Below are 144,179 nucleotides of genomic sequence, written 5' to 3'. Positions count from 1 at the left end.
GTTTCCAGGAGGACAGCTAATGTACCCCGGCTACAAGTGGGCATTCAAGCCACAGGACAAGGCTAGGGCCAGCCAAAAGGAAAATCCTTGAAAAGCACATCATGTGGACAAGTGGTCCTTGGCATCATTTCTTACCACAGATCCACTTCCATTGTTCCTTGCTGAGTTCAACATAACCAATGAGTGCTGAGGAGGTCAGGAAAAAGTTTTGGGGTGTGTGAAGCTGCAGTTAGGTCAAGTACAATTTACCCCCATTCTGCCCATTGGTGGGGTACAATGATGGCCCATCAGGGTTTTTGGTGGTTCCAGCCAAGGAACTGAGGTAATGTCAAGTCCCAAATCTCAAGATGGAGGAGCAGAGTTTGGAAACAGAGTAAATAAGCTGTGGTCTTAATATTAGCTCAAACAACCAAAATGTCAAAGGGGAGCCAATGAGACTCCAAAAACTATACGGACAAATTGAGTATTTTTGTAGTGAAAGGGATCCTGTGTAAGTGTTGCAGCTGGCTCTCTGGCCTGAAGAGCAGAGAGAAGAGCTCTTCAGTTTGGGAAGAAGCCATAAAATACTCCTCAAGACACTGAGAACACAGATTTGTGGACTTACTGCCTCATGCAGATAGTGATGTAGTACTATGGAAAAGACGACTTTCCGTTCCCACAAACATGAGCTGCAGTAAAGGCCGGTGTCTCACCTCTGCTCAAGCCCAGGGAAGACAAATTCCCACAAATGTGTCAGACACCCCACAGTGCTCACACGGTGAGCATCCAGGCAGCGCCTGACTGCAAGACTTTGCCAACCAGCAACACCCACCAACTCTGCCTCTGGGGAGCCAGTGCAGGGTCCTTATGGAGCCAAGTGCTGGGGAAAGTAGGCTTCCCTTATTAAAACTCACATACCTTTGAGATGCATTTGACCTGTGTATCATTAATAATTGCCTTTACAGCTACATCGTTACTGCAGTAAATAATGCATGGCTTTCTGTCCCACGTAAGAGAGCTTTGATCCTAGACAAGCTTGGAAATATGCCTCTCCCAATTTGGAGACAAGGCTTTTCTTTTTTAGTGTTCCTTCTATTTTCTATTTCTGCATGTATTTAAATGGTAAATACTTCTCAGAATGATAGCTAGACGCACAGAAGAGGAAACATCCATAGATTCAGCCTTGCCAGAAAATAATTATTCAAGCTTTAAAATGAAAGGCGGGGGCTAAAATAAATAAAGGCCGGTTCAAATAAATTCTGGATCATACATGTCCAGATGTGGTGGATTAGGCTGGCCAGTAGCCAAATGCCCACCCACCAGCTCACTCACTCTCCGTCATCAACAGGACAGTGAGAAAAAATGAGATTAAAAAGCTCATGGGTCGAGATAAAGACAGGCAAATCATTTACCTGTTACTGTCATGAGCAAAACAGTCTTAGCCTGGGAAGAATTAATTTAATTTATTGCCAATTAAAGCAGATTTTGGTAATGAAAGGGTGACAAAAAATGGCCCTGAGGTGTCACCATTTTGGCTGAGGGACTCAGCTGTGCCATGCGGTGGATAAGTTGGAGCAGGCTGGAAGCAGTTTTGTCTGGCAAGGGGCAACCCTGGCCTCTCCTCACAGAGGCCGCCCTGCAACCCCACCACTGCCAGCAACTACACCCAACACACCACATAAAACATTGCAGATCATTAAGACTCCCTTCCAACTGGTAACTGGACCAGGGACCAGCACAGGGATTACCAGGCAGCAGCTACAAAAAGAAAAAAGTTAGGGCCATGGCTTTCATTCCAGATTATGCAATTACATATATCATTTCTTAATAACTGGGATCTCAGTACAAATTATCATAGACATCTCTTTTATCTATATTCCAGACTAGGTCCTTTGAACATGATGTTTCCAGATAAAGCTCCGTTTTCTGCAAGGATGTAATGTTGTTTTTGCAGATTTCATTCTTGCATATTAAATCTAAGTATCTCTATATTTTTCTCCTGGACACCAGAGCATTTCCATATTTCATAACACAAGATTTAGAAGTTTCATCAAAGCAAATGCACCTGCTCGGTGGTGGTGAGATTTTTGTTGTACATAAAGTGTTAGGATCAAAATACTTTTCAAAAAGTCAGGAGAATCCACAAGATATTTTCATTCAGTCCAGGCAGAACCGACTTTATGAATAAATATCCTTCAAATAACTCACTCACAGCAGGAGAAGCAAACCTAGGAAAAAAATAAAGGAAATCAGAAACTTAAAAAGAAACTTATTAGCATGCCTCAGAGAAAGAAAAGACCAGTGAGGTCTGGCTCAAGCAAAATCAAACTTCACATTAAACAAATTGCACCATTGATTTAGCCCAAAGTCTTGACTTCTGGTAGAAGAACATGACAATAAACCAATCTCATACATCTCTTAGATTGAGCCTTTCATGTAATGCATCAGAAAGTGTTTTTCAGTACATCCCATTCTGACCACATTAATCAGAAAAGCCCCTATCAAGCCAGAAAATTTATAGAATAGAATTGGAGGATCATTATTAAACCAGAGGCCTCGACACAGCAAGAGCCAACCTACGGGGACTAAGTACATGACAAGCTATGTAAGGTGTTTTTTGGGAGAGTCTGTGATTTTTTCCAGTACAAATGAAACAAACAAAAGATCTCTGAAGCCACAGAGGACTGAACCTCAGCTAAAATTAGGGGACTTCAAGCCAGAACTGGAGGCCCTCAAAATATTATTTTGCTAACATGGATTGTCAAGGAATCACTCCATCAATTTAAGATATATTTGCTATATTAAAATCCAATACCATTACAAATTATGTGCCAAGTAGAAACAAAATAAAGTAGGCAGAGAAATGATATAAACTTGGAGACAAGCTGAGTATACACCTCTTCACAGTTACGGGTCTCTTCAATGCTAAACCCCTTCTCTGGCTTGCAAGTGTGACTTGACAAACCCTAACCAACTGATAAACCCAAACCAGTGTGAGACATCTGTGAGGAGCCAGTCTCAATTTCCAAAGGGCTGCAGAGGTGCAAGAGCAGTGTCACCCAGTCCCAGTCAGGCCGGTGTCACCCAGGCAGTGAGGGATGGGGCCACCATGTGATTCAGGTTGCCTCATCCTGCCTGCTCCTGGGTGCGGCTGACTGGCTGGACTAGCCAAGGGGAGATTATTTATTTTGTTCAACAAAATGATCTTTGGGAGTACGAACTCTCTGTTCAAGTACGTTTAGAGGATTTCCAAGAAGTTATCATGAAACGCCTCCTTGTAGCATTCCCAGTGAGTATTACTATGACACATATGTTGTGAGAGAGACAGGAATAACCAAATTTGAAAGCTTACTTTTACGTTCCCAAGCTTTTCTAATGAGTGGAAACAGCCTCCATTTTCAAATCACTATCCCTTGAATTTTCTTTAAACATTCAGTCAGAGATAACTGTCCAGCATAAAAAATATGAGCCCACCTGGCAAAAAATGGGAAAAGTTATAAGTAATTTGACACCAGGGGATTTTCAGGGAAGGTATTCAATTTCTCAGGGCTCCTATCACCTGTTTTTTATGTGATGCAAGATGCCCAAAACACTGTTATCTTGGGTGGCCTAATATCTGTAGCATACAAATATTACATATGTAAGGTGTTCGGGCAGGTCTTTTATAAATAAGTAGGAAAAAAAGTTAAGTCTTTCCCAGTGAACTGACATACTACTTTTAGGTAAAGTCATGCAGTAATTTGGACTACCCTTTCTACCATAGGAAATTCAAGTCTTGTTTAGAGCAAGGCATCAGTCCTTGCTAGGTCAAAGATTTCAATTTACCCATAATGAAGTCAGTTCCTGCATATTGATTGATCTCCCTAGCTGTAAATTATCACTGATTACTTTGAGAGCAGAATTGTTGATAGTTTCCTGCCATTACTGACCTAACTGAAATCAAGTCTATAGTAAAATTTCGTATTTATAGCAACTAAAATATGGCTGGAGTGCCTTAGTGTTTCAAAGTTGTTTTTTTCTTTTGCTTTAAAAAAAAAAAAAAACCCTACAAAATAAAAACTAGCAATGTCAAATATTTTTTTGGTCAAAAGTAAATTCTGGAGGACTGATTATCCCTTAAAATACATATATAGAATTCATGTCAGTGACCTTCATTCTCAATGCTTAGGAGTTCTGCATTCCTCCATACATGAGGATTAAGCACCTTCATGTGTCATGGTGTGGTGAGGGGGAGGAGGAGGATGATTCTGGAAAGATTCAGTGATGGCAGCTTGGGATCAATGCTGAAGTACATGTCCCCAGCCCCTCCATATCCAGAGAAGCTCAAGACATGCAGTAACACCATGTTCTGCCTGGTCAAACTCCCTCAGATTATTTCCTTTCAGACAGATTTCTATATGTTCTCTACCACAAGATACTGGTCCCCTTGTTAGCCTGCTCCTCAGAGAAGCCAAGCACCAACCTGGCGCAAATCCTAACCTATAGGGATTTCTCTAATAAAGAACTGGGGCTTCTTCATGGGGTAAAGAGAGAGAGGACTGCACAGGTATAGCTTTTATTCAGTTGACTGAATGAGTACAAGCCTTCAGTTCCCAGAGCTGATTTTTTCACAGATCACTGTTTTCTATCTTAAGAATACGCATGTCCATGCTAGACCAAATTGTAGTGTCTCTTCTCAAGTAAAATGGGATCAAATACATACGTATAGTCAACCAGAAATAGACTTTGTTACCCTTTTCATTTGCTTTCAGATTGTGTATGGGAAAAATAATGTATCCAGAAAAACAGAAATAGAGGCAAGAACAAATAGCTGAAAACTCAAACTACCTCTTTTGGAATCTTCTGTCAGCAGCACCAATGTTCCTAAAGTAGCTCTCATAATCTCACTCCTTCTGAAAAGTAGAGATCAAAGAGCACAGTCAAAATAAGTATATTACTAAAGGATCTTCTGCATGGCTGGTGATACTAAGTAATTAAACACATAAAGTATTAATCTATATTTTCACAATTCTTTCTCCATTCTATAGGAAGAACTAATACTATGTGCAGACAGAATCAATCATCATAGGGAGAATTAGATCTCTGCATACAAATGAATAACCATTGCTGTCAAATATTGAAAAATGAACTAACATCTTAGAAGGTGACCTTTGCAGCACAATCACATAGAGAAGCCTATGCATAACAAAGTAGGATACAAAAACCACTTCATTATCACTTCTTGGGAAAATATTTTTTAAAATTTTAAATTCTGTTTTCTTAATTCTATAAACTAATAAGTAGTGCAAACATGCAAATCTGCAGTGTACCATCTGCTGTTCGCTTTCTTGAGATAGATGATTATACCATCCCCCTGAGACGTAGTGAATAATGAAGTTGCATAGGGTTGCTTTATACTGTTTGCGAGGTCATATCTGAGGCCCACTTTTCTATGTAAGAAGCAAAACTGTAGTCACAGCAGCAAATTCCCAGACAAGGTTTCGATTCAACAATACTAACTACTTTGGAGCTCGCTGTATCTATTTGCTTCTCTTACATTCTGCTGGTTGTAAAAAAGAACAAAAAATGTAACACGGGATAATCAAGGTAAGGAAAATTCACTTGCACCCTTTGAAATAAATTGAAGAAAGACATTCTTTTTCATTTGACTGCTTACTTACGGTGTGATTTTTTCAAAGAATTTAACTTCGTTGAGATCCAGGCCTCATCTAGCCTGAAGAAGGGAGATGCTGGGAGGAACATGAGAAGGCGGAGCTCCGTCACAAATACCAGAGAGCTCAATCTCAGAGCTGCTGACCATTATGAAAGTCCTTCCATGGGCTCCTGTGAGCCTGAGGTCAGGAGATTAAAGTAGAGTAACAAGGAGGGGAAAGGAGTTTTTGACAAACAGCTTAAATACTCTTGGATTTTTTGCCATCAAAAGCTTAATTCTGCAAATTAACGTGCAGTGTAAAGTAAATGGTGAAAATAGGGAATGTGGGGTTTTTGCCTCCAGTAAAGGAGAGGTATGAGTAGTTTGAGAGCTTTCATCATATCACATCTGTAGCCTTTTGAAGTGTGCTGAGCTCAAGCTGTAATCATAAGCGAGGTCAGCTAATTTAGATGAGTAGTGCTCAGTACAGTCAATACAGCCCTGTTGGTTTATACCTCTGGACCATTACTTGTTTGTCATTGAAAGAAGTTTGGGTGAGCAGATAGCAACTGCTGACTAGAGAAAGATTATTGATAATAACTACTCAGAACAACGCTCATGGCCTGAAGCAGGAAGAACAGAAAGCTGAAGCAGAAAACATTCATTTGACCAGACTAAGCATTCAGCAAGACACTCTACCACCCATATCCATTTATTCTTAATACTGTTTTAAACTGAAATAACTTTTCAAAGTATAAAACTGGAAACATGCAGTAGAAATTTCTTCATTAGGGAAGCATTTTTTTCCTCTGTTAGGTTACCTTCAAGTGGATGAATAGCTTGTGCCTGCACCTATTCCAGCCCTTAAAGGTCTAGCTAGCACTTCCCCCACGCCCGGGGGAAAAAAGCATTCTAATGCAGCACTTGCTTCTTAGGCATGAGCAATTCAGCCTAAAACTGCAGAAATGTTAGTCATAAGACACTACCAAGGAAGAGCAACCAAAAATATCTAATCTTGCCATGAAGTTTGGAGTCAAAATCATTGTGTCCCTCCTGGAACTCCCACATCTAATAGGACAGTTAGGAGAAAACAACTCCCAGGGAAAATGCTTTTATCAGTGCAGAATGAATTTACATTAACAGAAAGATAATTTTTTCTACAGACTGCCTTACCAGTCAGAATATACATATAAAATCACACCACCAGCGACTTTCCCTTATGCTCTTAACTCTGGCTGAGTTTGAACATTTCAACCTTCTCTCTCAAGTGAGAATTATAGCTGAGATTTTATCCAAGATATTTAAAGGAATTAAGCTCTGCATTCCTGTTAGACAGCAGCAGGATGTGAATGGCTACATTCTCGAGGTAACTCTGAAAGTCCCATGAGTTGCTGTTGACTGTACCATCATACTGCTGGAGCCTCAGAAGAGGGCATCTCTTGATGGTCACCCATTATTTAGCACAAAGGCTGAATATTCAGAAATGCCTCTGTGTCTGTGCTTGTCCCAATTGCCTTTATGATATTCTTTTATAGGGATGATTTTCTGCAGCAAAGGGGAAATGCCTGTAATGAGACAAAACTTTGTGAAGATGGGTAGCATCCACATTACACAGACAGGACCTTCCCTTGGAGACCTTCACATAAATTCTTGCCACAGACAGGACAGGAAACTTGTCACTTGCTCCAGGACTGCCTCACTGTACACCTGGCATTTCAAAATGAGTTCAGTGCTCAGGTTCAGAAGACTGGATCCCACACACTGTTTCTTTGGTTTAGTTGTTTTCTTTTCCTCTTATTTTAGGCAATGTTGCAGAGAACTTTCTTTGGAGATCAACTTTCCTAATTGAGGCATGATTTCAGTCATGGGACCCCCTGGACTCAATGAAATAAAACAAATTGGAAAAAATATAAAAGTGGAAATAGAGAGTGATAATGCTGACAAGATCCAGCTTAATCTAAAACTTACTAGCCAACTTTCTCTACTACAGAGTACCAGATTCCTTTTTCTCAAAGTCTAGTTGCAAATCTTATTGTTAAAATTATCTCTTTTATTTCTTAGATCCCAGAGTAATGCATGTGTGGAAGGGAGAGCCATTATCTTTAAGGCAGGACTTTATCTTTAGGGCATGTCTTTATTTATTCTTTTGCCCAAAATGGACACTTTGCCTAGCACAGTGTACATGCCAGTTTAGATTACAAGGTTTATGGGTGAGATCCTTCTTTTCAATTTTGCTCTGGTCGATGCCTAACAAAATATAGTCAATTATTTTTAAGTGTTTCCTAAGTGCAAGTAATTAGGTAAAGAAAACACGGGGCTTGAAGATACAAGCTAATCCAAACTTCATTTTGGCAGTTATTCTGGTTATATTGTTGACTTTGGTGTTTAAACATGTCTAACATAGGTAAACCTCCAAGGAGGTTTCTGTGAAGGAAGCCCTTCCTTGGAGCACACCAGTGGCTAGTGGCAGTGCTGGCAGAGTCCAAGGGCTCTGTTCTTGTCAGTCCAACCGGGTACAAGACATAATGCTAGTGGAAATCATTTGTCACGGGTTTATTATTACAAAAAGATCATCAAAGTTGGAAAATAAAATATTATATATTTGGGAAACCCACTCATTTGCATGTGTAATCAAATGTTCAGTGGGGCTTGCAAAAGTCTCCATTTTGAGTGATAGACCCTCAAAATAGCAGTAATGAAAACACTTCTGTTCTATATTTCCTGTGTGTACTTTAATTTCATTTACAAAAATGAAGGCTTGATTGTGTATTTTCCTCTGCCATTTGGTAGCCTGCCATCAAAACTCTAAGTGACATGACACACAATAGATTTATGCACCATGAAGCAGGCACAGTAGGGGTTTGGGGTATTTGTGTTTTATTTCCAGTTAAACAATACACAGGGGGCTGTCACACTAACAAGGTATATAATGATTGACTTGCTCAGCCACTCCGAGACCTTTACTCTGATACAACTGAAATCTCAGTAAAGAGGAAATTTATATTTGAACAGCTGCTTGTTTTGAAATACTGTGCTTTATCTGCTTCCTTTTCTGAACAGTACATATGGTTCATTCCTATTTAGCTGAAAAAAAATGTTCAAGTTGAGCCATACTTGTACATATGAAAACTCTTAAAGTGAGGTTTTGCTTTGTTCTTTTCACACTTCTCTTTATTTAACACATCATTTGATCTTTTGATATACACAGTGTGCAGACTATCCTTCACACTGTAACTCTGAGCTCCCTAATGCTGCAAATCTCTTCTTTTGGAGGCATCATAAAACAAAAATATTAATACATCCATCCTGTTGTGCAAAATCCATAGAATAATTTAACCATTTCGTTACTTACAGGCTCATTAAACATCAGACTCACAGCCTTGTAATGGTGTCCACGGTCCTTTATCTCATACAACAATCATAAGAGGTCAAAGTCTCTGGAAAGCAATGTCATCCCTGAAGCTTGACTGTGTGAGTTTCAGGTGCAGAGGTGCTGCCTGGGACCCTCTCCAAACCACCCTAGAACAGATTCAGGGACATATAAGCTAGGACTCTCCCACTCTTACTTGTTGAATAAACAATCATCAGTAAAAAGTTAACATTAAGCAATTATGCATCTACAGTAGGGCAACAATTTCATCTTTTAGCTGTGAGGAGGGTTCGATCCAGCTAATTCATTTTTATCCTCAAATTCTGAGGCATAAAATCCTACTTTGTAAGTATTAGATTTTGCATAGTACAATTTTAATTCCTTAGGCAGTAGGGATAGACTTCTTGCTACTGGATCACACAAGAGTTCAGCTGAGTTTGGAAGGCACCAAAGGTGCCATTTGTTCTTTATTGAGTGCTTTAATCCATCTTAAAGCTGATCCCCTGGTCTAGAAATGATGAAGAACATCAGCCGTGACAGTTACCATAATCTCTGCAACAAGCGGGTTATGCAACTTCAACACATGGAGCAGGAGCTAGTACCTCCACCACAAAAGATTTAACTCAGTCTACACATGCACTGTTTGTGGTTTCATTAAATATAAAGAGTGAGTTTTCAAACTTCAAAGTTCTCCTGTTATTTTTCCGTGCCCACACATTTGAGCCAAACAACGGGGCTCTGAGAAAAATGATCACTCCACTACAAAGCATTTGGCAAGTGAGGAGGCACAGGGCAAAATCCTCAGCCGTGATAAATCAATACTCCCTGATTTATATTAGCTGAAGTTCTGCCAGTGCCAGTCTCTGAGTAAAGCAGCCACACTAGACAAAGTGAGGAGGCGTATGCCACTCTTTCACCATAAAATGAGGCCCAGCAGTCAGCTTCTCATCTCCTAAAATCCTTTATATGAATCAAAACAGGCTCCTGCACAGAGTTCATGTTAGTTTGTCCCTGAGCAGTGATCTCTCTTGTATATTTGAATTTACATAAAAATGTGTGAGTAATAAATAATTTCTGTCATGTGAGATGTGCAACACTCATTGAAATCTACTGGCAGCAACTGAAGAAGACATACCTGCAACAGGCAACTAGGCTAAGCCATGTGGGTTAGCTCTTCTGAGCGTAGATCTGCATCACCCAACATTCAACTCTCTGGTTTTATACCAACAAAGACTGGAGAGAGGGACACATGGGAAAAATTGAAAAAGGTAGAACTGAGCACACATCATTTCCCCTTTTGAACCTGTGGAGCTTCAGCCCATTGATCTTTTCCCTAGCACTGGGTATGTCTCTTAAAGGAAGGACTCTCAGCACAGGTAGATTTCCACTAACAGGAACTTTTTGCATTGGAGGGCACTGACTGGGCCTGTGGGTTGGTTCTTTCCTTACTTAACTATTTATCTTACCATAATGTTGCTTACATTTTATTTTGATAACAACACATAAGTGGGTAGTTGAAAGGCAGTGCTTAATATCTCATTGTTTGTGTTAGCCAGATGACACATCTGGTGCAGCTTCAGACAGGCTGCAGATAAACAAAGTGCTTTTCCTTAAACACAGTTTACCTCACATGAGCAATCTACAAGCAACCTACAGCTGTTGCAAACTAGCAGCAATGTTTTGCCAGGAGGGTAACCTTCTCATCTTCTCTAACTTCTTTACAGTTGTTCTGTTTTAATGTTTCCCTGTCTTTCAAGGTGGCCAGTGGAGGGAGTTGGCAGCACATTCCCCCTTTCCGTGCTCAAGCTGCCCTTTCAATGCTCCCAGTCCATAACAGAGGTTGTAATATTCAGCAAGATTCTGCACTGGCAGCTTTGCCACCTAAGGCACCAAATTAAGTTGGTTTTGTCTTGCAGTGGAGCATATATCTGTGACCCACAATTCACCTCAAAGGCCATAACCAAACTAGCAACAGCAGATTTAGGAGCTGCTGTGATTAAATCAGCTGCAAAGACAAAACCAGGAATAAGCTTGCTGTTTGCCAGAGCAGCAACAAGGAATAATTAGCAGTAGATTGGAATGTCCCAGGGTCTCTGTGTCTATATCAATACTGGTAAATAAAACTGTGACCAAGTGTTTGTTCCTTTAGCCTACGCTTTTCTCTCAAGCAAGGCAGCCTCATACAGGTGCATCCCCCTGCCTGTGCTCCTGCTCATCCCTCCCTCAGCACCTGTGACCGCCCTGCTCCCATCTCTGCAGCCCTCCTGGTACAGGCAGACCAGCTCCTGCAGGGCCGGGAGGTGGTGGGGAGCCCTGAGACGGCGATGAGAGCTGCGGGATGGCTGAACACGGGCTCCCTGCCCCTCTGGGGCCACCACGAGGGGAAGAGCTTGCTAAGCCGCGGCCTGCAGGGATGGCCAGGGTACAGAGTGATGTTACTCAACGTTTTCAGGCTCTGCATCCATATTCACAGGGAACAGCCGTATTACAGGTATGCTGAAAGCTTTGGCCCACTGAGTGAGGCCCTTAAGGCTTCTGCGTTCCTTTTCCTGTTATCTGTTCAAAAAAGCCAAACCAGAGCTATTTTCTTTTGTTATAGCATGGATAGTAGGGGATGAAAAATAGCCTGGAAGCCTGTACTCAGGTTTGTCAGCCAAATGAAGTTATTCACTCTCTTCAAACCTCAGAAATACTCAGACTCAGCTTTGTAACCTCACCTTCCCTAAAACCATCCCTAAATGTGCTGATGTGAGCCCCTGGGTTAAAACTAGGGGAAAAAAAAAGAAAAAAAAAAAAGCCTTGCAGATTTCTTCCCAGAGTTTTGGGGAAGGAGGGGGTCTCTTCTTCTTTTTCTATACTTGTATTGCTAAAGCTAATACCAAGGAAAGTGATTTTGTGTGATTGCAATGTCTTTGGACAGATATATGAAGTCTGACTTGCCTTTCTGTTCAGAACAAGTTGTTCCTTAGGTTGCTTTCCATTATGAATATCTTGGGATGTTTGCTTGCAAATTAAAAAAAATATATACATAAAAGAAAATGTATACTTACTTGTTTAAGCCATCTTTTAATCAACACTGCACAAAAATTGCTTCCCTAGATAATTTAAATAGCAGTACTGCAATTCTTATATACCTTTAGATACTGAATTTAATCAAATGAAATCTAGTTAATGTAGAAAAATACTCCCAAAATAGGCTTTAATGACTGAGGACTTAGCAGAAAATAAACCTTTGGAAATATACAAATGCAATGAAGCACATTAGATTCCAAGAAACATAGTCTTAGGAAAGCCACCCAAACTCAGAGTTTGTTCATATACCAGTGAATTCTACGTAGTCCTGTCATCTTCAGGGAAAAATCAGCTTTCAGGTCCTACTCTGCGTAACATCCTTGTTTAAGAAGGGTGCAACCACAAACACTCAGATCCCACTGAAGTCAGCAGCACTTAAATGATATTGGCCTGTGGGTATGTGACTCAGTGCTTTCCTGAACAGGTGTGGGTTTCATCTGGGCTTAAAAGCATCACCTGACTGAGGGTTTAAATGAACACTGTCAGCTCAATCAGCAGCTGCTGAGACCCAAACTGCAGCATCAGTTTTTAAGAAGAATTCTCTGGTCCTCGTTATTCCTCACAATGGCTAAAGAAATAAAGAAGTGGTGTTTTACCCTTTGCTGATATAAAACTTTAATCTTTCTGTTATATGCTGGGAGAGCATAAAACATACCTTTCCTCCAAGGCCTCCATTGATTCACCTTCAAAAATTCTTAGTTCCGTAATTATTAATTTTCCTTGTTACTTTAATATTTGTTTCCTGTTGAACTCCAAATATCTAAATCAATATATTTTTATCTTTTAAGCAGCTGACAGAACAGGCATGTATTGGAGCAAAGGTTATGCCACTAAAACCTGTCTTTGCATGCCAAGGTAACTGCAGATTTCTTACACTACTGGTACAGTGGCTAAAACATTTCTAGCCATCAAACTGATTCAGACATCTTTGAACTGTCCCTATTCAATAATTAACTATTATTATTCTACATTACAAATGGGAAGTGAAGGCCGATGGTCCCATCCGGCAAGCTCTGAGGCTGGATGTCTCAGTGATTTACTCCAGCCTCCACAGAAAATCAGTGCAGAGCAGGGACTTACACTCTTATTGCTGGCAGGACTCTAACGCCTTCACATCAACTGCTCAGGGAAGTGAGCAGTATATTTATATTTAGTCCATGCTAATCTAAATTTACCTCACAGCCTCCTAACACTGTGAATGTACGTATAGTTTAAGAGTCTGTCACAAAGGTTATCTGAAACCTCATTCACTTTCTCATAGATAAACCTCTCCTAGCAGATGCAGCTTTGACATAAAGCAGGCAAGAATTTCAGATATGCTTTCCTAAGTGTTAGTAAAAGAGGCTTGAAACTTTGCTACCAGGAGAGAGGAAGGCTTTCAATTGTTTCAGAGTTTTGAATCAGGAGCAATCTCATTACCACTGGTGGCATTTGTCTCATCGGTATTGGTGGGGTGGCAAAAGTACAAAACCAAGGTGAGTCTGGACACAGACCCGTCCTTTTCTCTAGTAAACCTCAGAGATGGATTGCAATGCAGTTGCAGCTGAGCCCTTTTATGATGCAGCATGTACAAGAGTATAAATCCTACAAGCTTTATAGGCTGGAAAAATTACAAGAAGGCTCAGGTTCTCAAAAGAATTTGGGAGTGTTAATGTTTTGTCCAGACTGAGATGTCTCCAGAGGTCCAGAGCTCCAGAGAATGATGACCTCCTGTCTTATGAATAAAAAGTCTCTCTTTTGAAATTCACAGATGGAAGTTCCCAAAATCAAAGTCATTTGCAAATGTCTTGGTCACAATAAAATTTATTGCTTTGTTCTTTTATTAAGCTTGAGAACCATATCTATTTTCATTTGTGCACAAGTACAGATGTGTGTTTGGATGGGATACTCAATAATGTACACTCTAGTCAATGTGTTACAAGTAATAATTGTATCAGAACTGTTAGAACAACCTGTTCCTTTGTACTTTATAAATTCTTTTTTTCCTGTATCTAGACAGATATCCACTTTGCTTCAGGTCATTGCTTCAGGATCTTTCTTGTACCATGAGGCTATCAATTAATATGCAGTGATGGTATTGGCTGTGCTAAAGCACTTAGCAGGAAGGATCATGTAAAAGTTCCTTTCTTCCAACATATTCAGACAGAAGAAATATTAAATATAAACAGAACTTTTTAATGCTCCATTAAAGGTTTGTCCAAGTTTGAGGAGAAAATTCAGGTCAATTCATCTATCCCTCAACCACTCCTTAGACTTCATTAAAATGATTTTAAAAAAAAAAAAAAAAGCAGTGCAAACTTCTAACAGTTATAACCATCACTTAGGATGAAAGCGTCCTTATGAACTAATAAGTTTGTAAAATATCACATAGGGAATCACAGACCCTCTGCTTCTCTTAGCTTGTTTCCCAGAGATGGCTAGCCATAGGAAATAAATAGAAAAATGGCATTAATCTGTTGTTATATTTTACCCACAAGCCTATTTATTTAATATTTTCTTACTGCAGGAGCTGTAAAATGAAGAAGTTTATGGCTTGTATGAAGCTCAGTAAGGATGATGATTCATCTCCAGAACAAATGTTTGGACATAAAAAAAGGAAGATTCAAGAAATGACGTCTGCCCTAATACAGATTCCTTTGTGAAGAGTACTGTCCCGACCTCCACCGCTGACTGACTCAGCTCACCTTTTCACTGGTGAGCGACCAACAGACGACTTTACTCCTCTTCTAGATTTTCCTGACACATGTAACATATAGCGCTGTAAGGCTTCTTCACATTAGTTAATTAAACTTGCCTCAGTCTGCACTCTGGCACTGAGACCTACAGGCACGGACTAGCCCTGTCCATGCCATTAAACTCTCCTAGCCTCCAAGAGGCCAAACTGCCTTTGGGGAATGGCTAGCTCCTGAATCACTCCATGAGTTGACTGTGAGCTATTATTTTCTGTGGGTCACAAGTGTGCTGTTCATGGGCTGTTGCAGCAATAACAATACAGACAATCCGGTGCTTGTGCCCTGGAGCCTTCCCTGGCACCACTTAATTCCCTCGCACAGATATAGCCATTTGCTCAGCCCAGCTTTCCCCATGTTCATCAACTTGTCTGTTTTTTACACCTCTCAAAAGCAAAGAAGGTTTCCAACAGCTTCCCAAGTCTGATCACCTTCATAACAGTAAGGGCAAGCCTTTATTAAATGATAAGTAAGGCCATTATATTTAGGCAAGAAGATGACTGATTTGGGTCTTGAGATCATCACTTATTTGATCTTTTAACAGCTGCAAGAGTTTTAAAGCAAGACACAGTGAGGGGCTGCTAAAAGAAATGGGGTCTGACATTTCTGAGCTTGGTCCTGATGTATCTCCACCACCGGACAGGAGAACCAAACCCAGGAGAAGAGAGACCCAGTGGCATGCATGTGCTACAGCTGTGGCATACACATGACCACAAGAGACCAGTTTACCACCAGTTAATGGCTAGCCTTTGTCAGGTGACCTGCAAAAACCAGTTCTGGGTTTCCCCTTGCCTGTGTCAAGTGCAAAACAAAACACAACAGCTGAATGCAGACAGACGTTAATGGCTTCTAATTCAGTGGTGGGGAGGACTAAAAGCTTTCATGAGGTGTGCAAATGCAACTTAGCTGACAAGTGTTAACTCTAATCTACAGTAACTCCACCTCTTTGTGTTTCTGCTGACATTCCCTAAGATGAAAAGATATTAAGGATCTTTTGAGTAAGAACAACATTGAAAAGCAGAAAAAGAGACATCACAGCTCACGGAGTTGACACTATGCTTTGAATTCTCATCTGTAATCAAGCCGATTTACACAGTTTTCTGCCCATGAAGAAAGGGTTAGCAGTACTATACATGAGATTTATTTCTTAGTTGCAGTGATATAGCATTATCAAATAATACCTCCATAAATAAGGATCACATCCACAAGAAGTCTTAACAACTACCCATGAGAAATCTAGACTAGTAAACATCAAAGTGAGACACTTTAATTAAACCTCTAATATAGCTGAAAGCCAGTTTTGGAAAGAAATGGCTGGATTACAAGAACACATTAGATGACTAAGGGAATCCATTCCAATGAAAGTGAAATCTTGTGCTTTTAATGGGGAAAAAAAACCCCTCTTAAATGGAAAATGACAGTGACAATTGTCATACATAAAGTGTCTGGCTTAGCAAGTAATTTGTTGATCTCAGCTACATCATCAGATCAGTAAAGATTCAGAATAAGAATGTGCTTCAGAGTTTCCCAGGATCACAGCAAAAAGTCCTAACCCACTGAGAAATCATGTAGCTCCTACTTCTATCTAGGTATATTTGCTATATTTCATATATGTGTGCGTGTGTGTGTGTGTGTGTGTGTGTGAGGTGCTACACATTTGTTCTTCATCTTCTACATGCAGCTCTACAAATAAGAGATACTTATTTCAATGTTGACCTTCATCAACATTACTCTGGCATTCATAAAAATTCTATTCAGTTTCCTTCAGTACATATTTTCTTATTAATTCACAGTACCTATTGATCTAGGAAACACTTCATGGTTTCTTAGCCATTTAATGTTTTTTTAAGTTCTAAGGGGCTTCTAGATATAAATAAGCATATCACAGGCTCTGCACTAAGGAGATGGCATTCTGTGGAGAATGTTAGTGGGACCCTCCAGAAAATCATTTTAATGTATTATGTATGGACAAACTGAATTTTGGAAGGAAACACAAAAAAACTAATGAGTAACATTAGGCTTAATATTAAAAAGCAAGCTGTTGTTATCAAGCATTATAAAGGCAATAGCACTATCAGAAGTTACAACTTTATTTTGAAAATAACTCTATCCCAATTACAGGTGTTACAAACTACAAGCTTTTTCACTATTTCTAACAATTTTAGACTCCCATCTCTCCCTCTCTCCCCAGCATTCTTGGAATCATAGAGTATCTTTCCTCGCCTATGTTCTATATCTTCAAGTGCCCTGTTGATAGTACACCTAATTCCTCTTGCCATAGATCAGATTTGCTTTTCCATTTGACTTGCCGGCCTGGTTTGAAAATTCTTCTTTTTGTCTTGACGGATGAGCACCAGTCATCTGTCTCCTCAGTGTACCGTGTTTCCATGCCCAGATCACAAGTATGGATAACCCTGATTCTGCTCTTCAGTGTCTCCTGCTCCCTGCCTGCTCTTCTCTTATCACATGCTCATGAAGTTCTCCAGCCCTTGCCTGTCTCCACTCATTTCTTTTTTCCCTCTCTCCCATTTCAAGGTCTGTCCCCCTGACCCACAGCACACCCTCACCTCCTGTTTCCCCTGTTCCTCCTCTCCCCAGCCTTGGCAACACTCTCCACTCTGAATTCATTCCTTTCTCCTCCATTTCTCCTTCAGTTCTTCATTCTGTTACATGCCTAGACAAAAAAATAAATCTCTACTCCTATATTTTAACTGAATCCCACATTTCCAGAGCTGACAGCTTTTCATCACCTTTGACTGACTTCTTCAGCCATCTTTTCCTTTTCCGCTTCCTCTCCCTTTTCCTCTCCCTTTTCCTTTTCTTCAACCTTCCCAATCATACATTTCTCCTGCTGCACAGAATTTCACCAACTTATTTTGAATTAAAATTGTCAGGTTTTTCAAAACTCCTTCCCTTCCAAGACTTTTCTTCTCCTTCTGCAGGACATGTAGGACATATAATCTGCAATATTCATTCCAAGCAGACAAGCAGACATTAGTTTCTTCCAAGCTTGTCTTTTAATACAGCTGGCACTCTTTCACTTCCTCTTTATTATTTCTATTTACCATTTTCTTCAGGATTCTCCACTTCACAATATAAGCATCTTTTTAAAAATACACCATCTTTGACCCCACTCTCCTCTCTGCCAGCCACCCCATCCACCTTTTTTGTCTGCAAGTGTATTCTGCAGCTCTTCCAATCAAGTTCAGTCTTAAGCCCTCTTTTTTCTAACTTATTTCCTTTGCCCTCTAGAGAAGAAGCCACATTTTTACCAAAGTCCCTCATGAATCATTCCTCTTAAAAGCCAGAACTAACACCCTTTGCCGCCCTCTCCAACCTGCCTACAAGACTATTCCTCTTGGAAAGCAGCTTTCCATGGACTTTGACTCATCTGTGTCTTGATTCTCCTCTTTTCCCTGTAACTGCACTTTTAACGTACCTTTCAAGGGACTTTCCTCATTCTTCCCTCCAGTTTTCCACACAAGCCTTCTACACCTGGGCTCTGTCTCTGTTTCTTTTCATGTTGTCTACAGATAATTAATTTACAGATAATTATACAGATAATCAAATTCCAGATAATTTCATCTGAAAAAAAAATAAAGTACCTGCTCCATGTTTCAGCCATCTGCTTAAGAGTGGCACGGTCAGAGTAGAGCTCTTCATCTTTCATCTTTCCCACTGACATTTTTCCCTTTTTTCTGCCATTACGGAAATACCACTGTCTTTCCTCTTCTTCAGCTTCTCAGGTCCATAGCCTTGGCACAACCTTTAGCTTAATCCCAGCTGATTCTTACTCCCCCTTTTTACATTACAGTTATAAGTTATACACTTTTATTCTCATTCATAACCCAAAACACTCCTCCAGGCTCTCACTATCTCCCATCTTGACTAACATCATCTTCTACAAATTTGTCAGATATAGCATTGCTACCTATTTCCATTCATAACACTACAGCGAAGAAAACTTTCCTAGCCTTTTGCTCTGAGCATGTGATTTCACTTTTCACAGCCTTCCCCCTCTTCATTCACACCAAACATCAGCTTCTTGTCTTCATTCTTCACAGCTTGTCTCTACAGTATTTATCATCTTTCATATACTATAAGTGACAGTAACATTTAACACCCGTTCCCACAGCACACTTGGCAGGAACAAGCATTCAGGGCCAAAAACAGAAGAGAGGTGAATTAACATCCCTATCATGTAAGCCGACAGGGTGTGCCCAAGCACCAACAGAGCTGCTTATCCTATCTTTCCTGGTAAGGAAGGGAATTTACTCATCTGTAGCCTGGGGAGCGAAAGAAAGCTTAATTACTGCAAGATAAAGTAGGAAGAGGCATCCCTTCTGAATCAGCAGGTGGTAGTGTACAGTGAAGATAGAGTCCAGGAGCCAGAGGCAAAGAGCCACAGGGCTGATGTTGGCAGTATTGGTCTGTTATAAAATATCCGTCAGCCATCAGAAGTATCACTGAAATGATAAAGACGGAAATGACTGAAACTCAATGATGTGTTGATAACAGAGAGCTCAGGTACAGGACTCTGTAACAGAGTATGTCAAATGATTGCCAAATACGCAAACGTAACAGCTCAGTACAGCTGGCAGGCAAATTTTTTCCAGAGTCAGAGCTGGGTCAATGCCTACAAGCAAAAGGGCCTTACAAAAATATTCTCCAAAGCCGTTAGCATGTTGGCCTCCTAGTCTTTCTTTTGAACTGTCCTAAAATTATTCACAAAAAGCAGTCACCAGGCATGGATGCATAAAGTAGCTGAAAGAAAAGAGGCTCTGTTCATCCCACACCGTTAGAGCTGAACTGTGCAGTGCATGCAGCCTGTCCTCTCATTCATCCCTCCTTACTCAGATCAGTGCTATTCACCTGCCTGGATTTCAATATCTGCTGCACATTTGGGAAGACATTAGGGTCCAGTTTTGAGAGCACCTTCTCCTCACCCTCTAGGCTCAATCTGCAACTTTCATACCAATAGGTGACAGCATTTGAGACTTCAGCTACCTAATCTGTAGATGCATGCAGATACAAAATTATGAGAGCTGAAAACCATCACTTGGCCTTGAAAATTTTCTAGTGTCAATTCTGAATTCGTTTCCTGTCGGTTTGTCCGTTAATAGCAAACTGTCTGGACATTTGAGTTACAGAACCTCATACACAGAAATGGGCATTTTGTCCAAATAGAGACTGAACAAACCTTAAAGGTTTGCCCTCCTTCAGTTGTGATGGTAATGTTTTACATTAAGTTTCTTTCTGGTATGTATGTTTTTACCATATAACAGAATGGACAAAAACTAGGATTGTCCTTATGGTATCCAAACGGCCATGCCTTTCAAGTAGAGGAGCCCAAACTCTTTCTGTAAGCCCTGTGTTCAATCAGAAAGTCAAATCAAGTTGCTTATAAATCCATACTAGTTAAAAAGGAGAAGAAAGTTATCAAATCTCCCAGACTGTGTCTTACATAAAGCTTAGGCCCCTCTCCAGCTTCAAAAGGTGCCTTTAACAGGCTTGTATCCTATAGCGAGAGCTCCTAGAAACTCAGGTGCAGCCTGCAGCACTGGCCAGCTGTGCCCGTGAACAAAGCCAGGCTCCAGGCACTGCAGCTCACATGGAGTGGATGAGAAAAGCCCCTGCCTTCCCTTTTCTCCCGGGTGATGAGTGAAACCGCTCACAAACAGCAGGACTTCATGCCAGCTGAACCCCCATTCTGCAACTATACTACAGACACACCTGTTTTCTAAGGTCTCTAGTTTGAAACACTATGTTCTTAGTTGTCTCTTCTACTTTACAGGATGACCAGGAAGATTTATCAGCAATTTAGTGTAGAGAGAAAAGGGGCAGGGGCAGTGGGTTGTCAGCATTAGACTGTTAGACAAGAACACATCCCACACGAACGTAGTGCCTTCAGAAAAAAAAAGCGGAATGCCTCCCTGCAAAAATCCTTACAACAATTGAGTCTGAAGAAATATGCCTCCCTCAGGACTCTTCTTACAGCTGCCAGAGTTATGAGGGCCACACTCTGCCACATTATTAATATGGTGTGATTAATTAGCACATACATGTTGTGGTGTATTTGTTTTGAAATCATACATAACTACATGCATCATGCAAAGTCCCTGCATTAAACAGACAAAATAAATTGTGTCTTCATTCAGCAGCAAGTTTTGCCTGTAACACACTGCAGAAAAAAAGGTTGAAAAAAAAAGAGAGTGATTAAAAAGCCTGAACAGGAAACTAAAATAAAGATATACTGAAGGAAGGGAAGGAGTTAATCAGCTTCCTCTTAGAGCACTAAAAATTGAAGGAAGATTTCAAGGCATTAACAGAGCTAGCATTTCTGGAATGTAAAATAGCATTCGTATTACACAGCTCAATACCATGCTAGGAATCGATATTCTCTGAAATGCAGGAGAATTTAAGAAGGTCGTTGCTTTGTGTAATCATGGTCCTTTCGGTAGTGCCTCCCCATGGGATTCGCAGGGTGATAGCTTCTTGTGGAGGGTTGACAACTTTTCTTCTTAACGAATATGAAGGTTCTCTCAGGTCAATGGCAGGATAATGGGGAAAGGAATATTTCCAGATCCCAGGTTCAATAAAGCCTGAAATCTCTACCAAAGAATGTTGCATAGCTTTCCTCACATGAGGATGTTGTGCTCAACCGCATCAGTGGAGATGTTCCCACTAACCATTCACCCAGTAAATGGCAGAGGTGCTTCAGTGTGAGGCCCTTGGCTGGCCCTTCCCTTTTGGCTTGGTAGAGCCTGAATTTATTTCCTTAAGGGCATGGGTCAAGGTCTGCTGATAATGGCAGCATTTCTCCACAGAGTTTCAGCGGACAGCCAAGTTATCACTGAGGGCCTGATTGTGATTTTATTTATCTGTTTATACTGGGACTTGCTTTACATTTATTGTCTGCAGTAGCATACATGACCTCAGAGACCTTTTAAAATTAAGAACACTTTATTAATGCAAATATGAGCTCCTCATCTGTTTTTCTTGTTTGTGCAGTTCCTAGCAGAGTGGGGGTTTTGTCTGTGACCGAGCTCCTAGTTGCTATGGCAATACAAGTAATAAATAAATAGTAAAAATAATACAATGGAATAAAATATTCTGATTTTGTAAGCATGTCCTCTAGAATAGTAATAACAGCACTTCCTACAGTTTAGTGTTTCTGAGCAGTATTTCCACACTGGGGTACCCCAAAACACTTGTTAATGATGTCATGCCCTATACATGCTACAAATTGGTAATGCAGCTCTACCACATATTGCTGCAGCTTTTTGGCAGTGCTGGTCATGGCTCCGATTCTCTGTCATCAGAGGTGTGCCTGGGAGAAGACAGTGTCCTAGAGCCAGGGATGTCCAGACTGGTGAGTTTGCAGATATGAAGGGCAAACAGTAACTTCATGGGCTTCTCTCTACAATACCATAATGTGCAATGTTTCATTCAAAAAAAAAACCCTTTTACACTTCTCTGACTGTGCAAGAAGGCCAAAAAATAGGTATAATTTGCATTTATACTGACTTTAAAGAATAATTTTCTTTATCATATAATGAAGAATTAAGCTTATCCAGCCAAGATATGATTTTGCAACATAAAGCTGTAAATCAAGAGTCATACCTGAAAGTACAGCAGAACTCTTGCTTCTTGAACAACCTCATATTATGAGATTTCTCTCTGTTTTTTCTGAATGTAGTAATATGCATTTCCATTGTAAATGGACATAAGCATTCTAGAAATTCAAATCATGCAGAAAAATAGCAGGGTTTCTTCCTGTTTTGCAGGAAAAATAACAAATATTTGTGAAATCCGAAGTGTCTGCAGATCTGTTTCTTTGTTGAAACAAAATTATATTTACTCCAATAAGAATGATACATAAGTACATCAAGAGATAAATAGATATGTGCACATGTGTGTGCATTTACCTCACAGAAACTGCTGCTAGGTATATTTATAAAATAAGGAAGTATAAACTTTAATTCTTGAACAGTGACAAATATACCTAATAATAGCTGCTGGTCATTGAAATGCTTAAGTATATTTTTGCCTGTTGACACATTTCTAAAATAGGTGAAAAATTAAAGGTTAAAAATAGAAACTATAAACATTACTGGCTTGCAAACAGAAAGGAAGGTTAAATCCACAGGGCTCAGAGACGATACAAAGACCTGATGATACTGTGCAGATATAAAAGCAGCTCATATTTCTAAAGACAAACCTTGAAAAATGAAGTCAATAACTCTATGTATCTTCATTGTGATATATTTAACTACGTAGGACTAAGGACCAGCAAGAAACACAGACAATAGCATATGGGAATTGTAGTTGCTTACTGCTGCAAGTTTTAAAATAAAGTGACAACTTCTGAAACAGTTATTAGTTACAGAAGGCATTTCTGAAGAATTAAAGTACAGCAGCAGCAATATAATAATGAATAGCATTTTTTCAGCTTTCTCTCAGATTTCTTTTGTTTAGAAGACCTCAGCATGGAAAAATAGGAAATGAAAAAAAATAAAACCCCAACATATATTTTTCCTGCCTTTCTCCAAATCATCTGGTTAAAGAAGACTCTTTCCTCCAACTCACTTCTGCACACAGGTAGAGTGTAATATGACTTTACAACCTAAAAAAGCATCCTTTGAAAGAAGACATTACACGGGAGAAAAGTTAACCTGCAGTTCAACACAGCCAAAGCGACATTCTGCTTTTCTGCTCCTTTGGGGACAGCAGGTTATTAAAGATCACTCTGACCTTTTCATGGGAAAGCAAGTGGCCAAATATGCAAGGAGGGGAGCAGTAGGATGTGACCCCCATCTCCCCAGCTCAGAGCTTCATCACTGGCTGCTGCCTGATGCTGTGTCGTGCAGAGGTGACATCCCTCCTAAGCATGTCTAGCAGACATCTTGAGCAGTAAGTAGATGAGGTAACATTTGGCTGTGGATCCTGCCAAACAGCCAAACATTTGGTTATGTCAGGACATTAGGCAACCAAGTGAATTCCTGCCCACAGAAAACTTATGTACGTTACCAGGACAAAGAGAGACACTGGTGAACGTCAAACATCTGTACCGCTGGGTGGCAGGTACATGAACACAGTGCTGTCTCAGGCACCAAGCCATCTCTTTCTCACGGTGGCTCCAGCCCTCAATGTCAAACCCTAGGACACACCTACCACCAACCTAAAAAGCAAATTTATCATGACAAGCACAATGATCTGGGAGCAACAACTACCCAGCAACTTGTCCCTGCTTTCACTCAGATCAAAAAGACCAGTTGTTTGTTAACAGCAAATCTGTGCCCTTTATACTATACACTAAGCCTAAAAATCAAGATCTAACATAGGATCTGTGCAGTCTGTGCATAGTTAGAATAATCAGTACAGGTGTGTTCTGCATTAACTTTATGTCGAACGTAACCTGAATTGTAAGGCTAAGTTTGGTTACTCCTCATCTTTCCTCTTACGCAGAGCATAACTTACCAAAGAGCCACTCACCCTCCCTCTATACGTTTGACAAAGGCATTGGGTCACCCCTGCAGCACTGATCCACCAAGAATGTTTCCAGATTTCCTCCTTTCCCTGCTAAAATTTCTGAGAAAATGCTCCCCAGCTCCTTGAAAAAAAAACAGTCTGCTGGCTTTCTGCTGGCTTGGGAACATAACAAAACTCCAGCACCCAATCTAACCTCAATCTGTGTGTCACTTTTGATTCATCTGATATGAATTCAGCCTTCTTTTCCATCCAGGATTATACATTCATTACAGAAGGAAGTCGACGCTGTGGCCAGCTTGGCTTCCTCATGGTTGGTATAAAGTACTCAACAAAGTGATAGATTTGTTGGCACAAGAATTTGTGTGCATCCCTATAAGAATGGACCTCAATGCTAAAGCACAGTTCCTTGCCGGTCCAAATCATTACCTGAAGTTATCCCTGGCCATGTTGCCTGTGTGCTGACACCGACAGATTTTGCTGGCTGGGTTGACTCCTCTTTCCTGGAGATATCTTCTTGTTCTGCAGCACTATTTCTCTCTTTGAGCCACAGCACAGAGCTTCTGCTGGATTCACAGAGTCCCGCTCACTGTCGCCTGTAACCGTTAGAGGCTCTTTGCCATGGGACATGCCCTGATGGCAGTGCAGGTGGTATGTTGTGGAAGCATCACTGACACGGAATTATTTCTCATCAAAGGGCGAAGGACATAGCCTGTTATTTTTATCTTTCTCAACCCATCTGGACATCTTCAGCTCACCAGATTTTTTTTTCCGATTAAGGCAGCCAGACTCCAACAAACTCCTGCTGGCTTATGTCTTTCCCTGCGATGCGGAGCATCTTAATTCCAAGCGGTCAGAAAAAGGCAGCAGCATTTCCCTGCCCCTTTCACATTCCTACAGCAATGAGCCTGTGCTGATTGCTCTGCATGCAGAAAGCCGTTGAAAGCCAGAGGGAGTTCTGTACTTGAAAGGATTTCAGCCACGAAAAGCAGCACTACCAGGTCTCAGTGACGCAGATGCTCATTTCAGCAAAGATGGTCCTTCCACATGCCCTAATTTGTAGACTTCTTAAACTGTTGGTCACCATCAGAAACAGGCTCCTGGGCTAGCGCTGGGCCTGGTCCATATGGATGCTTTAAAGTTTTTGCCATTAAGAAACTAGGCAGTCCCTATTTCTCACAACTCAATTGTGGAGGAACCAAGTTCCCCGCCTTTGGTGCCTTCACAAGGTCTCTGCATGGTGTGTACCACATAGCCTTCGGACACCCTCTGCTCCTGCCTCACACTCCCAGGTTGTGTCCGTCTGGTCCCCACGCAGGTGCACAGGCAAGGTGCTTGTTGCTATTTAAAGGATTTATTTCCACCTGGCAGCTACCTATAGCAGGGGAAACTAACAAACTCCTGCTGGTTTGTGTCTTCACTGTGATACCAAGCGTCCTAATTCCAGGCAGAAGCATTTCACTGCAGAGTCAGAGGACACATTATACCCCTTTCATCAGTACACAGCCCCAGTCATCTGTATGCCCACAGGAAGAAACATTTTCCATGCAGAGAATGACTCAGATTAGGTCAAAGAAGAGATATGAGGAGAGTAGAGAAAAGTGAACAGTAACTGCAGTTTATAAAAGGCAGCATTTATCTTACCAGAATGACAGCTGCTCACTGTGAAGTTACAAGGAAGTGTTGTGATATTCTGACTCTGAAGCCCACCCTTTAGGAACCACTGATCTGGTATATGAGAAGACTGCACATGCTGAAAAAGTAATCTTTAATAAGACAGGGTCAGACTGTGATGAAGCTCAGTCACATTGAGTGGCATTTTCCTTCTGCTTGTGGCCCCACTGACATTAACACCATCATTATTGGTAAAATAAGGCTGAGTAAAGCATTGGCCAACAGTGACTGTTGTTGCTTTCCTGTTGGGTGCTGATAATCAATAATTAACAGATTTCAATGGATTCAATACATTTCAATATTTTTATTTTCTCTGAGTGTCCAGCTCCACTGGACAGTAACGACAGTATGGGGTTACCCTGGTAGGACTCTTGTAATGACCACATTATCTAATTGATTTTACATCCCTGTCCCATGGTACCTCCAGCTCGGGAGGGCTCAGGAGTGTGAACTGCAACAGCTATCAGGCATGAAGCTGGCTTTCTGTTTATAGGATTAAACAATGACTAAGCTTAGCAAAAAAAACGTAAACAGTGGTGTAATAAGGCTGTCATTGCAGTATAACTAGAATGAAATGAAACTGTTATAAAACATAACTACATTTTATTATTGCAAAGTCAAACACAATCAGAAAACCGCTTCCTTTAAGTATAAATGTTCCACCTGTCTGCATACAGCATGCTACACAAAGTCCCCGGTTTAATCACCTCTTAGCTGTGTCATGACTCTTTTCTGATGCAAAACACAGCAATGCACCCAACCAGCTTGGGAATCCAGAAATCATTAAACAAGCACAGTCTTAAAGAGTCTGGCCAGTCTTCCTTAGTTTTTGTGTATTTATTGGCCCAAGGGAATAAGAGATAAAATCTGTTGAAGCTGTATGAAAGCAGATTAACCTTTTGATTTTTATCAGAGATGGGTTGTGCATTGTAATACCCTTCTGTCAAACTGCAGGGGAGAGATGGCACGAGAGCGGACAGGAACACGCGAGGCTTTAACCCGTGTTGCACAAGAAGAGCATCCCGGGCCTGGTGCAGAGAAGGCAGGCTCGTAACCTGCTGGGAATGGCCTGGCCGCAGCCCGCTTACAGAGAAAGTGCACTGGTCTTCCCTTGGTGAGTTTGTTTTCAGAGGCACCTCCTGGAGGAGGAATGAGCTGGATTTCACAGAGGCTGTGATGCCCCATAACCTGCACAATTCCCTTGTTCTGGCAGGAAAGTTGTTGACCCACGGAAAGCCTTGGAAGGAAAGAGAGACGAAGAGAATGACTATGTGTAGTTTTATAGTGGACAGGTAGCAACAGAGGTTGCCTGGCTGAGCTGGGTTGGGCTGGTCTCGCCTTCACCTGGCTTGTTTCCTTGCAACTGGGGAACACACCTTTGCTCAGGTATGACTTGAACAGACCTCACATTTTTCATTTATGCTTTTTAATCTCAGCTCTCCTGAAACAGAGAAGTCACAAGGTAACATTTGCAAGGTCATCAGGTCACCTGATTTTAAAATCTCAGATCAGATCATTAAATTAAACTCGCTGATTTACCATACAAGACCAGAGAACCAAGGATACATTTAAAAATCAAGTAAGAAAGGAAAAGAAATTGTGAAGAAAGTTTCTCCATATTTTTTTTTCGAAGGACTGAGAATGTTTGAGAAAAGCAGAGATGTAAAGGGAAAAACTTGGAGCCAGAAGATCCAAACTTCCCCTTGATTCTAAACTTAGCTCAGCCACTGGCCCACCGTGCAGATGACTCACTGCACTTCCTTGAACTTAAATCATTCCTCTTACAAAACTTGTTAAAGAAAGACGTCAGTGTAAATTAGATGTTGTGTCTAAGTTTAGCTATGGCCAATACATAAATATTGGAACTTTAATGTGTTATCATTTTTGTCTGATTTAGAAAAATGTGTATATACAAGCACATATGCATATATATACATAGCAAGGGAGAGAAAGATTTCTTTGTGCTATTTTTACAATCTAATTTACATATATTGTTATTTTGCCGGTGACATAAGAGCTCACAACTGATTAAAAGTTTAACCATTTTCAGAGCAGCCTGATTCGCACACCGCCCAAGCACTCTTCATTCTCTCAAACTGTCAGGGAAGTTTCAATTCTATCCAAGCGGTGGGAGCTGAGAGAGTACACGTTCGGCATATAACATACATGATGGCTGATTTCTTGTGACACTAATCTTCACTCCTGAGGGAAAGGCAGTCATTTATTCATCACTCTACCACTCAAAAGTAACCATTCTTCTCACCATGGAGATAAATGTCAAAACAGAGATCAGCCATAGGCTGAGTCTAATCTAATCTGTCCAAAATGAATATATATTTAGATCTGTTGTCAAAATTTGAATGGTAAACTCTTTAGCCTGGGCAACTATTCTCTCAGTCTGCCCTCTCCACCTATAAATATGCATACCACATTGGATATACACTATCAGAGGATCATAATAATCCTACAAAAAAGGGGAGGATATGAGGCTGCCCAACCTTTTTAAGATGAGCAAAGAGTCAGAGGGCAAAGCCCGAGACTTTCAGAAATGCGTAACATTTTTTTTTAAATGTCTCTATCCTCTAACTCCTTTCAGAAATCAGTGGGCCCTTCACTCCTAAGTGGCTGACAGCAAATGAGAAAAACAGGCTCCATCCTGAATGCCTGTTTTGAGGGATCTGTGGAAGATGGCAAGGGAAATTCCCTTTCTTGTAAACCTGTTCATTCTCAATGCCCCTCTCCTTTCTCCAATCCCATTTCCATGTTGGGGATGTCAGCTGGGAGATATTTGTTCATGCTAGGTCCTTTCCCATCCAATTATACCTACGCAGTTCCTCATACCCTGATATTGAGGGGCTGGAGGACACCATTGAAGAATCAGAAGCGATTGCAATTTTTCTGTCCAACTTCTCCACTTCATACTGCCATAAATCTCCATGAGGTTCTTTTCAAAGTGGAACATCTGAAAGTCATCTCAGAGCCTGAAGAGAAAGAGGTCTTCTCTCTGTGATCCACATGCAGTAATTATACTGTTTTAGAGATCAATACGTACCTCTATCTTAGATATTTCATTGTTGAAGTTGTAAAACAAAAACTCTTGTATAAATGGCAAACTTAGGATGCTTGTCTCCACTGCTTGTAAATTGGCATATTTCTGGTTCTTAAATATCCTTGTTCAAAACTAAATCCCATTTTGAGGCTTGGATAAACCCTATCAACAGCCAGTTAACTAATTATTGCAAAAGATGCATTAGGTTTTGCACTTATTTTGCCTTAGCATTTCAACCCCATTAACTCTAATACATCATGTACTAATTCTCTTCTTTGTGTGTTCCAGATAAGTAACCGAGCCATGGTCAGTTTTAGCAAAAAGTATTTCCAGACATCCCATGCAGGTTTAGGGTGAACAGGATTGGATAGGATGGGATTGATTCTAGGAACCCAAACACAAAAGGAGGTTTCTCCAGCGGCCTGCTACAAGTCTCTCTGACTTGCACTGTCCCGGGATTTGCACTTAGACTGGGCCAAATCCTTCTCTGGCATTATTACACAGATCTGCACCAGAGCTGGGGTGGGCCCATGTATCACAAAGTAGAAATACACAAATGACATTGCTGCAATGGGTCTACTCTTTCTAAAGGTGGCAGGAACGGGTGCCAGGTGATAGCTGAGATGATAAAACATGGTAGTTGTGCAGGAAGAAAAGTGAGCTCAGTAAGGTAAACTCTTTTGAAAAAGTGCTTTAACACAACACAAAGCACAAAATAGGAACCAAGAACGATGACATCACTTCCAGGCCAGGGCTTCTGTGCATGTGAAGTAACCACCCGGAAAAGAAGCTAGGTGTGGGAAAGGATTATGAACAGATCGTGATCTCCCAGCATGAAGAAATGGCCAAGAGAGCAAATGGGACCCTTGTTAACAATGAGCAGCACCTGAAGAAGAAGAATGTTACCGCTTTTTACCACATCCTTGAGGCGGTCATTGCTGGGTACCGTAACCACTTCTAGTCTCAACACTTTAGCAAGGATGTTAATAAATACAACTAGTTCAGAAATAATGCCATCTGTGGAGAACCTCCCTCATGGCAAGTGCTTAAAGATCAACCATGCTATCTCAAAGATAGGGCATAGAGGAGAGTGAGACTACCTACATGGAAAGGAAAATCTACAGGTATTAGACATTGTTCAGCAGTCTACAAATCTCTTGGACTCAAAACTGAGACAAACTGAAACAAGGAACAGTGCTAAACTGCCACATTTGGAACAACTTATCCAGCAAATTTGCCGTTCCTGCAAGCCTTGCAATCAATACTACTGTCATACAGAATAGCTTACTCAGAAATTAAATGCTAAATGAAGGACTCCCTGAAATCCTATGCCCTGCATTATCTAAGATAGAGTAGATGATCATAAGAGTCCCCTCGGGTCTTAAAAATCTATGAGTGTAGTTAAGAGAACATGTACTTCCAGAGGCTAAGCATGAGGTCCTTAAAATTTTCAGGGATGTGCTTTCCCTGAAAGTTTTTCCTGAAGAAAGACTAAATGATTTAGCCTGAAACTGAAAATTAAGCTGCAAAAGTATCAAATAATAAGCCCCTTAAAAGATCAAACTCCCTTCTCATTTTTTCTATTTTTCTTAACTCTAGGTGAAAATGTATACAGCCAATGGATGAACTTTGCTTTTCGAAGAAGGCTGAAAGGCTCCAGAGGCACATGGAGAGCAGGTCAGCTCCCTCACAAGCAAATCTTGTGAAAGGCAGATGCTGGCCACAGCTCGGTTTATACCAGGGCTCTACAGAATTTGGTTCTTTCAGGTTCTTCTAGTTTTGATCATCAATGTAGCTCTGTGACAGATGTGGTGTTGTACCATGTTTCTGAGGGCTGGAATCTAGAGCGGTCTGTCCTGCTCTGTTCAGCCTCCTTTACTAACTAGCGAGTTTGTCACTTTGACTTAATGTCAGGAGGTTATTACAATGCGAGGCTCCAAAATCATGTCTTGTCTAGTCATTCTTGTTTCCGCAGCCAGCTTTCTCTATTTCTGCTGCTAGTTGTATAGCAGCATACAGAACATCAGCAATCCCCACAAAACTTATGCTTTAAGACTCAGTACTGCGCATCTTCCAAGTGAACCAATTCAAATGGCGGTTTAAATCACCGGGAATGGAGCTGAGCTATTTCATGGAATCATATTCGATTTGGTAAAGAGGAATTTCAGTTGAGTGAGGCTAGGACCATCTCTATGCCATTTATAGCAGGATTTCCCTCTTCTGCCCATCTTCAACAAGTGCCAGGACTTGGTGAAAAAGACCTTACTTTTCAGGTGGACCAATCCCAAGTTTCATCCTCTAACTACCAAAGCAAGGTCTTCAGCGTGGATGTCTCAAGCACATTTTCAGTTTAGAAGGGCAGGGAATACAGTGTGATTGTATGTGTGAGCACTGCATAATTACTGATTAATTCATCAGTTAAACAGCAGTTTTTCACTGTATCCTGCCTTTGGGGAACTTGCGTTTCACAAACCACACAAACAAGTCACAACAAGCGACTTGATTTTCTTATGCTATCAGACTGAGAAATCATTGTCCACTCCCCCTCCTCCCAATAGTTTTCTTTTTTGTATTCTTCTCTGACCCAATCTGCATTTAACCAGAACTTTTATCTCCCCTTGCACTAATTTCTAACACCTACCACTGAGACCACCAGCTTTCTAAGTTGTCTCAGCGTTTTCCAGCTAGTCAGTAAAATGCTGTTATTGAAACTAGCCTGGAAGGTGAATACATGGCAGAGATGATATGACCAGTCTGTTTCAAATCCTGGACTTAGAGTTTTGCAAAATAAATTGCTAGGAAATTGTCATTTAATTCCTGTGCTTTGTTTTTTAATTGTATGATCTTAGAAGGAAATAGAGTTTAGTTTAAACTAAATTGCTGTTACTTTCCAATGTACTTGAGTAAAGTCCCTGAGCTACAATAAAAATAATAAACATAAGCCGCTATTGCATAGCTAAAGTGAAGATTAAAGGTTGGTTATCCTGACCTCCGCTTGGTGCCGATAAATTACCCTGCCTGTGCTTTTTCGTTGTAGCCAACTATTTCCCTGTAAAACCTAAGTAACTCTTTGTTGTGTTGCAGTATCATTTTTTAGGACAGCCCAGTACATTTTTAATCCAAAGAAAGATGCTGCCGTTGCCCAAGCCCGATGATGCTGGGAAGCGCATTATCACATAGAGAATGTTCATTAAAAGCGGATTAGGTGAAGATCTCATCAAACATACCGATTCCACTTAAAATTAACGGCTTCTAAGCACAGGAATTGTTAGAGGCATGGACGATAGGCACCGACCGGTTTGGTTTGCATATTTTAGAGGGTATTGTTGAGCTGGTGTATGAGAAACTAGGCTCTTTACTTCAGCCGTTCTGTTAGTTTACTTGAACAATGGAGTAACCATCGGCAAAAATGTTAGAGGCTATTTGATGATAAAATGTGGAGACTTAATAAAAAGATATCCCAGGCGTGAAAAGTTAGAACAACGCTGCCTAAAAATGGACTAATTAAAAAAAGAAAAAGTGTAAATGAAATGCAGCTTTCACTGTTAGGTTCTAGATTTCTCTCCCCCAAACATTAGACGAAATTGCATTGTTTACAAAAATTTATTAATACAAACTTTACACACTTTATATAACAGTTATCAAAGTCCTAGTTATAGATATCATGTGTGTAATAATACTTTGTTTAAGTTCTTTTTATATTCATTTGCACACAAAATAAGTTCTCCAAGACTAACATCTACCTAAACTGTGACTGCATCTCAAATCTGCTCGAATTTTGGTAAGGCTGTTGGCGTTTCTAAAGAAAAATAAAAATCATACAAAGGATAATAACCTAGGTGATCACTTCATAATGCTTGCGACTAGCCACTGAACTCTAACGGATAAGGTCATAAATAAAACGTCAAGAGAGCCCTATGTCATTATACCACAGCCGACACAAACACAGCAAACTCTGCCCATTGCCAAAGAACAGAAGAAGTACGACTAAAACGCAAGCCGATGTGTTGCAGCATCGTAGGGCCACTAAATAGCCATCCGTGAACTCGTGGCGATTTACAAGGTGAAGAGAAGGCACGAAAGCTGCAAACTGCGCCCCGCGTCCCCCCCCCGCCCCAGGAGCCCGCGGCGGCGGGAGGGCGGCCGGGGCTGCCGGGGCCGCCCGGGCGGGCGCTGCCCACAGCGCGGGCGGGCGCTGCCGGCACTGCGGGCAGCGCGGGCGGCCGGGGCGGCGGGGGCGGCACTGCAGGCGGCCCGGGCGGGGGGGCGGCACTGCAGGCGGCCCGGGCGGGGGGGCGGCACTGCAGGCAGCCCCGGCGGCCCGGGCAAGCGGTGCCGGCAGCGCCTGCCCCCCCGCCCCCCCACCCCCGCCGGGCTCTGCCCGCGCCTCTCGCTCCTCCCCGGCGGCTCTTCCCGGCCGGAGAAGGAGGTTTTTACCCTCTTTTTTTACTCTTTTTTTGAGGGGGGTGGGGGGTTGCTTTCAGAAGTCTTGGATGCGGGGCTCGTTTTGTGTCTTTGGAAAGACTCCTCTAAGGTTTGTGTGGTGAGCTGGAAGGAAGCAGGTACCTACGTGTCCTCCTTCGCCACCTGCCCGGGCGGAGGGACGGGGCCAGCCCCCGGCCGGGTTCGCTGCTGCTTTACTGTCCCCCGGGCGGAAGGTAAGATAGGAGTCCGTACATAGAGAGATGAGGTGAAAATGGTTTATCTCGTTAGAAACCGGACCACAGGTGAACACTACACATTCTTTTATGACAAAAGTTTGTTTTATGAAATAAATTTTACTAAGCAATAAGCCAGAATGTAGAAAAATACATTTTACCTCCAAACTCAATAAACAAGGAACAAAAACTTTCGTAGTAGTGCATAATTCTTTAGTGGTAGCTACAACAGGGGTTCCTAAACTTGTACAATAAGAGCTTGCATAAAACAGAACAAAGGAGTGAGAGAGCGTTCACAATCTTTTTTTTTTTTTTTTTCCCCCAAAAAGAACATAACCCAAAAAGGTGACTCAGGTGGGTTAAACAGAGCTCGGAAAAGTGCGAAGAGAGGATGAGAGGCGGGAGGGGGTCTACAAGAAAAAACAATCAAAGAAAAGAGCAACTCCGACCGAAAAAATAAAATAACAAACAAACAAACAAAAAAGCAAAGGCGAGAACCCTGCTCGTTATACATGATGAAAAGCATGGACAGCACTGGAGAGTAACACACTGTACTTTGCATCCAGGTCCAGTACCGAGCTGCCCGGGGCAGTTGGGTAGCGGATCGGAGGTGGGATCGCCTCGTCTTCCCTCGACCTTGCGGCCCCGGCCCCGGCCCCGGCCCCGGGGGGCGCCGGGGGCCGCCCCCGCTCACTTCCCCGCTCTTCCCAAAAGGGTCCTGTCTCCGCTTTCGCTTTGTTCTGCAACTCTGCCCAGCCAGCCAGAAAAGCAGTGCACGGGGCTTCGGACTTACTATCCTTGCTGCTGGTTCGGGATTTAGGGGTTGGGGTTTGGCTTTTTTTTTTGTTCGGTTGGTTGGTTTGAATTTTTGTTGCTGTTGGTTTTTTTAAACTATTTCTCCCTCCAACAGGCAACAGAGATACACAATTTGGATCGAGCTGTTGTTTTCGCAAGAGAATTAGCCTCTAAGCTCATTGTTTGAGGAGACGCTAATACAGATACAACTGGAATCAAAGAAAGCGGGAGAAAAAAAATATCGAAATCTAGAGGAAAGGGGACGCTGCCCCTTCGGAGAGGCTAGTGGCAAAGGAGCCTGCCTTGAGACTCACCGGGGGAAGAATCTGCTTCACCAATTCTCCCAAATCTTTTTCCTCATAATCCCCTGGGAGCAGGGCATCCTTCTCTATGTACAGTAGCAAATGGTGAAAATTAATGTCTTCGACCCTGTCGCGGATAAAAATACTATCCTTTTAATTTCCGTTACAAAAATAGGAGTAATATTCAAAACAATGATTGTCTCTTTTTTTCTATTTATTTTATATAAAAACATAAACAGCTCAGGCGAATTCTTGTTCTTTTGCAGGCTTTATATGAAGAATTGTTCTTTAGTATTTGTAGTAGTATTTATATATATATATTTATATATTATATATAACTTAATGATTGGTCCACAAAGTAGATCTGTGCGTTTCTCTAGTGCTTTTGTACAAAAGAAAAACAATATTATTATCAAAATATTCATTTAATGGCTTTACTTCATACATAAATACATGTTTAGATAACACAGGAGCGGTGATTGTTCAGTCAGTTTGGAAATGACTTTTGTTTTTGTTTAGATTTTTTGTTGTTGTTGGGTTTCTCTCTCTTTCTCTCTCTCTCTCTCTCTCTCTCTCTCTCTCTTTCTTTCTCTCTCTCAGGACTTTGTATACACAGGAGTGGCTGGTTACTCATCGCTACAAATACGCTACTCGGCGTCCTTTGTTTTTAACTCTTTGTTTATACCTTTTCCCCAGGACGGCTGCTAAGTATTTCTTGACAGCCATTTGTTTCCGGTAGCGGCTGTAGCTGTCCGTGAAGATGCCGTCTATGTGCCGCTTGGTCAGCGGTTCCGCCTCGTCCCCCAGGCCGCCGCTGGCACCGCTGCAAGCACCGAGAAGCACAGCTGCATCAGGCGGGGCCGCTCCGCCCCCCTCCGCGCCCCTCTCCGCGCCGCCCCCCCCCCCCCCCCCGCCCTGCGCAGCCTCGCGGCGGCCGCTGCCCCAGGGCGCAACACGTTGCGCGGAAGATGCGCGGGGAGACAAAGGCGCCGCCGAAACCCCGCTCCCTGCGCGCAGGAGCCGCCGGCGGCAGAGACAATATCTCCCCTCCATGAATTATTCATTGCGGCAGGGCAAGCGGCTCTCCCCGGGGCTTTATTAACGTGTTACCTTCTGCCGAAGGGCGGCGGGTGGCACCGGGCTCGCCCCTGCCCTGCTGGCGGCGGGGGGCCCCGCGGAGCCCCGCCCGGCCCCTGGAGGTGAGCGGGGGCTGCAGCCGAGTCCCCCCCCCTTCAGCCTAGCCCCGCTCACCGCTCCCCTCCCCCCCAGCAGGCAGGGGATGCTGCCCAACTTCTTAATTTTAAATAAGCCGGTTGCAAACAATTATAGAGACATATATAAATACATATACACACACACGTGTGTACATGCATATATATATATATGCCCCAGCGTACTATACCGAGCCAACCCCCGCGACCGCCCGCGCTGACAGCCGGGCTCTGGCTGCGCCGGGAACGAGCTGGAGCCGCGGCCGGGGGCGGCTGAGGTTTGGGGAGCAGGGCTCCCCCAGCCCCACCGCCCGTGCAACAGATTCCCAGCCCGGGCCAGGGCAGCTTTGTTCCCTCCAGCAGCGGCCTTTTGAGCGCCTCCGCTAGAGCAGCACCAGCGCCCACCGCGGAAAATGAAAGAGTAGAAACCCTTACCCGACCCGCTTGGCCATCAGGGAGTGCAGATATTTCCTGGCGGATAACTGGCCCAGGAGTTTCCTGTATGCTTTGTTGAAGATCCCATCGGCGTGCCTGAGCGGAGGGAAGAGCCCAGGGATGAGGGATGAGCGGCGGAGGCCCGGCAGCCGGCTGCGGCGGGGTGCGGGAACCCGGGCGGTGGCGGTGACCGTCCCTCCCCGCCGACGAGAGGAGCGCGGCAGCTCCCCGCGTCCCCCGGGACCCCTCTTCCCCACCCAGACCCCTCCCCGCCGCGCTCGCTCGGCTCCGCGCTGGCTGGGCATTTCTGCTGGGTTTGCGGGAGCATCGCCAGCCCTCCCCGGCGCGGGCGGCTCCCCGCTCCCTCCCCCGCCCTGCTGGAGGTAAGGCGGCTTTTCCATTTCTTCTAGGCTTTAAACTGGGCACCGGCACCCGGGCAGCGTGGTATTTGTTTGGGTTCGTGATTTATATATATTGGGGGGGGGGGGGGGTAGGGTGCGGGGTTGCTGTTGGCTTGTTGGCTATTACTATTTCCCCCCACTCGGCTCAGCCAGACCCGTTTTGCTCCCGGCTCAAAATCCACGCCTGACACCCCGCGAGTTGCAGTCACCTCTTTTCCGGTGGGTAGTACAAGGTGTACATCTCGCCTATCATGGAGGACGGATTCGCTATACCGAGGGGATCGTGGTCATAGGCGAAATCCTGCAGGGTGTTGCCGTCCTCGTCGTAGACTTCATCCTCCAGCCTGGCAACGAGAGCAGCAAGGGGAAGGAAGGAATCAGCCGGGCTCCGCGGGGCTCTCCCCTCCCGGCTCCTGGCTGCCTTGGTGGCCGCTCCCCGGCAGAGCCGGCCCGGGCGCCCCGTCCGCCTGCCCCCATCCCCTCCGTGCGCCGCCCGCTCCCCATCCCCGCCCTCCGCCTCCTCTGCGGGGCAGGACCACGGGGGAGGGAACACACCCGCCGTCAGACGTGCTCCGAGAAAACCCCCAAACATACACACACACCCCCTCTTCCCGTTGCCCCCCCCCCCCCCGCCCCGGCCCGAGAAACAGCCCCTCTCCGCCACAGCCACGGCTGGTGCTTCCCGAGCGGAGCGCACGCAGGCACAGGCGCGCAGGCTGCCACGCACACGCACACGCACGCACACACACACACACACACGCATTCGTGTGCCAGGGGCTGGGCGGGAGCCAAGCAGCCTCCCCGGCGGGGACGGGGCGGTGAGCGGCAGCCACCAGGGCCGGGGCCAGGGCTGGGGCTGGGGGCCGCGCCCCGCTCCTCCCCGCAGCGCCCGCCGGGCCGGGGGGTGCTTCGCCTCCTCTTGGTTTTCGTTGAATGGTGCTTCTGGCCTTTGAGATCTCGTCAGTTTTGTTTCCTTCCCAAAACCCCCCCTCCGCTCTCTGCCTCCCTCTCTGCAGTACGATGTAGGTCATTGTACGTTACAGGCAGCTATTTTTGTCTGTGAGCTTTAGCGGAGGTATTAATAATAGATGCCGCTAAAGTGTTTCACTCCTGCTAATTCAGGCGCTTGAATGAAGACAGCCGGGTTGCTGCCGGCTAATGGCCCCGCAGGCCACCGAGCCCCCTGCCCTGCATCCCCGGGGAGGGGAAGGGGGGCTGCTCTCATTCAGCCCCGACGGGCTCCCGCTTCGTGCAAGGACACCACGGAGCCCCAAAAAGGACACCCTCCTTGTGCGCCCGGCATCGCCCCCCACCCACCGCACGGCGGTGTCCCCCGTAGGGCACCCCGGAAGAGAGCCAAGCGCCGGTAGGGCAGGACAACAGCACCGAGCCCGAAACTCCCCCAAGCCAAGCAACACCGGTCGCCCAAGCAGGCTACAAGCAGGGTGGGACCAGGCTGCCGGCGGCCGTCCCGGAGAGGCGACCCTGCGCCCCCAGCCACGGCCCGGTGCGGGAAACTCGCTTGTGCCGACGCTTCTGGGTGTCCCCCACTCCTGCCCCAAGCACCGCGGGGGCCAAACGCCCCCCGCTCCCAGGTGGAAAGGGACGGACAGCACAGGCATCAGCCTGCGCTGGAGCCCCGCAAGACAACTCCGAACAGACACCGACAGCCGAACAACCTTGAGCCAGCAGCTTCCCCCTCCAGAAGGGAGGTCGAGTACAGACGGGTAAAGGGGAGAAGAGACTGAGTCCCCCTCAACTCCAGCGCTGCTACCCGAACCGTGACAGCTCTCGCATGCTCGCAGCCAGCGGCGCACCTCTGTGTCCGCCCCCCCCAGGCTCCCCCCGGTGCGGGCAGGCGAAGCTCGCCGTTCACTCTGGGCGAGCTGCGGGCGACCGAAAGGGGCTGGGGCCCGTGTATGGCGGGTGGGGGAGCTGCTGGGCCCCGCCGAGATGCGGCCGGGACCTCAGCCCCCTTCCTCGACACGCAGCGGAGCAAGTGCCCCCCCTCCCCGGGGACCAGAGGCCGTGAGTTACCCGAGCCGGGATCCCGGGGAGCGGCCCTGGGGGAAGCCGGTGCTGCAGCCGGGGGGGAACCCCCTCCCTGCCTGACCCTCCCGGCGGCTCCTCTCCTGGGGCGGAGCGGGTGGCCACACAGCCGGGGTGGAATGGGGTTCCTTTGGTGACTCCCCACACACATACACACCCCGCTCCCCCGTCCCCTTCTACTTTCGTCCCCGGTAAGATTCCTCTGCCCTTAGCAAAGCCGGGGCCTGAGGGGGTCCCGGCAGAGCCCCTGGGCGGCGATCGGACCTACCTGAGCGCCGGGTACTGAAGTCCGGCCGCAGGTGAGCAGTAGACGCTGCAGTGCATTATTATGCCATAGACCAGGAGTGCTAGGATCGCTTTGCTACACATTGCCACTCTGTGCGGGAGGGAAAGGAAAACCGCCGTCAAAAAAAAAAAAAAGGGGGGGGGGAGGAAAAAAAAAACCCACCACCCCACGACCCACCGAGTAAGCGCGGCCCCTGGGGCCAAGCGCCCCGGACAGGCGGGTGCCGGCGCGGAGAGGCGCGGAGAGGCGCGGAGCGGTTCCGCCGCCCGCCCGCCCCGTCGGTGCCCGCCCGCCCGCCCGCCCCGGGAGCGCTGCGGGAAGGCCCAGCGAGCCGCCTCGTGTCCTTACCATTAAACTCTAAACACCCGGCACTAAGAGCGTTTGGCTGCGAAACTAAAAGAGGTCTTAAAAAAAAAAAAAAAAAGAAAAAAAAAAGGTAATAAAAAAGGACCCAAAATGGAGGGGGGTGGGGGGTAAAAATAGAGCTGTCTCCCAGGTTGCGGCCGAAAGGAGTTAAACCCCTTGTGGCATCGCCTTTCCGATGGGCGAAGGACCCGCGGGATGAAGAAGACGCAAAAGCAGCAGTTAGTTGTTTGCTGGTTTTAGGGGAATCCACTCCAAAAAGGAAAAGAGACAGAGAGGAGGGGGGAGAAGAAAAAAAAAAAAAGATGAGGGGAAAAAAGTTTGCAGGTAGCAGCACAGATCTGGAGTGGAGTCTGCAAGGGAAGGGAGAAAGAGGGATGGAGCGAGATGCCGCCGGAGAAGGGAGCGCAGGGGAACGGGGAAGAGAGCGAACGAGCCCGGGAGGGAGCGGAGGCGGGGAGCCGCGGGCTGGCTGCGTGCGATGTTGTCTTCCCCAGATCTCTCCCCTCACTGAGAGCCTTCAGCCTTCTCCTCTTCTTCTCTTCCTGCTCGGTGGCTCCAAACTTGACCAGCCTTCCGCAGCCTTCCGTCTGATACGCAATTAGCAACAAAATCTTTGCAAACACCCCGCTTCAGCAAGAGCCCTCTTCGTAAACATTTGCCTGCTTGTTACCTTAGAGGACGGGCAATATTGTTTGTTGCCCCCGTGGTGGTGTCCGGATTTTTATTCATGAATCAAATGCCTTTTTTTTTTTTTTTCCCCCCGGTCACGTAATAATCGGGTATCAGAAAAGACGTCACCACCCCAATTCCTCAAGGAACACAGTTCTGTGTCGTCCTCAACGATGAGCTTATCAGGAGTCATAAAGCTTCTCATAAACACCAACTCACGCTTCCCAACCCCCCCCCCATAAAAAAAATTAGGGGGGAAAAAAAACCAAACCCAACAACCGAGCAGCAACACACAGAAACCACCACAACCTACCCCACAAACCTAAAAGGATGCTGGCCACGGTCAAGTTTTACCTGCCGTGGGAAGGGAGCAGGAGGCGGCGGAGGAGGGTGGTTTGGTGTGGGATGGGGGTCCCCCGACTCGGGGGGCTCCCCCGCGGCTTTGCTCCGCGCCCCTCCAAGGGGCCCGCTCACCCCGCTGAGCCGCCCGGTCCTGAGGGCGCAGGCGGAGCCGCCCTGGCGCGGAACCCCCACTTCCACCTGTCTGGGGATAGATGTGCCCTTTCCGCCCCCCCACCCCGCCCCGAGCCCCCTCTTTTTTTCCCTTTTTCTTTTTTTTTTTTTTTAAAGTATTGTTAGCATTGTTCTCATTACGCAAGGCTCCCCCCGGGGAAGCCAGCAGCGCCGTAGCCGCTCCGCGTGTTGTTCCGCAGCCGCGGGGGCCCGGACACCGGGCCCCACGGTCTCCCCGCGGGGAGGGTCCCACGCAGCGATCCGGGGGCGGCAGAGGTGGCTTTCCCCCCCACCCACCTTGGCCCGACCCTCTCCCCCTCCCGCCTTGTGTAGGAGCAGATGTGCGACTCGCAGCGCTCAGCAGGGCGGGAGGGGAGAGGATCGCCATGAGAGGAGGAGGAAAAAAAAAGAAAGGAAAACAAGGGGGAAAAAAAAAAAAGTTGATTTGCCGGAGGGGCTGGGAGGGGAATCCCTTCTCTGAGGAGTTCCCCGCCGCCGGGATTATTTTCCCCCAAGCAATGGGGCGGGCGCGGACCACCGGCGGGCTCCCGGCCGCTGCCATCGCGCTCGTCTCGGCGCCCACCTCCTCCCTCCGCGGCCGAAAATCAGCCCTTCGTTTCCGAGAATCACCCAAAGAAGTAAAGGCTGCAGGAGCCATTACTGCACATTTTAATTATTGGGATCATAAGCAGAGAGTTCAGGAAGCAGCAATAATTTAGTTCTCCTGTTTCCTATTTGAATGGGTTTGGTGTAATACGCTTAGATGAGTTATCTGAGCCCAAATCGATTTCTCAAAAACAACAACAACAAAAAACACACCATACAATTACATTCCTATTATGGTCATTTAAGGTTTCGAGATTTTCCGGAGATAAAGGAAATTTAACGTGAATGAATTATTCCCGTAGAAATGGGCACGGACGGGACGCCGGGCGGGGCGGGGGGGGAGGGTGTGTGTGTGTGGACACGGACACGCAGGACTTGGGACACGCTGTCCCAGTTGTCATTCCGTGCCCGGAGCGGGAAGGGTCCCGGCAGGAGAAGGAACGGCGCAGGGATGGGCTTCCCCGCCGGCAGCCGCTGGCGCAGATCCCGCCGCTCCCCCGCTCCGCGGCCGCGGAGCTGCGCCAGCGCGGATCGTCCGTGAGCGGAGGGCGCCACCGCGCGGGCAGCGCCGGGGATTTGGGGACTGTTGGGTTTCAGGGTGGAGATTTTTGGCCGCCTGTTTTTTTTTTTTTCCTTTTCCAGAAGAAAGCAGGGATTTTATGTGGATAAGCGACTTTCCAGGCTTGAAGCACACGTTCAGCCTGAACGGTGGAAAAGAAATGTTCCCTCTTTCCAAAGAGACCAGAATCACGGGTGATACATTTCTAAGCTGTGGCTGCTTTTTAGAAAACATACTTTCAGCTACTTTTTATTTATACTGCCTCATTTCTTCTCCTCCCTCCCCGTTCCCCCCTATTCCTTACAGAAAGTACCAGGGTGCCTGAAACACTTGGCATCAGCAGTGCAGAGATACAGATTCCTGTAAAATAGACCTGAACCTCCAGACCCCACGCAGGGGCCTGGTGCCACCCCGGTGCTACTGCGCACGCAGAAGCCATGTCAGGACAGTTTGCAAAAAAAAACACCCCACAGCTTCTAAGCTCTCATTTAGGGTGAGTGAGTAACTCACCCGTGATTCATGCCAATAAAAGTCTCAGAGCATCTCAGTCTACTTCACGGGAGTGTGTGTGCAACGTGAGTACACATATGACATGATTGCAGTTTAGGCTGAATAAGTAAAGGTTTAAATCTGGTCTCCACGTATAAGTACATTACCAGATAATTGTCATTTCAAGGCTGAGAGAGATTTAAGATTTATAATACTTGCCTCCAAGGCAAACTCCTAAGGCAGCATCTGAAGAAAAGTAGGTTTTTTCACTGGCAGAATTTCCTTCATCTTTCTCCTACCAGCTTAATTTAGACCTTTTAATTTACCTGACCATGCTATTTTAAATATCTACTTTATTAACTAGAGCATTGTAATTCTATAGATACTTCTAGGGTAGCTTACATCCTCTGAGCCTTGTTAAGCCTGACCGGGACCAACTGCTCTAAAACTTACTGACATAGGTTTAATTCAAAGGAAGATATTTCATCATGTACCATGATGGGTATCTTTTCCATTCCTCAGAAAACCCCTTTTTTGCATATCTGTGCACATTTTATAAAAAATACCACCAATAATCTATCAAACTGTCAGGAACTGTATTGGTCCATAATGCTGGATGATATCCCATGCACACTTGTTGGATGTCCAGCCACTATATTCATATTTTCTGAGTATGTCCCACCTTAGCTGTGTATTTTACAAGGTTGACAGACCCGGAATATGTACTTTTATCATGAAAGGGCACACATTTTTCTGCCAATATAGATAAGGATGAATTCTTCTCTTTCAAAAGTAAACAAACCTGCCAACCCAACTGTCTCTTTCTCTCTCTCACACACACACACACTATGGGTGTATCATCTATCTTGTTATTATCTCTCCACAGCCTCCTTTCTTAATGGATGGCTCAGGGAACCCCTTGCAGACCAGCCTGCCGATGAGTACATGTCTGCATCAGCTTTATGAACATAACACTGACCTTCACCTTTTCTTGGCTTTCCAGCCTCCTCCTCCCCAAGACCTAGCTCCTAGGGAGGATGGGCTCGTCAGAGGGGAGATTAGCTCATCCATGAAGTCACTCAGGTGTAGCTGTCGTCATCTGATAGCACTTTATTTGGGGATCGCCTGGCAGAAGAACAGAAGTTATTAAAGCTCAAGCAGGGGAAGCCAGGGCTTGGTGGACATTTTGACACTTCCAGCTGAGACACGGCACCTGTGGCAGAGGCGGGAAAGCCCAGCTTTCCTTTTTGAGGCTAGATTGCAATTGTCTCAGGGACAGAGTAAGCTAAAGCATCTAATTTGCAAAGTTGGGTTTTTTTTTAATTAAATCTTCCCCTCTTGTGCTTTCTTCTTTAAGAAAAAGCAGCAGTATGCTTCAGTGCACTGTGGAAAGCATATATATCCGTGTGCTTCCTCATGTCTGTCACAGACCGAAGAAGCAATGCTATAACCCATCCCACACTCAGGGTTGTTCTGGGTAGGAGGTACAAATTATGGAAAAAATAGAGAGCAGCAGCAAGGGACAGTATCAGGGCTGTAACTCTCTCAAGACATGAGAGAGGCAAGCCTTGCCTGGTGGCTGGGACCCTTGCCAGCATCCTTACAGGTGACCACCAACCGTTAGCAAAGCCTTTGTGACAATCTTCCAGATAATTCCTTGCTCCCTCTTATCACTTTAATTATATATCCAAGCAAACTGTTTAAAAACAATTTTTTTGCACTCTGAGGAAAAGGGCTGGGATTTTTCTTCTTTTCTTTTCTTTTCTTTTCTTTTCTTTTCTTTTCTTTTCTTTTCTTTTCTTTTCTTTTCTTTTCTTTTCTTTTCTTTTCTTTTCTTTTCTTTTCTTTTCTTTTCTTTTCTTTTCTTTTCTTTTCTTTTCTTTTCTTTTCTTTTCTTTTCTTTTCTTTTCTTTTCTTCTTTTCTTTTTTTCTTTTCTTTTCTTTTCTTTTCTTTTCTTTTCTTTTCTTTTCTTTTCTTTTCTTTTCTTTTCTTTTCTTTTCTTTTCTTTTCTTTTCTTTTCTTTTCTTTTCTTTTCTTTTCTTTTCTTTTCTTTTCTTTTCTTTTCTTTTCTTTTCTTTTCTTTTCTTTTCTTTTCTTTTCTTTTCTTTTCTTTTCTTTTCTTTTCTTTTCTTTTCTTTTGCCTTTTCTTTTCTTTTCTTTTCTTTTCCTTTTCTTTTGCTTTTCTTTTTTCTTCTCCCTTGCCTTTTCTTTTCTTTTGCCTTTCCTTTTGCCTTTCCTTTCCTTTCCTTTCCTTTCCTTTCCTTTCCTTTCCTTTCCTTTCCTTTCCTTTCCTTTCCTTTCCTTTCCTTTCCTTTCCTTTCCTTTCCTTTCCAAGTGAGGAGGCAGGACATATTTCCCAGGGCAGCTGTGTGGCAGCACCAGGAGCGCAGTGATCCCACTCCTGCCCCTGCTTGGAGCTCATGGTGGGAGACAAGGCCAGCGGGTTGCCAGTGTTTTGCAGGATTGCCCACACAGAAGCTCAGTGTTCAATCTTACGTGGTGGGCGTCCCCCTCTCCCTTTTCAGTAAATGGAGCCAAATGACTGCGACAACACAGAGGCAAAGGAAGAACCATTCCCACCCAAACACAAAGGCAAGAAAAGCAGTTTCTAGTTGAATGAAAGACCAAACAGTGGACTCGGTTCCACAAGGCAGTACCACCATGCCATGCATGTGACAGATTATTTCCTTGGATGACCAATAGATACATTTATAATCTCTCATCTTTCACCCGAGTAAATTTGTATTCTACAAGAGAAGAAAAAAACTTTCCTTGATGCTTTCTGACAATGGTTCTTTGACCAATCATTTATATCTGGAAAGGAGAGAAATAAACTACTTAAGGCAAACAGCAACAACAAAAAAATCACCTTCCAAAGATTTAATATTCCAAAGGCCTACTCTACAGTAACGCCAGCAACCTACAAAATGCCACTAAAGATCTTGCTAGTCCACAGGGCAGAATAAAAGCCTTTAGCCCTGGCAGCAGGTCTAGGTCTATTCCCACTCTCATTTCCATTTGGTCTGGTGTTCAGGGGAGGGTAAATCCTTAAGCAGATTTAATATACAAAGTTTCACAGAATGCTGCCAAGCTACAATAATTTATACTGCAGAAATAATGGCCACGATATCTTTGTGTTCCAGGTTGCTTCAGATGCAGCTGTAAGCCAGGGTGAACAGCAAGAACTGGTTTTGTACCCAAATGTGACAGAAATTTGGGTACACCTTTAGAAACAGTGGGACTGACGCGTGCCTGTGTCCAGAAACTGAAATCCATCTGTAGTTCTGAGGTATTGCTAATGGCATAGCTAAAGTTATTCATAGTTTAGATTTACCAGAAATAGTTGGAACAAATTAATAATGAATTAGAACATTTCTTATCATCCCAGGAGCGAGAGGGAATAAATAGAATCATCCATATTGTCTTATTACAAAACAGTGTGCAGCCTATTACCAAACACTAATTTGGTGTTGCTTGTGCTGGAAAACTGTTGAAGGGTCCCTGGCTCCTGACAGCGCAGCTTAATTCAGCCTGACAGGAGCGAGGCTGCGCAGGAGCAGGCCAGGGCAGGCAGGCGAAGACCATCCCGACAGGAGTGAATCCCAGCCTGCTAGAGCCGGGCACCGCTCAATAATTCCAATTAACCACACTAAAGACAACAGAGACGGGTCACACAGAGCCCAGTAAATATCAATCAGAACTGCATATCATGATGAGAGGATAACAAAGTCTGTCTCATTAAGGAAAAGAGAAAAGATGTTTGGTTGAGCATAGAAGCCTGTCCTCGGTGGCTTGTGCACCCTGAGGTGCAGCATCTGCCTCATGGGGCTGCAGTCCACGCTGGCGACAGCCAAAATTGCCCTGAGCGTGAGAGCCCTTCATAAGCCTTAGCTCCCCATCTTGTGCATAGTGATCAACACGGAGAGCTCCCGCATCCCTCTGTGGTGCAAGAGGGCACCTGCTCAGCCAGATGCATAGCTCCAGAAAGACAAAGTGTGAGGGGTGAGACGGGGAGCTGGGTTTGCTGGCCTCTGTGCCAGGAGTTGACTGGACAGCAGACACTAGGGCCACGAGCCAGGCACCGGGGACAGAGGCCAGCAAATGACTTTTGGCTGCTGCCGTAACTGGGTTCGCAGAAAGCACTGGGGCATTTGCGCAGTGGCTGTCACCAGCGAGGCCGTGGGCTGGATTTCTCCATCAGCAGCCTGCACCAACAGCCACTTTTCTGGCTGTGTGGGCCAGGGTCTATTTTAGCACCCGATTGCCTTTAACTGCCGGTTTCTGGGCTTCCCAGGCTCTGAAACGTGCCATAACCAAACAGCATGAAATGAATATCTAACTGCAGACATGACCCGCTGGGGGATGCTTAAGGGCCAAAGCCTGTTATTATAAGGCAGCATCACTGTTTTAAAACATTTTTAAAATTCATTTAATTTCAATAAAATATTGGGTCTACTTAGCCTAAAGGGAAATGGGTGATTCTTACTTTTTATATTTAAAGATAGCACAAAGAATTTTTTGTGTGTGGCCTTATGGCCTGATGCATTTCTATCCTCTAATAAAATGTATTTCTGTAACAGCTGAGGCAATTAATCACTTAAACAGAATTGGATTACAATCTCCATTACTTGGAAATCTTTAAAGTCAGGCTTGCTGTCTTTCTAAAAGATCCCAAGCTATTGAGCCATTCTTTGCCCTGCTTTATGCAAAGGTCAGACTGGATGTTTGTAACAGCCTCTTGTAATGTCAAAAGTCGGTCTCTGACCCTTGTAATGCCACAGGAAAGGCTCTCACTGATTTCAGACAGAACTGCACCAGATTTATTGACCTTTCTCATTAGGAATGAAGATTGTCTGCAGAAACTCCTATGTGATTTCATAACTCCAGGTACATGTCTATTGAGCTCATTATGTAAATACGGCTGCCTTTGGTCCTTTCTGAATTTCATAGGAGTTTACAGAGCTCAGCACAACCGGAGGTTGCTAGGACATTGCAGGACTGAACCTTCTCTTTTGACCCCCAAATCTGTGTTGAATCTCCAGAGATAACTGGATTTGTCAAGAGTAACAACAAAATACTAAACTGTGATACTTTGTAGGTATGTTTAAAACCCTGAACCTTTAATATGGTATTTTCCACTGCAGAGAAATTCTCTTTCCTGGGGCTTTCTTACTACCAACTGCAAGTATATTATTGACTTTGCATATGGGTTTTCAGAAAAAAGTAGTTAATTGCATATGATTTGGGGTAATTGTCTGACATATTTTACTCCACAGCAAAACCAGTTTTCTTCTAAGTCTCAGCAACGCTTGAGATTGTTCTAAATTGTATATATTTGTTTTAACTACCTGAAATGAATGTTTTGACATTGGATAAAGAACTTTAGTTAGCTTCTCTGATTCAAAATCTGAGGGTGACAAGAATTTGCTCTGAAACACAATAGACAAGAAGTATGAGCAAGGAATTATAGAAATAACATTATCTTATTATCTAATGTTAACCGTTAAAAGTGATTTGGCTTTTGGGTTTTAGTTTTGTTTTGATTTTTTTTAATAAGGACTCCACAGGGAGATACTTTTATGTGTTTAGTTACATCTCTGGGGAAAAAGAAAACTTTAATCACATTCAAAAGAAAGCCATTGTCAAGAACATTATTTATTCAAACCTCTCTTCTATGGAAAGTAAATAACTCTGTTTTGAATATATCTGCTGACTTTATCTCCTCAGGTCAGTTCTACCAGTTCTGTTCTGAGCCAGGGATTGCTTCTGATGTACTGTTCATTTCCACATACCCTCCGGTACCCTCCGGTTCTTTACTCCCATTCCTAAAGTAGAATATTTTTGTGTAATTATCCCAGAGCCTGATTACAAGGTAAATATTGGAATATGGGCATAAAGTTCTGTTTATGAAAGGGCAAATATTTGTTCAGTACTGAGAAAATTCTGCTAAAAACCCCACGTCATAGATTTAGGAAAAAACCTTTTTTTCCCCAGATGAAAGATGAGCTGCAAGTGGTCTGACAATGATATGCACATACTTACTATGGGTTCTTCATATTGATAAAATATGCTCCAATTATGTAATCACTTTAATCCGAAGGCATTACTACTAATCTCACAATGTTTTTATAAGGCATATATTTATTAATATATTACATTTATTTTACCCAGTACAGTATGAAATACAGCAGATGCAGTGATTTCCTTGGGAGCACATAGCTAAAAACAAGAATAGCTCTGAAAAAAATACCTGACTCCATTGATGTCAAAGGCAAAGATCCTAATGACTTTAGTGGGTTCAGATGATCACTCTTGGTAATCTGACTCCAAATTTTTGCCAGTGGTGGAGGTTTACTACACAGGAGTAACACCTCCCGTGCCTCCAAACGTTCAACAACATTGATCTATAAAGTAAATATCTGCTGAAGAGCTCTGCCATGGATTCAGGGGAGTCTAGCAATTAGTGTCTATGAAGAGTGATTTTAGTTGAAGAAATTCCTGTCCCACCCGCCAAAACAGTAGTTCTTGGGGGATGGTCTCCACCAGGGCATGTAGAAATCAGCATCACCTCACTGGCAAAGAAAACTATGCCTCCAAAAAAGAAAATGTACAGTGAATGACACGAAACACTGGTGAATTCCTGTAGTTGTTGTTAGTTTGAAGATGATTAATAACCTTGAACTAAACTAAAAATAATTAAAACCACATTACTCATCCTCAGAGAACAAGGTAATCAAAGGAGACTTTGCAACTGAGCAAAAGCTGTCCTTCAAAAGAAATCTTTCCCCATCTTCCAATGCTGATTAATGAACAATACTGCCAGTCATTACACTCAATACAGTTGGTGTCCTTCCTTGATTTTCCTGAGGGAAGAAGAGACAGTAGGGAAAGCTGAATCATACATTTTCCTCATATGTTTTTTTCTTGACGAGAAGCAGTGTACACTGCTGTTCTGGAACACAGCACCAGGTAATGTCAGCACAGTCACCGGAGTGTGTTAGAAAGATGACAAAAGTTCCCAAGCATTGTTCCACAGACTAAATGCATAAACTTGCTGTTTGGATGTGAAGGGAAGTGTAATGTCCAATGATTCCTCCTGTTTTCAAAGTCTGCATTTGGTTTAAGTAGTTAAACCTAGAGTAAATACATTCTCAGGATCATTCCTCCCCATTTCGATAGATACCACAGGATGGGAGACAAGCCACCCCAGTATGCATGATTCATGGTTATAAAATTTAGGAATGGTTAACTGGGAACAGCGCTGCAAAACATCAAATCCTTGTGGTATTCTGTGCTGTGCTACATTAGTCCTAAGCTTAAATGAGACTGCAAAGAAAGGGAAGCTCATCTTGAAGAAGAAAATAGCTTCTCTGCTCCAGTTAGGTGATATAAAACTGAAAGGTCACAGAGATATTAAATTCAAATTTTTTGAACTACTAAGAAATGGAGAAAAGGTGAGGGGGTTGTGGGTTTCTCTTTTCAGATGTTTTTGTGGAAGGAGCGAAGTGGAGTGAAGTCGGGTACGGCTCTTTAATTCCACAGAGATCTATGAGAAAAGCACTTAACAGTTGCTTTAACTCACAGCTACTGCCTTACTTCTGCTGAGCACTGCATACCTGCACCTCCCAGTGAAATACTACCCGTTGCTAATATCCTTACATGCAGCAAGTTTTAAATACTTAAATACAACTGATGGGAGTGTTGAATGCTTGCCTCCCTCAGGACTGGGCACCTGCATGTTTTTTTTCCACATTATCTTACACCTTTAGATTGTCTTCTAAGTGAAATGTTAAGGCAGGGGTAAAAGGAAAACTTTCTAGGGTATTGCACTACTCTCCCAAGGGGACCAGCAGAAGCTTTACCTCTGATGGAAATTCCTAAACATCATTTGTATGAAGCACCTGAAAGTATGTTATAAGGAAAACCCTGGCTGTGAATGCAGCATTATTGCACAGAGAACAGTAAAGTTCATATGAATGTACTTCAAAGAAGCCCTGTGATGCACTCTTTAATAACCCAGCTCCAGCTTCCCTTTCTATCACATCCTCATCACTCAGTTTTGCTTTGGCAAAAGCTACAGCAGTACAAGATGCATCCATCCATCCTGTCCCGTCCCACCCTGTCCTGTCCACCCCCGCCAGCCATAACCTGCTAAATGTCACAGATGCATCATATATGACAGAGGTATCATGAATATACCAAGGAGGGGTTTATCTGTGAGAGAAAAACCCAAATTTACTCCTACCATAGCGTCACCAAGGTGGCGGTGCCGGAGACAGTTACAGTCTCCTGTGTCAGTGATTTTCTCATTTTGCTTGCTGTTAGAACTGTTACAGATTAGGTTGAGAGCAGCAATAGGAGAAGAGCTGAACTGGGAATAGCTGCTGCTTGTTCGGGCTCTCACACGCCCACTGCATAAGACCTGTCGTAGCCAGGTGGGCACTGTGGGCACAGGGTATGCTCACACCAGCAGACACTGCAGCTCTGGTTAACTTAGCCAAGGGCTTGACATTTTACTGCATTGCAAGGTGTCTTCAGACGCCATTGACCCTGTAAGATAGAAAGCAGTGGCCCTCCTGTAGGGCACCTGAGTGACAACAGGAAGGGAGGATTTCTGCAAGAGTAGGTGTATGCCCAGGCTGGTCTTTATTTAACCAGACTGAGAAATAGCAGCACCAAGGACACAGCAGCCCTGGCTTTTACGCACAACAATCCTTAGGGTCTCCATAAACAGCACTGCAGACTGGGGGAGATCAGCACTCAGTGGGAGTACGTGGCCAGATGCTACTTTATGGCAGACGTTTTGCAGAGGAAGCGCAAAGCCGTCGTGCCACCTTGTGGCTGCTAGACTGCAGCTGGCACAGGGTGATGCCACCCCTCCTCCCGCTCCATAGGCACGCTCTTAGAATAAAAGCATCCTGCAAACCATGGGGATGACGATCTATCACTTCTGGGTGGGTGTGAGCCCGAACCCCAGGTATCTCCTTCAGGCACATTGTGGGGCCTGAGTTATCCTGAGGAGCACTTGGAAGAAGCAGACAGGTCTCCAAGGTGAGCGGGGGCAGACACGAGTGCCGATCCTGCTGGCTCTGCCCGCGAGCCACACAGAAAATCGCCTCCCGGTTTGGGTACGCGATGTTCTAAGCTCCATGGCTGGCCATGGTGAGAAAAACATTTTCTTGTTCTCTCCCAGTGCATTATGAAAACCCACTAAAAGGAGCTTTTTGCACCACAAAGCCTTTTAAAAGGATTCTGTCAACAAAAGCAAACATTGACAGCAGTTGCCTTTAAAAGTACTTGAGTCTTCAAACTCTGAAAGACACTTCTTTCTTTTTTTTTTTTTAATTTTCCAGACTTGGTCTGCTCTCAAGCTTCAGAGAAATGTCTTCTGTAATTGCATGAGTAAGAAAATGTATCGTGAGATTAATTCCCATAACCATTTTTAAAACAATTTGTAAACATATTCTTCACAAAATGGATATTCAAATACACGGATCTTTGCCTCAGTAATAGTATAAAACTGCTGTAGGGAAAATTTACCAGAGATACTGAGAGGATTACAAGTCCCATCAGCATATGGTGCCAGTGGCCCAGGGCACATTACCAAGTGGTCAATACTCTCTGCTGAATTTTCTTCCTCTTCTCCTTTATCCTTCATCCACATGTATCAGCATCCTGGCACTGGATGATAGGATGCACAAAGATGATTTTTCTAACACAGATTTTCTCCACTTTTGATGATATTAAGAGGCGAGTGGCCACACAGAGAGCAACATGCCTATCTCGTATACTTCAAGTACAGTGCTACTATTGCTGTCTCTGGGAAGACATATGGATGGGCCACCACTTTCACCCCTTTCATCCCTCAGCAATTAGAGAAGTCATTTTTCTTAAAAAGGGGTGTGCACTCAGAGTTCTGTTTCCTGAAAGTTCTCCCTTGGCTCTCATTCTGATCACCTCATTACCATAAAACTTGTATAAATGCTTCCTATAGAGCAATTTCAGCATAGGAATTTGCAAGTCAAAACAGCCAATTAGTTTATAAATTACCAGTCTTTCATAGGTCTTAGTGCTGGTACTGCTGAGAAGGAATCGTGCGCTACAGTCAGGTTTTGTACTGAGAGAAACTAATATTACAGTAGGAATAGCCCACTGTTTTGCAATAGTACCAACCACCAGCTTATTTTGTGTTTAAAAGGTTTTTATTTGTTCATTCAATAGGAAGCATTGAAGATGTTAATAGCTAAAAATTAATCTCCCTGCACCAAAATATCCTGCTTCCAGAAATAATCATGCAAGTGATAAAACCATGGGTCAGCTTTTGCTTTGCAAAGTATTTATAATCTCTAACAAGAGGGCAATCCACAGCTTGCATCAACACCTTGGCAATCAGAAAGCAGCCAACCTGGTTGGACAGCTAGTAAAAATGAAATTTCAGATGTTCAGAAACAATTCAGTCTGTGAAGACTTTGGAGCTCAGGTTGACAGCCGACCCTGACACCTGTCAATAACAGTTACTTTGCATTGTTATGCAGTAATGGGTCCCAAAACGGTTTCAATGTTTTGACCTTATATCATGAACTCAGAGACAATCACTGGAGAATAATCTTTCTTAAGACATAGTTATAAAAAATTCAAAATGCATGATACAAAATTCAACTTGGGGTTTGGGGTTTTTTTGAGGATTAAAATAATGTCTCCAAAGAACAAGCAAAACCTCCTCATCTTGGTGCAATATAAACCCTGAAGAACTATACAAGGACTGCAACATCCTAACCTTTGAAGACTATAAAGGGTCCATATGGAACATTCTGCATCTGAGGAACATTAACTCTGGATCATGTGGAAACATCTAAAATAGGGACATGACTAAGCTGGCCTCTTTAATGACTAGAAAAAGAAACAAAATAGAAAATACCCACCATCCAGGCCTCACCCTCTGCCGTGACCTGGAAAAGAAAAACTACTGGCACCAGGACTCAAGCTTTCCTGTATTATCTTCCTGGCAGGTTGATTACACTGTCCTAAATATGGGTGACTGGTAGAGGTCCAAAATTCTTTACACTGTAGTTATTCCTCGGAAATCCAAACATAATTAGAAAAGCAGAAATATACAGTGGTAGCCAGCATACAGTATTGCATACAGTAACAATAGTATTATAAGGAGGGGTAACAAAACAAGGCTACTAGCATGGCAGCTGTCAAGTTTATGATTTTCAAGGCACCTTTTACAAAAGGAGTAGGAAAGACGTTCAGAAATTAGAAAAGCACTGCAGTATCACATCTGTTTCTCCCAAATGAGCAATTTTTTGAGTTATTTCCAATGCAAAAAAAAAAAAAAAAGCACATATTCTCAAAGTACATCTCACCAGAACTCATTCTCTTCTAATCTATTTTTAATAAAAAGTTCTAGTTCTGTCGTGCACACATGATTTGATCAAAGGATGCTTGAAAAGTAAATTTCTGAAACCAGCAAAAGCCTTTAAGCATTCTAAATAGGTGGCGGGTTTGTTTCATTCACATTTCTAACTTACATTACTCTAAAACAAACAAAGAACAGCAAATGTTCTTCCAATATTAGCTTATTACACTGACAGAGAGTTTCTCATTGTTCCCCTCACATTTTTATTCTTATTATGATCAAATCACAATGTACCGGCTAGTACAGGCAGTGTATTATGCCAGGCACTGTACGCACCTGTTTGAAACGCCTCTCATCCAAAGGCTTCACAATCTGAACAGAGAGGACAGGCATGAATGAGAAACTGTAGGCACAAGAGAGATTGCTTTCCCTGTGATTATAAAGGGAAATTGGTCTCCAAGTGGGAGATGAACTCCACATCTCCCAAGTCTGCTCTTCTGCCTTTCACCACACTACTTTGCAGTACAGAACTAATTTTTTTTCTCTTCTATTTTTTATGGTTTGGGGGTCTAATAAGGCTTGGTCTCACTGGCAAATTCCACCTAGAGATCACAGGGAATGTTTTCTGACAAATGCAAGTCCAACGTCTCTGACCAAATTTGTGCTTGTTAGCTAACCCACACTATTACTGGGGTGTTAACTGCTTCGCTTGTGGTGTTCACACTTGAAACAGAGGTCAAATTGTACGGACATTTTTCTTCCCCTCAACTTTGATAAATAAGCATTCCTGCTGCTTGCACTCCTGTGGGGAATTCACATTCAGCACTATCATTTCCAAGTCCTCAGCCTACCGAGTACTGTTGACGTTTTACTTCAGAGCAGACAGAAGAACATGAAGTGATTTTTTTTTTACCTACGAGCTTGTAAATCCTCTCAGAGGCCTTAAGGAGGAAACAATATCAAGTTATATAAGAAAAGAACAGTAAAATTCACATGAAAATTGCGTATATCCTTATTTTTATAACTGCAGTGGAGGTCAGCTGGTATTAAAGATGACATTACTTATACATATTTCACTTTATATGCTAATTGCACACTTTATTACAAGGTCTGGAAAAAAATACCCTTCTGTAACAATATGTTGAACATTCATCTTAATCAAATAACTTTGGTTGGAAACTGTTCTCAGGAAAGATTGGTTAATATTTATAAAGTGCTTTAAAGATTAAAGAACTGCATACTTACACATTTTATTGCATTCAGGGCATTATTATAAGCTTAAACCTGAAGCGAGCATTTCTTCTGTTGAACTGGAATCTGAACTGAGACACTTTTTAGCAGTAGATGTTTTTCTTCACTTCTACTGAAAGCTTCAGCTCTGAGGTGACGAAATCACCCTGAATGCCACATGGAGAGAATGCCATTTTTTAAGCAGTGATCTTCTAGCTGGAAAGACCAAGAAAGTGATGTGTGGCCTTTTACATCTTTAATGCAGGACAGAGTTTAGTTGTTTTGGACAGAGATAGATTAGATGTGTCTGGGTGAGTAACCTGAGGGCAATTCATTAATTAAGGAGAACATGCAGCTGCGTATGGGTAAAATTAGGAAGAAAATACATTTGCAGATGCGTGAATGAGAGCATCAACAATTCCTTCTCAATATTCGTGTTTATGCTGTCGTAAAAGCTTGATATTATTCTGCAAATTGATCATTTATTTTTGGAGATTCTAGAGATGCCTGTGTACAGGTGGATGAATTCCACACAATTGAAATCCTATTCCAAATTGCTTTTATCCAGCTCCACATGTTTCATTTCAGATCTTCAGTGTATGGTGTTTTGACCAAGACAAAAATTGTGGTTAACTGATATATGAAACTAGGTTTGGGAGCTGAACGACCTTTCTCATGGGTAGCTGTACCCAGAGCACAGGCGGTGGGTGGTAAGCAAAATAAAAGATCAGACACAGCGATGAGAGAAATCAGGATATAGAATAACATTTATGAAGCTGTAAATATCTGGTGCTATCTCTCAATTTGCAAATTTCTGATGAATAAAATGCTTACAGAAATCCTATTTAACCAATACCACCAAAGTAATGAATGTCATTATACCAGTCACCATTTTGCTGTTCTCCTGAGAAAACGATCGTTTAGAGACTACAGACTGAGGCAGTTTGAAATCAGCTGTCCTTAAACATGATGGAAGAGGAGGAAGGGATGACAGTGCAGTACATTCTCATTTAAAAGAAGATTTTTCTCTCTACAGTGTGCTTCAAAGATCAGACGTATCATTTCCACTGGCACTTAATTTCATTACTGACAGCAGATACTGAGAATGGGGAAGAGAAAACAGCTAAGCAAGCAGAATTGCAAAATTCTCTGTTTAACCTGAGAATTGAGCATATCAATATTTTTCTCCACATGCTTTACAAACAAAGAGGTCCCAGTTCTCACATTTAGACCACCTGGAATCTGCTTTAGGGTTCTAAAATATTAAAAAGAAAAAATTTTAATATGCTGAATTTTCTACTCATATTTCATGCCTTGAAACTTTAGTCAAGGTGTATGAATTAAAGAGTACAGCAAAGTCCTTAGATGCAGCAAGTGAAGTAGGTTTTTCTGTAGGCAAAGAAAGGAATGTAACTTGGTGCTATTAGACTATTCTTCCCCAAAGTGATCAGGAGTGTCTCTGGTTGGGTTACTTCTTCAATCCCCAACCAGCTTACCTTCCAATTCCCATTTCTCCCCAGCCAAAAACATTTGCAATGAAGACGGATGATGAAAGTTAGAAAGGCAAATAGTGACATCGATGGTAATGCTGAGAAGGACCCACAACTGGGTGGGTGTTTTAAAGGTCAGGCTCAGGTGTGTTGCCAGAGTCAGAGTTTACACAATAGACACATTTGCCATGTCTAATGAAAGGTTAATATTACTGATTTCTGATACAGATGTAAAACAGGCTTAGACTGTCATAGCTTCAGGGGATTCCCATGTGTGGGAACATATTTTTTAAATGGAATTCGGGACTTATTCTGACTGTGTTTAACTTAATATTGTAAGTCATCTTTTATTCAGGGCTATACACTGTATTTTAGGAGCCTGATGTCAAAGAACACTGCATATGAATAGACTCTCAGAAATACCAATCTCCCACTTGGGCATCAGAAAAGGTACCCAGATTTTCATGGATTTGGATTTGGGTGCCAGCTTTATTTGAAAATCTGGACTGAAGTACTGCAAAGGTGAGTTTTTAAGGTCTTGAAAACCTTTATCTTTTTGCAGATGGATGCTGAATGCTTTTCATAATCTGTCTCTTAGTAAGAAGTTGAAAATCGATATGTTCAATGACATAAGGAAGAAACAATATGTCAGAAAAGATAAACCATAACACATTATTAGAAAAATAATTTGATATGGGCATGTGCTGAAAGCCTTTGTGATTCTCTTAAGCATCTGAACTGTCAGAAGTTAGCATTCCTTTTTTTTTTTTTTTTACTGTTTTATCTTAATTGCACAATAAAAGCATATAAAACATTACTTCAGTTAATACTGGAATGGAAGCTACATATAAAAAAAGATGTAAAGAATCGTAAAACAGAAATGCCTAAAAGGAAGTGAGACATTATTCACAAATGAATTCTGTATGTGTCTGATGAGAAAGGGCACAAGGTAATTACTTATGTAAGTTGTGCATTTACTTATGGGAAAACAGATACTTACAAACTTTGAGATAGGAAACCAAGTATAAAATCCTTCATCTACCCTAGTTACTTTGGTACAGTTTGGATGGACCTCAGGTTAGTAATTTTGAATGTGTCAGAGTGATAAATAAAATCCTTGGCAGAATGTAAAACTGTGATAGCTTAAAAGAGGAATTCCTTGAAGAAATCTGAGAGGCAGAACAGATGTTCCACTTTTCATATAAAATATTTTCAGCAAACCCATGCATCCACTGTTGTTTAATTGAAGAACTGTCCATCCTCCATTTTCACAAGGTGAAGGAGACACTTGTTTACTGATGGAAGGGAGTTAACAGTTACTCCCTTTTTTCAATAAATATTTCATTATATAACTACAGAGAGCGACAAATGAAACCTCTAAACACAAGCTAATCGGTCCAAAGCTTAATGGTTCTTTACAAAGCAAGGGACATATGACAGCTCTTTCCCACATTTGCTTGAAATGATTAAGCACCACCATTCCGGGAAAAAAAAAATAATCATCTTATTCTGGTAAATAACTTTTGCGACATCAGGAATAAAATAGACTTCTTTGCAGACATATAATAGTCTCTAAAGGCAAGATATTTATTTTCAAGTAAATGTAAACAAGAAGCTTGGAGTTTAGACAATTCCCAGTTCATTTCAACTAACAAAGCTAGAGATAAGAGCAAAAAATAGTAATTGTCAGCTGACAGTATACAGTATCTCACCTTGATTTGCAACTTTAGAAATTTAAGAACCAAGTTTTGAGAGAGGCCCCGTTTTACCCAGGGGGCTCTATTCCTATAGTCACAAGTGGCTTTCTTCAGCCCCCGCTTTATAAGAGAACGAAGGACTGTGATTCATACCCACACCGGTGGGCAGGAGGAACTGCGGCACTGCTCTTGGCAGTTCTGATCCATGTTTTTTAACTTTTTTTATTTCACGGCAGAAGGAAGATTTCAGTTGTTTAGTTTCACCTCTTCAGTCTCATTTAGTCAAATATTGAACCAAATAAGTTATGAGTTGACCAAACTTCACTTTGTTTGGTGAAAGAAACGGATAAGCCCCTGGGTTTGGTCTGAAGACGTTCAGGAATATAAAGCTTGTCTCTTTGTCATGACTTTTCCCAATGATCCTGGGAAAACCTTGAATATAAAACTTGTCTCTTTGTCATGACTTTTCCCAATGATCCTGGCAAAACCTTGAAAGAAATCTGACACACCTGAAAATGATCCAGGCAATGTGATGGGATTCATTCCTTACTACCTGAAGAACTCCTCATCTGACCTTAGTTTCAACCGTTTTCCATGCAAAGACACAGGGAGGAGAAAACATGAATAGTACAAAGATAATTTTGAGCTGAAGGTGAGTGTCATGACTTCAGATGTGCTTGGGACATATGCTGCGAGCCACTTGCTTCAGCGTTTTGCATGTTGCTAATATGTGACCCACCTCAGACAAAATATGGTTATAAAGATATTTTACCAGTGTGACATTTTTCAGCCTTCCATATCTTGTGACACATAGAAAGAGCTTTGGAACAAGTGTCCCTCATGTTTTCGAAGTTGGATAACTCTGCACTAAAAGGGACTGTGTTTCCTCTCTCACAGAAATTGAGCTCTTTGCCTCACAAACCATAGGTAAAAAGAGCATATTAGTTGTGGAACTCATGTCAAAGATTTGTTTCAAACTGATTAATCTCAAGAGCTTTAAAGTCAGACTCCTGTATCCACCAGCTTTTAGTGCCAGAAATGTGACTAGTTGAGAAGGATGGAGAGGTGGGAAAGTTTGAAAATTGAAGGAATGCCATGGCCCTGAGGCACCGCCAGCCCTGCCTGTCCCTGCCCACCCTCCTGGGGTTCCCCCCACCCTGCCCACAGCCCAGGATCCCATGTCAGTCCCCCAGGGTCATCAGCCCCTGCCCCAGTGACACCGCAACTGGCCTGGTCTCCAGCTCCCACAGCCATGCCCTGCCTGGCCCTGGGCCCCACCGAGCTGGGCCCACCTGCGGGCCCATGACCCAGCCTGGCCTCAGCCTGGCCTCATCCCCACAGAGGTGCCTGATGCCCGGGGCTGGGGCTGCCCCCGTGCCCGCCGGCTGCCCTGCTCCTGGCTGGGGTGGTAGGACTGGCCCTGGCTGCCAGGCCCTGCCTTGACTGTCCTCATAAGATGCCCCCATGGTCCCTGGGGAGCCTCCAGCCCCTGTGGCAGCCTAACAGGAGGGGAGATAATCTGTACAGCTGTGGGCAGATGTGTTGGGATTTCCAACGTGTGCAAATCTGATTGGATTTTCCAGCAGTTTTCCCTGAGGAAAGATGCAATACACCCCCGAGGTGAACGATTTTCAGGTATTCCTGTGCTGCTGCTTCAGCATTGTCTGCTGTGGCAGCAGTGTGACATCTGCCACAGCTGGAGACCCTCCGAGCCCAGTCTTGCTTCTCCAACACTTCCAGTTCCTCCGAAGCAAGAGGATTTTGAGCTTTTTTTTGGTATCTGCAAGCCTTAAACAATCTGTTTGACTAAAATGAACACATGGGTACCCCAAGGCTACGGCAGAAGTAAGAAGCAGTCATGGAGTTCAGGAAGCTTGTCTGGTCCCCATGGGTGCTTCTGCAAGGGCTGGAGCCTGCCTTGGCTGACAAGCCCTTCATGGAGCTGGTGGCACTGGGGCAGCATCACTGTGCCAATGTAAGGTGACTGCAGAGCCTTATTTCTGGACTTGCTGACTTTCCCAAGAAGGAAGGATACATTTGCCCATGGAGTACGGGGCAAAATGTGAACTCCTGTTCAGTGGAACAAGAGTGCTGTTAACCCATTGAAAGAAGGTCAAGAAGACATCATTTTGATTTTCAGCAAAGGTTAGCGAAGTTAGATATACGGAGGACTTCTTAACGGGAATGACAACTAGGCTCAGGACAAAAGGGCAGACAAATGCTGAGGGACCTTCTTCACTCAAGGCACTTAGGAATAATTTGACAAACATCTTTGCCAGTGGCCTAGATATACTTGATGCTTTTCACCAAAGGATTAGATTAGATGATTTATTGAGGTCTTTAGCACATTATGGTTTCTATTTCTACTCCTGCTAAAAGCAAGGTATTTTTGCACTATAGAGCTATGAACAGTATCTTATCCATATTTCTTACACAGCATCTAACCACCTGTGTATTTTGCAGCATGAGCCCCAGTGGCAGTCTGAAAAAAAAAAAAAAAAGAAACAAAACCATATTTTGCTTTTCCCACTCCTAAAAGAAGGATTGTCTTCAAAACCTTTGCATTAAAACCGAATTGTGAAAGCAGAAAATTTTGCTGGTGCTTACCTGCAAAAAACTAACAACAAAGTATAATCCAGAGTGAGAGTTTGACTTATTATTCCATTTAAAAGTAAAACAAAAGGAAGAAGAAATCATCTCTTCTGAAAGTGCTAATCCCAGCGGCATTGTAATAGCTGAAAAATATCTTCTTCACGTTCTCTATGCAAATAATCTTTATCCACTTTTAGATAATGACATTTGGGTAGAGAAGAATAGATTTCCTGTGGGAATGCTTTTATGTCACATGTGGTATTCAGTTCCTGAAAACAGCAATTGATCTGTGGGGGTCAAATCTACTTAAACCATGTTTAATATTACCAGAAATTAGTCCCTCTATAGTCTCTTTTTCAGGCAAAATATCAATAATCACCTGGCGTCTTTTCCATACACCCATAATAGATACAATATTGCTGTTACTTTGCAGAGTTGGTATTTAGCAGTGTTTAGCATTTTTCCCATTTTTGGATTCACAGTTTTGTTGGGATTAATAGACATAAGTCCATAAAATGAATTTTCACCAAGATTAGTACAATCTACGCAGTCCCAGGCCTTCAGTTTTAGCAGTATTTATGCTACATTAGCAATCGGTCTTTTGTGAGAAAACTGCTGTGCAGAAATTTCACTATGTTTATGTGATCACTGTTAGTTATGTATTTGAAAGTAACTATATCAGGTGTGTTTGCAATTAACATGTTTAAGGAATCATCAACAGAAGATGGCAGCTGTCAAAATCTAAGCTCTCCCCTACTCTAAAACGAAGTTTTGGTGAGAGGAATTTATTGCAGAAACGCTAATAGCAGCCACTAATAGCAGCCTGCTGAGATATAAGTTTGAGACTCTGCTCTGATTTTCTAGGAGCACTCTGGTATTTGCTTGTACAGACATTGGAGGAGTTGCACAAGACCTTAGAGATGCTATAACTTTCTGTGTTTTCTTATGAAAGCTGTTCTGCTTAGAATACTTGTACGAAAATGCATACAGCCACACATTAGAAGTGTCTGTCATGCAGGGCACTCAGATTGAAGTCCCTGGGACTACAAGACCTAAGAGCTGTAGCAAGCATAGCTGGAGATATAAGAGCATAAAGACTGCTGTATCGTCCCAGACCAGTGGTCCATCAAACTTGCTTGCCTACCTCCAACAGCAGCTCCTAGCAGATGCTTAGGAAAGAATACAAGAACAGGGCATGCCTCTATTCTCCTCATGCACTTACAGGTTCTGTGTGTCTGTGGCTTAAGGAATTATTAAGTATATCCTCATTCTGATATTCTGTCCTCATATAACATTTTCTTATGAATGTGTCTGATTGCATTTTGAACTGTTTTATACCTTTGACTTGAATAAGATTTTTGAAATGAGTTTCACAGCTTAATTAGGAGTTGTGCCTATTCAAGTGTCTATTCTACATTGGATTTCAAGATTTCCCCTGCCCCCCTCACCGTATTTCAAAGGCATATCTAATGTCACTAGAATTTCAAAGTTCAACACCTTTCATAAACCAGAACTTCTGCTCATTTCACCCCTTTGCTGTGATGCTCTGGTATACAGGCAATACAAAATTACCCTCTGTGGATGACAACTAAATTCTTCATCTGCATATTATTAGCATTATTCATTTGTCCCTCATATATCACCGGAGTCCATGGTGCAGCTTGGAGACTGGGTACTGCAAAAGCTGGTGCCAGGGTCCCTGCAGGGGCCTGAAGACAAACATGCTCAGAACTTATTGCCAAGTAGGTTTAACTTAAACTACAGTTTTGCTACTGAGGCAGATGGGAAATAACAAATCAGATAATGTCCAAGCTTTCCACACTGATTTTGGCTACACCCTCCTTATCAGGCAAGAGGAAGAGATAAGCTAATTGTTTGATCAGGCTTAGCATTCTCAGTTAATACTGTGTCAGTAATGCCTGTTTTTAAGTAAAATTCAGTCAATAGAGTAGCTTATAATATTTACATATAAATATTTACAAAATATTAATTTACACATTAACTACTGCTGTGAAAGAAGAGCACTATTTTTACTCTGCTTAAGTACTATACATTATTTAGTTTTATATTTATCTTACACCTATATAGCTGTGTAGCACAGAAACCAAGTGACTTGGTGTAGATTAGTGGAGACTGTAATGGTGTAGAAAATTGAAGCAAAATATCCTGAATCCAAGAAGCTTGTCTATATTATGTATTTTCGAACCAATGTAGCAACATAGCTGCCAACCTACTTTCTTGCCTAGAATCTACTTTCAACCTACTTTGAAGCCCAGCTTCGGGCTTGCAGTGAGGTGACTAGTTGCCGTATGAATACCTAAGCTGTATTGGTTATAATTCCATTTTACATGTAGGACTGTGTTTCTCTGGTCACTTTGCTGATCTTAGGACCAAAGCACAAAATCCATTACATTGACAAGCAGGCAGAAGTTTTGTATTTAAGTCACAGGCTACTATTTCTAGTGGAGCCAAGAGTAATGACTTTTGATATTCTTAGTTTTGAGGACTTCTTTTATTTAAATATCATTTTTGTGAATGCAACATGGGTATTAAGCACCTCTTTTTTTTGGTCTGTTCTTAGAGCTTTATGGAGAAGAGTAAGAAAGGGACAATTTCACTGTTACAGAGACTATTTCACTTCACAAAGAATATGCTATACTGAAAAGTTATACCCATTCTACACAGAGTCAGGAAGAAGAAAAGAAAGTAGTCTGGACTATCAGTGCTTGCCATGTTTATGTTCCTCCTCTGTTCAGTTCTGGGCTAGCCAGCAATAGGAATGGCAAAGAGCTACATCTCAGTTTTTACATCAGAGCAGTATATTGTGCCTGCTCTATGCTGAGAAGTCTGCCATGCTGGAGCACATACAGGCATCTCTGAGACACAGGAATCCACTTGTTATAGTTTATAAGGACTCCTTGGAAGGCCCAGACTTGATGTGGATCTGTCCACTGTTGTATAGGTTAGAACAAGGGCTGAACAAGCCTTTCAGATGTATTAGGCCATCCATTTCAATGTTAATGCTGACTAGAAACAAGGCCATGGCCAAGAGGCACATGGAATGAAACAAAAGAAAAGCCCTCAGGCCACAGCTCATCCTCAGCTGGAGCCCCTAACACAAGCAATATTTCAGAATAGATAGATTTGGGTTTGCATGGGTCTTTCTTTTATGTCAGCCATTCCCAGCTGTTTCAGCAACTGAGAGGGGCAAATGCAGCACAGGTTTAAAATAACTAAGGAGCCCGGTACAGGCTCAGGTCTGTTTGGCTGGGCAGCAGCCTGGCTGAAGGGACATGGGGGCACTGGTGGACAACAAGCTGAATATTAGTCAGCAGTGTGCCAATGTAGCAACAAAGGCAAATCAGATCGTGGGCTGCATCCACGGGTCATTAGTAGCAGCGCAGATTCAGCGCAGATCAGGCCACACCTGGAGTATGGTGTCCAATTCCAGTCCCCACAATTCAAGAAAGACCTAGGCAGACTGGAGAGGGTCCAAAGGAGGGCCACAAAGATGATCAAAGGCTGAAGAACCTGCCCCATGAAGAAAGACTGAAGGAGTTAGGTCTTGTTTAATGTCTTTATCGATCATCTGGATGAGGCGATCTAGTGCACCCTCAGTAAATTTGCAGACAACACCAAGTTGGGTCGGAGTGTCAATCTGCTTCAGGGTAGGAAGGCTCTGCAGAGGGACCTGGACAGGCTGGATCGATGGGCCAAGGTCAACTGTGTGAGGTTTAACAAGGCCAAGTGCTGGGTCCTGCACTTGGGTCATAACAAACCTAGGCAGTGCTACAGGCTTGGGGAAGAGTGTCTGGAGAGCTGCCCAGCGGAGAAGGACCTCAGGGTGTTGGTTGACAGCCGGCTGAACATGAGCCAGCAGTGTGCTCAGGTGGCCAAGAAGGCCAACAGCATCCTGGCTTGTATCAGGAACAGTGCGGCCAGCAGGAGTAGGGAAGTGATCGTGCCCCTGTACTCGGCACTGGTGAGGCCACACCTTGAATACTGTGTTCAGTTTTGGGTCCCTCACTACAAGAAGGACATTGAGTTGCTGGATCATGCCCAGAGAAGGGCAACAAAGCTGGTGAAGGGTCTAGAGAGCAAATCTTATGAGGAGAGGTTGAGGGAACGGGGGTTGTTTAGCCTGGAGAAGAGGAGGCTGAGGAGAGACCTTATTGCTCTCTGCAACTACCTGAAAGGAGGTTGTAGTGAGGTGGGTGTTGGTCTCTTCTCCTAGGTCACTAGCGATAGAACAAGAGAAATGGCTTCAAGCTGCATGAGGGGAGGTTTAGATTGGATATTAGGAAGAATTTCTTCACTGAGAGAGTGGTCAGATATTGGAACAGGCTGCCCAGAGAGGTGGAGGAGTCACCATCCCTGGAGGTATTTAAAAGACGTGTAGACACAGCACTTCAGGGCATGGTTTAGGAGACATGGTAGTGTTGGGCTGATGGTTGGACTTGATGATCCTAGAGGTCTTTTCCAACCTTAATGATACTATGATTCTATTCTATGATTCTCCATGGAGAAGAGAAGGTTCAGGAGGACCTCACCACCATATTCCAGTACTTAAAGAGCAGCTACAAAGAGGAAGGAGGCTCTTTCTTCACAAGACCCTCATGGAGAAGACAAGGTACAATGGGTACAAGTTGCACTGGGAAAGGTTTCATCTTGATATAAGAAAGACATTTTTTACAGTGGGAAAAATTAATCACTGGAACAACTTCCTCAGGGACATGGTAGATTCCCCATCATTGGAGGTTTTCAAGATGTGACTGGACAGGGTGCTAGGTAATCTCCCTGAGGCTCCCTTTCACACAAAAGGTTCAGCCAGATTACTTTTCAAAGTCCCTTCCAACCTGGGCTGTTCTATGGTTCTCTGATTCTATGGTTTAAATCAGGGCAGGCTTACCCTGCATGTAGGGCCACAATAAGCTCCAAGGAGGTTAGAAGGACCAGCCCATATTTGTGCCATTTTCCCAGTCTTACTCCAAGAGGAGATCTTGCCAGAGATGCAGTGGCTCCCACATGTGTAGTTTGCATTCGGTTGCAGAAGGGCTGCTGTCTTTTGAGGCAGTGAGTGCAGAGCTCTTACAGCTGTATACTGCTGGGCCAAGTATTAATTGTTTCAATTTTCAGGGAAGGGGACAAAATTTAGCTCTGAAAGACAAGTGAGAGCTGGTTAACAGAGCTTTTTGGGAAAACAATGTTGGAATAGAAAATTCACTTTCATTATCATTGACACATTTGCAAAATGGCATAATTTTCTCCATAATTTCATTCAGCAAAGGGGAAAGAAAAGGGAGAGAGGTTGTGAAAATTTAGCAGAATTCCCTTTTGTCACTTGTGGAAACATTCTGAGGTTCCTTTTTTCCTTTTTTTCTTCTTCTTTTTTTTTTTTTTTAAAGAACTGTTCATTTAGTTTTATATTTTTCTGTAAAATCTAAAATGTCCACATCTCAAAGTGAAATATCCAGGTTGCCCTGACATTAATCCTTTATGAAATACCCTTCTGCATAGAATTTGTGAAGCTACTGGTGCTATAGCTAATAAGGACAAGTGGCCAGTCCTTTGCCAAATGGAATTTCCATCTACTCCAAGGCTCTATTAATAAACCGTGTCTTCATGGGGTCTGGAAGGTCATGATTTTTTCATTGCACTCTTGCAAGAATCAAATTTGCTCACCATGGCTAATAGCAGCTTGGGACAAATGATTACTATACAGTCTCATTACCAGACTGCCTGGCCTGGGACCGCTTCTACTGAATGGTTTCTGTAGTCAGCTTTTGTTACCCGTCTTCTAGGATCTACCTTTTGTTGCTGCTATTGTCCCAACTCACCTAGCATGGACACTCATTATTTCTCTGCTCTCTCACAAGGTTTTTAATAGCACAGCATGGTATGTTGATAAGTTTAGAATCATACCTGTCCTTTTATTACTGTTACTACATCTTCCATCGCCCCATCACAAGCCACTTATTTTTCTCATTCTTCTGCTCTATCTTGTCTTACAGCTGATACTGTCTTTGAGGCAAGTACAGCCATTTTCTATGTGTATCTGAATGGCACCTTCCACAGTAAAAGGCCAGGCCAGCTGAGAAATGCTGTTACGTAGTTGTGTAATAACTGCAATTATCATCAGAGACAGATACCTATTACTAATCATGAAAACATCTAAAACAGCCTTGTCTTCCTACTTCCCTGTAACGGTCTTATTTTTCTTCTTGTTGTTTTTCTTCATGCTTTTTTGAATCCCCTTTTTTTCTAAACAGATACATTCAAATAACAGGCTCCCTCTGTGGAACTCTCCCCACTGTGTTTATCTGGTATGAGTGCTGGGTAGCACCCTAATTTGACAGATGATAGTGGTAATCAAGATTTAGGTGACTGGTTGAATGATGTCCATCGTCACAGTGCAACAGAAAAACAATATTGTACTAAAGTCAAATAAGAATGCACTCTTCTTTGTTGTGCTTCACCTCGTTTCCTATGTTCTGCAGCATCCTGCATCAGTGCTCCATGCTGGAGAGAGGCGGCTGCAAGCCGGCAAACACCTTGTTAGCAAGGCCATCACCTCATCCTAGAAACATCTGACTCCAAGCAAGCCACGGCAGATTTCGTAGGTCCTCCCTAGATGGCAGGCTGCCTCCATAGCCTCAAAGCTGCTTTCTGCCCCAGCCCTGCCGGTCTCCCCTAGTTCAAAAATCCCCTTCAGACAGATGGATAACTTCTACTTCCCTTATTCCCTCTCAGCGAAAAAAAAAACTAAATGCTTGGGAGGCAGTGGAAGTCTGATTATTCTTCTCAGCCTTCACAGAAGCCTACTCTGCACGGTCTGTGATTTTGCTTTTTGACCACAAGATGTCTCCTGCAAACCATGGAAATAGCAGAAGGCTGTCGGGCGGGGAGGTGGCCAATTGCACAATGCGCAGGCCTGGCACCTAGGCTCAGTTTGTCTTACACCTGCGTAGTACGAAAATCGTCTCAGATTCATCCCACTTGTTCCAGCAATTCCAACAACACGAGGTCTGGTGCATGGAAAGGGTTTTAAAATTTATTTTAACCCTTATACTAGTTTTCTATCAAAAATCACAAATGTTATGAAAATTTCAGTCCCTGTGTGGTAGTAGCAAAAAGACAGCTTATCACAACAAGCAGCCTCCAGGAAACCGCCTGCGTGGAGCTTCCCAACGCGTGTCCCCTCTCCCACCGAAAAGAATAGCCTCCCAGTGAGCCAGATCAGCTTTCTAAGAAGAAGGAAAATCTACTTAGGCTTCTCCTTGGAGCGACAGACTAACTGAAACAATCTGTAAGCATTCACAGAGACAGTTTATAAACATCCTATGTGCAATAAGAGACCAACAGACTGACATACAGGAGGAGCTGAGAAACAGCTGTGAGATAAAGTGATGTGCACAGAAACCAGAACTTCCGAGAACTGCAACATTTCCAGAATAGAAGCTTCAAGAACAGGCACAAATTCATTTGCACTAACGTAGCGAGTATTAGGCTTTTCTTTTAGCAGAGTTATTTTTAAGCTTGTCCAATCCTGGTTATTGGCTCGGTCCACAGTGGAGCGGGTGTGCGCGTAGCCTGCATTCATCCTTTCCTCTCATGTCCAGCGAGGCCCTCAGCATGTAGCCAATGTGTTAGTTAATGCATTTCTTCATCCGCATTAAAGAGCAGATTTGCCCTTGGACTGCTCTGTTTCTAGCGTAGGTTCTCCTTTTAGAAATGTAATTGGCCGTAACTTGTAATGTAACTAACTGAATTGTCTGCTTTGAAGTTAGAGCTAGTCAGAATGCCTGAGAATATTTGTTTCTAAAATGCTCCAGTAAAAAAGAATGCGAAATATCGCAGTCCCCCTCCCTCCCCTCCTCCCTTTTAGAAATTCAGCACATTTTAGTTTAAAAACCCAAACATTTTATTTGTTGATATTTTTTCATCTTGAAGCTGGGGGGATTTTTAAAAGAAACTGGGCAAATCTTTAGAGATCTTCTGACAAAACCTATGCTTTTGTCTTCATCAATTACCTTTGGCTGGAAGAAACTTGGGTTGAAACGAGTTCTTAAAATCAAAACTGTCTGTTATATTAAAAAACAGACTCTTTTAAGTGTGTCATTCAATTCATATTTATGATTTATAATTGCGGCTTGTAAGGCACAAAGGCACGCAAAAAAATTAAGTAATATTAATTGCATCATAAAAATTGTTAGAACTCCTCTGACTTAAGCAAATCACAGAGAGGGAGGCAGGGAGGAAACCCTGCTCTCTGGATTACCGACGCTGTACCAGATCGAGACCTGCACAGATTTCTAAATCAGGCTTCCCACCTGAAATCAGTGTCGGGGCTGTTGTCATGGTTCTTCCTCAGACAGCAAGCTCTGCAGGGAAGGAGCCTTAAGGAACAGGCAGCTGTTGGGGATGGTGGCCTGCAGCATTAACTCCTAAAGTCTGTGCTTAAAACTAGAGCCACCACAGACAGAGAGGAGGCTAGATTGTTCCCCACTTTCACAAGCCCTGTATGCTACTATTAGAGCACCCAGCCGAGCAATAGGCTGCTTCTTACTCCAGATCTAAAGACGTTAAAGGGGCCTCTCTGTTTCACGCATGTCTGCTATTTAGCTCTACAGGGAAAGCACATGCAATACCTGTAATGATGCATTTGAAGGCAAAGGTGCCTGTTGCAGTGAGGAGGAGAAGGGTGTAACTTCATCTCGGTGCTTTCAAAGTTACATTCCTTGTTGCTCTCGTCAACCACATTTTCTTTTGTGAGCAGCTCCACTGAGGTTGGTGAGACTGCTTTACAGGCTGTTGGATTCATCTCTTGTTGAATATAAGCAGTTACCCAAAAAGCCTATTGGCTTTTGAATAAAGGGTTTGTAAGAAATCTAAATGATACCAGGGGCTGTTCTGAGGTATAATACATAAACTGATTTGTGGTCGTCATGTGAAATTGAATATATACCTCCGCAGTGTACCATTAAATATTATAATATGAAAGAATTGCTCTAAGCACTCTTGTAAATTTCTATTCCTGAAATATTGATGCAACAATTTTGAAGGGCCACTAGGATTTCCTATAAATACCAAACCAAATCAGCCATGAAATTTATTGTGTAAGTGCATAGACTACTGCATTCGTCTATGCAATATGCATTATGCAATTTATGATCGTAAATCTATGCGATTTATGATTGCACATTATACGATGTATGATACTTATCATCATGAATCATTGTTGAAAGGAGATGTAACTCAGAATCCTTAGAAAAATGGGTGAATGTGTTTTAACTTCAATTTAACTGTGGAAGATGCATAAATAAATTGTTAATGACTACTGCCTGAGTTCCATGATGGTAACTACAGGACTTAATTAGAATTTACTTGGGTAGCAGCCATTGTCTGTGCTAAAATTTGTAGCTGGGCTTTGAGCTGAAGTATTCTGATTTTCTGAAACCTTCTCACAGTGATGCCTCAATTCCTCAATTTTCTTGGAGCCCATACAATTAACCGTATGTGTGTATATACATATGTGTGTGTATTTCCTGTATTGGACCCTGAGAATGCTGGTAAATGTTTGATTTGCACAAACACTTTCTATACAGTTGTATGTGTGATTGTTTTTCCTACTGGTCTTAGCCGGCATACCTGACATCTGACTAAAACCTTTGAACACTTCCACATTTATTGGTGGAATCACAAACTATGTTCACGCAGAACCAGCTCTAGCTTTATACTCATCAAAATTGGCTTTGTTTCCTTCCCCAAAAATACAACAGCTGAACTCGCATTAGAAGGTCTCTGCCTCCCTTGTCAGAGCTGATACAGAAAGAAGCAAGCACTAACCAAAATAATCTTAAACCAGTCTGACTTCTCATCTTAGCATTTATGCTTACCAGGTTGAGCAAGAAATCAAACTCTTTTGTACCAAAGTAGCAAGAAATTAAGCCCTTCTGTACTTAACCTTAAATGTAACTGTAGAACTAAGCGTAATTTCTTTGCTTGAAATCAGCTGCTGCACTTAACCTGAAGTAAACTGGAGCTTTGCCCCTTGGTGTCCTAACCCTTACACTTAACCATCATCCAGAAACTCCTAACTGACTCTTAATGAGCCATAAACTATTTGCCAGCAGGGATCATGTTTTTCCTGTATGTCTTGCAGAATTCAGCAGTAAAATGAACCCTTCAGTTCCTGTTCTCCTGAACCCAAATCTCATCTCAAATCCTTGATATAAAACTAATTTTATTCTATCCCAGAACAGATCAAGCTACCTAGCTTTTGTTACTCTGAACTTAAATTCAGCCTACTCTTGCTTCATTCCTCATCAAGGTCCTACAGGTCTTAGAAGATCATGAGCTTTACTTAATTCTTCAGATCCCTGTGAAACAAACCCTAATACTACGCCTAACCCAACCACAGCGTTTACATATATTCTACCAATCCCCTCCAACACAAGCCCAAACAGTGAGCTGTTTTCCTCTACCAGGGTCAGTCTGCATCTTAACCCCATGTGCCTCTTGGATCCAGCAGTCATCTGACTCTTCAGCCCTCTTAAACTCTGGGTTAGGGCCAAACTCCAGCCCTAGCTTTAATGAGAGCTCAGAGTTTAATCTGCAGTTGTGGCTAGCATCTCCACCCCCTGCTACCTTTCTGGGTCAGCCCTTTCCCTCTGAACCCACAGCTGCAACTCCAGCCTTCATTGCAAGGACCCACATCCATTCCTGTCCTGTTACCCTGAAATGTCCCCTACCAGCAGTAGTCCCCATTCTACATTTAATCTTCTTGTAGGAACACAAAATAAACAGATTTTCATGCTTTCTTTTCCAAAACCCAAATCTTTATCCCCATCCTAACTCCAGGCTCAAAACTGGCCCTTTTCTTTTTACCCCCACCACCCCCAGCCATTGTCCCATTTTTGTGACAGCAAGGAATGAAAAAATTCATCAGGATCCTGCAGCATCCATGAGGAGAAGGGCTGGGGTTACTGTGGGAAAGGACGATGTTTAGATGTCAGGAGTTGGTGATTGGGCCTGGGATGCTGCCAGGATTACAATCAGAGCTTAAATTCACTAGCAATGCTGAGACCAATGAGTTGCATTCATTCCTAGTCCCTGGAAGGTGCGTGGTGCTAGGTAAAAGCTTCTGCTGGGAAGGCTGAGTGACGCGTGCAAGGTTTGGGAAGGCTGCGTCTATTAGGGGATGATTAATATCTCAGTTTGGGTTTCAGAAGAAATTAGCTGAAAAGCTGATTTCTGCTGACCATTGAGTTTTGCAAAGCCTAATGCCAGGAACACCCAATTACCTTAACTGGAGCACCAGTGGGGATCCATGGTTAACGTTTAAGCTGGAGGGCAAGACAGGATATTTGGTGAGATTCAGGTTGCCTGTCAATGAAGATCTGTGTTTCTTTATGGATTTTTCAAGGCCAGAAGGCTTTTGAGGAAGAGTGCTGTTGGCACAGTGGATTTATAATGAGAAATGGAGGCCACTGCTTTGTAGCTATTCTACGGCAGAGATTATGTGTTCTGGGTGGAAAGGAATGAAAATTTTTGCTTCCTGCATTTTGCAAGCCCAGTACCGCCTAAAGTCAAGTTCTGTTTAAAGCTAGGGTTGGAAATGGTGTTGCATCTGGAGTATGGGATGAGGGCCTGTGGCCAGGGACATGGGGTTGTATCTGAGAGCTGCTCAGGATCATAAAGTGGGGCATCAATGCTAGGAATTGAAAATTGCTTTTTGTTATTTATTAGCCACACGGGAACTGATTTAGATGTTGAATCTCTTTGCAGATCCTTGGTTTTCAGCAATGTTTTGGTTTTTTTTTAAATGAGACTGGACATGCTCTTTTCCCCAAGGCAGACTGGGAAATCAGCTGAAATCATGCAGAGACATGAGGCATGGCTACAGTGGCGAATCCCGGGTACATGAGCTTGAAAGAAACTCAGATTACAGAGGACTAGGTAACATGCCAGGACTTCAGCAGGGAGGTAATTTCCATGGCAGCCGCCCAGGGAAATAGGCAGGCTGGTTCAAGCGTGAGGCACTGCAGTGTGGGATCATAGCTGAAGCGCTTGGAGTGATATAATTAACATGAAAGAGGGATGCAGCTGCATAAACTTCACATCCATATTTGCTTCAGAGAAGGAGCAAGCTCCCATGATTGAACCATGATAAAAGGAGCCCTTCTGCATTTGGCGGCACGAAGCAATCTACGCTGAGGTCCAAGAAGCAGCTTTCCCGTACGTGAGGGTGATCGTAACTCTTTTTGCCCATCCACCTGTGCGTACTTGCATGCCCTGTGGAAAGACGTAATAAAATTATAATGTCAACAGTCACGAGATTACTTGACCTGTTTCTTTCCCTTTGTGATAGCCCACAGAGCCCAAAGCCGTCCAGGCCGGGTAAACCACCTGCTCTGTAGACCTGCAACCATAGCTGCTCCTCCTGGGTCAGCGGGCATGGCGCCAGGCTTACCGCTGCTCTGCGGAAAATACACAAAGTACAGTGTACAGAACAAGTGCAAATATCCAATAGAGATACTAAAATGAGGATCATATCCTCATCTGGGGTAAAATACCATATTACTGACTGCAGAAACATATACAGTCTGAGGATGGCAAAGGGCCCTTTAAAGCACAGAGCAAAAGCACAACAGAGAAACAAGTAGAAATACAAACTTTAAACATTCTGATGATTGCTGTGGAATTTCAGAAAGCGCAGAAGCCCTGTCACAGGTACAGCAATGTTAGTATAGGACCAGGACTCCTTAAATGCGACTTTCAGACCAGCATCTTGCATTCTGTTACCCCACCCAGAGGTGTCGATAGGTTGTATTTCATCGCTCAGTGAGACATGCTTGCTGGCAGTGCAAGAACATGTTCAGACAATAAAATGCAAATCAACTCACCTCATTATATTCTACATAGGGGATCAAATGCTGTATAACAGTTAAATTTTTTTTTTATTATTTTTTTTATTTACCATTTGCAGAGAGCAAGACAAATTCTTCCAGCTTTCTCATTGACATCGGAGCAGGCTCTTGGTTAATTCTTTGCTCTAAGAAAGAATAGCAGTGCTTTGGCCCATAAAACCAGCTGCTGCTTACATGGAAGTTTAATGCATTTGAATACTTTGTGTATTAAAACTATGTCAAATTTTTCAGTATCATTTCTTTAAAATGTACTCATCGAAAGTGATACTTTCACAAATATCTTGTTACTTTTGGGGCACCTTTACCCTCTTATCAGTGAGTGTCTGTTTATGGAGGACATGATGAATTACTGTTTTTAAAAAAATCTGTATTTCTTTCATTTTATCTTAGTTAGAAGGCCCTTGTGTTCACACTAACAGTGAAAAAAGAAATTTGAGGCTTTTTTTGCAGAAAAATGAATTTCTTGTAAACAATTTTTCTTTTTTTTTTTTTTTTTGTAAGGGAAATATTGTATGAGCCTCCCTCAGCAAGCCCATATATTGCAGAACAGGAGTTGGACATGCCAGTACACTTGCTTCACCAGTTGAAGGATTTCTTGCTTCCCCTGCCGCTGCTCCTCAGAGACCAGAGTATAAATGCATTAACGAATTTAAATGCACTTATTTTAAATAAAGTGTCCACAGAAGTCACAGAAAAAAGCTGACATGTCGAGATTTACAAGCGTCCAAAGTCAAACCTTTAATGTGCAGCCTAACCTACTCCCTTCACGAGCATATTTGCCTTCAAGAAAGTGCAGTATTTCCATTAGCGAATACAGGGAGACTGACATCTGTGTTCATGGATTTGTAGAAATAGAGAATGAGCATAAACTGTTTTTCAGGTCCATGCCAGATACTCACATTGAATTATTGTCCTTAGACGTAGTTGTAAACGTACCTTTTCTAAGCATATAGACATATCAACTCTGTTTCTCTTGAAGAATGTATTATGATAGGGATCCCCACAAAAGCCAAGGGCAGGAAGGTCTCCCAGGGTGCCTTTGAAAGTCTTCCCCACAGAATTTTGTCTTCAAAGGCTGTCCGAGTTCAGACATTCCAAAGTTGCAGCATATTTTTTTTAAGTTCTCCAGGAAGCTTTGTTGCTGTGTGGCCTCAGGACACTTCTGCTATTTGTTTTTATTTGACTTGTTTAGAAAAAATAAACCTGATGGTACCAGGAAACCAAAATAATCTACTTACTAGCTTCCACAAGAGGGTGCAGTTGCATTTTGTTAAATCCAGAGCCAACCGCAACTAATAAATGGATTGCAGCAACAGCTGCCTAGCTGCCTACAGAAAATGACTAACAAAACCATTATAGAAAAAAAAATCCTCATCAAAAGCAGTGAAAGATGAGAAAAATTATATTGAAACACACTGAATGTATTAATAAACAACACTGTCAGGTGATGCTGACTAAAAAGCCTAATACACTTAAAATACCTTTCAAACCTCAGCGGAATCCATTCGTAATTTATTTTCTTTAAGCTAGTGAAGAGCCACAAGTGCTCCAAGGGGAAGCCCTCAGCTTTGAAATCCACTGTTCCATTTTAATTTGACTTCCCAGACATCCCCAAAACATCATGCAGCAAGTAGAGCATTTTCTGATTTTACCAACATAAATCTGCAACAATCCTGGACCCTTCAATAGCAAACCCTGCATTCCCTGGGGTGTAATGAAGCTCAGAGCTCTTAGTGGCCATTTTGCATGTCAGACTAGCAAGGGTTGTTTATATTACTGCAGTTTTTATTATGAAAGCACCTAACAGACCCACCATGGGGACCAGCATCCCATTGTGAAAACAGTGCACACGAAGAACAAAAAAACCATATGTGACTGCAAGAACCAAGTGAAAGATCATATAACTTAGGTGACCAAACCACCCAAGTGCCAACAGGCATGATGCCAGCAGTTGTCTTCAAATACCCATTGAGGTCCTGATCTGGTTTGTTGCTCTGCTCTTCTTGCTCATTGGTCCCTTAAGCCCACGCCACTCAAACCTGCGCACTCCTCACCTCTCAGTGCCTTCTCATCAACAGAGGACACCTTGGTCTGACACCAGTGAGTGACTGGTCTCTGAGAGGTGGTGATAGATATTCAGAGACACTGGCTGGTCTGTTGGTCGCTTCTGCTCTTAAGCTCAGTGAACCAATCCTTTATTATACTCAGAAAAGCATGATTAATTTGGGTAATAGGAAATAACAGGCTCTGTCTTCTACTCTCTATTGTCAAGATGAAGCTTACCGTGATACAGAAGCCAGGACAAAGTTTGTCACATTTAACGCAGAAGTTACCCTTAAAAAATAGACATTGAGATGGCCATTAATTCTAGGAAGTCAGTGACTCACAGCCACTTTTACAATGCCAAAGTTATAAAATGGCTTTTTATACTGTATAAACTACCTGTTTACTAAACTACCTGTATCCTAAAAATTAATCCCATATCTTTCCCCAAAACACTTTGCTGCTGTTGCTAGGAAGAGGTTTGTGCCCATTTTTGAGAACCATAGTGGTACATTTCTAAATATTAAATAACTTTGAATTTTGCTGTATGTTTCTAAAGCTAAAAATATGTTTCCAAACATATAGGCTTTTGCTTGGTGGACAGAGATTTTTTTAAAAAAAGCAGCATTCAGTTTTTTAAAAATGCCCAGTTGTGAAAAACAGTTGTGCAATCTCAGATGTGATTTTTCACCTCAAAGGCCCAAGCCTTCCACCAGAGCTCTTTCACATTCCTTAAACAGAGTTTTGGAGTGCCTCTGTGAAACATCATATATTAAATGTGTTGAAACGTACTAAATCATGCCACAAGGATTTCATCACATTATGTTTGGTGTCTATGAAATATACTTACCTTCATATAAAAATCTTATGGCTAGGTTGGAATGGTCATAACATTCTCCAGGGAGGACATTTTCAAATGCTCTTGGTTTTGGCTTCACTGCTTCCCTCTATTCCTGCTCCAGAATTTTCTGTTCATGGTTTTTAATAGAAAAGTGGTTCCTGTAATATTGACTTTTTTACACAGGAAAAAGTTGGTTATGCCAAAACAATGTAATGTCCCTCTGGGAAAATAAAAAAGAATCCAAAATGTTTTGAACTATCCAAGCGAATCTAAATATTTTTCTTTGGGATGGTTTGTTGTTACTCACCACGAGTTTGTCATGGTTTAGGTCTCTCATTTCTCTCCCCTGTCATCTGGCGTTCCTGAATGGATTACATTTTCCATGAAGAACAACTGAGTCCCTTCTAGTTGTGTTATGATGATGCATTAAAGATGTCCCCAAGCCCACATTTTAAAACCGAAACATTTTGGAACGTTCCATATTTTCTTTTTCTTCCCAATTAGAAAACAAAAGCAAAAATATGGGACAATGTAGAACACACAGTCTGATTTTCAATAGGCTCTATTCTGAAGGAACAAGGAGTAGGATAAGCATATTCTTGTGTTTTGGAAAATCCCACTTTAACCAAAAGTGAAAGGAAAAACAAACAGAAGAAAGAAGCATATGAGCCATACTAATGTAATCTCTAATGCCATGTATTTTTCTTTAGCTAACATTTTTCTTCTTTTCTTTAGCTACATTTGTCTGTATAGTATGAACTAGCATTGCCCCATTATTATAAGAATGATAAATGTATTTTTTTATCCCATCATTTGCAATTTATTCCACGAGAAATAAAATAGCAGATTTGCAATGTTATCTGGCTTCCCCAAACTCTTTAATGAAATGTAGGATACATAAGAAAATAGTGAAATATGATGTTAGTTTTCAAAAAAATTTAAATATTTTTATATTCCCTCCAAAGTTTTAGAATTCTCTGAAACAACAGGATAATTACTTGTATATACAAAGAAGACAAAAAAGGAATACTTGCCAGCTCTGTTTCTTAAAATAACTCAAAATTTAGAGAAATGTATGTTGGTAAAACCCTCCGTTCTCAAAATAATAATAATTAAAAAGTATAAATTGTCCTTTTTATAGCTTCCAGTTCTGAATTCAAGGCATGTACTTAGTTCTCCTGAACCTTTATAGCAGCCTTTTTTCCCCTTTTGAAGAGTATGAACAAAAAGCTTCTGGGCAGCTGTAATATATCATCACTGGCTTCCACACTCATGGAGCAGGGCTTAGGTTGGGTTCTGTTCTGCTCCTTTTTGCCCCCAAGAGCCAGATGCAAAAGAAGCACAGTGATAAAACAGCAGGACAAATCAGGAGCATGCAGAACAAAAAGAGGAGCAACTTGGAAGTAGTTTTCCTTACTTATTAATTCTTTTATGTTTTTTCCTTTTAAGCAAGAGGTGGAAAAGGGAAGAGCTGCTACCATTTTCCCACAATAGTTGTTGCGTGGTGGGAGGTCCATTCCAGCTCTGCGTTCCTACCTAATTGCAAAGAAATGCTGGCTTAGCCTTTGAAGCCTTGGAACGGAGCATCTCCAGCCTCCTTCGCCAGTAGGACCTGTGGGAGGATATGCAGATAGAGTTTTTGGAAAACTCACCTTAGATCTAGTAAGCCCCTACACGTGAAGCAAGACTGTGCAGAGGCTTACTTACCGCCAGGTAGACATGGATGTATTATTAACAAATACTACAAACGGCATACCCATGACATCAGCATGAGAGACTTGCTAAATTTCAAATGACTGCCCCCAGTTTGGAAATAACAGGTGCTTCTCTACAAATCAGCTGGCAAAGTTGCTTCCTTCTGACATGAGAAAGCTGCAGATTATCACATTGCAAGCATCACAGCAGTGAGGCAGGCAATTGCCAAGAGCAATCTTAGCCTAAGAAGTTGAAGTTGGGTGGTTATAGGCAACTGAAAACTCTTACAAACAGTACTAGTGGTCATTAACCACTGGAAAGGCTACCAGCTCTGCTTTTAATAAACCCAGGCTTTTTCCATCTTCTAACGTTTTTCAGATTTTAAAAATCAGGTTTTCCACAGGTGCCTCTTTTCGAGTAGTTGTTACCTCGCCTGCCTTGTTCATGACTCACTCATTCACCCCAGTGCAGATTCTACTGGAAGAATGGAAGAGACTGCAGCTGCTTCAGGGGAGCAAAGCAGAAAGCAATAAGGGAACAAAAGGATATTTGCCTGGAGCAAGGTGGGAACTGAAAAAGATGAATGCAAAGTAACAGTGAAACACCAGGAAAACGGCCACCTAGTCTTTCCTACTCCCCACCACCACTCTTCTCTCCTCATCTATCAAGCAGTCACATTTTCCTAAACAATGAAATTTCAGAAAATTCAGACTGTTCTGGCTGCAGCTGAGGTAGGATAAGAAGTCACTGGTCTCCTCCCTGGCCTGTAACCTCTTTCCTTGATCAGTGAGCACAACTGTATACATATTACTCCCTAGAAAAGTTGCATCAATATAATCTTGGTTTTTAGAAAACTATTAGGGGATATAAACTAAGGTCATGCTGGCAGATCTGGAAAACTAGAAAAAAACACTATAGTTGTAGTTATGCCAGCAGACCTGAGGGGACTGTAACCTCCAGCTGAAGGAACGGTGATGAGAAAATGGACGATGGGGGGAGAAACAACAGAGATAGAGGCATGCTGAGAAAAACCCACACATCTGATGGCTGTCTGGTTTTCTGAGATCTCTACATTGTGTACAACAGTTATGTCCACCTGTACTGGTGAACACCGCCATCCTGATCGAAGCTCTGCTCTAAGGATTTGCCTGGCATCCTGGACTGAGGGGATGATTTTGTTCCTGGAACTATTCCCAAAGTAATAAACTTCATCACATTCATCTCTAAATTAAGAAGGAAGGCTTTCTGGTGCCCAGGGTTGTGACAGAGAATTATCCTCAAAGCATTAGGGCAAGAATAACAACCTGGCATGGAAAATTCAGATGATCTGTTAAGCAATAATGCATCATAAAGGGCCCAGACACAGGCCTGAGGAATTTGTCCATCTCTAGCCAGGGTGGGAGCTCAGAGGAAAGGACCATACAGAGTCTGAAGCAAGGCCTAACATAAGAACTAACTACCGATGACGATGAGGAGAATAAGATGCGGGAATACAGCAGCAACAAGAATGATGGTGCAGACAAAGAGGAGGCTGGTTAGGAAAGGCTGATCCCACAGGGCCACATTAAGACTCCATATATAGTTGCTATGTCTTTGTAAAAAGAAAGTTGTTGAATTATGTTTCACTTGGCTCCATTTTATGAAGTCATGTAAAAAAGCACCGCAACAGCACGTGTGTTCAACAGCTAAAATTCAGGGTGCCCTGGAAAAAGTAGACTTTGATGCAGAATCCCCCAGCAGCGCTCCCTAAATGCTCTATTAACTTGGATTTTGCAGCTAACAACATTATTAAGCATTTCTTCCACAGCAATATCTTAGGCAGTGATCTCAAAACCAAAGTCAGTTCAGGCCAGCTTTACTTACACGTACTTCTTTTTCTCCTACTGTTTGTCCCTTTCCTTTCTGACTAAAAGTACATGACCCACTTTGTGAGGAGGAGAGCATATGTTCCAAATCTCTCAGAAGAGTACAGAGGCCCAAGTGAATGCATTAATTTTTTTCTGGACCTGTATGATTTCACAGGCTTCAGATTTTTCAAATATGAAATTTAAATGAAAAAATTAAAAAATGCACATATCTGTGCGGCTTCCAAATTAAATCATGCAAGAACCAAAGATACAGGATGTGTAGCTGCTGCCAAAGCAGGGTTGAGTGTTAAGCATTCATCATATTTAGCACTGCCCTTGAAACAAAAGCAGTAGTTATTTTAAGTAACCATAAGCAATACTCGTGTAATTCAAAGGCGATCGGATATAAAGAGATAAAGATTAGAGTACAGCAATACGGCTTTCATTATACAATGTAATCCAGCGTGTCTGATATAACTGGATGTGACACAAATGTAAATAGCAACAGGTTTGGAAGTAGACAGTTTTCCAAGATAAAGCCTAGCATGCTTTCAAAAGTAACTTTAAATGATTTCAAAAACACCATTTGAATCAACTTTTTAAAAAATAACCCTCCACACACTTGCTAAAAGTATTATATGCCCAAGTGATCAGTCATGTTACACAAGATCAAACAGAAATTCTATCTGAGAAAGAAGGGAATATTTAATCTTGCAAATAGGTGTGCACACCAAACACAAAGATCCTGCCCATTTGGAAATGCAGAAGCATTTCAAGGCAAAATGGGACATCTGTGATGAAAATGTTTTGAAGATTAACATATAGCTTGAACAGAATACTTGCTTCAGAACAGGAAACAATGACAGATCCATCATGCAGGGGCTTAGCACTCCATTTCCTTACTGAACCACTATATTCATATGCAGTTTGCATTATATCCAAGGAAGATGTTTCACTTTTAAAGATCAATGATTTTATTAATAGTGTCACTTGAAGAAATTAACATGACTAAAACTACCCATATTTTTCAAGTAGCACATAGAATATTCAGATTCAAAAGAAACATCTATGATTTGCTGAACTCCCTATTATTAAAAATATTTATGCAAGTGCTTAGAAGTAAGCATGTGACTAATACTAATTAATTCCAAGAAGAACCACTTTTTGTAATGTGATCACACAACACAATGAGCAATGGAAACTTGGCCCATGATTTTTGAGAGATGCTGCTATAAAATGTCATTATTATCCACACTTTCAAAGAGTAAGTGACAGCTGGGATGAGACCTTAACTACCATAGTTATTTCTCAAAATAAAGGAATGAATTTAGGTCCAGCAAAACATTTTATTTCTTTTAAAAGAAAGAATTGTTTGCAGGAGACCATGAAACACCACAATATTTTTCTGTTTATTCCAATTTATTGGAGTAGAATCCCAACAAGTGTTTTCAACAACGTCTCAATGTTTCCAAGTTACTATAATGTGTACCATAGATTAACCTTTGGCACGTACTGTTAAAGCTCACCAGAAAATCAGTCTGCCCATCTCCTTCAAAATCTCAGGATACAAGTCCTCTATTCCCCAATCACAAATCACTGAACCCGTATCAATGCCTGAAATATCTCGGTCTGCCTTCGTCCATCTCTATTCCTCTGTTCCTCCTTCTTTCTTTCTGCTCTTATGCCTGTATTCCCCCCATAACCCTAAAAATACTTCATCTGGCATAATATATACATGATCCTACTAATCGTTGAGTAATTTGAACAACAAAAAAAAAAACATTAAGGAGTGTATAAATTATCACCTTCTTTAGAAATTAATTCAAATATATGAGAATTTTCAAAGATAGCCTACATCAAGGAAGGAGTTCTCCATATACTATTTGCACAAATCTTTAAGATTATGTTAATGTCAGCTAAAAACGCAATGCAGCTGAGGAGTTAGTAAATGCTGAGCCTGTCTGAAGGGCTATTTGGGAAACTATCCAGCAAACAGGAGCAACGAACCCCTACAGCAGTAGCATCTCACACCATATTCCAGCCATGCCAAAGCATACGAGGGCAGCTCCTCCCTCCCCTTCCTGGACAAAGTCAAAAATAATAATTCAAACAAAAAGAATAAAAGGGATGGGAAATTCCTAAAAGGAGGCACTGGCCCTAGCTGACTCGCAGCTCAGACTGGTGCCAGTTTCAGCTGATGCCTCCTGAGCGGTGTCAGTCCACCTGCAGGGCTCATAGCACTCTCAGCACTGCAACAGAATTGGGAACCCACTGTTAGAGCAGAGCAGCAGCGTAAAGGAGCTCTATCGGGGTAAACTGTGGCACCAGGCTGCAGGCTGGCTCGCAGGCAGATGGCGGCAATGTTGCCCCGAGTCCCCTCCAGTGCAGGGTTAAATGGACTGAACCACCAGCAGTTTGATGGTTTTAAGTCACCTGTTCAACATTTCCTTATAAAAATGAGGAACGCTCAGACTGTCAGTAACAAGTGCAAGGCAATTTAAGAAGCAGCCAAATTTTCCACTGCGATGAAAGCATGTCTGGCCTCTAAGACTCCAGACTCAAACCCTCATCTATTCTTTCACCCCCATATGGTGTGGGTCTGAGCTTGTGCTCAGTTATGAGACTGGCCATCTCGTCTTCTTCCCAACTGCTCTGCTATTTTAATCACACTGTGCATGGAATTAAGCATGCTGGTCTCTCCACTATTGACCAAAGTTGATCATTGGCGCAGCCCCGGTACTATCAGTGGCAGCCGACAGCACACGTACAACAGCAAGTAGAGGCCATGGTTAACAACTCAGCCTTTCAGAAACCCACCAATTCATTCCTTATATTGGTGCAAAGGAGAGAAAGCAATGGGAGAGCTGCAATGGACTGAGAATCCCAGCGAACCTTTCAGTACTACGCAGGCACAGCCAGCTGCTGGGAGGAAGGACAGCTATGTAATCCCACCCATCAACCCTGGGCCTGAAACCTAGAAGTCAAATTACGGTGACAGCTGGCAAGAGACAATATTCCTTCAACTATAAAGCTTTATCCCAATGCTGAAAAATTTCTTAAGAAAAATGAGTAACTTTGAAACCTAATGAAGGTGATGACACACTTTGGGCTCATTCTGTTTTTCAGAAACGCAAGTTTTACCATTGTACTGTAAAACGAGCCATGCAGCAATGCTTGCCTGCGTATAAAAAAACCCCACAACTAATAATGGAGGTCAAACCTTGCTCTCGCTCAAGACTAACGTAAGCTCAGCTGGTGCCGTGAAGCCGTGGCAGACCCAGAGCTCTGACCAGTCTGCAAACACTCCTCCTCGGGTAAGTAATTCATCGCCCAGGTCAATTTGTAAAACTCGCTGTTGATTTCTAAATTAAAAATCAATTCTGTATAATGTGATTTAGGCTCCTGACACAACAGAAACATGATAAACTCCACCACTCTAACAGGATTACGTGAGTATGATTTATGGTAACGAACCTCCAAATCTAAAACACTCTTGCTTTTTTATATTTTGTTAACTGCTTAGTGTATTTATGGTCCTGTAAAAGCAAATATATGTATTTGCTTTATCTTAAGTTAAAAATACAAATGGCTTTACTCCACAGCATTGCCTGGAAGATTAATTGGACATTCTGTTCTGATTTTTTTTTTTTAGATTAAATATAGATTAGATTAGATTAACATTAGCGATCAATACAATTACTGTTTTATGTTCAGCCTTGGAACCAAATAAAGAGGCAAGAGAAGTAAACGCTATTCTAGTGCCGAATTTGCCTACTAGAGAACTGAAAACAGTAAAAGATAATCCTAAATGAGAACTGCCGATTTGCCCGTGTAAACTTCAGGATTATTTCTTTTTTCTTTTCTTTCCTTTCGCTTCATCCTGCAGTCTGCGATTCTGAAGGCCAGATGCATCTGAGCGACCCTCCTCCATGAAGCCCACCTTGACACAAATCCAATTTTTTATTACTTAAAATGCAAAACTCTGATTTCTGGAGCTGCAGCGAGCGGGAAACCCGTAACATAAAATCCCACGGGGTGAGTGGCGCGTTATTTACAGCCCTGCTCTTTGCCCAGCCTTCGGGCGGCAGGTTCGTCCTGCGGTGCCGCACCGGGCTTTCCCGCGCCCGCCGCCGCAGCGCCCGCCCCCCCCGCAGCGCCCACGCGTCGGAAGGACCGCTTTGCCTCTCTTTTGAGCCGAATAAATCAAATTTACCGAGCCTAAGCCGCGGCCCACCTGGAGATACCCGGTTGAGGAGTTTTAAAGTAATTTGTGTTCGCTTTTGCCGCGCCACGCAGAAGCGCTCCGCTGCCAGAATATTTCAGGTTCTCTCTGTCGAGAGAGGCTTACCGAGCTCACCCGCCCGGCACGGCGGCGGCAGCTCAGCGGCTCGGCCCCCCACCCCCATTTACCCCGACGAAGGTCCCACGACCCCCTCGGGTCCAGGCGCCGGAGGCAGGGCCGGGGGGCGGCGGCTGCTCTCGGCCGAGCCCCGGCCCACGCCTCGGCCCCGAAGCCGCCGCGCAGCGCAAGCCCCGGTTCCCTCCGCACGGCGGGGCCGCCCGGGGAGCGGCCGCTCCGCTCGCCTCCACCATGTTGGCTCCGTGCGCACCGGCGCGGAGGAGGAAGAGGAGGACTGCGGGGTTCGCCACCCCCAGCCCCACTTCGCGGGGGCCGCCCGGCTCCTCCTCGTGGTCTCCGCCTCGGGCGTGGAGCCGCAACCCCGGCCGGGAGGCGCGGCGAGCCTGGCCCTGGGCGGCGGGGGCGGGGGCGTGGGCGAAGCGCGGCGCGGCGCGGAGGAGGGGCCGCCGTGCCTGCCGGAGAGCCCGGCCGTAGGGGCGGGGAGTCTCCTCCTCCTCCCGCAGCGAGGCTCTGGCTCCCCGCACGCACCGGAGCGCCCGACTCCCTCCTCCTGCTCCTCGTCCCTCCTCCCTTCCCCTCCTCCCCCCCTTCCCTCCCCGGGTCGCCGCGGCTCCGGGAGGAGCGGGGGGGGCTCCCTGCTTCCTTCCCTCCCCCCCTCCTTCTCCCACCCGCCACGCCGAGGAGAGGCAGGTGAGGACCCGGCCGCGTCCCCGCTCCCCCCGCCCCGCGGGAGAGGCGGCCGCGATGGCGGCGGCGGCAGCGCCCGCCGAGGCGCTAGGCCCTGGCCGCCCGCCCCCGGCCTCTCCCCGCCGGGCGGCCCCGCCGCGCCCCGGGGTGGGGTGTGGGGTGGTGGTGGGGAGGCGTCCCTCACCCCCGGCCCCTTCCCCTACAGAAACTTTATCGGCAACTTTCTTCCGGGCCCGAGCCCCCGCCCGCGGGGCCGGGCGGTCGGGGGGCGGCGGGCGGGAGCCGCGGCGTTGCGCGGTGCCCGGGGCTGGGCTGGCTGCGGGGGGCGGACGGAGGGGAACTAAGTTTGTGAGGGGAGGCGGCGGCCGCCGCGCCCCCGCCGCCGGCCTCCCTGCCTTCCCGGGCCCTTCCCGCCCGGCTCCCGGGATCGCTCCGTCCCCAGTGGCGGCGGTCACCGCCCGGCTCGGTGCTCGGCGTGAGCCGGTCCCGGCTCGGCTCCCGGGCGCGGGCAGCCCGGCGCCGGCACCGCCGGCCGCAGGGTGTAGCAGGGGCGAAATTCAGGAAATCGCTTCACGAGTCGCCTGTAGCTTGGCCTGCGTGGAATCATTTTCTATTAATAATATTCTTTTTCCTCGCTGTTCTGGTTTGTATCCCTACATCGAGCAGGAACACGACTGCTTTACATTTCTGAGTCATTAATTTAGATGTTCAATCATCGCACTTCATCAAGCCTCCTCGTCTTCCTTACGGTTCAAAGAAAGAACGCGTTGGACACACGCAGGCCCCCGTTCCTGCGGAGGCTGCGCCCAACTTTCTGCGCCGCGCTGAACCCGCAGGCTGGCGCTGCGTGAAGTTGTGCGCCCATCCCGCAGGGCGAGGGCTAGCGCGTCTTCTCCACCGCACAGTGCTACAAATACACTGGTTTATCGCCTTCGTTTCGAAACGGTCCCTTCCAGGTGTCTGGTGTGCACCAGGGTACGGGTTACTTTGCGCTGGGAAAGCTAGGTTATGAATATTTCTGAACCCTGTGGTTGTTAAGAAGGTGTTTTCGGGCATACCTGCTGGATTTAACCCTAAGCAGAGGCTGGTTGCTAATTAAAAAGATAGATGCTTCCATTTTCTTAAACTGGCGGGATGATCCAAAACCAGTTTAAAACTTGGAGCATGTTGCCACGGAAGGTGTGTTGTCTTTCTCTTAATAATTTATAGACAACTGAATGAAATTTCAGGTGAATTTTGCAAGCGAAATTGACCTTTAGTCAGGGAAGCAAGATACAAAAGTTTACCTCATAGTCTTTTTCTTTCATTTTTGGGAAGTAAGCCCTTGAAGAGGGATTTCTAATAAAATTGCCGTGTCAGTTAACGCTTGCAGTATCTCTCGCAGTAGGTAGTACACTTTTGCCATAACTCTGTTTCTGCAGGCTTCGTAGATGTAAGAACTGTTCCTATCCAAACAAAAAACCCGCTTCCACTCCTGTTTCTATGCATGTCTGTAAATTTAGCTATAGGAGGTTCCTGCCACATAGAGCAGAGGCTATGGGTGGTGTGTTTTGCACAGCCAGGGTCTTGGGGTTAATTTTGGGACAAGGTGGCATCAGCAATAGGAACAGAAAGACAGCAGCGCTGGCACTGTACTGAATTTCAGAAAAGATCCAATGATACTAGGCGTGTAAAACGATACCAGGCGTGTAAAACAGTGATAATAGCTGGTAGTAGTGATGGTCAGTAATTATTCCACGGGTTTTGTTAGCTTTATTTTCTCAGGAGGTGCAGCTCAAGTGCAACTGCAGCACCTGTGTGCCCGTCAGTCCCTCTAATAACTCTTCTGGCTGTTGGCTGATTTCAAACAAATTTGGCAGCCGAGGTCTCTCATGTGAGCAATTCCTACAAAATTCGTGAAAGTAAAGAAACCAGGTAGAAAAAGAGCGCTCAACCTCCACACCAGAGAGTTCACGACAACACTTATCTCAAGCTGGAAATTGATGCAGGAAATGGGGCCTCTCTGGTTTTGCTGCTCACAGAGCTACTTGTCCTGTTTTCAATAACTTTTTAATATCTGGACCCCAGTACTGCTGTTTGAAATCTAAAGAACTTCATTTGGACTGAGAGTAGTACCTTTAATCTGTATTTCATATTATAAAGAGAGATTTTCAGGGGAATATTTGTTACCTAACAGCATTTCTTCGGCTATGAAACAAATGAGCAAAATAGTATATTTAAATTGCTATGTTATTTTAAATTGCTAGAAAAATATGTAATAAATCTTTGGTGTGCTGCATACTGTGTAACAGAATTATTGAAAAACTGCAGTTCACAGTTGAGGTTTTTTATCAGTATGCTTCTGCACTACAGGAATATTCTTTATTTTGAGCTTTGCGTACTTCCTGCAGCTCCTGAAGAATAAAATTGGCATGCTGTTCGCTCCAATAAATGATGGCGATCATGTGACAGTGGTGCGAAAGTCTGTGGTGTGGCGCATGTCAGTTTATATGATCAAAGTTTACTTTATGAACAAAGCTGCAAGGTTTTACTTTTCTATTTGCGCTCTCTGTGGATAAAAACTGTATATTTTCAATAGATAATTCCTTGCGTTCAAACTGTTAGTGAAAAGAAATACGTTCTTTCATCTGTATTGCCTACTTGGTTCCACCTGTTTTCCCTTGTACTTTGATCGCAGTTTGAGTTAGCTACCTTAATGTTAATTTAAAAATTGGTGTCAGTATTAACACAAAGAACGCTTCCTTATTCTGCTGCGTCACATCAAGCAGCATACATACACAGTCTGTGGCTTCTGTGAAGCCCTCGTGAAAGGTTTTGGGCTTCTAGTACTGGAAGTCCTCTGCAAGTTGATGGAACAGATTGAGAAACTGCGTTTCTCCCTCAATAATCCAACTACTGTAACCATCTGGTTTAGTTTTTGTCCTGGAGGAACCACCTCTGAATACAAGTAGATAGCTCAGTCTTGGTATTTATTTCATTTTTGTTCTCCGTGAGAATGCCAGTAGGATGCTGCTTTATGGTGGTGGATTGTATGATGTGGCAGCCACTAATTTTTTTCTTTTTTAATACAAACTGCTTTACAGTTGCCATATGGTAACTTCTTTCAATCACTACAGTCCCTGGCTGCATTCAAACCAATGACTTAGAGCTGCAGGGTTCCAGATTGTATTATCAATTGCCAGGTCTTGAAGGCAAACCTGGACAAATTCCCATGTGTATGCTGAATTTAGTAGGGAAAAAGTCATATTGAAAAGATGCTGTCAGCTAACCGTAGGGCAAGTTTAATTTTAGGTTTGAAGAGGTCATTCCAACTGCCAGTTCCACCAATGGGGATTTATCCTTAATGGTGCCAGTGCGTAAGAGCAGAAACTGGCACCGAAGTTAAGTTATGGAAACAAGTGGAACTGCACCCTTAGGTAAAGTTAACATGCACAGCTGACTGCAAGATCAGAGATCAAGATGATAGTAACATTAATGCTAGAAGTTAAGTAAGTAAATGTTATTAATTATGCATTAGTTTTGTTCCCTTTAGATTTAAATGCATATTCTTTAAAAACATAAAGGATAACTGGAAACAGGATGGGAAATACCCTTTCTGTTGTCACTTGGGGTGGGCACCTGCATAAGACACCAGGTTTCATGCTGTGTCCCAAAGGTCAGTGGGTCAGTCACGTTCAGCAGAAAATCAGCCTCTGAGCTGAGGGTCTCCTGCAATGACTCCTAGCCCTGGCTTGTATCTGAGCCCCACAGCCTAGCGGGGTACTGCCGTAGGGATCATCAATAAGCGGATCCTTGGCCACGTTGACTGTTGTGGCCAAGACTGGGGTTTCCTTTCAATTTTTCTTGTCTGCAGGGTTAGTTAGTGTTTCAGGGTATGGTTGGAGAGTGATGAGGAAGTAATGACCACTAAAATCTCAGACTGGCAGTGTCTGTATTTCAGCTTCTTGGGTACACTACGGTGATGCATAGGAACTTAGATAACTTTTTTTGTTAACCTGGCTGTATTTCATCTTTATATTTTTGGAAGGCAAATGCTATTATAATAGTGTTATACGAGACTAATAAGTATCTATATTGACTACCTTTGTATCTGAAATGTTTACGTAAATTTTGAATGCTGAAGGTGCTACTGAACTTCAAATAATTTGTCTTTCAAATTGGTACTAAAGGGGGATGAAAAGCTTCTGTGTCTTAAGATACATCTTTCTGTGGTTTTCTTCACACCAGAAGTCTAGAGAAGGCTCGGGAAAATAAATGATTCTTCAGAAGCTTTGAGCCATCCTTTCAGTTCAGATTTTAGGATCAGCTAGACCAGGCTTACAAAAGTGAATAACTTCACTTCTACTGACAGTGAAGTTGTTGAGTAAACACACCCACACAGGTAAATTTTTGTAGACCAGGGCCTTTAACCTGTTTCTGGGGAAACTTTTAGGAGCATTTTGTGGCATTAATCAGATATGTAAAGTCAGTCTTCATATTGAAAGACTTTGGTTCAGTAGAGTTAATTTCCTTTGTTTGCACGTGCCCAAAGCACCTTCTAATCTTGCAAAACTGAGACAGTAATAGTGTTTTATTCATGGTGTGAATGATGGAGCATAAATGCAGCCAGGTCTCGGCTATGCTTACTGGGACTGATGGCCCTGTAGCAAAAGAAGGGTCAGTGTGGAGGACGGTGTTCATGTTCAGTCCTGTTCCAAACGTTTTCCCATAGTTCAGGCAAACTTTCTGATGGTGCATGTAAAGTTCAGCTTCAGGAAGAAAAATACAGTGCATGGGCTAAAGGTTTTGAAATTTCCAACCATACTTAATGCCCTCACGATTGTAAGAAAAGGCAGTGCTTGTGCGAGGTATTTGAAGAGTAATTAGAGGGTAGTATGAATCTCTTGTGTATTGCAATTGTATAGCATTATAACTGTTTTGGCAGTCAGCCAGGAAAAGAAGACTTAAAACAAATTAATACGGAACAATCCTGTTTTAATAAGTTATTTTAAGTATGGTTAGATAACAAAATTAATATTTATGCTTAAAAAGTAGGTCTGAGTTGTTACGTGTATCTCCTGCTTTCCAAGAACAATTTATTGGAAACTAAAATCATGACCGACACTTGTAACCATAGAAGAATCAAAAAATCCCTCCAAAGTCCTTCCGTATACTTTGCTCTTCTTTTCCACACTCTTCTTATTTCTGGTTGGTTTTTAGCTTGTTTAACACAAATACTCTATTTTGCCAGCAACAGTACCCCAAAGTCCAGAAGCTGAAAGACTGTGCAAGGATAGCATGGCCACAGGCTTTCACAGTTCTTGGGCTCCCTTCCTGAGCATCCAGTATCGCCCGGTGTCTCAGACAGTGGGGACCAGTGGTGGAACTCTGGTCTGACTCAGAGGTATTTGGGCTAGATGGACTATTCGTCTGATTCGTAACAGCTGGTCTTGCAATAGGCTTAACTTAATGAACATGTGCCTCAGAGATGAGCAATGCTGTTAAGGTTTGGGTCAAAGCATGCTCCACTGAAAAATGAATGTAGAATTACTGTCTAGAAAATATTCTTCTTTTCAAAATATACATTTATCTGAAACTAGCATTCATTTGCCAAACTGTGGGAAAGAAAAATTAACAAAGAGCTGTGGTTGAGGAAGGAAATCTGAACATAAATACAGAAGTTCTGTATTTCATTGTAAAGTGTTTAAAACAAATCAATAAGTTTAGTAGTATATCTTCCATGTTATTTTTTCAGTTCTCTTGTATTTCCTTTCTTTGCCTTGATTCTGATACGTTTTTTTCTGAATGTCTGCAGTTTGAGATTAAAACCTTACCTTACTGATTTCCAAATGAAGGTCTTCAGAAACATATTAACAGGCAAAATTTGTAGTGTTTCAGTTAAAAGCTTAACAAGGTTAAGTTTGCGAGAAACAGAGAATTAAGTCTGACATGTAGGTCTGAAATTTGTATAGAACAGTGGTCTCCAAACACCTTAAAAAAGTTAAAATCTGCCCCAAACCTAATAGCAAACTTCACATTTTAAAAAATCTGTAAAGATGTGGCATTTATACTCATGTGGGGACTAAGCAAGGGTGAGATGAAATGGGAGAAAAGCTTATGGTGATAAAAGTGAGTGTTTTGTGGCCCCTTTCCCATAACTTCTTGAGCTGAAAACAGTATGTGCCAGCAGAATATTTTACTACTGCTGGTGCTTTTCTTGATACATAGCATTTAATATTTGTGACTAGCTCCGATTCCAGTAGTTCAGTTGAAGTACTCCACATTTCCTTAGAGGTATGCACTTATTTTGGTGCTATTATGAACCTGCAGACACATGTAATAGCGCATCTTATGCACATGTAGGTAGTTTCCCTTAATAGAAGATCTTGCAGTGTGTCAATGACAAGTGAACCTGAAAAATATGGATTTTTTGTTTTTTCCTATTGCGAATGTATGCAGAGCTTAGATAAGATCTGTAGGGCAAAGACCATTTTCTACTTTGCGTGATGACTAGCCCGGATAAGTTGTGTATCGTTCTTGTGAGACAGCTGTCCCATATTGTATGGAGATGGAAGACTTGTGGTTTTCATGTTTGTTTGTATTTATCTTAAATCTTAACAGCGCTTCTCCTCTTTGATGCATATGTTCATTAAGTAAAGCCCACTGAAAGAACAGCTGTCATGAATCAGACCAGAAGTCCATCTAGGCAAATATATTATTTTTTTTTTAAAAAAAAATCTCTTCCTTCCTTTCCCTCTCTCCCCCCGCCCCCCAAATGCAGAAGAAATTCTTAATGTATCAAGTAAAAGTTTTTGGAAGTTTAGTTAAAGGGAACATTTCAGAATGTGTTCTTTCGGCCACAGATGGCAATTCTGATTCTGCCTGTTTTAAATAAAAAGTATTCCAGTTTTCTTCCAGCAGTAATATCTTAAAATGTAAGCATGTTCTCTGGTTTCTGAAGCATATGATATTTGGGATTTTTGCCAAAGTATGTTCTTTGGCATTGTGTTTTTTAAGTGTGTGTCCCCCCATAAGTTCTAGTAGAAGATGCATTAATAGAATGACAAAGTCCTGAAAGCGAAGAAATGGAGGGGTTTGTTTACCTGACACTGATGTTAAATGTTTGTTTGAAGGATTATTAAAGGTTATAATAGTATTGGCCAGATTAGCTCATCTGTACCTAACTGAAAATCACACATTGGAGAGAGAAAAAGAGTATACTAGTTTCACTGTGGACACCCATGTTTAGTTCTGTTTTCATAGTAAAGTTAAATGCTCTGTGCTGTAAGTGTTCTTGAATAGAGTAAAATACTATTCCTTTTGAAAACAATTGCCCATGGAGGAAAGAGAAGGGAAAACCAGGATAATTCCTGAGCTGTTACTACTAGTAAGTTGAAGAAATTCTCCTGAGTAAAATTCCTTTTCTCAGCAGCCACACTTTTTCAAGCCTGAAAAGTGAGTATTGTATTAATATTCTGTAGGGGGTGAAAAAAAGGGTTGTGGTTTGGGTTTTGGTTTGAGTTTTTTTTTGTTTGGGTTTTTTTTTAGTTCTGTGGTTTTCAAATGAGTAAGCAAAATGCAAGTACAAAATTCTCAACTTCAGAAGACAAAAATTAAATGCTGAACTTGTATATGGCTTTAGAGGCTAAGATGCAATAGTAATATGGATCCATTTTTTTTTTTTTACTTTCAAGAACAGTTCTGTAGTGTATTTTAAGTACAGTTATACACTTAAAACACAATTCATAAATGATAGGGGTTGAGGTTATTTAAAGTTATAAGCTTTCAAAATAGCTTGCAGAATAATTATATATATTGTGTAATTTGCTAAAGATATCTCCTCTTTCATTTTAGGCAATTTTTCTTGGCTTGTATGCTGTGGAAACCTGTAGAACTGATTGATTCAGGCTATCATGTATATGTAAAATGAGACAAGTGATAGTTTATAGATGAAAAATTATTTCCCTGGAAACGTTTGACTTACACCTACTTTGTATGAACATTTAAATATTCTGGAATTAATTTGCATTGGTTATTAAATCTAGGGCTCTTTGATTACCTTCCTCCCATTCCTCCTTAGCTTAGGTCTGACGTACCTTCAGAATACTATTTAAATTTGGTGCATACATGGTGAAACCATAGTCAAGTTAATAAAAAGTGACTTACGTTAACAAGCATGACATCTTCATTTTATATGATTATTTTAAACTATTATTTTAACTTAGTTTTGCGCGCATTTCTTCTTTTCCCAAAGAAAGAGGCTGAGTCTTACTGGTCAGTAAAATACATTGACTCTATATATTAGGTTTACACTAATCTTGTTAGCTTTCTGCCAGAGGCATGGATTTTCTGTGTGTGTGTAAGGTAATAATAAAGTGTCTTAATAATTATTTTAAGCTATATATGTAATTATTTAAGCAATGAAAGCCCAAATTACATGCAAGCCTTTTTGTTGTTGTTGTTCCTAATTTGTGTTCACTGGCATTTGAATGGAAATTCTGATTGGAATTCATATAAATAACCAGCGTTATATTTTAAGGTACAAGTTAATAACATTTCGTGTTTTGGGTAAGGATATAGAAGGCAATAATTCTAAGTGCAAAGCACATTTTGTATTAAATCTGATGGAGTTTTTTACAAAAGGGAATGTTAGCTTTAATTTGTTAATCAATTTTGGTCACCAAAACCTCCAAGGTGTTATAATTTATAGATCTCATACTTGCAAGTTTTTATTTTCTTTGAAAATATGAAAAAAAAAAAAAATCTCTCCTTTTTCACCTTATCTTCCCTAAATGTTTCTCAGATTCTAATGAACCAGTATCTACATAATATTAATCAGCAGTGGGATCTTATACACTTGTAACAGTTTGTGTTACTGTAGGTATTTAGGTGGTCAAATTCTGATTCCAGGTGATTATGAATGAGCTCTACTGGTTTGATGGTTTGCATTTGTTTAAAGTTCTGGTGGCTAACAACATAGCTTGAATAATTTTTAAATTTCATATAGATTATCCTTGCAGTAAATTTAGGTCTTAATATAAATTAAGGTTACAGTTTTAAAAAATATTTCTTTCTCCACTTCAAATATTTAAAAAATGGCATTGGAAGGGTAACTTTCCATTATAACATGGTGTGCCGTCAGTTAGCACACGACTAAATTTGGCAGTTTAGTTCTGTTGTATTTTATTTTTGCTGTTATAGAAATACTTAGAAGTAAACATTGATTTACTGCATTATATGTAGTATAGTATACCCAGGTAACCAAATAATTTAGATGTCTGAGTCAAGTCATCTTCAGGCCGACAGAGAAACCTGCCAAAACTTTTGAGCGAGTGGACTAATCACAGTGTAAGACATTCTTGAGGAAACCCTGGCTGCACTGACAGGGAACTGAAAAGTTTACGTGTTATTGCTGCATGATTTCTACAGCCTGGAAACCATGCTATTAAACTGTTGCTCATGCAAGTTTTTGCTAGACTTGAGGGATTGTTACTTACTCGCCCTCAGTTCCTCTGAAACTGAAAAGACGAGGCAGATGCATTCGATTGTATGGTTTTACAGTCAGAAAAATTGAATGGGATTGTATTGTTTTTGAAAAAACCTTGCCATGTAAAGCAACTTTTCACATGCTTTAAACTGACATGGAAATTAGACTTTTTTCCATTTTTAAAAATTGTTCATCAAATCAGTTGGGGTTTTTTGTTGGTTTTAGCTCATTAGGAAGTGGAAAAATCTGAACCTATTTTGATTCACAGAAATTTTACCATTGCTGTTATAGGACCTGATCCTTTTTCACACTGAAGTCAAGTGCAAAATTCCCCTTGACTTCAGGGAGAGCTGGATTAGCTTTACACAAAAGGACCAAATTGTCCTCTGGGATAAGTGGAGTCAACTCTATTGAAGTAGACTACACTGGAATATAAAATGAAAACAAAGAAGTGTTGCCTGCCTTTACAGGCAATGAAATGGGATCTGTTAGCTCGAATGGCTAGGTTAATTTAGCAGTTGAATCAAAGGAATTTTCCTTTTTCCGATTAGATAGTACAGTTATACTAATTCACTGCGTCAAGCGGTGAATAAGGTGTCACTTATTTTTCACTACAAGTATTTTACAGAAGCTAGAGTCTGTTTATGAACTCTTGTCTATGTGGCATAAGAATTACCACGAGAAAACTCAAACACTTTCAAAACTGTTAGCAAATGTTCAAGCAGTTTATCCTTAAGTAGCTGAAAGAGATCCACGTACTGTTTAACTTTAACAGGCTTTTATGTGACTAGTTGGGTGGAGTTTGGGGAGCTTTGTTTGTATTTGCAGCATCAGGCTGGCGTCCCGAGTCGCTTCCTGTAGTCTTGCTGAGGTGGGAGGAGGGCAATTCACTTACACCAAAAGTTGGACTGGATGTTATCCCATGTGTTTGCCAGTGGAATCCAGAGTAATCCCAGTGGCTTCCACAGTGGACAGTAGCACCTTTGGCATCTTTCTTTATGCTTTGCACAAAGGTATCTGTATTGTGTACACAAACAATGGAGGGATAGTATTTGAAAAATGAACTCGACTATAGCACTTACTGATGTAATACTCTGCTACAGTACTTCTAAAACGTATCGTTTGTCACTCTTGCGTATCAAGTTTTTCTTTCAGTGCTTCTGGTGTCTGTTGGGATCATGAATTTATTCAACAGTCCGTGTGATTATTTTGACCTAAGCACTGTATGGCTTTCTTGTACTTTCCCTTTGAAGTTTCTCAAAGGGAAGGGGGGCTGGAACATTGTAATCTTAGAATACTTTGAGAATGAGTCCTTACATACTGCTCTGTGTTTCTATATTAACATCTCATGTGAAATAAAACCCCCTCCCTGGGAAGAATGCAGATCCTCTTAGCTGTTTAATATATGTAGGTCTGCAAAAAAAAAAAGAATCCACAAATAACTGCTGCTGCAATATTTAGCTGGTGTTAAGGGTTTAAGTAGTAAACTGAAATTCTCTGAAACACTTGAGGTGCTAAATTTACAAAACAAGACACTTTAAGATTAGTCATAGTTAGGAAGCTTACTGAGCCACCAGCATCTTCCTGGAAACATCCTGTACTTCTGTTGTCTTCAGCTAGCTTCATCTATTCACAGACTTAACTGCTTTTTAGTTTTCAGAAACTCTTGCTGCAACTTCTTTGTGACTAAGGCACATTGTCAATCAGTCCCGTCCTCCCCATGCCAGCCAACTGTCCCCTTAATGCAGCAATTCACTTGGATGAATAGTGCTCATACTTTAAGGAGACAATTGCCTACCAGAGAGGGTGCCAAGTTGATTTAACTTTGCACAAGTGTGAAAGAGTTTTTAAATGGCTGCTGTCAACTAGTGTTGGCCCAGGGCTTCAGCTGCCTGAAAATTGTTATAATCTGACTGGGAGGATGTCCAAATTTGTTTAAAATATTTTAGTCAACCACTTGGCTTCAGAGAGCATTAGTACCCCAGAAACCGTTGTCAGACGATCGTCCTTGGTCTGTCGGAACTACAGCGGACGTGTCCTGGCCAAATGTACAACACGGCTTTTAAAATGGACTTTTTTGGCAGTACATCACTAAATTGGTAAAAGAAGACAGGATTTGTGTTGTAATCTGCTCTTCCAATTCAGTTTAATGCCACAGCACGTGTTTGAAACATGTTGTCAGATGTATAATACAGTATAAGAACACAACTGTAGCCTGCCATTACTGTAAGACTTTCAGAGCTGAGCAACCATTTAGCCAAACCAGCTACTGGATTATCCATTTGAACCAGACAGAATTTAAGAAAATTGTATCACTGCTTTGCTGGCCAGAATTTTTGATGCATTTTTAGTGGAAGTTGAAAGGATGCTTACGTTATAGGTACATCATCACTTGAATGCAGAGGGTTTGGTGCTGACCATTCTTTCTTCACCAGTAAGTGTAAGCACAACCCTTTTCTTAGCATAGTTTGGGGTCTGATATGTCTTTACTGCGCTTCCAAATGGAAGAGAGAAGGTGAAAAAATTTAAGAAAAAAACACGTGGAGAAGATGCTCCCTGAAATTCCTGATGTCTCTGTTTCAGGGAGGCCAGGAAATCTGAGAAAAGGAGCTACTTCTGTCAAGTGCCTGACAAAATATGGGAATTAAACTAGATGTGTAGAAAGCATGCTGTTAAAATGCTGAGTTTAAAGGGAGAAAAATTCTTACAGGAGTGATGGTCGGATGGTAGTGAGTGTATTTGGGGGCACGGAGGAGGGCGTTTTCCTTGTTTCTCTGAGATCGTTAGGCCATTACAGCTGCACTAACATTGCTACTAGTTTAGATACATTTGTGGAGAAGAAAGAGGCATTGTTATTTCAGTGCCTGACTGGAATAAGTAGTTTGTTAAGCAGTGCCATGAGATTGTTAGTTGTTTTGTGGACATCCCAATTAGTAGGTATGCAGCTATTAATGAGTAAGTGTATTGTATACGTCAGGAAAAAAATTAGATTGGAAAAGATTAAGAACAAGAGCTAGAATAACTTCCAAATATGAAGGTGATTGGGAGTTGTTAGCACAGTATGAATTTATGAAGGGGAAATCATGCTTAATCCAGCTTCTGTCATGAGACGACTGGCTGGGTGGATGATGGCAGAGCAGTGGATGTTGCTTATCTTGACTTTAGTACTAAAGCTTTCAGCATGGTCTCCCATAGCATCCTCATTGACAATCTGATGAAGTACACAGCAGGTGAGTGAACAGTGAGGGGGACTGGAAACTGGCTGAACTGCCAGGTTCAAAGGGTTGTCAAATGGCCTCAAGCTGCGCCAGGGGAAGTTTAGGTTGGACATTAGGAAAAACTTCTTCACCAAAAGGGCTGTTAAGCACTGGAACAGGCTGCCCAGGGAGGTGGTGGAGTCTCCATCCCTGGAGGTGCTTAAAAGAAGGGCAGATGTGGTGCTTGAGGATATGGTTTAGTGGTGGACTTGGCAGTGGCAGGTTAGCTGTTGGGACTCGACGATCTTAAGGGTCTTTTCCAACCTTAACAATTCTATGATTCTATGACTGATCAGTGGCACAAAGTCTAGCTGGAGGCCAGTCACTACTGATGTACCCCAGCAGCAGTCCTGCTTAACACCTTTGTTGCTAACCTAGGTGGTCACACAGAGGTGCGCCCTCAGCAAGTTTACAGAGGATACAAAACTGTGGGGAGTGGTTGATAGACCAGAGGGTTGTGCTGCCATCCAGAGAGACATCAACAGACCAGAGGCTTGAGCTGACACGAACCTGATGACACTCAGTAAAGGGAAATGCTGAGTCTTGCCCCTGAGGAGAAACAACCCCAAGCACCAGTACATGCTGGGGGCTGCCTGGCTGGAAAGCATCTTGGCAGAAAAGGACCCAGGGGGTCCTGGTGGAAAAGATGTACATAATCCGGTAATGTGCCCTTGCAGCAAAGAAGGCCAGTGGTGTCCTGGATGCATTAGGAAAAGAGTTACGGGTAGGTCGAGGAGGTGATCCTTCCACTCTACTCAGTACTGGTGAGGCCATACCAGGAGTGCTATGTCTGCTTCTGGGCTCCCCAGTACAAGTGAGAAGTAGGCATAGTGGAGAGAGTGAGTCCAACAAAGGGCCACTAAGATGACTAAGGTCCTGGAGCTTCTCTTCTATGAGGAGAACCTGAGAGAGCTGAAGTTGCTTAGCTTGGAGAAGAGAAGGAAGGCTTAGCGGAATATTATGTGTATAAATAGCTGATGGGGTGGAATAAAGAGACAGGGCCAGGCTCCTCACAGTAGTGTCCAGTGACAGGACAAGAGGCAATGGACACAAATTGCAAACCAGGAAATTCTATTTAAACGTAAGAAAAAATTGCAAGTTTTGTGGTTTTTTTTTTTTTTTTAAGGGTGATGGAGCACTGGAACAGGTGGTCCAAAAAAGTTGTGGAGTCTCTGACCTTGGTGATAACTCAAAACCCAGCTGGACACAGCCCTGAGCAACTTGCTGTTGTTGACATGGCTTTGAGCAGGGCAGTTGGAGTAGATGACCTCCAGAAGTCCCTTCCAGCTTCAGCTGTTCTGTGATTTTTTTTCATGAAAGGATTTAAGAGGGCCACAACAGTAAGTGGGGTAGTTGAAATGAAAGAAAACACAGGTGTTGAAAGGCAGAATATTTTTGTTTGTTTTGGCAGCCAAATTTTTGGGGTTTTGTTTCTACCAGCTTTCTCAGGACAACTTGGGAAGAGGGGAGATAACTCTTTGCAACTGCATTGTTCTCTTGGGTTTCTTTGCTTTCTGCTATTAATATCAAGTCTGTATATGGCTTTATTGTCTGTTGTGTCCTCTCCCTACCCCCATGGCAGTGGTGGTGAGGAGCTGGATACAGTTAACTTCTCTGCTGCCTGGCAGGCTGAGCAGCACCAGAGGCTTTTTAAATCAAGGACATGTTTTAATTTCATATTTTGAAAGGTTGTTTTTCAACATCTGTGATAATGTAATATTTTTTTTTGTCTTTCTTAACACTGCAAAAACTTAGAATGTGAATGCTACGCTTGCTCCAATGGTCTCTTCACTGATGGTGATAAGGTGTTGGTTTTGGTTTTCTGCCTATATTTGACTAAATATACTGAACCAATGAATCCATGCTGCTGTTCTGTTGGTGTTAGAGCCACAAACTTCTGTTAGACTAATACAAAATACAGAGGTGAAAAAGGAGCAGAAACAGTTGCATTTAACTGCAGCAGATTTACATTTAAATGCAACAAACAGTTTAATTTAAACATGCTATTATGTTTAACAACAGATTACAAATAGAAATATGGTCACAATGAAACCTAGCATTTGAGCTTGCATCACAGAAGGGCCCCTGATCAGTTTATTAAGATGGGACTTGTTCATTTTCAAGTCTTTGTCTTTGGGCCTGTGAATAGAAAATTAGATGACAGTCATGACTATGCTGAAAAAAATTGGGTGAACTTGGACTTGAAATTTAGGGGGCGCTTAGAAACCTTGTGAAACAAAACTGCAATTTCACACAATTGGTGAGGATAAAAATACTTGTGTATATTGAAAATTGGCTTGGTTTAGTCCTTGCCTCAAGTTGCCTGGTTGTTCATTGTAATTTCTGCAGAAGTTCTCAATTCCAGTCTTTTAGCAAGACATTAAAAGTTATACTTCCCTTTGAACAATATCTCATTTGCAACTGAATAACTGTGTTTTCACAAGCTCATTTGTGTTTTCTGGTAATTAGGACAGCTATTAAATTGTTGAATGGATGCTACTGCACAGGAGCACGTATTTGTGCAACTATCATTTACAGGCTGGAAAGATAAGAGAGTTCTTTTGATGCAGCTAAATGTTTGTAGTATTACTGTTACAGTAAGCCTTTATCATGTACTGATCTTCCAAAAATACTGCTTAAACTTTCTAAGGAAGAAAAACCCCAACACTCATGTCACTAGAGAGGCTTGCTGGTGCACTTGGAAGTACAGCTTTCCAGATGGCAAGCAAGCGAGGATCATTGTACTGTAGACAGTAAGCAACAAATACAACATCTAGTTAAGATATACATTTATTTATGTATGATCTGTAATGTCTTAATCTGCATGACATTGATTTTTTTTTTTTTTTTTTAAAAAGGCTTCAGTAGAGATCCGGGGAACTGCAGATCAGTAAGCTGGACAACTGTACTAAGTAAATCAGTCAAAATAATAAAGACAACATAGATAAATATGATATATTGAGGAAGAGTTCAGACCCTGTTATAAAGGGATGTCATGTTTTGCAAACTCTCTGGAGGTCTTTTGAAGGCAAGCACATGAATAAGTAAGATCTGACAGAAACAGTTTACTTGGATTTCCAAAGGGCATTTGACAAGACCCCCACCAAAGAATTTTGAAGAAACTAAGCAGCCCTAGGATAGGGGAAAAGGACTTTATGTGGTTAAATTAATTACTAAAATATAAGAAATGGAGAATTGAAGTAAATAGGCTAGAGAGGGGTCCTGGGTAACAATTCTCCAGGGTTGTGTTAATGGAGAATTTTCAAGTTCATAAAGGATATAGAGGATAAGTGAACTCTCAGACTTTACTGGTGGGTAGTAGGTGCAAAGGCAGGCCCTAGCATTGCACAAGGACTTGCTTGTCCTTGTAAGCGCCGGCACTGACAGTGCTCAGCAACCAAACATTAAAATGGCAGGTGAAATTTCCCATGAATAGCTTCATGTGGTATATTTGAAGGTGGGGAGGAGCAAGCTTACCTTCACATCTCAAAAGATGAGCTCAGAGCTGACTACTGCCACTAGAAATGGTTAGGAAAGAAAGGGAGAAAAATTATTATACTGTTTGAAAAAGAATTTTATCAATTGAATTATTATAGTTCTGCCTCCTCACCCCTCACCCTGTCACTTTCTCAAAAGGAGTTTAGTTGAAGTTTTAAGGAAGAGCAAATATTAAAAAATTCCTGTAAGAAGAGCAGAATGAATTCATTGCGGTAGAAATGGCAACAAAAAATTATGTGACCGAATCCTGTAAAGTGTTCGGTAGCCAACGGGACACAAATAGGGAGTGTTCACTGTCTTTTTTTAGTGCCTGCACACTAAGAGGTATCTAATGAAACTAGCAGCTGATGAATTGAAAACAGACAAAAGGAGGTGGTTCTCAGCAGAACGTGTAATTAAGCTATAGAATTTCTTGCCTCAGGAATTTAAGGAGGCTAAACATTACATCAGGGCAGAGGGAAACTGCCGTTTCATGGAAGAAGAATCACCAAATGCAAATACCTATTCTTGTTCAGGAAATCCTGCTTCTGCAAACGGTTGGGGGCTTGGACTATTCTGGGGAAGTGCTACTATATTTCTTGTGTTCTTACACGCTTCACTTGGTATCTATTATTAGCTGCTTTTAGTGAGAGGGTATTTGAATGGCCATGGACCTTTGGGTCATTCTTGGTACAGCCATTTCTTTGTTGTTAAGCCTGCCCCCTCCCCCTCTTTTCCCCCCACTAATTTCTCTTGTTTTCCACAGTCCTTTCTACCAGTAGGACTCAAACTTTGGCCCAAAACGGAGTGTTAACTTATTTAGGTAGTGGTTTAGGGCAACTGGCTACATATTATTCTCTTTGTGTGACCTTGTATCTGCCACCAAAATATAAAATCTCCATGAAGCAAGGGTCATGTCCAGGGCAGGGTTAGGTCTGCAGGTACATGTCAGTTGGCTTTATTTCCTATGACTTTGTCCTCTTACTGCTGCATGGTACTTTTTTGGTAATGTAATGAATGCACTTCCAATGATGTTTCTACCATGCACTCCTCACACGATAGAGGCCCTTTAGGGAAAGAGGTGTTTTAAGGAAGAGGCGTTTTTGAGAGGGTATTGATCGAACAAAGGTATGGTCTGGGCTGTCTGTAGGCTGGTTATTTCTGCTCTCCCTTCAGACTCCTTTGCGGTGATTTTGTGTTGCACTTCCTTCCCTGAGACATGCTAACCCCTATATCTCTGTTGTATGTGACCAGCTTATCGATAAATATATACTTCTTTGTCTGTAGTGACTATTGACATAATCAAGGGACCTCTCTAGTTGTAAATGGAGAAGTAATATTAAGAGGACTTTGTGCTGGACAGAAATACTGCATTTGAGGAGATTCATGCTATTTGAACCAAGAGGCTGCTGTTTAATATAGCTACTCTTTTCCTTTTGTTAAGGTGGCAGCTGCGCAGTCACAGATTTTTACTGTTTGGTTCAATCTTAATAGCTTATTTTGATTTAGTAGTATGATTTACTGTGTCACTGATTTTTGAATCATAAGTCCCCTCTTTCTATAGAAACATTCTTAAAGTTTAGGCTGAATTTAGGCAATTAGTAGACTTAGTAATATATTTTCATCCAGCTATGCATCATTTTATGAGTATATGGGCTTCTGGAGATCTTGCTAAATGTGGTTGCATTATTTTAAAATAGTCCTTTCCTATTCAACAGGTGTTAAAATTTGTACAAAGATGTCAGATATGTAGGCGGTTTATCCGAAAGATGTGCTTAGTTTTCCACAGACCTCTAACTGTTGTGCAAAGGGAAAATAGTGACTGCTAATGTTTACATACAACTTGATCTAATTCCAGATGCTAATTTAGGGCAGTGTTGCTTCTCACCTTGTTGAAAGGAAACATTTCTAGCCTAAGTTTTTGATACTGCCATAGAAGATGACCATTAGGCATGGTATACAATGTAAACTTGAGCATTAGCTATCAGGAGACAGGTTGGTGAACGCCAGATTTGACTGCCTCTATGTGAGCTAGTTCTGTAGGCTCCCTTTATAGTCAGTGGAGAGAAATAAGCACTTTCACTGTATGATTCATCTCACCCCCAGATGGATGGCTAAATTTGGAAGATGAATTCCACCTGAAGTCCATTACTGAATATAAATGTCATTAGTTTAAACTAGGAAATTATTTAAAAGGACACTAGCTTGACTGGCACAGCAACTGAGTAGCAGTCGTTTGTTTTCTTCCATGAATTAGGATTCAGATATTTAAAATCATCACTCTGTAGCCTGTTCCATTTTTTGTGTCATTTGAAGCTGCTCTGCTTTTATGGCAGATTTGAAACTTAACAAGTAGGGTATATTCACTTTGCCTGATTTCTAAGCATCTAGCTCTGCAAGGCTATCTGGCTTGTCTTGTTGCCAACTGGTTTGATTTGGGGGGAGGGGGGGAAGGGGAGGGATGATGACAGGGATTAGTGTAATGAGAAGACCATATAATACATATGAAGGGCATATAACACAATTTTCTTTCTGTTAAATGTTAGGGATGAAAAAAAAAATTAAAATATTTACATGTCCTTAAAATCAGTGCTGCTCTAGAGAAGCCTATATCTCTCCACTGATTGTACAGGAAGCCTGTGTGAGGTGATCCAGCCTTCAAATTTTCAGGACCAAAAGGTATGCAGTGCAGATACCTTCCTTAATTTTTGTTTCTGTTTGTCTGGAGCAGACACTTGGAATGGCTGGTATCCTTTTTAAGTACTTTTTATGCTGTGCCATGGTCGCTCACTTTGCCATGCTTGAAAACTCTTCATTTCCACCCCCTCCCCCTTCTTTTTTCCTGTCAGAAGTCTTGATTTCTGTCTGGGAACTCTGCTTTTTATGTCATAATTTGTGGCAACTTTATCTTCTTTATCACACCGATCGCATCCTGTCATCAGACTCCATCCTTATACTTGAACCAAAAATAAGAAGTTATTACAATCTCATTGCTATTGTACCACTTCTATTTTTCTATCCTATTAATTGTACTTATGTTCAGTTATATATCAAAGGCTGATGGATCTCTGTCAAGTTTGTTGGTTTGGTTTTTTTTTACCTTAAAGTGAATATTTCTTTTTATTTCCTACATCAGCCTGAATATTCTAGAAAAATAGTTTGGGATTAGAAAATAACTTGCAACAACTTTTCAGGTTAGGTATGTCATAGAAACCTGTATTCTTCAAACATTTTCCTCCACCAGATACAAACATAGGGGAAGAGGAGTTCCTCGCTAGGAGCTTAGGGGAAATCACTGGTTGGAAGCTTGGAACTGAAGGGTTATTGGGGTTTCTAACTGGGAGAACTGGGTGCTTTGAAGATATTGTATGGACTCCTTTCTTGTACTGACAAGGATGTAAAACAGTTCTCTTTAATAAAAATAGCAAAAGTCAGAAGTCACAGCTAAGACATGCTACAGGAAGATAGGAGGACAGATGAAGCACATCACCAGTCCTTCCTTAACACTAGCAGAGCATTTGTCAAAAAGGAATTGTCAGGCACTCCTAGAGAAAAAATGCCTTCCCTGTAAGAGGGGACATAAAAAGCCCAGTAGCCTCTACCACTTGGGAATGGCTGGATAATTCTCTCCATCCTTAGTCTGGCGATTTAATGCTAGGTGTTGTCTGAGCAGGAAATGCAAACCTGCAGTTTGTGTGATAAGGAGCAATCGCTGAGCTCTCCACTTGATATTGAGTAAGACTTTGCTTGGGGACAATATCCCTTCTTCACGTTGAGTTACAACCAGTATTTGGTAGAAAGATGAAGTGCTACCTACTCCTTCCCTGTAGACTGTTCCAAGGACATTATTCCCTTCTGGTTTTTCCTTTTTTCTTACTGTGTGTTTGGGGTTTAGTGCTGTATTGTGGAGATCTTACCTGTCTTTAGACCAGTCACCAGTGAACCATGCCACTCCTGGTGGCTGAAGGTACAGGTGTTTATGTCTACTGATACCGCTCAGCCTCGGGGTTATCACTCCTGGTATCATTCTTTGTGAGTGGCAGTGGATTCTGGCAGTGAGCAGTCCACAAATTGCTCCAAACAGCAGAACCTGTTTTTCAGCAGATTCATTTTGTGTTTAGTCTAGAAGACAGTGTTTAAAAATATGCAAAATCGATTCTTAAAGCTAACCTGTGGGATGATAGCATTATATTGCTTCTTGCTTGAAAGATGACATTTAGAAGCATTAAACTGGTGAGGACTTAAGGCATTTTTTTTTTAAGTTTAGAAGATTTGAGGCTTAGCAAAAAAAAATCCTATTTCTACTGGATAAGAAACACCTCTAACTTTGTCTCAGAGCCTCCTATTTAAGCTTATGAGAAGTGAAAAAAATATGAGATTTTATGTATTTTATAAACCATTGGTTTAGATCAGTATGAGAAGAACCAGAACACTGAAATTAATAAGAAAACCACATAAAAGGACTTAAAATACCTTTCCGCCACCCTCCAGGAGAGACATAGAACAAAGCTTTCTTCATTTTCTCTTGTTTTATGGGAAGACGATAAAATAGAATTATTTAAAATGTTTGAAAACAAATTTTAAAAATACAATAAATACTTGATTTTATTGACATTTTTAGCTGGAGCTTGTAAAATCTGCAGCAAGGTACATATTTCAGCTCTTTTAAGCATGCTGCTTATTTCTGAAGATAAGCAAGCTCTGCCACTGCAATGTTTCTGTCTTAGGCAGTATTAATTCTTTTTAAATACTGTTAATTTGTTGTTTCCTTCATCATTACTCATAACTTAAATCCTTCTGACCTGTGACCAGAATTTAAATAACTCATGGAAGTTACCGGGGAGTAAGTTTCTTGACGTGCACACTTCTACTGAATCCCTAATATCTTTCCCCCACCTTTCAGTGTTTCTACCTTTAATATTTAATTAAAATGGAAATTGTCCTTCCTTCTGGCAGTACTTGTGGAGTCAAAAGAGTATTGCTAAAAGCTCTGCTTGCTTGTTAGGAACAAGAAAATTTGCTGCTAAACAGTAGTTATTTAGCCTGAAGAGAATTTTTAAATACACATTGTGCCCCCCGAAAACAAGGCAACAGAATGATTGAGAACACAAAATGGCCAAGGCATTTTACTTACCTATTAAGAAGAGCATTATCTGAATCTATCAATAAAAACTGAAGGATGTCTTTTTGCTGTGGTGTACCCTGTTGTAGGTTAATGGTATTAGTCTACATGAAATATGCCCAAACTATCTTCTATTGCTCTTTTCTTTGGTTTTTTTTTTGATTACTAATATTCTGTTTCTTTTCTGAAGAGAACTCATAGCACTGTAATTGTTGCCCTAGTATCTCTTCATTATCCTCTTGACACCCTTCTCTCATCTATTCCTGTTTTATTTACTGTCCTCTAGAGTGGCTAACTTATTGAAGTTATCAGTTGTGTTCACTTTCCACATCTTCAGAAAGCAGTGACTGATAATGTATTATTCTACATGCTGCTGGCTAGTTCACGCTTGGATTGTGTTGCCTGCATGGTAGGCAGTAATTTGAGCTGGAGAATGTTAAATTAGAGGGAAGGCCATTGCCTAATATGGAAAATGTTTTAAAAAGATCAACAGAAAACTGATGTCATCTTTAATGGATCCTTAGAAGGTGTCTGAAGACTTCACAATTTTTTTGAGCTGTATTTTGATAAACCTCCCCATCACAAGACATGCTGAGGTGGTTCTCCTTTATTTCACTCCATCGAATAAGAACACCCTCAGGAAAAGTTTGTCTTTTCTTTGACATCTTTTTCAGAAATGCTTCTATGAACTGTGTCTAAAGCCCTTTCAACAGTTTTAAGTGGTAGAGGAAAAATCAGCAGATGAGTCTAGAGGAAAACCAACAAGGAATGAGAAGTGAACACTATGTGGTTTTCCATTGCATGCCATCATTGCAGGCTTGGTATGCTCCATACATGTCACTCTAATTGCTAGTCTGGAGCTGGGAAGAGTTGAGCATTTTGATTCCTCAGGCAAATGAAACAACATGAATGTGAGGGAAAGTGGTTTTGAAAGCAAAGGATTAAAATTTTTTTTTGGTAGCAGGCTCACAAAATCACTAGCAAAATGCCCACATTTGGAATAAAATTTTTGAAGGTAGAGGATACACCTACTTTACAGGAGCCAACCGTGGCCTAGGGTAAGTGACTGTAAGCTACAAATGAGCCTCCCGAGACGAGGGGAAAGTGGGTGCTTTCCTTCTGAGGTGTGCTTGCTGATATGCAGCAGAAATGTCTTGCTTCTGCAGAAGCAGATGAGCTTGAAAGGTAGAGTTGCTGTGTGGCTGAGCTCTGTGCACGTTGCAAAACGTAATGCCAGGTGGTCGTAGGGTAGATGATGAACGGGGCAATGGAGTATTGGAGAGAAGTGTAAGAAGCCCTGCATAGGGTACTGGTGAGGCGTCTGCTGCGTCTTGTTGCCTGTTTTCAGATGAGCGACACTTTTGGGTTTTTTTTCCCTCCAAATTTATCTTGCAGCTCTATGATTGGAGTAATCAGGATTAGTTGAGAGTCATGCCTGTTTAATACAGCAAAATATATTATTGTACTTCTAGGAAGAAGGATGTGGGCCATGCTTTCAGGATGTGGAAATTTCTGTTCGAAGGCAGTACTGAAAAAGACCTGAGAATCATAAGGGACAGTGGCTGCTGCCAGAATAAATGCTGGAGTCTCAAACGGGCCCGTGTAAACATCATCAAGTTCAACAAGGTCAAGTGCAAGGTCCTGCACCTGGGTCAGGGCAATTCCCAGTATCAGTACAGATCTGGGTATGAGTGGACTGAGAGCAGCCCTGTAGGGAAGGACTTGGGGGTACTGGTGGATGAAAAGCTGGACCTGAGACAGCAATGTGCGCTTGCTGGCCCTATCACCAACTTTATCCTGGGCCACATCAAAAGAAGCATGTTGAGGGAGGTGATCCTTTCCATCTGCTGTGTTCTTGAGAGAGCCCACTTGGAGTGCTGTGTCCAGCTCTGGGGTCCCCAGTACAAGAGAGACATGGACATGTTAGAGCAGGTCCAGAGGAGGGCCACAAAAATGGTCAGAGGGGTGGAACACCTCTCCTTTGAAGAAAGGCTGAGAGTGTTGGGGTGGTTCAGCCTGGAGAAGAGAAGGCTCCAGGGAGACCTTATTGTGGCCTGTCAATATTTAAAGGGAGCTTATAAGAAAGATGGAGACTTTTTAGCAGGGCCTCTTGTGACAGGACAAGGGGTAATGGTTTTAAACTGAAAGAAGGTAGATTTACATTAGATACAAGGAAGGTAATTTTTTACAGCGAGGGTGGTGAAACCCTGGAACATGTTACCCACAGAAGCTGTGGATTATACATCACTGGAAGTGTTCAAGGTCAGGTTGGATGGGACTTCTAGCAACCTGATCAGTGAAAGAGGTCCCTGCCCATGGCCATGGGGGCTGGACCAAGATGATCTTTAAAGGTTCCTTCCAACCCAAACAATTCTGTCATTCTATGAAAGAAGGGTTAAGAAATACACCTTACCTGGGATATTATGACTGTTCCTGGTGATCTCAGTTAATGGGAGGCACAGAAAAAAATGGGCAACCTTGGAGGAAACGAGGTGGTTGAAGTGACTGGAAGACCAATTACTAGACTGGAGTTTAGTGGGACTGCATCTGTCTTGCCAAGGGGAAGGTTAAAGAGAGCTGTGATTGACTTAGGTACAGAGGGGACAGAAGTGGTGTGTTGGTAGGGCTCCAAGGCAAAGGTGTAACGAGATTGCTGGCAGGATGTTGGCGTTAAATTCAGATGGGACGTGAGGCATGTACTTTTCGTGGTTGATTGTGTTTAAAATTTAGGACTTGTCCAGTGTGGGTGGACTTTCCATAACAGGTCACTTGGAATGAATTTGAGCATGTGCATACATTCAAAATGATAAAGAGAAACTCATTCAGGGCAGCCCTATGGCCTCTATTGTGCAAGACGGCTGACAAGCTAGTTAACATAATTTTTCCTTCCTGCCTATGAACACCATTATATCTGTCAGTATAGAAAGCAATATAACAGCAGTAATGATAGTTATTAGGGTAATAATTCTTGTTTAGTTAAAAAATCATCCAGCTATTCCCTTTTAATAAGGTTATTATTTAGCAGGTGTCATCTTACTTTTTTTTGTTTAATTTTTAATTTCTTTGCAATTTAATTGTACTTTCACTCGGTTTTTATGTACAAAGGAAAACAAGCTATTGAATCATGAAGAACAGTGTACATGTGTGGTTGTAATTGTTTATACATACTTTTACTTTTTGTTTTAGTCAAAGGTTGATATTTTCCAGCTGGCTTCTTGAAATTCCTGTTGTTCAGCAGAGAACTAATTGATGAAGGAGATCTGGGTATGTGGCCCTCAGATGAATGAGTGGCAACATTTTGCCAGTAATTGAACTTAAATACTTTAATTACTGATTTTTGTTAACATGCTAATCATGTCAATTATATTCGGATAAAATAGCTTGAGAATAAGGGGGAATTTGGTTTCAACTTAGGGTGACATTTGGCAAACAGTAGCTGGGAAAGTTCATCTCTACAAAGCAGGTATGTGCAAGTGTAAAGTAACAGTTTGTCAAACACGTACCAAATTAATTGAAGTTCCATGAGACTCCCTAACAGTGTTCCTGTGCTATAATTTGGGTGGATATAACAGTTGCTTCTTATAGAGTCTTTTTTTTTAATTCATATTTTAAGTTACTGTTACTGTTCCTTTCTTTATATTTCTAAGTTGACTAACAGAGACCAAATGAAGTTGCAGCTGGATTCTTGCTGGTATAGAATTCTTCTGTCATCTTAAAATGTAACTGGTACTTCAGCCATATGCCCAGTTGGGAAGATGAAAAATACTATAAATTCATATGAGTTTTAGTGTCTCTGAATTTCTGGGAGCTTGCAAATTTTGTAGTCCATTTTTCCAAATGTAGTTTGTAGTTGAACTTTGAAAGAAATGACTTCTTAAATTTTCATAGAATTCTTCAGAACAAAAGTGCTGCAAATTCTTGTACCATGTAAGTTTTACTTCACTTCTGTAATGCAGACATCCCCTGGGAAAGCAGTTGCATGCTTCCTGCTGAGAGATCCAGAAAACAGAACATTGGTTTACTTTAGTAAACTATATTGAAAAGTTGCTTTTTAAATAATTCAGAGGCATCTTTTTCAGAAATAATATACTTAAATAGAGAACTGAATGTATAAAAAGGTTCTGTGATACCAGGCATACTTTTTGTTGTTTTCCAGACGGGATTCAAAGAAAAAAAAAATCTTTCTATTTATAAATAATTTCCTAAATCCTTTATGAAATAGGCTAGACATCTTTGACAGAGTATGACATGCATCATATTGTAATCTGAAACAATCTTTTGGCCAGACTTCTTGAATATATCAGGCTTTAAATTGTTAAGATAATTGTAATTATTTACAAATTAATAAAAATAGCTATTACACTGAAAAAAAAAGCTGAATTGTCCTTTTCTGCTTCCATTAATTTGCTGACTATGTACTTTAAAGTTCAAGACAATGGAGCAGCAGTAATGCTGCTAGTAATGCTGTCTAGACAATATATTGGTTGTTTTGTCTGTGGTATCATCTGTTGTCAGAGAAAATGTCTTTGTGTAGTAAAGGCTTGACATTGTATGGCTAGACATTGTAAGTCTAAATTCTAAAAAAGGTCTCATGTATATGTATGATGTATTTCAGCACATAAAATTGCTTTTGCAATTCTGATATTTTAGTTAATCTCTCCCTTGTGCTCTTGACTGCTGGAGTAAAGACAATTAATTCACCAGTGTTGTGTACCCATTTTGCATCATCTGCCTTAGGTTTGTCAGCAGGTTTTTTGCTGGATGTACAAAAAAACCTACAATTTTTTTTCTACTCTTTCTGGATATGAACAATATACTTGAAAACCCACTGAAAATTCAGCATGGATCCTGAAAACAAACTTCCTTAAAACAGAAGTTCTACTTAGCAATTGGTACATTTTTTAACATGAACTTTAAACATTTAAATCTGATAAATATTTTCTGTGCTGTGGAAGCTAGAAGTGGCTCCCTGTGGCTGGTGCCCCCACCTAGAGTATCCCCAGCTAGGCTTTGTGCCTACTTTTGTGGGTAGGGTGTTGGGTAATTTTTGTTTTTTTCCACCCGGCATCTTCTTTCTTTCATGCTTTCTGTTCTGTTGTGCACAAGGTAGGCAGCTTCCAGCTGAACAGAGATTGCCCCTATGAGCAACTGGAAGACAAGGAGGTCGATGATGGAAGTGTGCTGCCTCAGATGCTTCAACAGCTTCAACAAGGAAGCCTTGCTGAGGTGTATCAGACTAAACGTCAGGCCACTACAGTTGCAGTTGGAAGATCTCAGTCAAGGTCTTGGCTGTGATGCTTGCCTCCTGTGGGCTTTCAGAAGCCTTGTCTAGAACAGAAAGTTACAATGTTTAAATCTACATCATTATAGTAATAACTATTTTTATTTTCTTAGATTATATTATTCTGACTTAAACCAGGAAGTATAAAACAATTCCAGTAAAGACATACGTATATGGGAATGCAAATCCTGTGCAGATGTTGCATCAACATAGCTACGTTAGTTTAAATTAATAAGCCACGTCATGCCTCTAGGATTCTTCTGGTGTAGCTGCGTCCTTAGTGTCCAACTGACTGTGCACTTTCTGAGCTATAGATTGGTGAGGGTTGGGGAAGTCTCAGTCTATGCTCATCCTGTACCTCGCATCTTCCAAGGCATCTGCTGCTGGTCCTTCTGCAAAGAGAAAACCTTATTTGTTGTCCAAATCCGTGCCCAGGCTGATGGTGAAGGCGAAGCTCCTGGATAGAAGCAGAGGCCACTGTTGAAGTCAGTATACTGAACTACATCTTCTTTGATTAGAATTGTCTTCAAAATTACAGTAGCCTTGCTTTCTTCCCCCTCTAGTCTGTCTTCCCTGAACCTTACTAGTTTGTTTGGAAACCCCACCTTTTCTTGCTATGCTTGCATATAACATCTGGTCAAAGGAAGCCTACAGTGTCACAGAGAGTGTAGACAAAACTCTGATTATAAATAAACACAATTTTATAAGTGTGTATTTTGCAGAGCCAGCCATGTGTCATCCCTGACATGATAATTTTTTCCAATATGCTCCTGCAGCCTTTGCCTGTCTTTCATTTTAAAGACCGCCTCTGCAGATTCAGCTGTCCCAATACACAGTGAGTGGGAGGAGATCCTATGTTTGGTCCAGATAGAAGGAAGATGTGACTGAGAGGGAAAACTGAAGAGTGCTCGCGTCTCTCTTGACTTTGCCTCACTGATAATCCTTAATTCCACTTTATTTATTAGAACTTATTGTTGCAGTAATTAATTTTTCCTTCAACTTTGTAACCTGGCATCCAGTGGGACCTTGCAGTTGCATGGTGGGGCCTGGTGTGCATTGGGATGAGGGTTGTACGGCCTGCTGGGGCAGCTGTCTCCTACCTGTTAGTTCCAACAAAGACAGTAGATATTTCTTCAGGAGAGAAGCCTTTGTCTGAGACCATTCAAACTGGAGGATTGGAATTCCTCAGTCTCCTTCATAGATATTGTGCCCAAAGGCTGATACTTCTGAGCAAGTCTCCCATGTCTAAGTCATTCAAACCTCAGAGGAAGCCCACTTCCATCAAACTTCATGTCTTCCATTCCAAAAAAAGGGTCAAGAAATCATGGAATGATATGAAAGTTTGAGAGACCTGATTCTTTTTTACACAATTCCTGATTATCAAAATTTTCCAGGTAGTGTTTTGAGATCTTGTATTCCCTCAGAGCACAGTCATTGTAGTGATCTTGTCAGCCAGGTAACTAGTTCCTCCAGTAGAAGTATCAGTCTCAATCATTAATTTAATGCAAATTTACAGTCTGATTTCTTTAAAAAGCATGAGCTAGAACAGAAATATGTAGCATTTCAAACAGCTTTTAACCCTGAAATACAAAATGCCCAACTGGATAAGCAATTTTATACTAATTGTTTTCTCTCTCTGTGCAGCATCCTCTGTTTGCTACACTGGTTTTGCTAGCTGTAGCTTTATTAGCAAACAAGCTGGGATTTGTTCTGCTTCTATGAAATCTATGGAAATGCTATGAAAAGCATTACCACAGCAGATGCAGAATTTTTCCTTGAATATGTTTGTATGGTCATATTGAACGCAGGATTTTGTCTTTAGAAACATTAGGATCAAAAATTTCAGATTGCGTTAGTCAGTAATGAAGACAATGTTTCTTTGTTTCTTTACTTTTTAGTGTATGGGCAACCTAAAGTCTAGTAGTGCTGTTTTAGAGTTATTTGTCTGGATGGAACTGCACGTAGATATGTGGTAAACATTGACATTCTAGTAACCTAAATCCTTGCTTCAGTGTCTTTTTTTTTTTTTTAATGCGTCTTCCTTTATCTTCACTTTTTGGTCCTTATTAGATCATTAATTACAAGGTCATGTCAGTTGCACTTTAAATGCATAATGATACAGACTGTCTAAGGTCTCGTTATGCTAATGTTATTGCTAATTATAAAACTGAATCCAGTAGAACATCATTCTTTGAAATGCCATGGGTTTTTCATAGTAAAATAAGCAAACGTTGCAATTTGACAGCTTGTAAAAATATAAATTATATCACATGATAAAAATGGCATAATTTTGAAAAATCACTTATCCTCTGCAAAGAACACACGTGTTCTTCAGTGTATTTTCCTTTACAAACATGGTGGATTGCCTTGTACACAAAAAAAGCAGCTCACTCATATTTTCATACCAAAGCAGTGACCTCTGAAAGGTGAAGTGAATTAGTTGGATGTTATAATATTGGCCAAAGGGGTTTTTAGCCTCTTTTCTGGTTGTCTTTGTTCCTTTCAGTCTATGTCACTTCTAATAAATGAGTTTTCGATACCACCAGCTGAAACCACCTGTTTGGCGGATGCTCTGTTGTTTGCCTAGTATATGAAAAGCCAGTATAAGTTGCATGTCTCCAGTGACATATGGAGTCAGCTCTGCACATGTTTGAGCAAACAGTCAGCTGTCAGCTAATGGATCCATTAGTGAACTTTCCGCAGAATATCCTGTCTTCATCATTGCATGAAATTTTAATAACTTTAAATCATTGCTTTAGTTGAAAGTTAAGAGGATCTTTTTGTAAGACATTTGTTTTACTTTTGAGAAATGAAGGTGCTTCTTTTCTGAACAGAAACAATTTTTTTCTAACACTGTGAAGATGGAGTAGAAGTGGAAATATTCAATAGAATTTTTTGTCTTCAGTAGCATTTTGTGAACCTCAAAATTCTTTTTTTTATGTTAGGTAGCATGGGGTGGTTGTTTTTGGTTTGGGGTGGGGTTTTGTTTGTTTTTTTTAAGGCAGGAGGATATTTGCAGTCTTGCTTTATCCTTCTGGAAAGAGATTTGACTTGCTTGCTCTTCTAACTTGTATCTTCATTGTGAAAAATTACTTGTGTGATCTTTTAGGCTGTATGAACAATTTCAGTAATCAAAAGGAATGGGAAAAAGAAATGTTGCAGTCCACCCTTCCCCATAGTGATTTTTGTTTTGCCTTACCTCTTGCATTAGTTCTTGTACAGGTATAGTACACGGTTTATTCTAGAGGTTGAAAAGAGAACAACTCCCTAGAGTGTCTTTCCCTTTGCAGCATGTCAGAATGGCTCCATGCGGCTGTCCTTCACAGCCTTACGTCATGCTGAAGTCTCCAGAAGGCATTTAGGAAGTGCTGAATTGTAACAAGTGAGAGATCAGAAGAATAACTCCCGTTGGCCCCAAGAGGAAACTCCTCGTTTTTTCGTGGTTTTTGTTATCAAATCAGTGACAGCAAGTGAAACAAACATGAGGCTTTCCCGGCTTTTGGTCTTTGGCATTTCAGAGGCTAATCTCTGGCCCTCAAAATCTTGGTGCTGATGAGTAGAGTGGGCGGGGGCATTAATTTGGAGTTTAGAGGCATCTGCAGACTGCTTTACTTTGAGGCAGATAGCTGTAACAGATTGTCAGTTTATTCACCTGATGTGTTAAAATCACCTCTTTCAAAGAAAGCTCTAGCATCTTCCTTCACACCAGTAGGAGACCTTTCTTGAAACATACCCAAGAATCCTGTGACTCAAGGAACAACGAGTAGATAACTTCTGTAACTATCGACTGGAAGGAGCAAAGACACATGGGATGAATAAGTGGTTCCGTTGTGACACCCGCCTCTCTGGGGTGGGCGGACAAGGCTGCAGACTCCCTGAGGGAACATGTTGTCAGTATCCTAGAATATGAAGTTTCTTAAGGAAGAACTCTCTTTTTTTTTTTTTTTTTTTTTCTCCTTGGGCTGGTAGGTCATCCTTCTGAAAGGAAAGCAGAAAAAAAAACAAACCATGAAGACTTTACTGGCAACACCTTTCAACTGTTGTTGAACAAAGCTTTCCTCGTGATCTGGCACTGTTATGAAACGGAGTTGGGAAGATACGAAGGCAGTATTGACTTTCTTGGAGCTCTCTTGTTTGGCAGAGCAGTTATTAAGGGTCCTCTGTCATTCTGAGGTGTTTGTAGAGTATTAAACCACAATGAACTTTTGCCTTTTGTATGATTCTCCAAAAAGCCTGAGTCAAATTAGATGTCACTGAAATATCATTTGATGACTACTTCCTGGAGTACGCTCATTCTTCTATTGATTTTTGCAGGCATCCTGCTAACCTTCAGCAGTCCTTCCAGTAATCATTTTAGCTTCCATTTCTTCTTGAAAACATTCTAACACAGGATTGGTTTCATCTAGAAAGCAGAACAAAGCATCAGTGCTTTTAGTCGATACCTTTCCAAACATGGTTTCCTTACAGACCTGACTCCTAACCAACCCACCAAATGTGTGGGCATGCTGATGACAACCAAGAGGAGAGTATTTGTTTCAAAGAAAGACAAGCTGCTGAAGATACTCGAGTAGTTTGCTTCAGACACCGGTCTGATCTAAAATGATTTAACTAATAGGAATGGATTAGTGGTTTGTGAATAACATACCTTGGGTCAGCATTTCTTTGAATAGGTGGACTTCTACAGAGCAAAAAGGAACTTATCATCTGCATCTCTTTCTAAAAAGAGTTCAGTGCTTCAGAAAGAGAGCCATGAATTTTATGACAGAAATGTATTCCTTAAGATTTTGTTGCTGGTCAGACAAAGGGTGATGAAAACAGTTGTAAGTTATTTCAGTCACATACATTTTTAATAACAAATACAGTACCAGAATAAACAAATCCAACATTGCATACCAGCTGCTTAGGGATTTTTTTTTCTTTATCCAGTAACTTATTACAAGACTAAAGAGTAATAAGTCATTGGTTTTTTTTCCCCGTAGTGTGGGACATCATTTTTCTCTTCCTTACTACTCACTCTTGGCTTATGTTATTTTCTCTCCCCTCATTCCTGTAATTTCTTCTCATAAATATATGCACAATATTTTATAGTAAGTTCCACCTATGTTTTTGATTTTTAAAAGCTAAGAAATTTGCTTCCTTAATTTTGTTTTCTGGGTATGCAGTTATAAAAGCAGAGCTTTTAAATTTTTGTCTGTTTATTTCTGAATGTCTTTCGCTTTGAAGTGCTGATTCAATCTCTTGTTAATATCTTTAACCCCCAAAAGAAGATTACCTTAACAGTGAAGTAGGTGGGGAGGGGAGAAGCAGGGAGAGGCTGTCTCTAGAATAAATTCCAGTCTTCAGTAAGGGCTTTTCTTTGCAGACTCAATTATACCAATGGTAACTTCTTGCTGCTAACCACAGTATAAGTGCGTGAGCAGGTGATACAGGGTAGCCTTGTCACCAGCCATTTGGTCAAACCAGCAACACCATGGGCAGAATCTAGCAGTTTTACTAGAATTGGTAAATTGGCTTCTGACTTTTTTTTTCAGTCTTGAAGTCTTATCAGCCTGTTACAAGTTAACCAAATCCCAGAAGTAACAGAGGAAAATATTTACGCTTGATCATACCAATGTTGGTACCTTTCTTCTTTGGACTACTTTATTCACTTAAGTAATGTGCTGGACTTCTGAACTGCTTAACTTTCAACCAAAGGCAGGGAATCAGTGCTTATTAGCAAAGATATTTTTGCAAAGGTGATTGCACTATTATTCAGTGCTAACAGAAAACTTTGACTGCAGTTTTTTAAAGAGAATCAAAGAAATAGGCCTGAGGATAAGGCAAGAAGTCACAATAGGCAGCCACGTGGCCCAAAAAAAGTGGTGCAAGTTACAGTGTCTGTTTGCAGTGGTAGAAGAATTAAAAGGATGTGATTGGGTTTTGATTTGTATCGTGAATTAATAACTGGCTTTTCTACTGTTGATCGGAAGGCATCTTTTGTAAGGTATTTAGACACATTCTTCATGCATGTATTTGAGTCTTGCTCTATTAACACTTGTGGACAATCAATAAGTTGGCGATAATATCAGAAGTAGGAAAAAGGATGAGGTGTGCTTTTGTGATGATTTATTATTCTGTGTAAAATTCTCAGATGAGATTTGTAAAAATGCAGTTATTTGGCTTTGTCGCTGCTTGTTTCTGCAGCAGTAATTGTATGACATGATAGCATTAGGGGTGGAATTGACAGGGTGAATATTCTTAAATTTTTATGAGCAGTAAATTTTATACGGTGTTTCACAAGCTATGGGCCTTCTTTCCAGGAACTTTGATTCACGGTTCGTGAGGAAATTATAGTGTCTTTAATATTGTAATGCTTAGTTATACAGAGGGAATTAGTTTTTTCTCAGTGTGACTATAATAAGGCAGTATTTGATTAGTAAGATTTACTTTGTTCCTTATTTCTGTGTCTGATAGTTAACATGGTAAGACAGAATTGAAAAGTAAAAAAGAGTTAGACACACAATGGGAAACACTGTCCATGGAACTGTTGTAGTTATCAAAAGACCTATTTTTAATACTTTCAGACTGCTGCTGTTCATTTTTAACTGATTCATTAGAAAATGTGAAGCAGCTTATTTCCTATTTTTGTGGAGATTTCTACTTTTGAAGTTAAAGTAGCTTTTTAACACACGCACACCCAGAATACAGGAATTGTCATGCCAGACAAGTGCTACATTTAGTAGAGGCTCCCGTTTTCTTCCTGATTTGTTTCTCAGCTGGGATAAGCCAGAAAATGCCTGTTATCAGTTGTCACCACCTGATAAATGGCAGGTGGTGACTTCTTAAGACGCAGTCATTTTAATCACTGGTGACATGTCTCCTCTCTGATTACCTCCATCAGCAGTTAATAGGTGTCCCCTGGTAAACAGCTGTGCTACAGTCTGCCTTTAGTGGGAGTTGGTGGCAGTCTTGGGCCATCAGAGCTATAAATTGCCACCTGTCTAGGTGCAGTTCAGTTTCTAAACTACTGTGGATGTTGTAATTACCCTTCTAAATTTTTTTCTAATTCTAGTTAGACTCTAGAGCTTAACCCTATCCTGTGGCCGTGAATATCCCAGGTTTGTTTGTGAGATGTATTTGGGGGGCTGGCAATGGATGAAGACCTCTCTACATCTTTAAAGATTAGCTGTAATACCACCAGCAGGTCAGGACCTTACTGCACAGGTGCTTAAGAAAGAAAGCAGAAATATCCCACTCATTCTCTTCATATAATTGCTTTGGATTTGCTTTGTGTAATTGACTCTGGGTTTGTCACATCTGTTTACCCTTCCATCCTGCTATAGAAGTCTTTGGTGTCTTTTCTTCATCTTTTGCCCAATTCTCTCTTCCCCGCCTCCCCCCCTCCACTTTTTTTTCCTTCTTTACCATTTACAGGCCACAAAGGAACAGGGATGAAGAATAATCCAAATGTGTTGTTAGTATGCGATGTTGTAAGGGAAAATAATTAGGTCTCCTGTAGTCTGGGAATGGCTTAGATTTTTTTTTTCCAGAACACCTTTTCATCAGAGTTTGAAGTCTGCACGTGGTAGCAAATGCTGGGGGTTGTTTTGGTTTCCTTAAACAGTAATAAACCAGCATTTTTGGTGACCTGTGGGGAATCTTCTGTGTGAACTATCAAAAGACACAACATGGAGATGAACTCTTTTTTTCCCTCTCATTCTCACAGAAGCAGCCATGGGGTGCATTAAAAGCAAAGAAGATAAAGGTCCAGCCATGAAATACAGACCTGATAATACTCCAGAACCTGTTATTTCCCATGTCAGCCATTATGGATCAGACTCCAGCCAAGCAACACAGTCGCCGTCAATAAAGGGATCAGCAGTTAATTTTAATAGTCATTCCATGACTCCTTTTGGAGGGCCCTCAGGAATGACACCCTTTGGAGGAGCATCATCTTCATTTTCAGTTGTGCCAAGTCCATATCCTAGTACTTTAACAGGTGAGTGTTACATAAAACAGTGCTGTTGTTGTGGTGGTTGTTGTTATTATTATTAAAGCTGACAGTCATATTAAAAAAAAATACCCTTGCCACACAGAAATAAATGACAAATTTAAAATAAATTGTGTGTTAGGGACTTCTCTGATTTTCAGTATCCTTACTGCTCAGATAATAATTCAGCTTATACTCACTAGTGACTGGGGCTTCGGTGTTTTGGCTCTTGTTTTTGGGGGCTGGGTTACGATCACAACACAGAGAAATTTAAGGCTTACTAAAGGCAGTAATGGCGATAGTTGATAAAATTGTGTTAAAAGTTCTAAGCTGTTGGAGATAGATGCACATGTGATAATGGCTTTAAACTTTTGGAGAGAGGTGCAAAACGAAAAACTTCAAGTTCAGGAAATTAGTATTTTAAACTGATTCTTCAGACTTATTTGATTAGCTGTAAGTTACTTATTAATGCAACATTGAATCTGTTCATTTATAAAGCTAAACAGGATATGCAGTATATTCCGTGTGCTTTACTATATGAACATATTGAGCAGAATTCTCATTGTTGGTGGTCATATTAAAACCAAAGTTGAAAATGTAAAAACAGAATTTACCAGGTGCAGAGACTTTCCGGGCTGAGATATAAAGCCTCTGAAGATAGAACTTTTTAAAGCAACACGCACATTTGATGTTTTAAAACCACCTTTATATCAAAAATCTTAAAACTTCATTGCAAAAAATATCTATTTTGTGCACATGGCTGATTTCAGTAGTTTTGCTGGGTATTTTTGAGCTGTAATTTATTCTTTTTTTCAGAGAGAGGAAAGAATAATTTATTCTAGAATAAACTTTGCACAGACACTTCAAAAACACAGTAAATAATTCCTTATTAGCCTATTTCTAGTTTTCCCACAAACCTCTAATGTTGGCACAAGTACAGTGCTTAAATGCCATTATAGTGTCATTTAAAATCTTCTAAACACAGGAAATTTGAGATCCATGAAAACCCACTGTGACCTTGACATTAAGCAATTCAGGAAACCAAATATGAATTGGTCAGGTAACGATTACCTCATATTTCCTTTTGGGAAATTCATTAAAAACCAAATAATTAAAATTAACGTCTATCCTGTCTCAGAATTTTTGAGTCAGCTCTGAATCCTCATTTTGGATGAACATATGCAGAAATGAAATAAGGGCAGTGTTTCTTTTTATCCACTGGCTCCACTGAGGAAAGCTGATCTTGCTTATCTCCTCTGAGAACCTCTGTGTATTTCTTCTTATTAGATCTGGTTCTTTGTTCACATGGGATTCTCCAGCAGTGCATGGAGGCACTCCTGGGTATTACCAGACATGAAGGACGTAGCCCCCCGCCAGGTACCACAAATACTTCGCTGCAGAGACCAGAAGGGTCACTTGCCTGTCCCTGTTCCTGCTGGTAGTTAAGCATGTTATATGTTGGACCAGAGTCAACAGAAGAGATTTTTCATTAAAAGACAGTCTAATATCTTATGAGTGTGAATTCAGTTACCAGCAGGCAGGCTTATTTGGGTGAACGCTCCCATCATTTTGTGATCAGGTAAAATGATATTGCGTATGTAGTTATTTCTCCTCGTTTTGTAAAACCAGCCTATCTGCAAACACATGCACTTTGTAAATAAATAAATAAAATGCGCCAGCAATTGTTTGGTACATTCAGTACTGATTTTTAGATCAATCAAGTTGGCTGTTTTTGTGAACAAGTAAGATGACAAACTTCATCTGGCTGTAAGCTTTTTGTATTTGTGATGAATAAAACACTGGATCATTCTGTGGCCCTTTGTATCGCAGGAGAGCAGAATAGATGGGCTTGTCAAACAGGACATAAGTGTCAGTAGTACTTATCCAGTCCATCAGTGATGTCTGACAAGAGGATGATATGGTTGTCGTTGTGGCCTATAGTGAGGCTGAAAACAGTTGAGCCGTCCTTTACTCCTCTAGAGCAGAAAAGGAGAATAAATCCAAGTTAGCCACACTGCTTCTGTATTACACATTCTCAGTCACCAGATGCTTAGAATTCCCAGAACATTACTGAAAATCAAAACAGAAAAATGGGCCGCTGTTCTTGTCTTCCTTGAAGCTGTGTAAGCACTAGTGCTCCGTAATCCTCATGCTGAACAGGAAAGTAAACCAGTCCTAGATTAGAGATAGAAATGCTGACCTAATGAAAGGATAACCTTTAAGGGAAATGTTCTGACCTCAGATAGCTTGAACAGCTAAACTAGATCATCTTGCAGTGATTCACAAAGAAAACAGCTGCAAGAGACTTCAAAAATCAATTGTGATATCTGTTTATTTAAAACATTCTATGCTGATGCTGTTCTTAAGTATTTTATTATTCTTTGCTATGTAATAACACTTGTGAGACTAAAATGAGGTTTTATGGTAGCTAAAGTATTGAAATAAAAACTTTCCAAGGATTATATGTTAGCTTTTCCAATCCTTTCTTTAAAAATAGAGTCCACAAAATTTCATGATTACTAATAATTTTGATATTGCACAGTTTACATTTGAATCCACTACTTTGGCTAGTGCTACACTGTCTAGAGGAATTAATCTCTCTTGTTTCCATGTTAGTATCTTTCTAGATGTTGTACAGTTTGTTTCAAAGTTCTTGGAGTCTCCCAGTTCCTTTATAAGCAGTTAAAAACTTTTGTGATATTGTTACTTGAGGATATTGATTTTCTTCATCTGCTGAAAACTCTGTGGGGGTGGTTTGTTTCCATAACATTTGGTTTCTGTTTGTGTGAATATAGTATGTATCCCCACAATTTTCTTTCTCCGTGTAGCGGTTTGTGTCATCAAAGTAATGCAGTAACATAGTAACGCAGGCTAAAATTGGTAGAACTGTGTTGATTTTTAACTTAGATTAGGAACTTCTAGGGAATATTCTAATTCATTTTCAGTTCATAAATCACACTTCAAAAAAAAAACCCTCAATTACTCTAACCTCCTGTGGGGATTTTTTGTTCTGTTTTTCCTAGAGGAACTGTAAATTCATTTCCAGCTGAGGCCTGCTGAGAGACTGTAATCACAGGAAGACTCTAAATCAAATGAAAATATTTAAGTGATTAGGAGCTCTTACATCAGAAAGTGTACACTGCAAAAGAATATTAGATATAGACAATACCCGCTGTGTTATGTATTCTTCCTTTCAGATCACTGTCATGGTAATTGTAAGATCTAAAATTAGATGCAACCTGTTTCTGTTAGTGGTCTTCCATGTATATCCTGGCACATATATGTGCATGTTAGAGATGTAGTATTACACATTTAAAAATAAATTACTGCTTGGGCTATCATTAGGCTTCTTAAATGTGCATTAGACTGTGAAACAGTTTTTCTAGAGCTTATAAAGTCTTTCTGAATTGCCCGTCTGCAGTTTTCTGTTTTAACTGCATAGTTATTTATTTTTGCTTGTAGCTTGTACATTTCATGTAGCCTGTTCTCCTTTCCCTCTTTCTCTTTTAGCCAAGTTTTATAGATTAGTTCTTTTAAGTACAGAAAAAAATTTTCCTAACCTAAGTATAGGAGCCTCCCTACCATCCATCTCTCACACATGTATCCTGTTTGTGGGACATACATGTTCAGCAACGTGCCCTATACCAAAAGTAGGATGGAGAAGCAAATTCCTTAGGGTTGGAGGAGTGCAGCTGCTCGTCCTGCACATAGCTTGTTCTCTAGAGTAATACACTGATGGATCGTCTTCAGAAAGGGTCTGCTTCACTGGTGGGGAGGTATGATGGAATTAAAAAAATGATTAGTCGTAAAGCAGAGAAATGTCTTTGTCCCCAACAGAATACTTTTATTTCTGGTTCGATTCCTTGAGTAGATCTTGATGTGTAACCTCAGAAAGTTGGGGAACACATTGCTTATTTATAGCTAAGTTCAACAGGAAACTACTTGTGTAAAAATTAGTGGCTGATGTTTCACAGTTTTGGTGGTGTAGGATCTTCTAGAATTGCATTTCTTAATAAGAGGCTAGCTTAATAAAGAAGCTAGCTTTTTTTACTGCTGGTGTGTTGTGCAGGTTTCTGTAGATCAGTGCTCTAATTATTAATGCACTTCCAGTGATGTATCTAGCTGTCTTTTGTGGTGTGGAAGCTTATTTTTAGGGTGTCTGTTTATAGGCTTTCCTCTCCCTTAAGAAATGAGCTGATTATTCATCCAGATTCCAAAATGAGATGCAACCCAGAGTGTTTAGCTGCTTCCAAATTAAAATTGGTGAGTTGTTTCACAGGCAAGTCCTTAAATCAAGTATTGTTACTGCTATATCATATGGCATTTTTTTCTTTTTCCTAAGGTGGTGTTACTGTATTTGTGGCCTTATATGATTATGAAGCTAGAACTACAGATGACCTTTCATTTAAGAAAGGTGAACGGTTCCAGATAATAAATAACACGTAAGTGTTCTCATTCACAGACTTCACTTGGTGGTTGTTGGGAAAAAATAAATCCTCAACTCTTCTTGAAATCTGTGCATCCTATTTGAGTGAAGAGTAGATTGATTTCCATGCCCCCCCTCCCCGAATGCATGCAGTGTTCAACAAGCACGGGGTTAAAATACTGGCACTGGTAAGACAATAACCTTCAGGCTGAGGTCGGTTTGGATGCAGATGTGGAACTGTAGTGACTGGAGGCCCCAAGCCTCTCTTACTCAGCTGGTTGGTTGGCATCCTTCCGCTCCCTGCTCCAGTGAGGCACAGCTACCGCCTTCGGGGCAGCAGAGGTGGAGACACGTACTGTCCCATCCCAGGCTCTGTACCTTGCAGGTTCTCTCTGGTGGGTTTCCGTATCTCACGGGGAGGCGGGTGCAGCTGGCAGCACTGCACTGCAAATGTCAGAGGCAAGTGCACTGCCAGTAGGCAGGGGCATCTCGCTGTGGAAGTGCGTCTAGCTGGCCTCCACAGTAAATCTGTGCTCAGATACTTTGAGTAGTTTGATGTTCTAGTTCGATTGCAGCAGCGTTACAGTATTACAGCCTGATTTCTAGAAGTCTAGTGAAAAGGAAGTAATTTGTTCGCCTTGGAGATCTCTTTACACACAGTTCTTGGCTGCGGTGATAGTTCTAATTCATACATGTAGCAGTTTTCATTCGTCCAGTTCTCTAATTTTATTAGCTGGCTTCCTGCTGCCTTTATTGCTCACTATCAGTGTACTGGCAGAATGATCTGGGAGAGGCAGATGAAGGCTACAGAACTGGGAAGTTTATTTGCACACCTCTGCCATAAAACGTTTTGTTGTAGGTTCACATTTTGCATATATTGATAAATTCCTTTTACATTAAAAAAAACCCAAAACCCTCAACCAAACCACAAATAAAAACCCCAAATCTTTAAAATGCAAAATACAACTAAAAGGCACTCGTGGTGCTTTACAATGAAAAGAAAAATATATTTATGTGCAGCACAAACTACTTTAGATGCCTTTGTAATGAAAATAATGCGTTACCTAAATTTAACCTGCCTTTCATATGTGAGGATGTTGTAGATGCTAGGGAATGATGTATTGTTTATATGTGGAAAAGATGACTGATGTTTCATTGCAGGGAAGGAGACTGGTGGGAAGCCAGATCCATTGCTACGGGAAAAACGGGCTACATCCCAAGCAATTATGTAGCTCCTGCAGACTCCATTCAAGCAGAAGAGTAAGACATTGTATCCTGTCAATCTGTTCTTATTTAGCTATTCTACACTTTGTACCCTGTGGTGATACTATTCCTTTAATCCAGTATATGTAACATTTAAGGGTAAAGTAGGATAATACTACTAATTAAAACATAGCAGTGCTACTTGGATGATGTCAAAGGTATAATTATTACTAAGTGTGAGGTGGACACTCATGCAAATGTTTTATGCCTGCTTGCTATATGTAGGGCTAAAGCAAAAAGGATGGAGAATGTGATAATTAAGATAGGAATTTCACATAAAGCAAAAATGGAGGCTTTCTGGTTAAAGAATTCACATACCACCAACTCTAGATTTTCATCCATATTTTTGCCAAACGCTAATTCAGGATCAGCTATATCCTTGGTAGCACCTAATCTTACATTCTAAAAAAACATTTGTGTGGACAGTTATTGCTAATCTATTAATCTATAACAACTTTTTTTGGTGACAGAATTGTTAGGCACACTAAGACTACTATGAATTGGGAAAATTGTATTGCTTGGAGTACCAGAACTTCCTACATATATTTACAAATATCCCAGACCACTTACAGAATCACATAAAACTATTGTGGGGACTGTGGGTTGGGGTACAGTTTCAGGTGATACTTGTTCCAACAGATTAATTGTATTTGCGGTACTAGAAATAGAGAGTTCCGCAGCCCTTGCTTCAGTATACAGGCATGGTACTGCCAATATGCAATTCCCTGATGCATGATCTGGGCACTTCTGTGTTTGCTACTGCACTTCTGGGAAAAGTGCCCGATTTCCAAGATGTTTCCTGAATCTCAAGCTGAGACTTTAGCATCTTGCTGCTGCTCTCACCAGTCTCTTTGGTATTGAAAAGTGATTGCATCAAAGACGCACTGTTATTTTATGCCCTTGAGTTTCAGCTGCTTAAAAAATTATTGGCTTGAGATTCTTTGAAAAAGTTGAGGTTTGGTTTTTTGTCGGGTTTTGTTTTGGTTTTTTTTAACTATGCAATAAAAGCATTTTGTCATTACAACAGCAGTAGTGGTAGAATGGAAATGATAGCCCTTTGCAAACTAAGAATGCAATGTTTCTGTAAAGAAAGCATTGCTTCTAAAGAGAGGCAAAATGGACTGGTGGGATTTGTCACAGGTTTATGTGATGCCTAGAGGTGAGACTGAGGTGTGATGAGTGAGGAAGGTTTTTTTTAAAACTCTTTTAAAGAACTGGTGCTAATTTTATTAAATACAACTACAGCATTTGGAATAGAGTTCATTTGCTTTAAAGTTGGTTCGTTAGTCCTGGGCTTTGATAGTGTCTGTAGATTTTGTTATGATCACAATTGAAGCTGCAAGTGCAAAAGCAATACACAGCCCCAGATTGCTAGGATTTTCTTTAAGTGCTCTTTTCTAAGCCTGAAGGCATTTATATCAAAAAGTCTGTGTGACAGGATCCATGTTATCCATGTGGCATTAGAATTATGTCATAATATAAATATTTAAAGCTCATTTTAAAAAACAAAATAAATTAAAAATATAAAAAACCAACAAAAAATAAACAACAAAAACCCCCAAGTACTATTATTTTATAGGTAATGAAATAAACTAACATGTCATGGTAGAATTTGTAAATTGTCATAGTAGTCTGCGTAGGAGGCATTCTCATGTGAAGTAATTTCCAGGGTTCAAGTTTGCGTCAGTAAGATTACAGGTTACATTCAAATTGTCTCAAGCGTAGGTAACTCTGGTAGCCAATTCTTACTTTGCATATCTACTTAAACAGTCAAACTTCAAATACAATAAAAAGTAAGAATAAGTTTCAAATTCCTGCGCAAGTGATTGCGCAGGCCATTCTGTTCGCAGGCCAACAAAATGATCCCTCCTTACCTACCCTTTTCACCCACAAAACCGTTACACTCATGAAGCCAGATTTGCTTGATGCTATGACAGTCCCAAATGAAAATGTTTGAAATTTACACTTTGCATCATTTTGTGACTTCTGAGGTACACAATCAAAACAAAATATAGGTAGACATAAGTGTTATTCCAAAGTCTGGGAATTCACTGGGAGGTGGACCTTAAAATTATCACTGGCTGAGGACAGATCTGTGTGCAGGGGGTTCATCAGGGTGAGCAACTTCAGGAGCGTAGAAAAAGAAATTTCTTTTGTGAAAGAACTTAAGGAAAGAAGAAAACACAGGTGTTTTAAAATGTCTGCATACTTTCTGTATCAGAACGATGCGACAAAGATGGGGCGTTACTCAGAGACAAATGACACCTACCACAGGGTTGTTTCTAAATGATCGGTAGAAAAAAGTGCTCCCTCCACTGAGGTACAGAAGGACGGGAGGCAATAGAAGTTGCAACAGGGGAGGTTCCAGCTGGATATAAGAAGTACCCTTTTTATCCCGAGGACAGCCAGGCAGAGGCACAGGTTGCCCAGGTTGGCTGTGTAGCGTCCATCCTTCAAGGTTTTCAAGGCTGGAGTGGAGAACATCCTAAACAACCAGGTCTGATCTCACAGCTGACCCTGCTTGCAGCAGGAGGCTGGACCAGAGACCTCCCAAGGGCCCCTTCCAACCTGAATGAGCCTGTGATCTGATGATATTTATACACATCCACTTGCATTAAATATTGGTTTTTAACATCTGGCTGAAATTTCTTAGCGAAGGTACTTTCGGCTGCTGCAGTGTTTTGAATGTGCTACTAACACATTTCATTGTCATCTAATTCAGCTTGACCTGTGAACTTCTTAACTAGAAGGAAGGTGTTACTTTTGATGATGACTACTGTTGACATCCATTGTTAAACCATCAGAAAAACACAGTATTTGCAGATCGAGGCCTCTTTACATGTATTTTGCAAACAATAGAAACAAGTCATATTAATCTTTTCATTATACAGATGTCATTACTTTTGTTGATCTGTAACTGCTTTAGGATATTAGCAGTCCAGTCAGTGCTTGAGATTTCTAAATCTTGTATTTATATAATTTCCAAAGCATAAGAAGCTTTTACTTACGTGTTTCCTTTAACGTTTTCTAGGTGGTATTTTGGTAAGATGGGCAGGAAAGATGCAGAAAGGCTACTTTTAAATCCTGGGAACCAGCGTGGTATTTTCTTAGTAAGGGAGAGCGAAACCACTAAAGGTATAGATATTTATGTATATCTCTTCTCTCTCCCATCTCCCCCACACCCCTCCAAGGTGGACATAATGACTGTTTATATGTCTGTCACATTTTATGTATGCATGTGTGTGTATAATGATAGTTGGGGAGATATGTTAAATATGGTTTTAAATTTTTGATGAAGAACCAAGTATGACTTGTTTCCTAGGTGCTTACTCCCTTTCCATACGTGACTGGGATGAGGTCAGAGGAGATAATGTGAAACACTACAAAATCAGAAAACTTGACAATGGCGGATACTATATCACAACCAGAGCACAATTTGAGTCTCTACAGAAGTTGGTGAAACACTACAGAGGTAAGTCCTTGTTCTAGTGTCCCAATGCTATCTTGTGCCTATCATGAGGAAGAAAAATTGTATATATAGCTTATTTTTTGAATTCACAATTATATTTTTTTTTTTCAAACTCGTTCTTTTTATCAACATTAGGATGTTAGTTTTGTTAGCTTACCCCTGTTTAATGACAAAGCTTATTTTTTCCATTTTCCAGAACATGCCGATGGGCTGTGTCATAAGCTAACAACTGTGTGTCCCACTGTGAAACCACAAACACAGGGACTGGCGAAAGATGCCTGGGAAATTCCTAGAGAATCTTTGAGGCTGGAAGTTAAGTTGGGCCAAGGATGTTTTGGTGAAGTATGGATGGGTAAGAGCTTAATGCGACACCTTTCAGTTGTTCATGTGAATGTTTTAATAGTGTTTTAAGTAAATCAGTATTGGTACCTGAAAAGACTATCTGATAAAGAAGAGAAAAAGTACCAATTACAGTCACAGGTAAAAACAATATTCAATACAGTTCTAATTTATTATTATACTGTTAGCTAACAAAGCAGCAGCAGAACAGTTTCAGCAGAAGATTTCTTTGCTATTAAAGGGGAGAATAAAATCCAATTTGTTTTTCTAGGAACGTGGAATGGAACCACAAAAGTAGCAATCAAGACACTAAAACCTGGTACAATGATGCCAGAAGCTTTCCTGCAGGAGGCTCAGATCATGAAGAAGTTACGACATGACAAACTTGTTCCGCTATATGCCGTTGTTTCTGAGGAACCAATCTACATCGTCACTGAATTCATGACAAAAGGTGTGTGACAGGAGAGTGTGAAGATACTACATTTAAAATATTATTTAAGATCCCAGCAACAAATTAAATGCTTAATTAATGTTAGCTTTAAGCTGACTTAGAGTATAAGTGGTATTTTTGATTAAATTAAAATGAGCAACACTTGACCTACTTGAAGCAGTTCTGATTTAAATGGTGAGTGGAGGCATGATTTTTTTGCACATCTGTGTCACCCTTGCCAATCTTCCAAGTACAAGATTGGGGTTTTTTCTCCTCATTTTTTAGTGGGCACTGCCTGTTACATTTAAATTGGGTAGTATAGCTGGGAATGCTATTATGAGAACGTGCCTGCCTGTAGGCAGATGGTGCTCACAGTGACAGAGTCAGTTGGGCTTTGGGGTTGTGGTTTTTTGTTGTGGTTTGTTGTTTTGGTTGGGTTTTTTTAGTTTTGGTCTTTTCTAGCAGTGTAGTAGTAAATTTGGAAAAGGTTGAGGTTTTTTTTTCCAGACTCCCTCCTTTATCTCCTTGGTTTTGGTCTTTTATCCTTCTTCCCTTGCTCTATATCATTTTCCCATCCCTCTGCTTCTGAAAAAGAGATTTAGAGTTTTAGACTGAATGTAGAAATATCATAAGCATATTAGTGTTAAGAAGCAGCAGATTTTCAAGTAAATTATTCCAGTTTTAGAAAATACGGACTTCTGTTCACCTGACAGAAATTTTGCTATCCTGGTAAGAAATAGAAACAATGTTACAAGACCAAAAGGGTGGCTGCTTGTACAGGGTACTGTGTCACAAATATGTGGGTTTTTTTCCCTGTTTAGGTGGGGATTTTAAGCATTGTACAAGTTTGAAAAGGTAGAAAGAAATAGAAAATATAAAAAGTTCCTTCTGTGTTCTTGTTGTTCCTAAATAACACTAGACAGTCTCTCTGTCAGATCTTAAAGCTGCCATGCCAAATCAGTTTTCATTGTTCAGAAATCAGGTTTTGGCAAGGCAATCAGGAAAAAGAAATTATTTATAGCATTCTGCCTAGGAAAAAGTAAAGACTAAACCAGAACTGGGATGTTACGTTGCAAAAGCAGAAGTAAAGAATTGGAAAAGCAATTGCATGTTTGTCTAAGTGATGGATTCAAAATGCCATTGGAAGCCTCTGTTTTCATTTGAAAAACTTTTACCAAAAAACATAAAACCTCTTGGGTGGTGCATACTTTAAAGTTAGCAGAACAAATATTTTTTCCTCCTCTCTTTCTTTCCCTTTTTACAAGGAAAAGAGGGGGTAAGAGCTGCACAGTACCCAAAATTTAGTCCAATGTGGACAGGTTACTGGAGGTCAGTGTGAAATCTTTTGCTCCTCTTCGGCCCTCTGAGCTCATGAACCAAGATGGGAAAAAGTCCGTGCAAGCACACACAACAAACCTTAGCAGCCGTGTGGGTCTGGCCTGCCATGCTTTTACTTTCAATGCAAAAATACAGCAAGTGACTAAAGCCACGTCAGAGGTATCCAATTCAAGGCGCTACAGCCATGAATCTACTGCAAGATCTGCAGTTCAGTGGTTTGGGTTGGGGTTTTTCCCCACACCATCACCAAACTTGTGATTTTGTCATTGTAATTTTGATTGTGATGAGACTGATTAGTTATCAGTCTTCACCAGTTCCTTAAGAAAGAGATCATGTTCCTATACCCTTATGGCATAATAACACCTATAGGGAAAGCTGTTATGTCAGAGACAGAAATCTTTGCACGCATGGTAAAATTTTGTCTTAAGAGGAGTGCAGGCCCTCGGAACTGATTTCAAATACTACTTATGTTGTAATGTTCTGGACGTGATTGCATTATGTGAATGGGAGAAGATAATATATCCTAAAGAATGGAAGATACTTTTGTTTTCCCCTGTAAGGAAGAAAAAGCAGCAAAATAAAAGCCACCATTTCAAAATAACTTATCTAGTATATAATTGGAGCTGGCAGAAAAACTTAAGTAATAGATAGGAGGTTTTTTGTTTTTTAAATTATAAATCTCACTGTGGGAAGAAAAAGTCCAACTAAGAAGGGCATCAGTACCAGGAATATTGGGAAGAATACATATTGCCATGCAGTCATCAAGTGGCAGTCTGTTTTATTAGCATTCAGTTATCTGGATTATTGAAATGGATTCTAAAACACTTGAATAAAACTTGCACTAACTAGTTATCAGGGCAGAGTCAGCTACAGGCACAGTCATTGAGTCATGTATTCTGTTAAATGGTAGGTTTTCAAATACAGGTTTTGGAAGATGAATGTATAAATCATAATGTCTAGGAAAAAATTTCTCATTTTTGTTTTCAGGTCAAATTAATGGTTTGGCTTTTTTTCCTTCCCCCCCTCCCGCCCCCCCACCCCAAATGTGTCATCTTTTACAGGCAGCTTGCTAGACTTCCTTAAAGAAGGAGAAGGGAAATACTTAAAACTCCCACAGCTGGTTGACATGGCTGCTCAGGTACATTGTATAAACGAAGAAAACTGTATTTTGTGCTTAGAGAAGAGATTTGAAACTATATGAGATATCAACTAAATGTAAATATCGAATGCTCTGGCTATTGTGAGCTGTTCTGTCTTCCATCTTCTGTTGTAGGCTTGTAAATTGTCAAAAAGAAACAGTCCAGTTCCCAGCTGGCAAATACTGTATAGCCAGACACACTCTCATCAGTGCTGTCACAAGCTCTTGCTATGCACTACTTCCTATACTTATACAATGAAAATAAAGCTAAAATAAAGGGGTACAGCATAATGCTTGGGATAAATGTACATAGTCATGAAAAATAATCTTTAATAAAACTTTATTTTTAAGATTGCTGATGGCATGGCTTACATTGAAAGAATGAACTACATCCACAGGGATCTCCGGGCAGCTAACATTCTTGTGGGAGACAATCTTGTGTGTAAAATAGCAGACTTTGGTTTAGCAAGGTTAATAGAGGACAATGAGTACACTGCAAGACAAGGTAAGACCGATGCACTTACTGAATAAATAAGACCAGTTACCTTCAAATTACTTAGAACAATTACATTTAGTAGAATGTATCCGTGTATTCTGTCCACATGAATAAGTATTATGCATGTAAGTGTGCTTTCACAGCTATGTTTAGGTGTCTCCCTTGCCTAACTGTAATTTTAGTAAACATTTTAATGTTCAAAATTATCTGGCTATTTGCTTATCTTTTCAAAAAATATTTTAAATTACTTTTTTTGTGTACAACTTTGCTACAGTTTGAAAAGAGGTGAGATTCTAGAGAGGTTGCTCATCAGATTCTGAAGATCATCCCACTTTTTGAAACATATTTAATTAAGAATTCCAGATGTCTTAAGTGTTTCCAAAAATCGCAGCCAGTAGTTGCTGCCCTAGTTTGAAACTGCTTTCCAGTTTGAAATAGCAGAATACTAACCCACCTCCAATTTTGTCAACAAAGCAAACTGTAAAAATTTTTTGAGTGCAGTATTCTTTTAAAAATATTTCAAAATGTAAGCATGTGATGCATAAGCAAGGGGGATCTGAGTATCTGTCTTTGCAATGTTTGTAGGAGCTAAATTTCCAATTAAATGGACCGCTCCGGAAGCAGCATTGTACGGTCGGTTTACAATCAAGTCAGACGTGTGGTCATTTGGAATTTTACTGACAGAGCTGGTAACAAAGGGGAGAGTGCCATATCCAGGTAAGAGGAAAATTTAATAGATTTTTCTTTTCTTTATTGTATTCTGTGTTTCTGAAGTTACCTTTTGTATTTTTGCCTTCATTCAGAGCCAGCAGCTGACAAGCAGAAACAAAAACTTAGTCACGCTTCACTAGTTCCTTTGTTCATAAAGCTACTTTGTTTTATTTACAGATTAACTATTATATATGTTTTTTAAAGTGTTTTAAGATAATAGCATTTGCAAATGTGACTCATGGTTCATTTCAGATCAGTGGGTATCCTTATGTTTTCCTGTCTGAAATTTCTACTTTTGACATTTTCTCAGGCTACAGTGAGCATCGGTAGAGTGAACCTGCCAGACCAGTTTTTGAAACAAAACATATGTAATATAATTTTTAAGATATTTTGCCGTGACTGGAATTTGTAAGGCAGTTCTGTTAGGTAAAAAATGCCTTTTTCTTGGCCCAGTTTCAAATGAAGTGGTCCTTGAATGGAAACTAAGGCAAGGCAGAAGGTATTTGTGCTTGAGTCTCCCTTTTAAAAGGACAGGCCTAAGGGAGTGGGAGAGTATACAAATGAGAAAGTATATAAATGGAAGGAGGACCAGGTATTGAGGAATTACCAGTGTAAAGAAGTAATTTTCAGAAAGTGTATTTAATGCAAAATGTAAAAAATTCTTTCGTTATAAAGTGCGTTCGTTAAAGGTTCCGTTATGGTCGACTCACGTGCATTGCGGCTGAGGAGACACCTGAAAAACTTTGGGAAGCTGTCCTTTGCGTAATGTCATTCAGAGCAACGTGCTTTCCTTTTAGGGATGGTGAATCGGGAAGTGCTGGAACAAGTGGAGCGTGGATATCGGATGCCTTGCCCACAAGGCTGCCCAGAGTCTCTCCATGAGTTAATGAAACTGTGTTGGAAGAAGGACCCTGATGAGAGACCAACATTTGAATATATACAGTCTTTCTTGGAGGACTACTTTACTGCTACAGAACCACAGTACCAGCCTGGAGACAATTTATAAGCCACCAGTCTATATAACGTGCACAAATCTGCCAAATGTAAAAGACTTGCAAGGAATTCCTGACATCTATAAGGAATCAAAGGAAAGAAAATCTTCGCTACTTTGCATGCTCTTAATGGCAAACTGGAATTTCATAATGCAGTTGCACAAAACCACTTTTAAAGTGTTATAATCTAATTTACCAATGACATGTTTTTGTTTTGTTTTGTTTTTTTTTTCCTTTCCTCTTTCCCAACTTATTTTCCGGGTCCAAAGGAAGCTTACCGAAAATGCGGGGTAGAAAAATGAGTGTTGGTGTGAACAATAGCAGAAAAACCAATCTTTCAAATCCTTTATTTTCTCAACATTTGATAATCATTCGACTGAAAAGGGAATTGTCTGGAATTAGTGATCTTGGGGTAAGATGTTTTTTAAAGCAGAAGAACTTTGTGGGACCAAGCAATTCTATTCCAGTTCTGTAAAACTCCCTGTGTTCAAAATTACATGTGTACGCCCCCCACTCTCCCCCACCCCCCCCCAAAAAAAAGGTGGTACAACTGTATTTGATATATAGTCTTGATTTTTAAGCTTCCTCTTGCATGGACTTAATTAGGGTAGGCAGGTTAAAAGGGAAATTGGAACAGTGAATGACAAACTTGATCTAAATGGTAGACCTCGATAGTGAAATTAGAGAGCGTAATGCACTGTGTTAATACTTGCGTTAATATAACTGGAAAGTAGCATGAGAGATTTTTTTCTTTTTTTCTTTCTGCATAGCTAATTAAGAATAATGGAGGTAACCAGAAAAGGAGGTGATATCTTATAAAATTGTGTTGATAAGGTATGATGATATTTGAACTTGAAGCTATGTAATACAATCAGGGGGGAAAGCCTTTAATCTTTTAAGCTCCAATCCAACAGTGAGCTTTCATATGGGAAGACTACCTGCACAAAGCTCACCAGGAAAGCAAGACTGAAGCTGGTAAATGGCCACTTTTTAGTCCTTTTTCAGAGACAGGTTTGGTACTGTTGTTACGTGGCTTACATGTGTTAACGAGGGTGGGTGCCACAAATGCTAGCTGTCACTAGTTCAGGGATTTGATTGCACTTTTGCTTTTCTTGACTATTAAGACACACTTACACGTAGTTGCTCTTCCCATTTCTGCCCTTCCTACAGAATTATTTAACTAAAAATAAACAAAAGAAAATGTGAAAGTTTAAAAATTCAAGGGATAAAATATATTTAATATTGTCCAAATATAGTGACGTTGAAATTTGCTGGCATTCAGCCCAGCTGACACTACACCTAGATTTATTTTCTTTGGCTACTGACATATCAAGCAATAACATCATGTCTTTTACTGAACAACTTGCATGAGGTTCTTGAATTTCTGATCAAGCTTATGTACTTCAATTTTGAAACACTAAACTCTTACTTAGCTACCAGGTCGGAATTCACGTTATCATTGTAAAGCTATCCAACGAATGAATTTCAGAAAAGCTGGTAATATAGTTCTGGTACTAAACTTAACCTTCTTCATGGGTTTACACTTCATTGAATCCATCTACCAAACAGATCTTTGTAAGAACAGTGCCATCATTTTTCATTTTCCCTCATCATCACTCATCACCTATACATCTGTGGTTATCAAATTTTAAAAGGGCTTTATGTAAGAAAAAGAAAAAAACCACAAACAAAAATAATCAAAAACCCAAAAATACAATGAAATTTTAATTTTTCTAAATATTTTAAAATGAATAACACAATCATATGAGTTTATGTATTAATAGTTATAACAAAAAATGCCAAAAATTACACTGGCATTGTTTGGATTTTTAATTACTGAATGGAACAGTTCATTGTAATAACACTTGTATAGTAAAGGAATAAAACACTAACTTAATGAACGTGTTCATTGTAAATGGTTGTGTATTATAAGACTTCTCCAAAAGAGTTTGTATGTTTATGAAAATTTATTTGTTTCACCTGAAGACCTTGATGTGGTTCTTACCCTAACAGAGTTTAAAATTCACATTCACACTTTTTATATAAATAGTAATAAGTTTAATTATGTAACTAAGTATTTTTATAAAGTATGGCATTGTTGAACTGTTTTGCAGAATTCGTTCAAAATAAATTTCTCCTTGATTGCATCTGCTTATTTGAGGAGGGGGAGGGAAGGCGGGAGCGGGACTAAAGCAGAGTAGCCTTCATATTGAGGGGAAAAGGAGGGGAATAAAACCTTCATGAGTTTTGCGTGTATTTTTATCCTCTGTAAACTGTTTTAATGTACTTTCATACACGATGCTGAGTTCACGGCGCATTATTGCTGTGAAAAGGGAGACATTTTCTAGAGCAATTCTGAAGTCCTTGGCAGCAGTAGGCTAAAACGATTCTGTCTAGACTTAAAACTGGCCCCCGTGATGGACAGACAAACAGACTTGGGATTCTTGTGAGAGCAAGTCCAGCGTAGACTCTCGGCTGGCGTTCGCTGCCGCGCTGTAGGGCAAACACATTTCCTCTCTCTCGCTTTATCTGGTATTAGCAGCCACTGTTGACTTCTGTGCAATTCTTCAGGGAATTTTACACATTTGTTCATGTGATAGCTGATGTTTTATCTCACCTTCACTGAATGTTACCTGTTTCAATGACCAGTACAGCTCAGACCACAAATCCTGACATGTGTATACAGTGCTGCTGTAGATTAAGGAGCTAGTACCATTTGAGTTTCAATAATAACCAATACAGCACTAAACCTGTTCTTTTACAGAACCTACAAACCACAAAGTTTACTGTATTTTTAGTATTTCCTGTAATGTAATGAATGTTTTGCTATTTTTAATGAGAACGATCATGTAATTTCTGGTAATCTGTACTCTCCCTGTTGTCCATCAGAACCTTGTGATACCTGTTCTGCATGCTAGGCCTGCAGATCGTTTGTCATGTGTTGTTTCAAGCTGTAGTATCTTAATATTTTCATACTATTTTTGAGTAAACTTCCAAACATAAAAATGTATACAATCCTACTATTTAGATAAAATACATCCCTCTTTTAGCATAAAGCAGTATGAACAGAACCTTATTTGTTCTTATCCTTGCAACCACTGAATTGTCATTTCACTAGGCTTATGGGTAGCTCTTACCACTGAAAAATAGCCTTGGAAAGTTTTTTGGGGGTTTTGTTGGGTTTGGGGTTGTTTTCCTTAAAAAAAAAAATAAAAATTCTCTTACCTGATGGGTAGAAACAAGCCGGAATGCTATCTTACCCCTAGTCATCTACAATACTGTTTATTCTGAAACACATTATCCACAGCTGGAATGAATATAAATGAATATAACTAAACTTAATGAGCCCCCACTTTTGTTATTTATTTTGATATGTTCAATCCAATAAACGTCTCCGGTTTTTAAGTTTTTTGTGAAGGTGCTGTAGCTGTTTGTGTTTGTGCCAACTTTCCCCCAACACACAAGACTTCCATGTAGAGCTGTGCAGTCACATAGGGTTTAAACCCCAGGAGCAATCACTTAAGCTAAGCGGTACATTGCAAACAGGAGACTCAAATTTTCACACCTTGCTAAGGAATTTAGGACTAAATTTGAATAACTGATTTGGACACCATAAGCAGGCCTGGGTGGATAACTGCTGAAGTCCAGAACTGCGACTCATCCCAGAGTTATTGTCTCGTGCAGCAGGTGCTTGGGCTCATCTGTGCAAACGCCTAGAAGTGTAGGTGCCTTCGCAGCAGCACATCTTGCTCCTACCTCAGCCTGATCCTACTGCAGGAGCAATACTGCGAGGCACTGCAGGAAGCCAGCAGCCAGTGCAGGGCTGGGAACCCTCACCGTGTGCATCTCTGGCAGACACTTTTTCAAGACAGGGTGGGAAGAGGCAGTAGATGGGAATGGGATGGTTGTATTTACTTTTGTTATAATGGCCTTGAGTGGAAAACCTGGGTTCTGATCTACGATCCTGGATTGCTGCCGTATCCTTACAGGTGGTTGTTAGGTGTGAGAGGTTAAAAGGTTGCTAGTGGGGAGCAGAGCCTAGTGGAGGACTTCACCCACAGCCACAGGCTTAAGCATTTGCTGAAGAGCCGTGTTCCCATTTTTCTCTGCACTCTTCCCTACTGATGCTTACAGGGAGATTGTTAGCTGGAGAAACATCAATGGCTTCCCTGCTTCTCCCTTAGCTTAGGGGAGGGAAAGGGAGAGAGACAGAAGGATGGAGGTGAGCAGCTGAGGTACTAAGTTCTGCATTCCTTCACAGGGCAGAGGGAAGCAAGTTGAGGCATGTGGCATAGCAGGTGTCATCTGTTCTCTCCATCCTATTTTGAAAAGGAGGTAGAAACGCAGGGGAACTGAGGAGCATCTGTTCCCTGTGTGCAGTGGAAATGGAGCAAGGCTAATGCCAAGTGCTTCTGTGCTCTGTGGTAGTTCTGGTCAGCTCACCCTGGCTGTTTCCTAGCATAATATTAGTTAGGGAGTCCCCAGCATCTTTCTGCTGTCATTTGTAAGAGTGAACCTTGATCAGCTATTAGGAAAAAAAAATTATAACAGAAAGCCTAACCAGACTGATGGCATTTCAGACCCTGGCAAGTAGCTTAGTGTTTCCTTCCTAGTGGATGTAGAATTTTGTGTTGGATTTCCCTCCTCTCCAGGTGGGTACTGCATGCCTAGGAACTTAACAGAGTTCAGGCATTACCCATTGGACCCATGTTCTTTACTGGTCCTACTCTTTGAGCTTATTTTCCTTGTTAGTTCTGCATGCAAATATGTGCTTCTCGTAGGTAGTGCATTAGGTTTTTTTAACATTCTCTTTTAATTCAAAGGCGTATTTTTTGTCAAATTGCAATAACCACTTGTTGGGGGATAAAAGTATTCATAGCACTGTGTACTTCTACAGAACATTGTCCATCTTCTCTGAGTATTTCATTTACTTTAAGTGAGTAGAAACGTGTGTTTGCTCTCATGTTGCTTTTGGTTTGTTATTCTTAAAGGAGAGAGGACAGTTACCTAGTTAAACTCAGCAGGGTCTGAGGAACAGACTGGAAATTTAGAAGAGAAACCAGAATACGAGCACTCTTGAATCAGTGATGTACCAAGACTGAAGCTGACTGCTGTGAAAGAATTCCTATTTTTTATCAAAAGGCTACTCCCAGTAGGAGCACTTCACCCCTCTCCTGTGTGCCCTGCTGCTAGGTTATTGAGTCTCTACCTGAGGCTACTGATACTGGGAAATAGATAGATCGGTGCATCTTACATTTGCCCCTGAAAATCAATCCCACGCGTGCTGACAACTCACTTTTCCCTCGTGCCAGCTGCTGCATTCACCATTCATTCAATACCTCCACATTTATTCCCATTTGGGGCAGCCTTCCAGGGGCTCCGTGGCTGATGATCCTTCTCTCAGCCTCAGTGTTTGGAAGCACCAGGGTTGTGTTTGCCAGGTAAGGAATAATTTCTGCTATTTCAAAAGCAAAAAAGGATAAATCTCAGTTCAGCATGGCTCCTATTTTAAATGTGCCACAAATAAGGAGAACATCTGATCATTTGACTGCTTCAACCTGAGAACAGTGAGGATGGCTCCATGCTCCTCCAGCAACTGTGGAATATGCCACTCAGGGAGATGCTCGAGGTGTGTCGTTGAACAGTGCTAGATTGCAGCCCCTGTTCAGTCCTGCAAGGAGGCCAAGTCTGTCGTTCTGTCGTGAAGAGTTGCCAAGAAAAGGCAAGAATGTTGGCTCACACTTCTAAGAGTGGAAGCTGGTGACTAGGTTACTTACATCCCTTACATCCCTCTACCCATCTTCCTTTCCCCTCAGTTCTACCCTAGGTGCTCGCTCTTCACCACAACTGATGGGCTGTGCAGTAATAGCATGAACACATATGAGAATTCACAGAATTAAAGATTAGAAGCCTTTAGTAGCCCTACGTATCATCTCTTTTCTTCTTCTTTTTTAAATGGAAGATGCCTCACAAATTGAGCAGCCTTATTAGAGCAAGGTCAGATCCATATCACTTTCACTGGAGTTTTGATTTCATTCTATATTACCCTCTTCACTTCTGGAATGGCTCTGTCTTTCAAATTGGCTTATGAGTAGCGTAAATGTATATTCTTTGTTCTAAAAGACTGCAAGTACAATAGAAATAGTTTCCATATTTACATTTTAATTCAATGTTATTTTTTAAGGTGACTGCATCAAAATCTGCGCATTTAATCTTCTTGCCACCTTTATCAACAAACTACCATTTGCAAGGGGAGATTTCTTTTTCCATATGAAACTGAAGTTCAATCAATAGCTTCAGTGGGTTTAAGGTTATGGTAAGTAGATTACTAATAGGCTAAATATAATCTCTGGCACCACTGTCATTAGAACAGCCCCAGCCTTTTCAGACTGCTACTAAGTGTTTGAAGAGCAAGTGTGTGTGTATACTCAGCAATAGATATGGCCCCTGAGTTCAACTGACCATTAAGGTAAGAAGGAATGACCCTCTCTGCAGCTTGGGGATGACAAAAGGCATTCAGGCAGACAGTGGGATACACACCCACTTTGACAGGCCAGCCTGCCTTGTGCAAATGCTTTTGATTTATCAACAAAATAGCACAATCCTCATTTGTTCTTCATCCCAGGACAGACACTGTTATGGCAGGCAATAGGCAGAAATCTGATACACAGCATTTCCCTTAAAGGTTTCCAAGGTATCTGCCCTCTTACCCAATATTACCTAATATATGGCATTTCTCACTCCCAAACACTTCACAAATGAGACCAGTTTCATTATCTCTGGATGGCAAATTAAGGCAAGGGGAGAAGAGGTATTTTGACTCATCCAGGATCAAGTTGAAGATTGTGACCAAGCAGCAGCCAGAATCTAGCGTTTGGTCTACTGGGAATTTCCTTTCAGATGAGCAGCTTTTAGCATCACCTACCAACCTCAATTCCTGGCCTTGAGCATGGAGGCATGATTTCCTAAGAAAAGCCTGCAGTAATTTCCTGTTATGCCCCACAATGAACACCTGAGCTACTCAAAAAAAAAAAGGAAAAACCTGGGTAAAGCCTGTGGGCCCTGCACAGCAATTTGGCTGCCACAAAACCAGTGTATCAATAATTTTGTGCAGACAGATTGGAGCTTGAGCTGGGAAACCCTGCCAGCCCCTGGCATGCCCAGCCTGGGGCTAGCTGAGGTGGCCCTGGGGTGCAGCTAGCCACCACACAGACAGCCCACATGTGGGTAACTGCTTGACCTCAGCCTCTGAGGATGGCAGTGACTGTCAGCAGCATCCACCTTCCCGGCTTGCTGGGCTGCTGTGTCTCAGACACCACAGTACGCACGGCCAGGCAGGCAGGAGGTTTTTCTTAGGCAAAGTGGTTTGTTACAGCAGGACACGGCTGTGATGGTGTTCTGTGAGCAGCGCCCAGCGGGCACATGTGTGAGCTCCTCTGCAGTTCTCGTTGCTCCCTTCTCATACCAGATGTAACTTCCATATGTGATTGGTTTGCAGCACTGCTCTAGAAGGGCCTTCTAGTGCCCTTTCAGCCAGTCAGTGCCCTAGACCATATAAGGAGTGACTCCTCCTTTGCCACTCAAGTGCAGTGTTTCACTGACACTGCTGAATATGTCAAAACCCTCTAAGCAACCAGCTGAACACCCACAAAACCTGTGGTTTGATTATATCATGCCTTTTCCTCCTTCAAACTACCTTTGCAATTGTCTCCTACAGAAAAGTCTACATTTTTTTTAAAAATCACTTAGCAATCTGGCAAATACATACTCAGTTATTTTAAGCTTTTTTAAGGATAAACGATTATCTTTAGTCAGCCTGAGATTGGGGTCTGTGTATCACCTGGTCTGTTATAATACAAGATGCTGAACACTATTCTGTTATCATGAGTGAAATGTGCTTAGTACAACCTGCCTAGATACATGACTGATCTCAGCCACTGTAGTACATGGTTCATCACATCCAAGGAAAGTGGGATGGGATGTTCCTCCCACAGTGCAGGTAGGAACAGCAGAGAAACTGAGACACAGGCTAGACAAGCATCTTAGCCCAAATCACGCAAAAAGGTTCTTACAAAACTGAGGTTCAGACACTGGTTTCTCAGATCTCAAGCAAATACCCCAAACGGGGGAGACCTCAGAGACTTGGACTGATGGTGTCATATTTCTTTAGACTTTCTTTATTCCTTGCTGCTAAAGAACATGATGGTTGGCATGAGGCTTCATTCTGTGTTTGTCCTTTCTCTGACACTCTGCAGTTTGCTAGACATGATTTGCCTGTGATTTACCCTAACAAAAACCCTTGCTGGGAATAAATGTTGACATTGAGTAGTAGTATGTAGGACTGGAAAAAAACAGATTTCAGCCTCAGCCCTGTATCTCGGGGACTTGAAACAGCTGGATGACAACTGCCATTATCTCACTGCCAGAAACAGAACACCTTATGAGGAAATCGTAGAATCACAGAATGTCCAGAGTTGGAAGGGACCCACAAGGATCATCAAGTCCAACTCCTGTCCCTGCACAGGACAACCCCAAAATTCACACCATGTGTCTGAGGGTGTTGTCTGAATGCTTTTTGAATATCGTCAGGCTTGGCGCTGTGGCTGCCTCCCTGGGGAGCCTGTTCCAGTGCTCCACCGCCCTTTGGGTGAAGAACCTTTTCCTAATACCCAACATAAACCTCCCCTGGCACATCCTCCTGCCATTCCCTCCAGTCCTGTCATCGGTCACCAGAGAGAAGAGACCAGCGCCTGCCCTTCCTCCTCCCCTTGTGAGGAAGCTGTAGACCGTGATGAGGTCTGCCCTCAGTCTCCTCTGCTTCAGGCTCAACAAACCATTCCTCGTACAGTTTCCCCTCCAAACCCTTCACCAACTTCGTGGCCCTTCTCTGGACACTCTCCAGTAGCTTTATATCCTTCATGTCCTGTGGCGCCCAACACTGCACACAGCACTCGAGGTGAGGCCGCACCAGCACAGAGCAGAGCGGGACAATCCCCTCCCTCGACCGGCTGCAATGCAGGGCTTGATGCACCCCAGGACTCATTTGGCCCTCTTGGCTGCCAGGGCACACTGTTGGCTCATGTTCAACTTGCCATCGACCAGAACCCCCAGGTTCCTCCCTGCAGAGCTGCTCTCCAGCCTCTCATTCCCCGGCCTGTATGTACATCCAGGGTTGCCGTGCCCCAGGCGTAAAATCCGGCACTTGCTCTTGTTCAGCTTCATACAGTTGGTGACTGTCCAGCTCACCAGTCTGTCCAGATCTCTCTGCAGGGCCTCTCTGCCCTCCAGAGTGTCAACAGCTCCTCCCAGTTTTGTGTCATCAGCAAACTTAATCAGTATTCTTTCAAGTCCTGCATCCAAGTAATTTACGAAGAGATTAAAGAGTACCGGCCCTAAGGTGGATCCCTGCAGAACCCCACTAGTGACTGGCTGCCAGCCCAGTGTAACCCCATTTACTATAATCCTTTGAGTCCAACCCATCAGCCAGCTGCTCACCCACTGCATTACGTGTTTATCCAGCCATATGCTGGACATTTTGTCCAGGAAGATACTGAGAGACAGTATTGAAAACTTTACCGAAATCCAAACAGATTACATTGACTGTCTTCCTTTGGTCAACTAGGTGGGTAACCTTGTCACAGAAGAAAATTCAGTTTTTTAAGCAGTAATTTACACATATATTTAGCTTTAAAATATCAAATAAAGTAGAGGCACCAATGAGTTCTCGGAGGCTCTGCACAAGCTTATTTTTTGCAGGACGGAAAACTGTAGCAACTGCACAGTGCTTAGGGGTGGAATTGGTCAGAACATTTCAGAGTCATTTTGTTGGACCTCTGGCATTTCTGAAAGAAAAGATTTTTCCTAGCCCTGTTTATCAGGTGTTTCTCTGTATGCCCTT

General features: G+C 41.7%; 2 protein-coding genes and 1 long non-coding RNA gene across 5 annotated transcripts; 1 reads left to right on the top strand and 2 right to left on the bottom strand.

Annotated features, from left to right (window-relative positions):
• Positions 1–33,680: 33,680 nt before the first annotated feature.
• Positions 33,681–40,271, bottom strand: ADCYAP1 (adenylate cyclase activating polypeptide 1). Its single transcript, XM_064442922.1, has 5 exons — positions 39,480–40,271; positions 39,114–39,221; positions 37,006–37,140; positions 36,396–36,491; positions 33,681–35,572 (listed from the first exon to the last, which is right to left on the bottom strand). The coding sequence occupies exons 2-5, from the start codon at positions 39,212–39,214 to the stop codon at positions 35,386–35,388; spliced, it is 519 nt and encodes a 172-aa protein (XP_064298992.1). The 5' UTR covers positions 39,215–39,221; positions 39,480–40,271; the 3' UTR covers positions 33,681–35,385.
• Positions 40,272–72,080: 31,809 nt separating this feature from the next.
• On the bottom strand, positions 72,081–84,820 carry LOC135311939 (uncharacterized). The gene is made up of 3 exons (XR_010371496.1): positions 76,528–84,820; positions 75,918–75,968; positions 72,081–72,999 (listed from the first exon to the last, which is right to left on the bottom strand). It is a non-coding gene; the product is annotated as an uncharacterized LOC135311939 (long non-coding RNA).
• Positions 84,821–84,868: 48 nt separating this feature from the next.
• YES1 (YES proto-oncogene 1, Src family tyrosine kinase) lies at positions 84,869–137,698 on the top strand. Of its 3 annotated transcripts, none has more exons than XM_064442921.1 (13): positions 84,869–85,110; positions 112,084–112,195; positions 119,416–119,688; positions 124,022–124,121; positions 125,267–125,365; positions 128,400–128,503; positions 128,691–128,840; positions 129,034–129,189; positions 129,448–129,627; positions 132,006–132,082; positions 132,434–132,587; positions 133,164–133,295; positions 134,087–137,698. In XM_064442921.1, the coding sequence occupies exons 3-13, from the start codon at positions 119,424–119,426 to the stop codon at positions 134,293–134,295; spliced, it is 1,626 nt and encodes a 541-aa protein (XP_064298991.1). In that variant the 5' UTR covers positions 84,869–85,110; positions 112,084–112,195; positions 119,416–119,423; the 3' UTR covers positions 134,296–137,698. The 3 variants fall into 3 exon arrangements, with proteins under 3 accessions (XP_064298991.1, XP_064298990.1, XP_064298989.1); XM_064442920.1 differs by lacking the exon at positions 112,084–112,195 and adding an exon at positions 98,957–99,170; XM_064442919.1 differs by lacking the exon at positions 112,084–112,195.
• Positions 137,699–144,179: the final 6,481 nt, after the last annotated feature.

This window comes from Phalacrocorax carbo, chromosome 2 (assembly GCF_963921805.1).
Source record: "Phalacrocorax carbo chromosome 2, bPhaCar2.1, whole genome shotgun sequence".
Lineage (NCBI taxonomy): Eukaryota > Metazoa > Chordata > Aves > Suliformes > Phalacrocoracidae > Phalacrocorax > Phalacrocorax carbo.
Note: the sequence above shows the minus strand (reverse complement) of the source record. Positions and strands in the feature narration are given on the sequence as shown.

What these genes read in the sequence shown, in the direction of transcription:
- ADCYAP1 (XM_064442922.1), bottom strand. Translation starts at nt 39,214, where the DNA reads ATGTGTAGCAAAGCGATCCTAGCACTCCTGGTCTATGGCATAATAATG. An exon ending in CTTCAGTACCCGGCGCTCAG is followed by an intron (nt 37,141 to 39,113) that starts GTAGGTCCGATC and finishes TCTCGTTGCCAG; the next exon opens with GCTGGAGGATGAAGTCTACG. An exon ending in TACTACCCACCGGAAAAGAG is followed by an intron (nt 36,492 to 37,005) that starts GTGACTGCAACT and finishes CCCTCCGCTCAG; the next exon opens with GCACGCCGATGGGATCTTCA.
- YES1 (XM_064442919.1), top strand. Translation starts at nt 119,424, where the DNA reads ATGGGGTGCATTAAAAGCAAAGAAGATAAAGGTCCAGCCATGAAATAC. An exon ending in GTTGGTGAAACACTACAGAG is followed by an intron (nt 128,841 to 129,033) that starts GTAAGTCCTTGT and finishes TCCATTTTCCAG; the next exon opens with AACATGCCGATGGGCTGTGT. An exon ending in CACTGAATTCATGACAAAAG is followed by an intron (nt 129,628 to 132,005) that starts GTGTGTGACAGG and finishes CATCTTTTACAG; the next exon opens with GCAGCTTGCTAGACTTCCTT.